We start from the raw sequence: 137,919 nt of genomic DNA on the forward strand, positions 1-137,919 counted from the left end.
TCTTTCCAGTTTTCTGCTAGTAGGAAAGGTGACATCCGCCATTGGCTGAAGTGCCCAACACCCGCCAGTGGCTGAAGTGCCCAAAAGCAGGTGGTCATAGGTCTTCATGATCATTCTCAGTCCCTGAGACTGAATCAGTGAAGACCTTCCAGCCAGAGAAACCCAAGGAGCAGCGAGAGAAACCCAGAAAGAGAAGGTACTCAAGACCAAGGGAATTGCAGTTGCACCCACACCACCCCTAACTACAAGCTCTGTATCTGAGGATGGGGTGGAGATTCTGTCGTTCGCTGAGGACCTAGTTCTCGCCAGCCCCACAGACACAAAGGATATGGACTGCGCAGGAAATAAATTGGTGGTGGCAGGTGGCCCTGAGGCGTAAACTGCCTCATTGAATGTTCCATGCCTTCCCAGCCTCACGATCACATTATCCTCCAGTGGAACTGTGGCAGTTTTTTCCACCATCTGGCTGAGCTACGGCAATTGTTAAGCTCTACACTTGCTTTCTGCATTGCCCTTCAGGAAACCCGGTTCCCAGCAATGTGGACCCCTGCCTTTCGCGGCTACAGGGGTATTACAAGAACTGTAGGGAATATAATAGTGTGTCAGGTGGAGTTTGCATCTTTGTCCTGAACTTGTTATGTAGTAAGCCTGTGCCCCTTCAAAGCCCTCTTGAAGCTGTGGTTGTTAGGATGCAGACAACGCAGGAAAGAATTGTCTGCAATGTATATCTTGTTCCAGATGGTGCAGTACCCCTGAATGCATTGTCTGCACTGATTGCTCAACTCCCTAAACCTTTCCTACTTTTGGGAGGTTTTAATGCTTATAACCCCTTATGGGGTGGCACCGTGTTCACTGGCCAAGGCAGAGATGTTGGAATTTTACTGTCTCAGTTTGAACTCTGCCTCTTGAATACTGGGGCTGCCACACATTTCAGTGTGGCTCATGGTGGTCCATTGATTTATCACTTTTTCAGCCCAGGACTTCTCCCATCTATCCACTGGAGAACACATGATGACCTGTGTGGTAGTGACCACTTCCCCATCTTCCTATGACTCCCCCAGCATCATGCCCATGGATGCCTACCCAGATGGGCTTTCAGCAAGGCAGACTGGAAAGCCTTCACTTTTGCTGTCACCATTGATTCTCCCCCACATGGTGCCATTGATGTTGTGGTTTAGCAGGTAAATACAACAATTGTTTCTGCAGCAGAAAATGTGATCCCTCATTCTTTGGGGTGCCCTCGGCAAAAGTCGGTACCTTGTTGGTGGTCGTCGGAAGTCACTGAGGCAATTAACGAGCGTCGGTGAGCTCTACAGCGACACCCTTCCCTAGAGCACCTAATAGCCTTGATGTTGCTCTGCCCCTGTGTTCACCAGCTTATCAAGAGGCAGGAGGAGGTATTTCTCGACCACTAGGTGCCATACATCACCTTCCGAAGTCTGGACAAAGATCAGACATGTTTTTGGGTACCAGACCCCAACAGGTGTCCTGGCGTTACCATCTATGGCGTGTTATCTACCAATGCAAATACAATTGCTGAGCACTATGCTAGAGTCTCTGCATCAGAGAGTAACCCCCCCTCCCCCCAGCCTTTCGCATTCTCATACAGTGGATGGAGGGAAAAGTCCTCTCGTTCACTACACAGTGAACCCTGTAACACCCCATTTTCAGAATGGGAGCTCCTTAGTGCCCTTGCACATTGCCCCGACACAGCTCCTGGGCCAGATCAGATCCATACTCAGATGCTTAAACTTGTCATCATCTTCAACTGGGTCTGGTGTGATGGTGCCTTTCCATCGCAGTGGCGGGAGAGCACCATCATACCAGTGCTCAAACCTCACGAAAACCTGCTTGATGTCGATAGATATTGGCCTATCAGCCTCACCAACGTCCTTTGTAAGCTGCTGGAATGTATGGTGTGTCAGCGGTTGGATTGGGTCCTGGAGTCACGTGGCCTACTGGTTCCATGTCAAGGCGGCTCCCGCCAGGGTCACTCTACCATCCCTCGAGTCTGCCATCCGAACAGCCTTTTCCTGCCAACACCTGGTTGCCATTTTTTATTTATGAAAAAGCGTATGAAACCACCTGCTGACATCATGTCCTTGCGACATTATACGAGTGGGGTCTCTAAGGCCCAATCCCAATTTTTACCCAAAACTTCCTGTTGCTCGTACTTTCTCTGTCCAAGTTGGTGCCTCCCATATCCAGGAGAGTGAGGTCCCGCTGGGCTCTACATTGGCAGTATCTCTATTTTTAATGGCCATCAATGGTCTAGCAGCAGCTGTAGAGCCGTCCGTTGCACCTTCTCCGTATGCAGACGACATTTGTATTTTGTATAGCTCCACCAGTACTGGTGTTGCTGAGCGGCGCCTGCAGGGAGCCACCCACAAGGCGCAGTCATGGGCTCCAGCCCACGGTTTCCATTTTTCGGCCACAAAGTCGTGCGTTATGCACTTCTGTCGGTGTCATATCGTTCATCTGGAACCAGAACTTTACCTTAATTATGATCCACACAGTATAGTGGAGACATATCGATTCTTAAGACTGGTTTTCGACACCCGATTGACTTGGCTTCCTCACCTTCATCAGCTTAAGTGGAAGTGCTGGTAGCACCTCAATGCCCTCCGCTGCTTGAGCAACACCAACTGAGGTGCAAATCGCTCTACACTGCTACACCTCCACGGAGCCCTTGTTCAATTCCGCCTTGACTATGGGACTGTGGCTTACGGTTCGGCAGCACTCTCAGCATTGCGTTTACTCAACCAAGCGCACCACTGGGGCGTTTGACTAGCGATGGGAGCTTTTAGGACAAGTCCAGTGACCAGCATCCTGGTGGAGCCTGGGGTACACCCATTGAAGGTTAGACGTGCACAACTGCTTGCCAGTTATGTTGCACACGTTCACGTTCATAGTTTTCCTGCTTATCCAAATTACCGTCTCCTTTTCCCATCCACACCGGTTCATCTCCCGCATCAGCAGCCCATGTCAGGGGTTACAATTGCAGTTTGTGTCTGATCCCTTCTATCCAAATTGGAGTCCTTGCCTTTACCACCTATACTTGAGGTTCATTCATGTACAATTCCATGGTGTATACCCAGGCCGCAGCTTTGCCTTGACCTTTCACATGGCCCTAAGGACCCAGTTAACCCTGTGGCTGTCCGCTGCCACTTCCTGTCGATTCTTGACATGTACCGAGGCCATGAAGTGGTTTACACCGATGGCTCAATGGCCGATGGTCACATCGGCTTCGCGTATGTCCATAGAAGACATATTGAACAGCATTCCTTGCTCGATGGCTGTAGTGTTTTCACTGCAGAGCTTGAGGCTGTATCTTGTGCTCTTCAGCACATCTGTTCATGCCCTGGAAAGTCGTTTTTTCTGTGTACTGACTCCTTGAGTATCCTACAAGCTATTGACCAGTGCTACCCTTGTCATCCTTTGGTAGCGACCATCCAGGAGTCCATCTATGCCCTGGAATGGTCCATTCATTGACTGGTGTTTGTGTGGACCCCAGGTCACATCGAAATTCCAAGCAATGAACTTGCCGACAGGCTACAAGGAAACCACTTATGGAGATCGGCTTCTCTGAACCAGACCTGTGTTCTGTCTTACGCCACAACGTCTTTTGGCTTTGGGAGAAGGAATGGCATAAAAGTACACACAACAAACTGCATGTCATTAAGGAGACTATGAATGTGTAGAAGTCTTCCATGCAGGACCCCCGCAGGGAATCAGTTGTCCTCTGCCGGCTCTGCATTGGCCATATGTGGCTAATGCATGCTTACTGCCTCAGTCGTGAGGACCCACCTCGGTGTTGCTGTGGCTCACAAATGAAGGTCATCCATCTCTTACTGGACTGCCCTCTTTTAGCCGGTCTGTGGTGAACTTTTATCTTTCCCAGCACCCTACCTTTCGTGATGTATGACAATTCCTCAACAGCAGCTTTAGTTTTACATTTTATTCATGAGGGTGGGTTTTATCATTTGATCTAAGATTTTGCACATGTCCTTTGTCCCTCTGTGTCCTCCACCCTAGCGCTTTTAGGGTGGAGGTTTTAATGTGTTGCAGAGTGGCTGGCTTCTCCTTTGCTTTCTTGTTTTACTCTCTTCTAATTGTTTCTTGAGTCTCTCTCTGTTGTTTTCTTGTCTTCCTTTGTCCCTTTTAGTGTTTGTTACCTTTCCTTCATTCTTGAAATTTTTCCTTTCTTTCCATTTTGTGTTGTACATCTTGTTTGTTTTATTCTCCCCCTTGTGACATTGTTTTATTCGGAACAAGGGACCAATGACCAAGCAGTTTGTTCCCTTCCCCCCTCTTTTAAACCAGCCAACCACCCCTATTTAATTATGAGAGATTAGAGTTCACTACCTTAACCTACTCTGTAGTTTCTTCCTTTACTTCGTCCTTAAGTTTACCATTTCACTTCTAATGCTATCAGTTTTCTTTTCCACCATGCTAATTCCTTTTTTTCATACTACTTTCCACCCTACTAATGTCTTCTTTCATATCACTTTCCACCCTACTACTGTCTTCTTTCGTACACATGCTACTGAAACGACTCATAATTTGCATTAACATCGCTTCCACTTTTTCGTCTGCCATAAACTTTTGCCCTTGCTGATTTTCGCTACTAGGTTCCTCTTCCTTAACCTTAATGATTTCATCCACGTCAGTATTGTTTTCGTCCATTTCGCTCACATCATCACACAATGTTGATGATGCTTTTATCATTTCATCTAATAGGACTTTCGTCACCATCATACACAGTTACATTCATGTCTGATTTATAACCACTGTCATATACTGAACCTGTCCCCATTAAGTCTTTCTGTTCATCTAACCCTTTAACTGCTCTGGATATGTTAACATGCGCGCCTTTGTACCTGTTCCTGTGTGCTCTGAACATGTTTATGCACGCCACCAGTCCTTCTATCTGGTACTCTGAACGTGTCTATGCGTACCAGGTAGAAAGTCTTTCTGCTCACCTAACCCTTCAATTGCTCTGGATGTGTTAACGCGCGTGCCTTGTACCTGTTCCTGTGTGCTCAGAACGTGTTTATGCGTGCCATCAGTCCTTCTATATGGTACTCTGAACGTGTCTATGCGTATCAGGTAGGACGACTGGTGGCATGCGCAAACAGCTTCAGAGCACACAGGAACAGGTACAAAGGCACATGTGTTAACACATGCAGAGCAGTTAAAGGGTTAACAACTTAACCTCTACAGCTTTGTTCCGAGTCACACTCTCTTGTTTGTTAAGGCAACTCGTTATGTATCACTCAATTTAAAATGGTTTTTCCTATGAAATTACCTTTTTCTTAATCACTCTTCACTGCTGCTGCATTTATAATCTCGATTTGTCATCTGCTGCAAGTTTTAATTCTCTCGGCAAAGTGTCTTGTTTATTTTGGTCAGCTGTTTCAACCTGCATGCTGATTGGCTGCTCCTGTAATCAGTGGCTGCTTCCATAGAACCCACTCGCTGATTGGCTGCTGTTATGCTGTGGCCTTGAAACCCATGCACTGATTGGCTGTTGCATCTCCTCCATTTAAATCACAGTAAACTACTCAAGTTCACTGTCAAAGTTTGTGAATCCTAGTTTATTGTGCCCATATAAAATAGTCCTCACCCGCAAGGGAACCATATGTGACATTCGCCAGCTTTATTTCCTCGTTGATTGTCCTCAGTGTCGATGTACTGCGTTACTACACTGGCTGAAAAATAGGGTTTGGAAGTTCAACAATGACTACTTTAAATGATGTAGCCGACAGGTGCAAACTTGCGTTCCACAGTTCTTTACTTTCACTGTTCACAACTCTCTCCCCCCTCAATATACACATTTAATATGGCCAGTTAACTATTGTTTAACTATCGATAAGCCTCATTAATAAGTTGCACAATTTACAGAAATTACAATTAAAATGTATTTCATTCAATAAACTGCATGCATTGAAAAATTGGTTCTTTTTAACAGTTTCTTCTACTACAAGAGTTAGGCCAAATTATTTGTTTAAATCATGAAATTAACAAGTTACACAAACAATGCTTTTGACACAACTGTTAATTACTTTGGAATTAATTAAGGGCTGGCTTAGCTAACATGTTTTTGAACAGAGCCAAATAGATCCTTTAAGAATATTATTAGTTATTCCTCAAAATTATTATAGAATTTATATTTATTTATAGGTCAACAACTGAATTTAAGTTACAAAACAATTACTGATTTCGCCCTGTAATGAATGTATTAACTAGGAATTCTCTGTTGTTCATTACTTCCCACACTGTCTGTTCCTACATATTGCCATTTTTCTGTATTAATTAAGTTTTTTTGTTTTATTAAAGTTGTCTATGTATACCACATAGACTGTAGTTTCATTTGTTAAGGCATCCTTTTAACTAGTATTACTGTCCATGTTTAACACCTCTTGCAGTTGTCTCATCAAATATTGTTTGTGTTTTAATTGACACATTTATTTAATGCAAACTGTTACATAGCCACAGTTTTCAATATGATGTTAATGTTAAAGTGCAGTACCACCACACACTCAAAGATTGCATTTACTGTATGTTCCTCAAATGCCTCCATTTTCCTGCATTATTTATTTCTGTTAATCTTATTGATATTGCTTAAGTTTATTATGTATTCTGTAGTTACGTTGACAGTTGTTTCTTCTTTTAATTGGTATGTGTATCACTCTCCATGTTTTATACTTCCTGAAATAGCCTTGTCGAGTACTGATTTTATTTTATTGGTTTTGTTCATTAATAGAAACTGTTACATAGGTGTGCTGTTCCTATTTTGTGTTAAAGTTTTTCCTGTCTACTCCTTTTTTATTTATTTACTGTTCAATTTCTACTACTTCATTGCATTACCACCACACTGTCAAAGGTGTTACTGTATGTTTCTGCTTCAGTCTAGACATGTTACTTCTCTTCCAATGTTGTTTGCAAACATTGTAACTTCTTTGGTGACAATACTCAGTAAATGTCTGAAGATGGCCTTGAAAGCTGAAAACCGGCTAACACAATAAAAGTAAAATTGTAGAACAAAAGCAAACTGGTGCTTTTCATTTATTATAATGTTGTTTTACCAAGAAACGACAAGATTCTGTTAGCAAACTGATACTACTCACACACAACGCACCTGTTGTGCAGGGCACCCTACATGGCAGGGCTTAAAAACACATTTTGCCCCTGTCTCCACTCCTACTGGAGCTAGCAGACTATAAACCCCACAGTTCTGATACTCATGAAGTTTGTTGTTTGGTGCCAAATTTGGGTGTGTGCTACACACACACATTGATTGCACAAATCTCCCTCCACTCCTTGGTCCATCTCATCCACTCCTTATCTCTGTCCATACCCTTTACCACCCCTGCCTATCTCCTCCTTGGTCCCCTCTCCAAAAATCTCCTTGTTCCTCTCTGTCCATCCCCTCCTCCACTATCCATCTCAGTCTTCCCCCAGCTGTGCTCATCCACATGTGTAGACCTTGCAAAAACAGGTCAATAAAGCAGTCCAATACTACTACCACAATATGCCTATTGTGCAGTGCAGACTTCATGTCAGGGGCGTGAGAAATGTTCTTTCCCAACATATAGGCTGCCTTGCAAAGAAGGTCGATACAGCAAGCCAATACCATAGCAACTTAATGTGCCTGTTGTGCAAGGTAACCTACACATTGGCAGGGGTGGGGGAGTCCGTTTCTGCCCTGATGTGTAGACTGCCCTGTAAAGCTGGTCTGATGAGGCACGTCGATACTATTCCCGTACAACATGCCAGTCATGCAGGGCAGCCTATACTGCATTCCTTATCTTATCAGTCCACTTAATTTTCAACATTCATCTGTAACACCACATATCAAATGCTTCAATTGGTTTTCCCACAGTCCATGTTTCACTGCCATACAGTGTTGTGCTCCAAATGTACATTCTCAGAAATGTCTTCCTCAAATTAAGACCTATGTTTGATACTAGTAGGCATATCTTGGCCATGGATGCCCTTTTTGCCAGTGCTAGTCTGCTTTTGATGTCCTCCTTGCTCTGTCTGACATTGGTTATTTTGCTGCCTAGGTAGTAGAATTCCTTAACTTCATCTACTTCGTGTCCGTGAATCCTGATGTTAAGTTTCTCATTGTTTTCATTTCTGCTACTTCTCATTACTTTCTTCTTTCTTTGGTTTAATCTCAATCCATAGTCTGTACTCATTGGACTGTTCATTCCCTTCAGCAGAATGGTATGAGCAAATCTTATCATTGCTATCCTTTTGCCGTGAATTTTAATTCCACTTTTGAATGTTTCTTTCATTTTCATAAGTGCTTCTTTGAAGTCCAGATTGGACAGTAGGGATGAAAGACCACATAACTGTCTCACAACCTGTCAGTCTGAGAACTTTGTTCTTGGTTATCCATTTTATTGCCTCTTGGCCCTTGTACATATTACCCATCTCCCTCTACAGCTTATCCCTATTTTTCTGAGAATTTCGAACATCTTGCACCATTTTACATTGTCAAATGCCTTTCCAAGGTCGACAGTACCCATGAATGTGTCTTGATTTTTCTTTAGTCTTGCTTCCATTATCAACCGCAATGTCCGAATTGCCTCTCTGGTACCTTTACCTTTCCTAAAGTCAAACTTACTGTCATCCAATACCTCCTCAATTTTCTTTTCCATTCTTCTGTATATTATTTTTGTCGGCAATTTGGATGCTTGAGCTGTTAAGCTGTCTGTACAATAAGTCTCGCACTTGTCGGCTCTTGCAATCTTCGGAATTGTGCAGGTAATATTTTTTTGAAAGTCAGGTGGCATATTGCCAGACTCATACATTCTACTCACCAACTTGAGTGGTCGGTTTGTTGCCACTTTCTCCAATGACTTTAGAAATTATGATGGAATGTTATGAACCCCTTCTGCCTATTTGACCCTAAGTCCTCCAAAGCTCTCTTAAATTTTGATTCTAATATTGTATCCCCTATCTCTTCTAAATCGACTCCTGTGTCTTCTTCTATCACATCACACAAGTCTTCCCCCTCATAGAGGTCTTTGATGTATTCTTTCCATCTATCTGCTCTCTCCTCTGCATTTAATAGCAGAATTCCTGTTGCACTCTTCATGATACCACCCTAGCTTGACTTTCCTATATGCTGAGTCAGTGCTTCCGACAATTTCTTTTTTGATTTCTTCACATTTTTCATGCAGCCATTTCATCTTAGCTTCCCTGCACTTTCTACTTGTTTCATTCCTCAGCAACTTGTATTTCTGTATTCCTGAAGTTCCCTGAACATCTTTGCACTTACTTCCTTTCATCGATTAGCTGAAGTATTTCTTCTGTTACCCATGGTTTCTTCAAAGTTACCTTATTTGTACCTATGTTTTTCTTTCCATTTTAGAGATGTCCATTTATCTTCAACTGTACTGCCTACTGAGCTATTCCTTATTGCTATGTCTAGAACCATGGAGAGCTTCAAGCATATCTCATCATTCCTTCGTACTTCCATGTCCCACTTCTTTGCGTATTGATTCTTCCTGACTGATGTCTTAAACTTCAGCCTACTCTTCATCACTACTACATTGTGATCTGAATCTACATCTTCTCCTGTATATGCCTTACAATCCAGTATCTGATTTTGGAATCTCTGTCATATCATGATGTAATCTCACTGAAAAGCCAAGTTCGGTATTTCTGCTTTTACCTTGCTTTGGCTGCCATTACTTCAAATTCCTATCATCCCTGTGTGTCTCGACACTATCTTTGATGCCACTGAGAGAACTTTTAAGTATGATCAGAATTTCTTTGGATTTTGTTACAGGACTTTCGATAAGAATCTACTAAAGCTTTCATCAAAGGCTTCACTTATTGCCCTTTTGACTGCCAAACACATTTCATTTAGCATCTCTCAATCTATACTTTTATGATTTGTTTTATGCATATTGTGGTTTCGTTTTTCTTGAAGTTTCTTCACAGAGATTACTTACAGAGCAAAATTTGCTCTTCTATGTAAATACACTGATCAGCCAGAGCATTATGACCACTGACCTACTATTGAATATAAACCTGTCCAGGTGATAGCAGCATCACCTGGCGAGGAATTACTGCCAGTCTGAAACGCACATGGTGCATCTAGTATCAGTGTGTATGCTGTCTGTGTTTAGAATGGAGAAGGCATGCAATCAGTCTGGTTTGAGCAAGGGCAGATTGTGATAGCCCAGAGACTCAGCACGAGCATTTCGGAAACTACACGACTTGGTGGGTGTTCGAAGAGTGCTGTGGTGAGTGTCTTCAACTCGTGGCAAAACCAAGGTGAAACCCCGTCCAGAAGTTGTCTTGTTAGGTGGCCACCCCTCATTACAGATGTCATATGTTGTAGGCTAGGCAGAATGGTAAAACAGGACAGGTGGCAATTTGTGGTCGGAGTACCATCAGACTTTAATCCTGGGCAGAGTACAAGTGTATGTGAACACAGTGCACCAAACACTGCTAATGATGGGCCTCCGCAGCTGATGACCCATGCATGTCTCAGTATCAACACCATGACATTGTCAACTATAACTGAAATGGGCATGTGGCTATCAGCAGTGGACATTGGCACCATGGCAGAGCTTTGTATCATCTGATGAATTCTGATAACTTCTTCACCATGGTGATGGGAGGGCACGAATTCTTCATCTTTCCGGGGGAACAGCTTGTTGACACCTACACTACAGGATGGAGACAAGCTGGCGGCAGCTCCATTATCCTCTGGGGAGCATTCACATGGGTATCCATTGGTGCAGTAGCTTGTGCAAGGCTTCATCACGGCCAAGTAGTATCATACACTGGTTGCAGACCATGTAGCCCCTTCATGGCAACCATGTTTCCCGATGGTGGTGGCAGTTTTGAACAACATAAAGCCCCATGTCACAAGGCCAGGAGTGTGATGGAGTGGTTTGGAAAACACAGTGGTGATTTCCCATTGATGAGCTGACACCCCCCCCCCCCCAACTTGCCAGATCTGAACCTGATCAAACACATTTTAGGTGTGACTGAATGTGGCATCAGAGCTCATCACCCCCTCCCCAGACTTTACAGGAATTAGGTGACTTGTATGTGCAGGTGTGGTGCCAACTCTCTCCTGTGAGCTACCAAGGCCTCATTGCTTCCTTGCCATGATGCGTCACTGCTGTTATCTGTGTCAGGGGTGGACGTACCAACTATTAATTAGGTAGGTGGTCATAATGTTCTGGCTGCTCAATGTATATAACCAGTGCCTTTACAACTATTCTCTTAAACTTCAGCCACATGCTGTCTATATGCTCCTGCGCAAAACTAAATGATTCAGGTTCCTCAGTGAGAAATTACACTAATGGCTCTTTTATCTAGTCTAATGAACAAGTAAATCTTTCTATTTGTTTTAGTTATAGTTTGTTATTTATTGTTGCTACATTCACCTCATTGGTTCCTGATAACAGTTTGACCTGGATATTGTCAAGGAGGTTGAATCAATTTTTTGCAGTTAGATCTAATATTTTCTTCAGCTCTGAATTTCAAAAAATAGGGTACATGAAATCTGTCACAAAAAGAATTAAGGTACAAAAGGAGAAGAGAAGATACAAAAGTCATGGCTGCCGAAAATGGGCAGAAGGTTCTGACACTTAAAAAAGTACAAAGAAACCACATTTAAGATATAGATTATTAATTTCATGACTTATTTACAAGGTAAGTCATTTGCAACAGTTAAAATAGCAAAACAATTCTAAGTGCAGCCTAGGTCTAATTGCAACTCACACTATGAACATAAAGAACACTTTACAAAATCTACACTGAAAGATCTTGATCCAGTGATTTTTACCTTCGCCTAAACTTTTCCAATTACAAGGTATATGGAGCCGACTTATCTGCCCACCACTAGAAAAGCTGACAGAAATTTGGATTTGTTCCTTCTATTTTGCCTGGCTAAAGTAAAGTTCACAATACTGTATCCTTTGGAAAAATTCACTAGAAGAAACCCATTATCAGCTAATGTTAATTAGCAGGCACAAATTTAGGTCCAGCTTTACCCAAAGTCCTGACTTTCCACTACTGATTGTAACTGTGCCACGTACAGCTGACTGTGTAAAAAGATTCTTTTTCAGCTACGGTAAAAACAGCTTTAAAAATCAGTGTCCATGTGAGAAAAGTTTCCAGGCTTCTATCAAAATAAAAGACTGACACACAAAAAAAAAAAAAAAAAAAAGAAGAAGAAGAAGAAGAAGAAGCTGCTGCGAGTGATAAGAGTTGATATGTATCAACACCAAACTCAGTATGAAGGACAGTTTTTAAATTTTCGTAAACATTTTGTACTACGTGTAATTATAATATTTCTATGTTACTTTTTATGTGACTGTACCTCCCCTATCTCTAATTTTTACAACACAGACAGCGTCTCTGACATCAAAGACTTATTTATACACTCCACTGGTACGCATAGGTGGCAGAAGCCAATATGTAGGAAAAAGTGAGCAACATATGAAAGGTATAGTTTTCCACATATTTGTTTATGGGACTGTTGTCCTCCTCGAAGTTAATTTCCTGTTCTATAGATCAAAGACAATGCATTACAAAATGGACTGTTTTATTTATGCAATAATGAAACACAATAGGTTAAAAATTAGATATGGCTGTGCTGGTTATTTATGAGTCATGTGTGTCTGAAAGTTTTGCCATTGAAGGACTGTCAGTAACATACAACTGTAACATGTGATGAAAATATTTAATAAACTGTTACCTATTTCAAACATACTAATATCAACTGATGGACATTCTATTGTCCAAGATAAAACAAAAAATGGTTTATCTTGTAAGAACTGGAGACTGACATGCATAGAGTAGAGATGGTAATTTGCCCTATGAAGACTGTACTTCAGAATGTCACTGTTACTCTCAAACTAGAAATGGCATATTGACAATAAAGAATAAATCTGACACTGATGTTGGTATTCTTCATTTCTTCAGGATGTGTTATTCTGAACCATTTACTCTATGCCATCTGTCCTATCCGAATAAGAACATGTGTATTTATTCTGTTGTCAAATATTTGAGCTATTTTTCTTTACTGTACTGCAAGACATATTCTACATCCAATCATCAGATGATCCCTTGATGAGTAAGTAAGAAGTCAGTCTTGCAACTTTTTTTTGAACAGTGTGTAATTCTTGCCTAAAACTAGTAAATGAAAGTGTTTAAGACATGTTTCCATACCAATTCCTACATCTTCCACGTTGATAGATAATCTTATTACAAAAATGTTGTTGTTGTGGTCTTCAGTCCTGAGACTGGTTTGATGCAGCTCTCCATGCTACTCTATCCTGTGCAAGCTGCTTCATCTCCCAGTAACTACTGCAACCTACATCCTTCTGAATCTGCTTAGTGTATTCATCTCTTGGCCTCCCTCTACGATTTTTGCCCTCCACGCTGCCCTCCAATACTAAATCGGTGATCCCTTGATGCCTCGGAACATGTCCTACCAACCAATCCCTTCTTCTAGTCAAGTTGTGCCACAAAATTCTCTTCTCCCCAATTCTATTCAATACCTCCTCATTAGTTATGTGATCTACCCATCTAATATTCAGCATTCTTCTGTAGCACCACATTTTGAAAGCTTCTATTCTCTTCTTGTCCAAACTATTTATCGTCCATGTTTCACTTCCATACATGGCTACACTCCATACAAATACTTTTAGAAACAACTTCCTCACCTTTAAATCTATACTTGAGAGTTAACAAATTTCTCTTCTTCAGAAATGCTTTCCTTGCCATTGCCAGTCTACATTTCATATCCTCTCTACTTCGACCATCATCAGTTATTTTGCTCCCCAAATAGCAAAACTCCTTTACTACTTTAAGTGTCTCATTTCCTGATCTAATTCCCTCACCATCACCCAACTTAATTCGACTACATTCCGTTAGCCTTGTTTTGCTTTTGTTGATGTTCATCTTATATCCTCCTTTCAAGACACTATCCATTCCATTCAACTGCTCTTCCAAGTCCTTTGCTGTCTCTGACAGAGTTACAATGTCATCAGTGAACCTCAACGTTTTTATTTCTTCTCCATGGATTTTAAAACCTACTCCGAATTTTTCTTTTGTTTCCTTCACTGCTTGCTCAATATACAGATTAAATAACATCGGGGAAAGGCTACAACCCTGTCTCACTCCCTTCCCAACCACTGCTTCCCTTTCGTATCCCTCGACTCTTATAACTGCCGTCTGGTTTCTGTACAAATTGTAAATAGCCTTTCGCTCCCTGTATTTTACCCCTGCCACCTTCAGAATTTGAAAGAGAGTATTCCAGTCAACATTGCCAAACGCTTTCTCTAAGTCTACAAATGCTAGAAACGTAGGATTGCCTTTCCTTAATCTAGCTTCTAAGATAAGTTGTAGGGTCAGTATTGCCTCACGTGTTCCAATATTTCTACAAAATCCAAACTGATCTTCCCCGAGATCAGCTTCTACTAGTTTTTCCATTCGTCTGTAAAGAATTCGCGTTAGTATTTTGCAGCCGTGACTTATTAAACTGATAGTTCGGTAATTTTCGCATCTGTCAACACCTGCTTTCTTTGGGATTGGAATTATTATATTCTTCTTGAAGTCTGAGGGTATTTCGCCTGGCTCATATATTTTGCTCACCAGATGGTAGAGTTTTGTCAGGACTGGCTCTCCCGAGGCTGTCAGTAGTTCTAATGGAATGTTGTCTACTCCCGGGGCCTTGTTTTGACTCAGGTCTTTCAGTGCTCTATCAAACTCTTCACGCAGTATCATATCTCCCATTTCATCCTCTTCCATTTCCATAATATTGTCCTCAAGAACATTGCCCTTGTATAGACCCTCTATATACTCCTTCCACCTTTCTGCTTTCCCTTCTTTGCTTAGAACTGGGTTTCCATCTGAGCTCTTGATATTCATACAAGTCGTTCTCTTTTCTCCAAATGTCTCTTTAATTTTCCTGTAGGCAGTATCTATCTTACCCCTGGTGAGATAAGCCTCTACATCCTTACATTTGTCCTCTACCCATCCCTGCTTGGCCATTTTGCACTTCCTGTCGATTTCATTTTTCATCTCATTATTCCTTTTTGCCTGCTTCATTTACTGCATTTTTATATTTTCTCCTTTCATCAATTAAGTTCAATATTTCTTCTGTTACCCAAGGATTTCTAGTAGCCCTCGTCTTTTTACCTACTTCATTATCTGCTGCCTTCACTATTTCATCTCTCAAAGCTACCCCTATTTTTCTACTGTATTTCTTTCCCCCATTTGTGTCAGTTGTTCCCTCATGCTCTCCCTGAAAGTCTGTACAACCTCTGGTTTAGTCAGTTTACCCATGTCCCATCTCCTTAAATTCCCACCTTTTTTCAGTTTCTTCAGTTTTAATCTACAGTTCATAACCAATAGATTGTGGTCAGATTCCACATCTGCCCCTGGAAATGTCTTACAATTTAAAACCTGGTTCCTAAATCTCTGTCTTACCATTATATAATCTATCTGAAACCTTTTAGTATCTCCAGGGTTCTTCCATGTATACAACCTTCTTTTACGATTCTTGAACCAAGTGTTAGCTATGATTAAGTTGTGTTTTGTGCAAAATTCTAGCAGGCGGCTTCCTCTTTCATTTCTTAGCCCCAATCCATATTCACCTACTACGTTTCCTTCTATCCCTTTTCCTACTACCGAATTCCAGTCACCCATGACTATTAAATTTTCATCTCCCTTCACTATCTGAATAATTTCTTTTATTTCATCATACAGTTCTTCAATTTCTTCGTCATCTGCAGAGCTAGTTGGCATATAAACTTGTACTACTGTAGTAGGTGTGGGCTTTGTGTCTATCTTGGCCACAATAATGCGTTCACTATGCTGTTTGCAGTAGCTTACCCGCACTCCTATTTTTTTATTCATTATTAAACCTACTCCTGCATTACCCCTATTTGATTTGTATTTATAACCCTGTATTCGGCTGACCAAAAGTCTTGTTCCTCCTGCCACTGAACTTCACTAATTCCCACTATATCTAACTTTAACCTATCCATTTCCCTTTTTAAATTTTCTAACCTACTTGCCCGATTAAGGGATCTGACATTCCACGCTCCGATCCGTAGAACGCCAGTTTTCTTTCTCCTGATAACAATGTCCTTTTGAGTAGTCCCCACACGGAGATCCGAATGGGGGACTATTTTACCTCCGGAATATTTTACCCAAGAGGACGCCATCATCATTTAACCGTACAGTAAAGCTGCATGCCCTCGGGAAAAATTACGGCTGTAGTTTCCCCTTGCCTTCAGCCGTTCGCAGTACCAGCACAGCAAGGCCGTTTTGGTTAGTGTTACAAGGCAAGCTCAGTCAATCATCCAGACTGTTGCCCCTGCAACTACTGAAAAGGCTTCTGCCCCTCTTCAGGAACCACACGTTTGTCTGGCCTCTCAACAGATACCCCTCCGTTGTGGTTGCACCTACGTACGGCTATCTGTATCGCTGAGGCACGCAAGCCTCCCACCAATGGCAAGGTCCATGGTTCATGGGGGGTGGGGGACTGCAAAAATATGCTAACATAATCATTTAGGAGATCCACAGTAGCCTTGTTCACTTTTCAAGTTTTTAGTGACTGCCCCCTAAATAATATTTCATTTCACATGCTTACTAATCTCTCTTTTTACAAAATATTTATTGCATAATTTAAGTTTCTTGGAGTACAGAACTGAACAAACAGCAACTTTCAGAAACCACATTTGTAGAAAATAGTCTAACTTCTTTCACACAGAATATTAGCGTATTTAACCAGATGTCAATGGCAAAATAAAACATTTCAGCATCAAACTAACATGAGGCAGAGTTAAACTATAACTTTACTTAGCCACAAATATCATTGCAATGGATAAGGCCTGTACATATGAAGAAGTAACACAAATGGTCTCAGAGTTTGAGATTGTATGATTGATATAGAAAGCGTAGTGTCAGCAAGATAGTGATCTGTGTATGACAGACAGGAGTAGCTTGCTTTGATTACATATTGTGACTGTGAGGCGAAAAAAAACCCACATTCCTCAAAGACTTAAAGACAATTAGGAGGATTCTTGTTTATTGCTTCGAATGTTAATACTGATTGCTGCACCAAGCCCTCCCTGTTCATATGAGTTGTGTTCAGAAAGTAACATAAATTTTGTAATTCTGTGTGTCATATTCATATGGTTTCTGCAATTGTTTTGTTGTCGAGTTTCTAAACTTGCCTGAAAACTATCTGTACAATGTCAGTTTTATTGGACATTAACTGCCAAAAAAAGTATATCCTTTTAGGTTTCCAATTCACATAGACTACATGAAATGATTACATTTACAGATCAATAGCAAAAGCAGTTCTGATGTACGAGGTATTGACCCATTCTCAAACACTCATATTAGTATGCAGTATAGCCTCCATGGAGGTGGGGGGGGGGGGGGGGGGGAGGGAGGGAGGGAGGCAGTGCAGGAGCTGACTCTGGCATCCAGTCAGTCAGATGGCAAATAATGTCCTGTGACTTGTTCATGTAATTCTGTAAGAGTTTGTAGAGCTTCGAGAATTTTGGAGTAAATTCTAGAACCACTTGGCCTGCCACCGTTTTGAACACCAGATATTTTAGAGGTGAGTGGGAGAAACAAATACGCCCTACTACGCATCACCTATTTGTATGTGCAGGTCAAAAAACAGATTCAAGAAAAAGATGGACCCGGCGGCAGACAAATACCTGCTGTATGGTCCACAGAGTTTCTGTGTACGGATAGAGAAGAACAAGAAAAGTTTATGTAGTATTCTGTGCTCTTTAGTGTCTTGTGTTGATTGTAAAAGGACTAATGAACAATTGAATATAGATTTCTATGGACATTCACGTATTGGACTCACTTGACACTAGAGACTTTCAGCTTACTTCATGTCTTGGCTGTGAACGAAGCATGACCCATGTATGATGTTCATAAATTATTTGATTCTCAAACCAATGATATTTGAATATGTGTAAATGAGTCTAATGTTTAAGGACTAAGTTAGCTTGCAGAAGTTGTTGTCTGTGGCAGTTGAAAATATAAAGCGATTGAACTGAAAAGTATTCTACGAGTGCCCAAATTATTTCAAGGATAATAAATTCCTTTAACCAGCCATAGTCTTCAGAGAAGAAGCTTTTGGGAGATCAACATAGCTAATTATCCAGAAAAGAGAATCGGCTACACACAATGTGCAAATTAACTGACTTGAGAGACATGTGAGCCTTGCAACCCAATACCACCCGGTCTCTTGTCCAAAAAACATTGACCCAAGTGACAGGACCCAACAAAAACAGGAAGAAGATATTATGAATTGCCTTAGAAACCAGGCCTAATAAGTTACGAGATCTGCTTCCAGTAACTGTATTGAGACCAATAAACCAATGGAGGAAAGACGTGAGAAAGTAATAGCGGCAAAAAACCGGAGAGAAGACGTCAACCTTTCAACTAAGAAGATTGGGTGTGGGGAATAAGCCGTCTTCACACAGATACATCACACTGACGCCGTAACCAGTCACCGATGCTGACTGCACCAGCTGCTGCTCACCGCTGCTGACTCCGCGACTGCTCGGCGCAGACGACGCTGAAACCAACACACGACGCCGCCGGCGCCAGTGCTGTCCACCGGTGCTGATTACACATTCGCTCACCAATGCAGCTAGAACTTTACGCTGGGTGAGCGAAAAACGATAATTATTTGGTAAAGTTGAGGAAACTGTTGAATGATAAACTGTTAGTACAGTTATTATACTCAAAGGTGAATTTTTTTTAATGATCACCAGAGCTAAGAGTAAAAAGAATATGGATCAAGAACAGCAACTAGCAGACCCAGTCACAGCTATTAAAATGATTAGGAAAATGCCAGACTTGTTTGAATTAGTGAATTTAATTAAAGCCCAGTGAGCAGATTCAGCAGCTGTAAACGCTCGAATTGTTGCTTTAAGAAAAGAGATAGGCTCAATACATTCTAGATTAGATGCTAAGTTAGATGACCAGAGGGCTCATTCAGCCACTCTAAGTGAAAAATTAGATGCTCAGAGTGAAAATTTTAAGTAATCAAAGTGAAACCTTGAACAGTCAAGCAGCAAATATAGTTTTATTAAAGACTGAATTTGACTCTTTTAAACAATAAGGTAGAAAATCTGAAGTTAGATTTAAAGAGTGAACAAAGTAGTTCTTTGAATACTCACATTAATCAACTATTTACTGAATTTAACCAGAGACAGGATGAGCAACTTCAAGATTTAACTAAAATATTAGAATTTGACGTTGAAGATAAATGTAATAATGTAGAAACGGAATGTGTCGAAAAATTAGGATCATTTCAAAGCAGAGCCTACACACTTTAAAGGAAAGTGTTGAGAAACATGATAAGCTAATTCCTATGGTCCAGTCGCAAATTGCAGGCGTTAACACTTGAGATAATAATGTGGAAAGGAATTTTAAAGAGAAACTAGTCACTTCAGACTTAATAAGTATAAGTAATTTGGAGGAATAGGTAGAGGAAACAAAAGATCGCGAAGTTACTGACAGTATAACCTTCTGAAACATTTTGAGAGTTGCTTTTTCCGAACTTGATAATACCAGTAAGGTTATAGATGACTTGTCGGAACAATTCAAATTTCTCCAGGATAGAGTAGAAAATAGAAAATAGAGTAGAAAATAATGTTGTGTTACTGAGTAAAGTGGTGATTGTTTTGTTGTGGGGAAACTTTCATACAAAATTTAACGAGAAGTACTTGTTTGCGCTTGCTCAAATGAAGTTAATATCAGATCCATGGGATCCAGGCAGAGTCACATTTATCTCCCAGTGATGTTAACATTCTGTGTTAATGGGAGGAATGATAACTGTCAGATCTCTAGTTGTTTTCTATCAATCAACACATGGTGAAAATAAATAATTCCCCCTACCTGCCTAATTACAGGGGTGTGTCTGCATCCGGTCACATCAGCCCAGCTTTGTATTAATAATTTTTGCAAATGAATCAATTTTTGTTATTCCCCACTCCTGTTTTAATTTCATTCCTACTTCATTTTTTTTTTTAAATGAAAGTCAGTTTGATTTATAAATATATTATCAATCACTCTGCATTATGTTCCATTCTTGTTGGCAGTACGATTGTGGAGAAGAAACCAAATTTGGAGGTCACTAACTCTAGCTGCCAAGTACCGTGCGAGATGAAATCAATACTGAAATCACCACATACAACTAGAGGAGCACACATGTGCAACTTGTCATTGGTTTTTGTAATTATTTAATTATGTAGTTAGTACAACAAGTATATTAAATGAGTCAATTTTACGAATGTCAGTTTCTTACTGTTGCATGCCCTTCTGGTCACATTTCTTGTATTGTAAATTGAGCACAAGCCCTAATTGAAAGTGTGTTATTGAAGTGTTTTTGACAATTTAATGTAACTCGGTCACCATTAATTATCTTATATGTGAACGTCCTGTAAAGTGGTATGTTTGCAGAACTTTGTGTTAGCCCTGGAAACACTTGAAATCTTCTCCTTCGCAGCTGTTATTGTCTGTCAATGGAGGAAGGAAAACAATACCTACTCTAATTATGAAATGATGTCAACATCAACTGACTGATATGTATTTGTCTCAATGGATATACAGATCACAATTACTTCATAACTTGGAGCAGATACAATTTAATTCAGATATAATACCCACTTTGAAGGCTCAACGAGAAGCAGCTTGCCAGTAAATGACATTTCATTTTAAAGCTTTCTTTGTTTATTGCTGTTTGTATTCTCAGAGAGGGTGTCTGCTCCCTGACAGTCAAGAAACTACCAGGCCATGACATCAAAGCTTAAAAGACCCGATCCACAGCAGGTGAAGACGTTCACTCACCGGCGCACCTTGCTGATTACTCAAATCACACACCCCTCCTTTCAGCTCTGCATAAACATGAAACGACAGTATGTGTTTCATGACATATTCCCTACCTAATACTACTTTACTATTTTGTCACAATCATCCTTCCTTGTCATAAATAGAGTGTGGGAAATGTTTGCCTAAATGGCATTTAACACTACAGATTCCCCCACTTAAAGGAAAAATGCCAGGATAACTCTTTACTCTACTAGTTACAGGTTAATTCTCATAATATAAAACACATAATTACTTAACACTAAATAATTTTTTATTAAGGAGAAAATACTCCATCTTTACTAACAAAGCATAAGTCAGACAGATTGTGCAATCCAGTGTTACCTTAAGAGTATTTTTCTCATACACTTCACATTCATCTACATCTATGTCAACACAAATAAATACTCTGCAAATCACACTTAAGTGCCTGGCAAAGGTTTCATCAAACCACTTTCACAATAATTCTCTATTATTTTGGTCTCAAACAGCATGCGGAAAAAATGAACATCTATACCCATCTGTGCGAGCTGTGGTTTCCCTTATTTAATTACGATAACGTTTCTCCCTATGTAGGTTGGCATCAATGAAATACTTTTGCATTCAGAGGAGAAAGTTGGTGACTGAAACTTCGTGAGAAGATTTTTGCCGCAACAAAATATGCCTTGGTTTTAACGATGTCCACCCCAAATCCTGCATCATGTCAGTGACATACTCTCTCTCCCCTATTTCTTGATACTACAAAACATGCTGCTCTTCTTTGGACTTTCTAGATGTACTCTGTTAATCTGATCTGCTACGGATCCCACATCGTGCAGCACTACTCCAAAAAAGGACAGGCAAGTGTAGTGCAGGCAGTCCCTTTAGCAGACCTGTTGCACCTTCTAACTGTTCTGCCAATGAAACACAATATTTGGTTTGCCTTCTCCACAACATTCTTCTATTTGTCCTTTCCAATTTAAGTTGTTCATAGTTGTAGTTCCTATGTATTCTCTTTATCTAATACAGTAAACTGTTACATGATGACTAGTCTTTCTACAGAAGTAGATAAATCATTTTAATATGTATTCGGATCTTCTTGAGAAGATTTAAAAAAAAAAAAAAAAAAAAGGTTAACACCCTTTCTTGTGGTTTCTGTATTTATGCTATTAGCTACTGCACTGTCTTTAATCTAGTACAGCATTTAGATTTCTTTTTGTTTATCTATTACTTGAGAATGATATCCTTATTTTATTTGAAATACGTATGTGTATGTATATGCTTATGTGAGTTTGAGCACACTTTCCAATAAAACTGTCTTACATTGTTGTCACCTGAGGAGTCACCTGTTAGGTGAATGTCTACCATAGAATCTCTAAAGTCCATTCTCAGTACCCACTCTTGTCAACTCATGCGGCACACCTCTGCTCCAACCATCCTTTGTCTTGGCTGTCAGGTAAGTCTATTCAGTTTTGTAACTAATTTGGAGAAAACTTCCATATCCCGACCATCAGTCATTATACGACTTCGTACTTCTGTATTAACTGCACTTACACTCATTCTAAGGGCAGACTGTGTCAAACTCTATACATTTCTAGATGTGGGTGTCCCACTTTTTCCTTTCACACACAAAAAATGTGGTACATATCATTCCCCCAATGGATTCACCTGACCCAGGTATAGACCATCGCTTCCTTAGGTTCACCTATCCTTACACCTCTTCCACCTACACAAATCTGTACAGGTCATCATTCCTCCCACGGATTCACCTGACCAAGGCACGGACCATTCCTCCTATGGACTGACCCATCCTTTCCTTCTCCTACACCTAATTTGTGATTTAACTTCATCAGTAAACAAAGCTACTAGCCATTTTCTAGTGTCTTTATTCACTTTAAATGAAAATTTTCTCCATAATCATTTTATGCTGACTTTATTGATTACTCTCTACCTCTGCATTTTAACTCTTCTTCTTTAACTTCTTTTTTTACTTGTTATTCTTGTTTATAACACATATAACATCACCACACAGGGACTGTTCTCACCCCTATGTATTCTGCTTCTGCTTATTGACACGTATTTTCTTATCTTTCACTCTCTTACATCTACTAGCTTTAGACAACATTTGACTATTTGATTATATTCAGCGTACTTCTTTTTAATATTCTAGGAGAAAATTGGCATCTCTTTTCCTGTTCTATAAAATTCTTCATTGTGAATATAAATTACCATTCTAGCGCCTATCCTGAATAACGTACCTGTTGTTGAAGATACGTTAGCACGCTGTCTCCATCTCATTAGCTTGTTAAATCTTTAGCATACTATCTCGAGTTCTGTTTTGCATGTTAGCACACCATCAATTTTTCTAGCCTTCTACATCCTCCATGGATGTTTCTCCCCTACAACATTTGGTACAATTAACATTTCATCTAATCGACACTCCATATAATTCTTTCAGTAGGCTATTATCATCATCATATGTGAAATACTCTCCAGTGCAATCCTATAGTTGTAGGTTGTAACTTCAGTTACAACCTGGACTGCACAGAGAAGGGACCCTGCAACAGGAACTTTGCATATGGACAGGGGGAGGATAGATTTAATACTCCTGAGGGAAAAGTAAGAAAAAGGAAACAATGAGACAGGTACATTAGAATCGATGAAGAAAAGAAGACAGTACACCGTAGATAGATTCGTTTAACCCCCCCCCCCCCAAGGACCTTATCTGCCAATGTACTTCACAGAGGTGCCAGTGGAAGATGTTCAACATTTCCTACAGAACAGCTTTGCCATGGCTTCACCATTGCAGAAAACCCAAAAACTGCCTCTAACAACCCTCTATGAAAAGCAATAGAAAGGGAAGTATTTTTACATAAGTCATCACCAATTTGTCACCATAATTGTTAAAGTCACTCTATTCATGTGTCAATACTCTATAGATGTGATAACCTCACTACCCATGACTGTACCACTATAATAAGTAACATGACAAAGAACTATAGCTTAGGTAGTTACTTCTGTAAGCAGAACTGAAGCAAACAACCAAAGAAGCCAGGATCAGCAGCTTGCGAAACCTGGAATATCTTTAAAAAGATTTGAAATAGGAAAATCTGGCTCATAATGTAAACATGTTGTATGATGCTTTGAAAAATGTAAGTCGTGCAGTGGATTACTGTGAAATGATAAATCATCATAGAAAGCTACACAAGCTGAGATGGCTGGGCAATTCTAAGTATCAGCAAAGTCATTCAGCACAATGTTTCTGAAATCAGTCACATAAAAGGAGCTGAGAAAAACTTTATGGAAACTAAACGCCCAGAAATTACCTAGTGGTGGTGAAATACTAAAACACACAATGTGGGTGGTCAATGAACGAATAATCATATGATTGTTGGGCATAACAAACTGCTCCTTCAGGGATGGAGCATTTTCTCAATACTGAAGATGTGCAAGGCCATGCCACTGTAGAAGAAAGGGAACAAAAATAATCCCAATGACTACAGATGAGTCTCATTGTTATCACGCTTTTCAAAAATCCTGGAATGCATTATTATCTACCTAAAAGATCACAACATTCTCTTACTGTCACAATGTATTTCCAGAAAGGGTGAATCTACAGAATCAGCCTGACAGAGTATGTTACACAGACATTAGGTAAAAGACAATTTGTGTGTTGAATGTTTACGCATCTTTCCAAAGTATTCTAGCATGCAGTACTCTTCCAGTTCTTGACTTTCAAGGGCAGACAGGAGAATGGGTAAATCAAATTTTAGTAATAAGAAACACTATGTGTCAATAGGGAATATATACCAGTCAGAAGTAAAAGCCATCAAATAATGTGTCACAGGGTTGGTAATAAGGCCATAGCTGTTTAACCTGTTTCTAAAAGATATAGGGGTTGAAATGAAAGAGAAGAAAGTATTGCATGATGACACTGTGATGATAACGAAGAGACAGAGGTGGAATGAGTTAAGGTACAGAATTTATTTCTGCAAAAAGTACCGTAACAAATTAGAGCTGATAACACTGGTATCTTTTCTACCTGAGCAACAACAAATGAACTGCCATATTTTAAAATATTTACAATGTTTATTTATTTCAATGTACTTTCCTTTGCTTGACACAAGATTTGATGGGTGTCATGAAACTGCAAAATTGTCTTCTGCATTTTTTGCTGAGCTACCGTGTGCCACATGCCGCAATCTTGAATTCAACAGCCAGCAACCACGAGAAGATGGCAGCTGTTTTGTCAAGGTATCCTCTCCTATTAAAAATGAAAAAAGTAAGTTAATATAAAAAACAGAAGTTGTAATGAATTAAATATATTGTGACTTGCACAGTGGTGTGACATTTCTGAAGAGAATATACACTAAAGCACCAAAGAAACCAGTATACGCATGCCTATTCAAATATAGAAATATGTAAACAGGCAGAATACGGTGCAACAGTCGGCTTGTGTAAGACGACTAGTGTCTGGCGCAGTTGCTAGATCGGTTACTGCTGCTACACGGCAGGTTATCAAGATTTAAGTGAGTTTGAACGTGGTGTTATAGTTGGTGCACAAGCAACGGAACACAGCAACTCTGAGGTAGCGATGAACCGGGGATTTTCCTGTATTACCATTTCACTAGTGTACTGTGAATATCAGGAATCCAGTAAAACATCAAATCTCTGACATCGCTGTGGCCAGGAAAAGATCCTGCAAGAACAGGATCAACGATGACTGAAGAGAATCGTTAAACGTGATAGAAGAGCAACCCTTCTGCAAATTGCTACAGATTTCAATGCTGGGCCATCAGCAAGTGTTACCGTCTGAACCATTCAATGAAATATCATCATTATTGGCTTTCGGAGCTGAAGGCCCACTCTTGTACTTTTGATGACTGCACAACTCAAAGCCCTACTCCTTGCCTGGGCCCATCAACACTAATATTGCACTGTTAATAACTGGAAACATGATGCCTGGTTGTGTATGAATATGGAGACAACATCATGAATCCATGGACCCCACATGTCAGCAGAAGTGACACGTATTTAAGCATACTGTATGATCACTTCCTTCCATTCATGTCCATTGTGCAATCCGACTGACTGGGGCAATTCTAGGAGGACAATGTGACACCCCACACATCCAGATTTGCTACAGAGTGGCTCCAGGAATGCTATTCTAAGTTTAAATACTTCCATTGGCCACCAAACTCCCCAGACATAAAAATTATTGTGAATATCTGGGGTACCTTGCAACTTGCTGTTCAGAAGACAGTTCCACCCCATTGTACTCTACTCTTAGGGATTTATGGACACTTGTGCAGGATTTATGGTGTCAGTTCCCACCAGCACTACTTCAGACATTAGTCGAGTCCATGCCACGTCACATTGCGGCACTTCTGTGTGCTCGCAGGGGCCCTAGATGATATTAGGCAGGTGTACCAGTTTCTTTGGCTCTTCAGTGTGAAAGTGAAACTGAGTGATCTCTTTTTTTGTGTGGTTCAATGATTTGTGAGTTAATACATGAATGAAAAAGCTAGCTGAAAGGGAAAAAAAGGTAATCAGTCATAATTATGGAAATACTCCTTTCATTTCCATTCTTGATGGAATTATCTCTGGCCTGGTGAAATATGATTGTCATGTACTTTTGAAATTCAACTGAATAATCTGAGTTCTAAACCACATTTTGAAACAAAAACATAATTTATTGTAAATTTTACTAATTAAGTGACAAACAGGAGTTTAAGAAGTACTACAAAACAAAAGAGATGCTAATTTGTGTTTCTAATTGTGTCAATTGTTTGGTTCTAAATAGTTCTGAATTTTTTGAGCCACGTGTCTACTCACTCTGGGGCATTTTCTTTCTTTTGAATCCAATAAAAAGGAAGTAGAAATCAAAATCAATCTCTCTCTCTCTCTTTCCTAGTATCCACAGAAGCTTTGTAACAACTAAGTTTGCTTGCTTAATGATTTGTTAAAATAATTTTTATTTAACATTGTGGCTGGATGATACCCTTTCTGTTGCCACAGAGATGCTTTACCATGCCAGGAAAGCCATGTGTACGATCTGTCTGGCAACAGTGTAATCTTTACTCTGTGTGTTAATGTTATGTGTAAACTTAGCTCTATGCATTATTGTATTTCAACTGTGTGTATTGTATTTTCCAATGCAGAGATTGGGGATCAGGCCAGCTTTCACCTAAAAAAAGTATGACAAACCATCTAAACACCACACTCAGATTGTCTGGTGTACCAGAACAATGGTCCATGACATGGTTTTGATCTGGGTTGGCTCAACTTCCAGTCTCACAGGCTAGTGCACTGCACATTACGATTCAAGAGTAGATCCAATAGAAATGAAATATTGTCACAGAAGAAGCTGGGTAGCACTGTGGTGTAGTGGTTATGATACTGAACTGTTGCATGGAGCATCGTGAGTTCAAAACTCACCTAGACTGTACAATTTTAATTTCTATATTTGGTTCAAGTACATTCTAGAAGTATCCATAAATGTCAAGAATCATTGTGGTGGAATGTTCTGTAGCTGTATATATACTGTTTGTGTTCTGGCTGGAGGCAGTTCGCTCAGCGCTCTAGTATGTGCAAGTGCTGAATAAACCTTCACTAAGTGAAGTTAGTGTTCGTCATTCATCTAATTACACCTTCTTCTACATGACATTATTCTGATGGAGATGTTGGGTATTGGAATTTGTGACAGCGCACATTATCGATGACATAATAGCTCCCATCAGGCCATGACAGAGCTGCCAAATGGCAAATATAGAAATTAAAATTGTACAGTCTAGGTGAGTTTTGAACTCACGATCCTCCATGCAACAGTTTAGTATCATAACCACTGCACCACAGTGCTACCCAGCTTCTTCTGTGACAATATTTCATTTCTATTGGATCTACTCTTGAATCGTAATGTGCAATGCACTAGCCTGTGAGACTGGAAGTTGAGCCAACCCAGAGGTGAGAAACCCAAGTTCGAGCCATATTCCACAGATCGCAATCTATCCACAGATCGCAATCTATCGGAGACAGAAGAAGAAGAAGAGGACATTACGATGACAGCAACTGTATGCCACCACATGAGACATCCTTCCGGGTTCTCTGGTGATGATGGCCAAGAACCAAACAAATGGATGAAGTTATATGAGCGTACAGCCAGATTTAACAAATGGGATGACACCGTGTGTTTGGCTAATGTATTTTTCTACTTGGAGGGCACTGCCAAGCAATGGTATGAGAACAACGAGGAGAAGTGCACAAGCTGGGAAGCATTACAGGCAGAACTGCGCAAGTATTTTGGTGACACACAATGACAGAAGTGCAAGGCTGGAGCTAAATTAAAGTGCAGGGCACAGTGTCCAGGAGAAACTACAGCATCCTACATTCAAGACGTCTTGGAGCTGTGTAAAATAGTGGAACCTAGAATGAAGGAGGAATATAAGGTTGCACATCTCATGAAGGGTGTTGCTGAGGCCATGTATCAAGCCCTACTCCTGAAGGATGTTTCGACAGCAGACAACTTCATAAAATGGTGCCTATATATTGAGACAATACATCAAAAAAGAATTACACGCAAGAAGTTTGAATGGCTTCCAAACATCACATCGATGTCTGTGACGGAGGAAGCAACTTATTTCGCAAGTGTTCTTCGTCAGGCAGTGAGAGAGGAAGTTCAGAAGGCACTTGGATTGCACGGCGAGCAAAATACTGAGATGCTTCAAGAGGTCATAAGGAAGGAAGTGGAACAGACATTGAACCCAATCCCTCATCCTTCACTTCCCCTTAAAACGGTGAAAAAGTTGAGACCCAGGTAGAGTTACAATCCTACAATGCCACATGAGGAACCTGTTTGGGCACCAACGAAGACTGACGTCTGGAGGACCTAGGATAACCAACCAGTATGTTTCCACTGTGGACAACCGGGACATGTGCTGCACTATTGTTGAGAAAGGTGGCAGATATTTGATGACACCCACGCCAGAAGACAGCAGACCGATCTTAGCCGACACCAACTCCAGGACGACGAAGATGAACAAGAAGATGTGGGTGCAGGACAACACAGGTCACCATTGCCATAAGCTAGCCGCTGGAGAGGACGCTCCCCAACATGCTGACCAAGGTCTCCATCGCCGTTTAGAAGCTCCAGCCGATCACCTAGCCACTGCAACCTGGACAACTAAAGGGTGTGACCTTCCTTGAAGGTGAGTCCGCTGAAGATAAAAATCCACCACCTTCGATCACTACAAAAATGATAGGAAATTTAAGTCGATATCCTCTTGATGGGCTGTGGCCGACCAGCCCAAGCTCTTGTGGACTCTGGAGCATCATATTCAGTCATTCCACAGAAATACCGTCACCAGTTGCAGAAAACCGTATTCGTCGACAGCAAAATATCTCTGCTGAATGTGGCTAATGGGAAATATGTGAAACCTACAGGAAGATGTACCATTCGTGTAGGTATAAGTGGCCATACACAGCCCTTAGAATTCATCATCTTACAAGAGTGTAGTCATGACGTCATTCTCAGATAGGACTTTTTGAAAGCTTCTCAGGCAATTATAGATTGTGGTCATTCGAAGACTATGCTAGACGAGATGAGATACTGTGGACAGGAAGATGCGCATCCGAGTGTGTGGAGACTGTGTGCTGGATGAAGTGATTATTTCTGCAGTCAGCACTAGAAAGGTAACTGTCACATGTCATGTCATGTATCAACCCATGGATCTTGTGGTGGAATGTAAGAGAAGCATACCACTGAAGAATAACTTGGTCATCCCAGCCTCTGTCGTCTCGTTTAAGAATGGATTCAGTGAATTGTGGATAGTTAACTGTCACCAAGAACTGCAGATCTTTCCAAGACACATGTGCGTAGCAAATGCTGAGCCGTTAATTGAAGAACAGCTGAGTGTCAAAGAAACCGCCCATGCCGAGTCTGTGGGCGAAATTAGCGCTACCACTACGAGACGAGATCGTCTAGCTCGACTATCACCAGATTTCACTATGAAAAGCTACTTGCCATTCTTCAAGAGTTCTCTGAATACTTCAATCCACAGGTGAAGAGCAAATTAGACAAATTGATGGTGAAGCATCATATTAGCACTGGAGACCATCAACCAATAAGCCAGAGAGCATACCGCGTGTCAGCAATGGAACGTCGAATAATTTGCGACAAGGTGGAGAAAAAGATGAACAATGACATCATTCAGCCTTTGCAGGGCCTACGGTCATCACCAGTTGTCCTCATCAGGAAGGATTGCAGTTGGTACTTTTGTGTTGATTACAGGAAGCTTAATAAGATAACTAAAAAGGGAGTTCACCCTCTTCCACGAATTGACGATACACTAGACTGTCTGAAGGAGGCTAAGTTTTTCTCAGCCATGGACATGTACTCGGTATACTGGCAAATCAAAGTAGATGAGGCTCATCGTGAGAAAACTCCATTCATCACCCCTGAGGGCCTGTATGAGTTTAAGGTGATGCCGTTTGGTTTGTGTAATGCACCAGCAACTTTTGAACAGATGATGGATAATCTGCTAAGGCAGCTGAAATGGATGACGTGTCTTTGTTATTTAGATGACATTATAGTGATCTCAGAGACATTTGATGAACATATAAAAAAACTGAGGGCCGTTCTTAAGTGTCTCCAACAAGGCAGACTGAAAATTAATACAAGAAAGTGTGCCTTTGGAGCAAAAGAAATCAAAATACTTGGACACCTTGTGTCAAATGAAGGTGTGTGCCCAGACCCAGAAAAGGTGAGATCTATAAAAGAATTTCCTATTCCTAAAAGTATTAGAGATGTGAGAAGCTTCCTCAGATTGTGTTCTTATTACCGCCGTTTTATCAAAGATTTTTGTATAAAAGACAGGCCACTCCATGAGTTGTTAAAAGCTGATGCTAAATTTATCTGGGGTGGTGCTCAACAAGATTCTCTCGATGGGCCGCGAAAAGTTCTGATGACTTACCCTGTACTTGGTCTGTATGATGAGAGAGTACCTAAACTACACACAGATGCCATCGGGTATAGGGTTGGTGCTGTTTTGGTGCAAATTTCAGATGGGAAAGAGAAGGTTATAGCCTATGCCTCTAGGACACTTACAAAAGCCAAGAGACACTACTCAACTACAAAAAGAGAATGTCTTGCTGTAATCTGGGCCATGTGCAAATTTCGACAGTATGTCTATGGAAGGCCATTCACAGTTGTTACAGACCATCACTCACTTTGCTGTTTGACAGGTCTTTAGGATCCACCAGGATGACTTGCCAGGTGGGCACTATGTCTTATTACCATAGTGTACAAAAGTGGAAGAAAACACCAAGTGGCTGATTCTCTCTCAAGAAACCCTGTGCAAGACCATCAAGACTTTGATGAAGATAGTAACTGTCTCACTGCACTCCCGGATCTCTCTGCTGAGCAGAAGTAGGACACCAAGATATCTCAAATTATGCATGCCTTAAATTGGTCAGAAGATGTGAAAGGACAGGTAGTTAATGGATTACTTCGTACAAAAAACTTTGATCTGTTTGGAAAGGGGTGGATATCAGTGATTCCTAAACACATGCGATTAGAAGTTCTACAGAAATTACATGACACACCTGAGGCCGGACATTTGGGATTTATTAAGACATATGATAGAATCCACAAGAGATTTTTTTTTTTTGGCCAGGTTTATTTAGACGTGTCCATCACTATGTTGAGAGTGCCCGAGGAGAAAAGCAGTTCCTCAGAAACCACCTGGCCGACTCGTACCAATTTCACCAGCCGAAACGCCTTTCCAGTGTGTTGGAATTGACCTCCTCAGATGATTTCCAATGTCTGCTAAAGGCAATAGATAGATTATTGTTTGCACTGATTATCTGCCACGCTATGCCATTACAAAAGCCATGAGAACAGCCGAAGCATCTGAGGTAGCCAAATTCATCATGGACGACATTGTATTAAAAAACGATGCCCCAAGGTCATTAATTATGGATCGAGGGAAAGTTTTTCAATCAAATCTTGTGACAGAGAAACTGTCGTTGCAACATTACTCATCACATGATGACTGCCTACCAGCCACAAACTAATGGACTTAATGAATGCCTTAATAAGACCTTGGCCAACATGCTATCAATCTTCGTCAATGTTGAGCAGAGCAACTGGGATGAGGTGCTACCTTTCGTGACATTTGCCTACAACTCTGCCAAACAAGACACCACAGGATTTATGCCATTTTTCCTGGTGCATGGGCGTGAGGTGACTACAATGATGGACACTGTGTTTCCGTTACATCCTGATGACGTGGACGACAACTACTTTGGCCATGTGTTAACCAGAGCTGAGGAAGCTCGGCAGTTAGCTCGACTCCGCACACTGCAGGCTCAAGAAAATGATCACTGAAGGTATGATGCGAGCCACCATCCTGTTATCTACCAGCGTGGTGACTTCGTCTGGATCTTCACTCCTGTTCGGAAGGTTGGTCTCTCTGAGAAGCTCCTCAGCCACTACTTTGGACCTTATAAGGTTATAAGACAGTTGACTGATGTTACTTATGAAGTTGAAGATTTCAAGCCCGACACAAGATAACGAAAGATCAGAGATACGGTCCATGTCCTTCAAATGAAGCCCTATCAGGATCCTGCAACCCAGGTTAAATTTAAAGTTCCAGTGACAGGCAACAAGTGGAAAGGTGACAAAGAGCATAGCGGCGAAAAAAGTTCTAAGAAGATCACCGTCAGGACGAGAATCAGTCATCAGGAGTTGGAGTATGCAGGACCGATGACTCGTTCCCGGACTAGGAGGACGTAACACAGAGATGCTGTTCACTTAAGGAGGGAGCAATGTCGCAGAAGAAGCTGAGTAGCACCGTGGTTTAGTAGTTATGATACTAAACTGTCGTATGGAGGGACGCGAGTTCAAAACTCACCTAGACTGTACAATTTTAATTTCTATATTCAGTCTGAGTGCATTCTAGAAGTGTTCACAAATGTCAAGAATCATTGTACTGGAATGTTCTGTAGCTGTATATATACTGTGTGTTCTGATCGCACTGTTGTATGTGCAATGCTGAATAAACCTTCATTCAGTGAAGTTAAGTGTTCATCTTTCATCTAATCACACCTTCTTCTACATGACAATATCACCTGCAGTTACATTTTACCAAAAAAATGTACGGAAATTTCCAGCCGGACATACAGATGAAACCTATCACTACACACGCAGTAAGATAAACTTTCAAAAGCAGTACAATTCAACTGAATCATCAGTTTAAAAATTACCCAATTGTGATAAACACAACAAAGCATTACAGTAAAATGAACCATGGAAAACAAGGGCTGGTTACAGACCTGAAAAAACTATGAATTTAGTGTTTGGAAATTAAGCACCGTGCAAGCATGTGGATATAAAGGTCGCACACATTTTGCTGGGGAGTGAAAAAAGTCATTTTGGAAATAATCCCCTAAGCTGATGCTAAGTCATCATTTCAGAGTATCCTTTCTTCCAGTAGTGCTAATCCTGCAAGGTACGCAAGAGAACTTCAGTGAATTTTGAAAGATAGAAGAGAACTTGCAGGACATCACACATGTTAAAAACCTTCCACACAAGCTTGAAGACTACTAAGTTAAAAAAAAAAGTATAGTGATACATTATCATCACAAATATTATGGCACACCATTTTTCAGGAGACAAATTAGACAGTCAATTAACATCATTTTATCAACATATCTTACTGTGATAACCCTGTAACCAAAAGTAAACCACTTCATGGTAAATGTTGTAGTCTTTTGTAATCCAGTTTCTCAAGCTGAACAAGGGGCCGTAACTGTTCAGCAAAACTCCGCATATCTTCTGCAATGGCTTCTTGTCCAGCAGGAGCCAAAACACTAAGCTCTACAAGATATGATTGTGACATAGGTTCTACACTTTCTAACGTCTTCCCTTGGCCAACCTAAAGTAAAGAAGGAAAAACATACTGTTACATTAATGTTCCAAAGATTTCTGAAAGTGACAAGTAAATGAGACAAAATGTAATAAATATAAGTAATACATCTTTCTGATACACAGGGATAGGTGGTTACACTCAGTATCACAATTTATCAGAAATTTTGTCATTCGTGATATATATTTCTTATTCTATAACTCTCAACAAAAAAGATGCCACCAGACACTGATAATGTAATATCCAAAGATCCTATCATCAAAACATCTATTTCACATACACAAAAATATCCTCCTTGAAATATGAGATAGCCATCACTCACTGAAGTAATGAATCTTGAATACTTAAGAATACAAGGCATGTTCAGAATTTAGAAAAAGCATATCTGAAAACATTACAGGATATTGTTGATACACTTTTTAACTATAGTGCATGTGGTGCAGCATGGCACAAGCTTCTTTAGGCCCTCCTTGAAGAACTCTGCAGCCAGCTCCTTCCCCCACTTCTGGATCTCTTTCTGCATCTGCTCATTGGTTGAAAATTTAATTCCACTCATGTGTGCCTGCACAAAGGTGCCATATCAGGGGAATGGATAGGTCATTCACAACATTCCTATCAAATGAGTCTAAGAGTACCTTGGTGGTTAAGGCTGTGTGGGGACACACATTTACATGCAAAAAGCACTCTCTCTTCTCATCAGCATAAATCTCCTTTTGTTTTGAACACTTCTTTTGAGATTTTTTTTGGATCTCACAATATTGTTGTGCATTAACGGTCTCCCCCTGAGCCATAAATTCAACCAAAATGATGCCTTTTCAGTCCCAAAACACTGAGGATACTATTTTTGCCCAAAATTGTGACTTTGAATGTTTTGGCAGAAGGGTGAATTTTTTGGCAGAAGGGTGAATTTTTTGGCAGAAGGGGAATTCGGGTGATGCCACTGTGACGACTGGATTGCAGAATTAAAACAAGAGCAACATTGGCTTAAGCTGAAACTAACTGTTTTAATAATGGAATTCTTTAAAGATATTTATTATGGACATGTAAAAGTTCATCAGTTAATAGCACAAAAAATCCATGGATTAAAAAACCACAAATATTCTTCATACAATAAATAATTATGCTGGTGATGATTTGGGAAAGGATGCACAAGATTTGAATCTTTGGAGTCTAGGAACTTCTGTAGTTAAAATAAACAAAAATGAAAGCCAAAAAATGGCATGATAAATGAAGATATTAACCAGTGCTTTTAAAGGAGTGTATATTAAAAGAAATAATCATCACATAACCAAATGGGTAACATAATAACATACATGCATAGTCAATGAAACAAAAAAATTGAAAAAGACACTCTGACTCACATTACAATCTACTTGCAGACAATTTGAACAGTGTTGTGGATTACACAGAGAACTTTAAAACCCTTTACACATTCATTTCATAAGCAACTAAAAAAGAGGGCACGTCTCTAACTAACCCTGCAGCTGCTCTACTGCACTCACATCCTGTTAAATCTTGGTATACTTGATACTGTCATTTAAGAATCACATGCAAATGGGTTCTCCACCAATAAAATATGCCAAAATTTATGTCCTATGCAAAGCCTAATTAATACTATCAGGATGCTGAAATGACATTTTCTATAGTCAGGTATCTGGATTTATTAAAATGATCATTGTAGATCTATGCAAATAGCAAACATAAAAAAGTACTTGCCAAAAGATTCAAAACACTTTTTTAATTCATGTTAAAGTTTTTAGCATAGTTTTCCAGTAATTTTCTTCAAAAGGTATAGGTTGAATTATGTTGGCATTAAAAGCTTAATGAGGATCAGTATAGATAACAGAAAATACTGGTATTCACATGGATGAAAGGTCCAGACTGTAAACAAGATGTCACATAACTCTCCTGAGGAATCCAGCAAATGAACTATGAGTTGACAGTTTTTTATAATCCTGTTGGATGAATTGATGGAAGATGTCTACATCTTGTGAGGATACTGCCAGCAAAGCAACACAGCATCTCTGGCTGACCAGTCACGTGAGACTAGCTAGGAAGGAGATTTAAGCACAAGTGGCTGTGAGCTCGCTCTCATTCTGTGCAAATCGGCTGAAGCCACGTTCTGATCCAACCAATGCTTCCCTAGATGGCAATGCTATATTTACAGATTCTGTCAGATGGCAAAGCAGACTTTTCTTATTGTTGTGCACGTCGACTTCGCCTGTGTGTGAGATTGCTAGAGCAAAGTTACTTTTCAGTGCCTATCGACTAGTACTCTTCTTCGGTCAGGTGAACGAACTAGTTTCCACCACTGTGTAGAATATCGCCACGCTCCTGTTACAACGCTGCAAAGTGGCCTGTACTCAGTAGTTTCACGATGTTGTGTGCTTATGAACATGTAATAAATAACTGGTGCCACAACAGAGTGAGTCACAAAAGCAGTGTGTACAGGTGCAATGTTGTGAAGCTTTTCATCAGGAAAGATCCACATCGTCCACTGCCCTGTAAATTCTCTATTCAATCGAGAGATTTTGTTTTATCACCAGTGACAATCTTACAAACATGTGCAGCAGTATCTTTACGGAACCTGCCCAGCATTTATTCACACCATTCTCCAGACATACTGTATTATCTGACTGTCAAAGAGTGAGGCACCATTGACGATGAAACTGTCCTGGCTTGAAGACAGACATTGAGTATTCAGTACATAGCATCACTTTGATGTCCTTGAGTGATATCACCATTACAATAATTTTCTTCACAACTATTTTTCCTGCATCACTGCAACTGGAAGTTCATCACCAGTCAATGAACTCCCTGCACCTGTAATAATCCCAAAACCCACAGTAAAGAGAAAAAAATACTTGAAGCTTCTAAGTTCATTTAATCCAGTTTTAAAATCACTAAACAATTTTTCCCTGTTTCATAATGATGGTGAATGGAACATATCACAAACCACTATTATCAGCCACATTCATAGGAACTGAAATAATAGAACAAATCATAGCTTGTCAAAAATTTCATATTCTTCCTCACACCTCTTATCTCACATCACACAACAATGGCCAGACAACTGGAGACAGCGAAACATCAATTTTCATGGCATGCACATGTCTGACTTCTCTGATGATGAAGCTACCAATCATTTTCTTTCATTCCAGCATGTGCTGACTCCCAGTAGAATGACAAGTGCTTTCTTTGATTCCCCCCCCCCCCCCCCCCCCCCATGTTGGGCATAATGGTTTGGGGCCCAAAACTGTAGTAATTACTTGGAAACAACTAACAGCATTAGTGGCAAGTTCATTTTCTCACACCAAAACCAGATTTATCCACTAAGACCATTTTCAAGTGGTTGCTGATAAGTCTGCCTATGTACCTCAATGACATTAGGCTCATAACCATTTAAAAATGGGCTTGGTGGCTGAAACCAGTCTCATGTCAGAAAATATACTTGCAATTGGTGCTGTTATTTGTTATCCAGAGCTTTCTTTGAATCTGTAAGTACTGTATTCGGTACAATTCTGTATGCTTGAAAGGAACAAAGGTTAAGGTTCAAGATACCATAGTTGGTGAGATAATTACTGGTGGAGCACAAGGATGGGGAAGGAAATTGGTTTTTGCTCTTTTCTTAAAAAAAAAAAAAACTATTCCAATATTCACATTAGGTGAGTTAGGAACACCACAGGAGGCCTCAATCTGCAGGGCCTAGCAGGGATCTGAACCCCATCTACGATGGTGGTTTGGAAAGTAGCTGCCATTCTGGCCTGGTACCACTATTTGGCACAGAGTGGCACCATTGTCACATCTGCAAGTTCTCTTATTCAGTAAGCATCCAGCTGTGAAAGTATGAACCTCATTCTTTGGCACATTTTTGTTACAACCTCAAAACATGAACACTGTAATAAAAAGTCTCTCAAAACGTGTAGTTTGAGTAGAGTAGTAATAAGATTTCTTTCAGGGCCAAACATTTCACCAGCAGACATTCATCACTAACTGTGTACTGTACATGGTTCAAACCTTAGGAGTGAAGTTGTGCTGCAATGGGTAGCGGTTAATAAACATACAAGATGAAGAGAGGAGTGGTAAGCTTTCTGTTCTGATTAATGATCTTGCCCGCAGAATTGATGAACAGTTTATGAAAATTGAAGATTCATCATATCTGATTGATGAACAATTCCCTGAAATTTTTGTACAGTTGTGTATGAGGCCATCACCAATAATTTAGGATACTGAAGTTTCAGTGTTCAGTGATTACCTAAATTGCTCAAGAGGCCCACAAAACCAAACAAATGGGCTCTGCATTACACTACACTATGATGGGGAAGGGGAAGGATGTTTGAAGAGGATTGAAATTGGTGATGAAACTTGGGCGGCACATGTAAACACCAAAACAAAACAGGGAAGGAGAAGGATTTTTGAAGACGATTGAGATTGGTGACGAAACTAGGATGGCACAAGTAAACACAGAAACGAAGCCACTGTCGATAGCTGGGGGCCACGCCAATTCTCCATGCAAGCTGAACAAAGTTCATCAAACTTTATCATCGAGGAAGATTATGGCTACAGTTTCTTGGGATGCTAAGGGAGCTTTCCTGGTTGAATTTATGGAGCATGGAACAACTATCACTTCAGAAGTCTACTGTGAAATTTCGAAGAAACTTAAGCGAGCCATTCAATACAAACATCACAGTATGTTGATTTTCAGTGTCGTGCTTTTGGAACACTGGCTACACACAAAAGCATTAGAATTTTATGAAAAAGGAATTTGTAAATTAGTGAAATGCTATGACAGATGCTTAAATTTAAATGGTGGCTTTTCCTGAAAAATAGCAAAAAGGCGTAGTTTCAATATGTATGTAACACTTTTTATCTTTTAAGACAAGTCCTTTATTTCCAGCCAAACAGAGGTTACTTTTCAAACCGCCCTCATATATTCAGGGTTGCCACAAGTTTACCCACGTGAAATTCCCTGATTTCCAGACAAGTTTTAGCATTTTTCCCTGGCAAATTTTGAGATCTCAAGGGTAAGTTAAGACATAAGCTCACAATCTGTCTTTGCAGCTACAGTATAAGAAACAATAATGCAAACTGGGAAATACATTAAAAAAACTTGCAAGCAGGTGGCATTTACTGATGTGAGCAAAAATCTTAGGTACTACATCAACATCTTTAGTAATGAACTGTTTTTAGATGGAGAAAGCAAGCCAAATGGCATGTGTGTTTCATTAAGATCACTGATGTTATTTTATTTCAATAAAATAAAACACATTTGGTGACAAAAATATGCATTTCCTTGGTATAGCAAGACAGATTTAAAATACCTTCACTGATTTCAGAAATAAGCTCAAAAAAAAAGTAAGCCTTTCGAAAGAAGTGTATAAAGCAGAAGAACTGTGTAAACCAACCGTGTAGGTGACCACCAATAAAATGTTGGTTCTATTGTCAGTTATTACCCATTGCGTTGTATCTGTTATTGTACAGGTATTGTGTGATCTTTCTTTCGAGAAATATATGAGTACACAGCATACAAACCACCAGCAACTGACACAATTTTATTCTTCTTATTGCCCTTACTTTCTAACATATAAACTACTTTTGAAGTGTCAAAATGTACTTGAACAAATAAAATGTCTATAAAACACCACACTGTACAATGCAGTTGTGGTGAGACAGTCACAATTCCTGAAATCCATCGCCCATGGCCTCTGGCCTGCTGAGGAGCACCACAGTCCTGGGTCCATGGATAAACCACGAAAATCCGCTGCATTACGCCACACACAGACAGACCCATCCTGCAGGCAGCTCGGAGAGATTAGATCTGACGGACAGGGCTTGCACATGAGTGGAAAAACTAAGGGCTTCAGATTGGATGACCAAATTCATTACAGATACCTCCAGAAATGGCCTGTAGTTTTGGCCCATCAAGGAAATCCAATTGTGTGGCCAGCTATTCACATGTCACAGACAGCATGTTGATGAAATCAGACGATGGTGATCAATCCACGCAACAGATAACGTGTTAAAATACTCAGAGAATCCATAATAATGAGGACAGGTAGGAACCCACTGTAAAGATGATTCCCAAGCTGCAGACAGCCACTCAAAAAAGACAATCATACTCTCACAACTAAATTTTCAGCCATAGCTCTAGTCAGAAAACGAGTGCACACAAACATGCAATAGTAATGAGGGGAGTAGCGAAGCGGCAAACATACTAAGCTGCACCCAACCAATGACGATGCATGACATCTCATCTCAGTAAACAAACCATTTCATTTACTGAAACAAAAACAAGATTTTTCCAGTGTTTTTTTTTTTTTTATTTCCATGATGTGTTTGGAATTCCCTCATCCCCAGAACCTGTGGCAACCCTGATATTACTAAACCGCTAATCTGGGAGTTACTGACAGAATTATAATTTTTTTTAAATTCAGTCATGATCTAGGCATTAAGAGTTATAATCTTACATTAAAGATTTAGGACAATAAGTTCCGTATTACAGTTCGAAACTGTGTATATGTCTTTAGACATGTAAATTACCCAGACTATATTCATCCAGTATTTGAGAATGAGAGCACTTGCGACTTCCAACAAACTTTACACATAATTTCAGAGTTTTAGGAAACTTTTTCTCCCTGATGTGCCTGACAAAAAAATGAAATGGAAAAAGTTTATAACTTAGTATATTTATGTTGCTCATGCAGAAAAACTGCAGCATCAGGCAAGACATTTCAATTTATTACTTCTTTACTATTAACTCTATTTGCAACACATTTTACAGACAGTATCCATATATACGACTGAACATACCTGCAAAATTACATATTGTATGGCACATATTTTGTGAGAGATTATGTTTTATACATGGGAAATTGATTCTTTAAAGAATCAGGCTGGGGATTACTGGTTCCTACCCAATAAAGGTCTAGAATCTTAAACACTGTACCTCATCACTAGTTTTGTTTAATGGGTACACTTTCATTATTGACTGCAAAGCACACTAGGAATCAGCTCAGATGGTGGGGTTTGAAACAGAGCAACCCGACAGCTGCTGTAGTGCCCACAGAATAGTTTGTACTCCTTCATCACATACCATACAAACAGATATGAATTTATATGTGTGAAAATGTTATCATAAGTATTTGTAATGCATTAATTAGCCTATGACTTTTCCATCACCCACCTCTGTAACCAAACAAATTTCACTCACAAGCAGCTCAGTGCTCAAAGTTGCACCAGCGTTCTATGTTAAATTTCAAACATCTCTGCAGTGTCTTCTGGAGTGAGAGCACGTGGTGATCTGTTCATCAGATGAAAAATGACAAGATTGGCAGGTCCCTTGATGCTATTTGAGAGGAGTTGGACGTGTGTTGGCATTGAGTTATTACCCCCCCCCCCCCCCCCTCTCTCTATCGTCATCGTCATCGTCATCGTCAACAACAACAACAACAACAACAACATGAGACTAAAATTCCACAGGGACTTATCAGTCATCTACTCTAGGGAAAGGTGCCAATGTGCGCAAAGATAGAAAAGTTTTCCAATTAGATGGCTGAACCTATCCTAAAGGTCTCAGTTAACAGTGCCATATGATTCTTTTTCTTTTAAGAAAAGTACCTTTTACTTCTTATTTCCTCATCTTTATCAAACATTCAAAGATGCACATGTACACTGATGTAAAAAAAAGTCGCAACACCCAAAAATATTTAATGTAGAGTAATGAAATTTTGGGAATACATTTGTCTAGGTAACATAACAGGTGATTAACGGTGCAAGATCACAGGTTAATGTAAGCACAAGATAAGCTATTACAAATGTTAAATACTGGTACATTAACAACTGGTGTAACAGCCGGAATGTTGAATGTAAGCATACCAATGTACATACATTGTGTTATACAGGTTCCACATGTCAGTTTGCGGGATGGAGTTCCATGCCTGTTGTGGTTGGTCAATACGGGAACGGATGATGCTGGAGTTACTGTCCAATAACGTCCCATATGTTGTCGACTGGAGACAGATCTGGTGATCAAGCAGGCCAAGACAACATGCCGACACACTGTAGAGCATATTGGGTTCCAACAATGGTATGTAGGTGACTGTTACCCTATTGGAAAACACCCCGTGGAATGCTGTTTATGAATGGCAGAACAGCAAATTTAATCACCAGACTGACGTATCTGGGATAACCACGAGTGTGATCCTGCTGTCATATGAAATCGCACCCCAGACCATAACTAAAGGTGTAGGTCCAGTGTGTCTACAACACAGACAGGTTGGCTGCAGGCCCTCAACTGGCCTACTCCTCACCAACACATGGCCATCACTGGCACAGAGGCAGAATCAGCTTTCATCAGAAAACACAACACACCTTCACCCTCCCCTCCAATGAGTCCTTGCTTAAAACAAGTCACAAATGGCAGTGCTTTGGGGTCAGCGGAATGCACACTACAGGGTGTCTGGCTTGGAGCTGTCCTTGAAGTAACTGATTTGTAACAGTTCATTGTGTCACTGTTTTGCCAACTGCTGCTCAAATCACTGCTGCAGATGCAGTGACACACCCGTAAGTCAAACATTGTTGCCTTCCCTCTAGGTAGTGCCCATCTGGAGCCCAGTCTTCTTGCAATTGGACATTCTCGTAACCACCAATGGCAGCAATCATGTACAGTGGCTACATTTCGGCCAAGTCTTCCTGCAGGGTCATAGAAGGAACATCCAGCTTCTTGTAACCCTATTATACGACCACATTCAAACTCAGTCAGGTGTTGATAATGGTGTCTTTGTTGTTTATGTGACTGGTGTGAAGTCTTAAGAGACTTGATATAGATTTTATGTCGCACAACTCCTTCTGAGTGTTGCAGTTTTTTTTCCTTTATTGTATTTCCTCCAGTGTATTTCAATATTTATTTGGATCTTTTGCCTGTTTTGTAGTGATGGGAAATATAACACTGGTGCTGCTCTGTTTTATATGTTAAAAGTTTTGCCTTTCGTAGGTGATACAAAATACTACAGAGCAATACGACACGGACCATGTGCTGTTGAAATTAACTGTTGATGTGGCATTCTATCACACAGTAACTGTTTGGAGATTCAGTTGAGCTAAGTTCAATATTAGAACACCAAGGATAACTGACAATGAAAGAAAAATGCACCAATGGGGCATGATTTGCACCCTCTTGTGTCAAAATAACACACATTACAAGCAAAAGAGAAATGATGACTAAGAACAATCCAATCCTTGCCCATAAATATTATTAAAGCAATGCTTTCTTTTCTTTTGAATAGTCACTTTTTTCTTAACTTTTGGATCAGCTTGTATTCCAGTGATATTCAAGTTTTCTCAGTTGCTGTGATTTCTTTCAGTTATCCTCTTAGAACCACTATTTTTATTTTCTGTCCATTTCAGCCAAACAAAACCACAAAAAATAATGCACCAGGACACCAAGTCATTAAAACAAGATAGCAACAACTTAAATTACACAATCCAAATACTCAGAAACTTCTATGGTGCCCGATACGGTCAAGAACCTGCTATTTACGGTTTGCCTGAGGTAGATTATCTTGCTCCCTCCCTCCATCAGTGTGCATTAATTGTTTTAGTGCTGCACTGTATCAGGGAAAGTGTACTTGTAAGTTCGTGTGCTATTTACGCATGTTTGTGCGAAATGGTTTGGTACAGACACTATGATAATTACCCTCCACAAGTATGTGGCACTGCCAAATACAACAGTTGCTTACATAAAATAAGTAAACTTACGGTACTAACCTTAAATATTTTGGATACAGTGATTTTCATGCGACCTTTCCGGAACATATAACCTCTCACAATGTACTCAAAATCCATTCTACAGCCCAGTTCAGTTAGAAATTCAACCACAGACGAGCTTGTGCCTATATCTATGCTATTTCTCACAATTGTGGGTCTTGATTTATCTGTAAATTATAAATTAAATACAACAACAAAACTCTTTCCAACAGAACATCAAGAGTATTTGTAACTCATGCTCACCTATTTCAGGTTGACCAATGTAACGTAATTGAAATGGCATATCAGGATAATCCAGTGCCCGTCGAACTCTCAACAGTAATGGCTGAGCACTTGTTCCACCTGCAAAAATTTATGACTAGAAGTTCAGTGCCACAATACTTATATATAAAATTTTCACAATGGTAACCTACTATGCATTCAAAACTTCCCAAGAGATTGAAATGGTAATGGACTGCAAATTGAATGTAGGCTGTTGAAGTTGTGAAGGCAGGTTTTGACTGTATACATCAGTCAATAACAACATTGCCTGTGAGAGGAACAGTTCCACATTCAAGTCCCAACCCCACACACAGCATAAACCTATGAAGAAGTTGAGTAATGGTGCACTCACTGCTGTTGAGTGGTAGACTCATTCTGGACACTATTTATTCGGGAAAGAAAAAGAATACTTATTGCTCTTGCCACTACTTTTGGCCTGTATTGCTGTTGCCCCTACTTTTGGCCTGTATATTAATGATGAACAGTTCTGTTATTGTATCAATATCATGTTCCATTAAAACATAACATCTTCACATTTTGGAACACAATTGCAAAGTGTAGCACACTCAACTTTACATACTGTGCCAATGTTTTCTTCTGCGTGCTGGTTGCATCATACAATGGAAATAAAATGTTTTTTTTTGTAATTGTTATTTCACTATACCTCAAATGAGTTTGGCTACGTGTTTTTGCCCATTAAATTTTAGGCATGTAACTGCAGAAACCCTATTTTACCTCCTTGGCCATGTATGTTACAGCTATCTTCAGAATGAGATGACATACTGAAGCTACAGCATTTGTGCTGTGTTTTTAAAAAATGGACCACACCACAGTGCTTGCAGGTAGCAAAAACAGTGCATACATTGAACCCGTGGCTAGGTGGTCTACCCATGCTGGGATATCAGTGAGCTGCACTGTAGTAATATCTTTGTGAGTTTACTAAAGGAAGCAGCAGATTCAATGATTTGTCCAGGTTGAAACTGCTATCTCTTCTATTATTATTATTCACCAAATGAATTTCAGTTGGTTTTTTCATACTGCACATAGTGACCAGTGTCAATGCCGTGCTATCCCACAACTGATGTATTGGGCCATAAGAGCTGGGTGTATTACAGTGTTCCATGCATATTTCATTGACTTTACAAATCACCTGCCCAATGTAAAAGGGGCCACACTTGCAGAGGATCTTGTAAACCCTAGCCTTGCAGAACTTCAAGTCATCTTTGATGGAATCCAAAAGTATGGTTGTCTTCAGTGAAGAGTGAAAAATCACTTTACATTGAGCTTGGTGGGGATCTCACCTATGGTTCTGACAGACTTCCCACATATGACATGAAAGCCTTGGATTTAAATGTCTCTCTGTCTCTTCCACTCCTTATTTCCAACTTAGATTTTCTTCATAGTGCCTTGTCTCTACTGTGGAGAAAACCATTTGCTTCAGGAACTCCCTTTAAGAGTAGAAACTCATCCTGCAGACTACTCTCATCAATATGTGCTTTGTGAACCAAAGTTCTGAGAACACTCATTCCCTGGTAAGGGTAGTGGCAGTTATCTGCATGTAAATACAAATCCGTACAAGTTGGCTTCCAATAAACTGTGAGTCCCAAGGTGCCATCATCTTTACAATAATATAAAACATCCAAAAATGGAAGCTTTTCAATTTAAATTGTAAACTGAATTTTACTGTGGATGGAATTTAGATGGTTTAGAAATTCTGGTGGTTACTCCTCACCATGGGGCCACACAACAAATGTGTCATCAACATATCTCCAAAATATTGTGGGATTCAAAGTTACAGATTCCAGTGCCCCTGAAGTTCACAGGCATAGCATTCCTAATAAGCACTGTGTGGTGTCACCGCCAGACACCACACTTGGTAGGTGGTAGCCTTTAAATCGGCCGCGGTCCGTTAGTATACGTCGGACCCGTGTGTCGCCACTATCAGTGATTGCAGACTGAGTGCCGCCACACGGCAGGTCTAGAGATATTTCCTAGCACTCGCCCAGTTGTACAGCCGACTTTGCTAGCGATGGTTCACTGACAAATTACGCTCTCATTTGCCGAGACGATAGTGAGCATAGCCTTCAGCTACGTCATTTGCTACGACCTAGCAAGGCGCCATTATCATTTGCTATTTATCTTGTGATGCATGTACAGTCAGACCGATGTTCACCAATTATGGATTAAAGTTAAGTATTCCAGAAGCTACGTACCTTTTTTGCTAGTCTCAATTCCTTGTCATTTTCCAGACCTCACGCCAGTCTGCGTGAGCTTAAACGCATGCCTTTCGGCTTCCTGTCATAGTGGATTGGCTGTCTTGCCAGTCCACAACAGTTGGCGACGAGAATTATGCGTTCGTAACTATATTGCCCTGATTTACTTGTGTAATGGCTTCGCCACAATCTCCAGATGTACTGACCGAATATTATCGCTTGCAGAATCAGCAGACACAGGCCTTACTGGATGCCCTTGGACAGCTCGTCCAGGGTCAACATGCAATGCAAAACGATGCGGCAGCCGCCGCTCCACCGCTACCGCAGCCACAACACACTGTTGCACCAACTTTTCGTCCTTTTGATGCTGCACTGGAAAGCTGGATGGAGTGGTCACGCCAATTTGGATTCCATCTCGCCGCCTACAGAATTCAAAGTAACGAGCGGCAGCCTTTTTTGTTAGCATCCGTAGGCGTCCAGACGTACCGTGTGATAGTGAAATTATTTCCCCAACGCAACGTAGCAACTTTATTCTACGACGAAATTTTGTCTGCATTAGATGCATATTTCAAAGAATCATTCAATGTAGTTGCAAAAAGGTATACCTTCTTTCGTACAAAATGTACGGCCGGTCAGACAAATCGGGAGTGGGTTGCAACCTTGCAAGGCCTTACTAGGGATTGTGCTTTTGAGTGTCAATGTGGACTCCCTTATTCAGATACTATGGTGCATGATGCAATTGCACAGAACGTTTCTGATGTTCGTATACGGGAACAGATTTTGAAACTAGTCAGTCCCTCCCTTCAACAAGTGATGGACATATTGGATCGGCAGGACACACTTGACTTTGCTCAGGAATCATTTGAAACTTCACCAGCGGTGTGTCACATTAACCGGCCCGCCGGGCGCGCTGCACGGAACAGTAAACAGCCCTCGCGCCCTGCCGCGCAAGGGCCGCCTGGCTCTCAGCCACGTGTGCCGCGCAGACAAGCAAATGCAGTGCTAAAATCATGCCCACGGAGTGCTACTAGACATTCGCGTGAGAACTGCCCATCACGCCAGGCTATTTGCTTTTTCTGTAATAAAAAAGGACATGTTCAAAGTGTTTGCCAGAAAAAGCTCAGATCAGACACACACAACCATTCCCAGCCCTTTGCTTCGCGCCGGAATCGGAATCAAACCAAGAATACTCAGGCTCGTGAACCTTCGTCCATGGAAATTCATGTAGTTCATTCCACTCCGCCCAGTGCCACTCTCTCTACCAGTGACTGTGTTTGTCCCACAAATAGTGTGCGTCGACATCGCTGGAAATCCCGTCATATCACAAGTGATTTTGTACCAGTGTCAGTTCACGTTGCACGAGACAGTCGCTCTTGTCGTCAACAGGGCAATACACTTTTTGTAGACTTGGACATTAACGGCAAAGTGATACCATTCCAGCTCGATACCGGAGCTGCAGTTTCACTGATCAATCACGACATGTACAAAGAGCTGGGCACACCTCCGTTGCGTGCCGCAAATGTTAAGCTAACTGCATATTCAGGTCACAGGTTCGCTGTGTTAGGACAGTGCAGCCTTCTTGCAACATACAAAGGACAAACAAAACTTGTGTCATTTTACGTACTTCTGCTGCAGTGAACTTGTTTGGTTTCGATTTATTTCAGTTGTTTAACTTGTCTATAGTAAATCAGGTCCTGTCAGTGAACCAGACTCTGCCTTCAGCCAGTGTTTCTCGCCTATGTGAAGAATTTGCAGACATTTTTGCACCGGGCCTCGGTTGCGCTAAGAACTATAAAGCACATTTGGAACTGAAAGTAAACGCGCAACCAAAACTTTTCAGAGCGCGCAATGTTCCCCACGCATTGTGTGATGAAGTCGCAAAAACATTACACGATTTGGAATCACAAGGTGTGATTGAACGTGTGCAGGCTTCTCTCTGGGCATCACCCTTAGTAATTTTGCCAAAACCTTCGGGAAAATTGAGACTTTGTGTGGACTTTAAGGCAATAATAGAATCCACAACTAGTGATTGCAGCTTTTCCTTTACCCCACCCCGAAGATCTTTTTGACAAACTGTGCCCGGGTAAATGTTTTTCGAAGTTGGACCTGGCAGATGCATACTTGCAAATACTGGTGGACGAAGAATCCCAGCGCGTTTTGGTGGTTACCACGCATCTTGGTTTGTATCGATTCAAACGACTGCCATTCGGGTGTGCATCCGCCCCTGCATTGTTTCAGCAATATCTATAAACTGTTTGTGCGTTGGTCCCTACTGCAGCAAACTATCTCGACGATATTGTGATCTCCGGAAAGACGGAAGAAGAACATTTAGCCAATCTCAGAACATTATTTCAGGTCTTACGACAAAATGGTCTTCGCTTGCGGAAGGACAAATGTGTGTTTTTTGCTCGGGACTTACCCTACCTGGGCCATGTACTCAATGCCCAAGGCATACATCCCAGTTCAGAGCACCTCCGTGCCATACAAGACTTGCCTTCGCCGCGGAATTTGAAGCAGCTACAGAGTGTGCTGGGAAAAATTAATTATTATCATCGCTATGTGCACCATGCTTCTTCCATTTCAGCTCCGCTTCATCGCTTACGCCATAAAGGTGTTCCGTTCGTCTGGACGACGGAATGCGAACGCGCCTTTCGCCAGTTGAAATCGGCGTTGCTTTCCAATACTTGCCTTATGTCATTGATGCGGAAACCGATGACGTGGTCGAATCGTTTCCGATTGATTTTCGTCGTGTAGCTACAGCCACAGCTGCTGACCCTGTCCTTGCTACTGTTTTGCGTTTTGTTGCCACGCAATGGCCCTTGTCAAAGTCACGGATCGAGGATCCGTTGGTTCGGCGATTTTTTGCTCACAAGGAGAGACTTTTTGTACGACGTGGTGTTTTGCTGTTGCGTTCTGATAATGATCAGTCCCGGGTCGTGGTCCCACGTTCGTTACAGTCCTCTGTCTTACGGCTTCTCCACCAAGGACATTGGGGTATAGTGAGAACGAAACAACTTGCTCGTCAGCACTGTACTTGGTTCGGAATCGATGCTGCGATTACGAATATGTGCTCTTCTTGCATGGCGTGTGCCGAACAACAATCTGCACTGTCACGGAAATTCTTTGCATGGCCAAAAGCCACTTCCCCTTGGCAACGTTTACACATCAATTTTGCTGGTCCATTCTGGAATGCTCGATGGTTGGTTGTGGTCAATCCATTCAGTAATTTTCCTTTTGTTGTCTGGATGTCTCCCACGACGGCATTTGCCACCATCCAAACATTATCTGCTATCTTTTGCATTGAAGGTCTTCCACAGACTATTGTTTCCGACAATGGCCCACAATTCATGTCCGCCGAATTTCAGTCATTCTGCAAGGCCAATGGTATTCAACATCTGACGTCCGCGCCGTTTCGCCACAGTCAAACGGTGCCGCTGAACGACTGGTTCGGACTTTCAAGTCACAGATGTTGACGTTAAAAGAGTCGCATTCTCGGGAGGACGCGTTATTGCTCTTTTTGTCCTCGTATCGCTCTCAGCCTCGAGATGGTCGCTCGCCGGCTGAGTTGCTCCACGGTCGTCCTCATCGAACCTTGATGTCTTTGCTACATTCGCCGCATCAGGTTCCTGTGCAGCGGCAGACACCTGCTTTTACTCCAGGCGACGTTGTCTACTATCGTAACTAATGAGATTCACGGCGTTGGCTCGAAGGGCGCATTCTTCGCTGCCTCGGCTGCGCTATGTATTTGGTTTTGGGGGCCTCTGATGAGGTGCGCCGGCATCTCATCCAGCTGCGCCTCTGTCATCGCCTGGGTTCTGCCGCTCCCCGTCTGCTTTCAGCGACAGTGCCGTCCAGTCAGCGCCCTGGGGACCCATCTACTGGCTCGCCTCAGCCCCAGGTGTTACCGACGCTGCCTTCCATTTTGCCCCATGGCGATGCGCCACCTGTTCTCCCGCCGGCAACGCCCGCAGTGGACGCTTCGCTGCAGCCGCCGGGCACCTCCCTGGGTCACGTGCCGCCGATCGCTTCCTGTGACCCGTTGTCCTCCGCCATGGACTTCGTGCCCGCTCCGGACCATATGTCGTCTTCGCCCGCCGGGTGCCCCGGCCCGATGGAGGTCGACCGTTCGGCCCCTCCTGTCTCTCTACGGGCGCATGCACTGCATGTTGGCGTGCACCCTGAGGCAGGTTTTCAGGCGTTTCCTAGCTCCCCTCGGTCCGAATGGCAGGGTGCAGATGGCACAGCCTCGCCTGTTGTTAGGCTCCCCACCTCGTCGCATGGGGTCCTCTCCACAGCGGGCGAAAGCCTTATGCCACAACCGTCCGCCAATTTGCGGGGGAGGAATGTGGTGTCACCGCCAGACACCACACTTGGTAGGTGGTAGCCTTTAAATCGGCCGTGATCCGTTAGTATACGTCGGACCCGCGTGTCGCCACTATCAGTGATTGCAGACCGAGCGCCGCCACACAGCAGGTCTAGAGAGATTTCCTAGCACTCGTCCAGCTGTACAGCCGACTTTGCTAGCGATGGTTCACTGACAAATTACGCTCTCATTTGCCGAGACGATAGTGAGCATAGCCTTCAGCTACATCATTTGCTACGACCTAGCAAGGCACCATTATCATTTGCTATTTATCTTGTGATGCATGTACAGTCAGACCGATGTTCACCAATTATGGATTAAAGTTAAGTATTCCAGAAGCTACATACCTTTTTTGCTAGTCTCAATTCCTTGTCATTTTCCAGACCTCACGCCAGCCTGCGTGAGCTTAAACGCATGCCTTTCGGCTTCCTGTCATAGTGGATTGGCTGTCTTGCCAGTCCACAACACACTGTCTGCAGGATGAGCTCATACACATAAAGGCAGTTTTTGAACCAAATTTCCATCTCACAACAGAGGCACAAGGCACTATGAATAAAACCTGTGGTTGACGCGAGAAATGTGGAAGAATGTAAGGAGGGATTAAAATGCACAGCTCTCTTGTTATATGTGGGAAGCCTGTCATAAAAAAAATAGATCAGATCCTCATCAGCTGCACTTCTGGGTTCTATTAATAATCACTTGAAGTTCTGCAAAATCCCCAGCAAATGTGGCCTTTTGTACATCGTGCAAGGCTGGAATTTATAAGATCCTCAGCAGTTGTGGCCTTTTGTACATCGTGCAAATGATTCTTAGTCCATGAAAGCTGCATTGAACACCATAGGTACACTCACTCAGCTCTTACAGCCCTCTAAATCAGCTGTGACTGACCACTGAATTGACACAAGTCACTCTGTGCAGTATGAGAATGTTTAAATACTAGCATTTATATCATCTATTTGGGACTCAGTTATGAAAGAAGCAGCTGAAATTAATTTGGCAAAGATTTTAATTAACAGAGATATTGGTTTCAATGTCAACAAATCATTGAATTTGACATGTTCTTTAAAAGCTCACAAAGACATCAGTAGACTGCAGTTCTCAGTGATACATCAATATCCCAACATGAATCAATCACACACCCACAGGTTCAATTTACGCACAGCTTTTTGATGCCAAAATTGTCTCTCATGCTTGTGTATCTGTGGCTGCATGTGCTGTGGTGTGGTCCATGGTTTAAAAGGACAGTGTGAGGGCTGTAGCTTCAGTCTGTTAGCTCACTTTGAAGATGGTCATAAACAGTGATTGATTTAAAAAAAAAAAAAAAAATTATTTGCCCGGTTTATACATTTTATAAAACCAGATTCCTTGAATAAGATTTTTAAAAAGGCTGGTTCTGTTGCCATCAAGGAGAAGATCTGTTTTATCCATCAAAAGCCGGACTTGGTTTCTGAACAACTGAATCACCTGGATCTGAACATGTCTGTGGAGTTATCATCCATTTCATTGGACTGTGTTGTTGGTATGGCAGGAGCTACTGGGTTTCTGTACAGTAATGAGACTGGTCGCCAAACAGTGCTCCAGTCTCCAGTAGTGGGCTCCCCAGCATGCGATTTGTGATCTTCTTTCATTTTTTGTAGGGTAAACTATGCAATACACCAGGCACCAGTCACTTCCAAGAGCTGACACAGTGAGGATCATGTGTGGCACAAAAGTTGTTTCTGAGTTTTTGTTATGGAAGAAAACATGAAAAATGGAATGTCAGCTGGAGCATCACTGTGCGATTAAATTTTGTTTTCACCCGGGCAAAACCGCTTCTGAAATGCTTGCCTTGGTTAACGGAGCTTACAAAGATGATGCACTGTCAAGGACCCAGGTTTTTTGGTGGTTCAGTGACTTTAAGAATGGACAGGAGAATCGTCGAAGACATGGAGCGATTTCAACAAGGCATAGAGCGACCTAGATGACCTCCAACGAGTGATTTGGATGAAAATGTGGCCATAGTGGAAAATCTCCTGGACTCCGACCATTGTTTGAGAGTAAGATTAATTGCCGTAGACCTCAACATGTGCAAAGCAATGGTTCACAAAATTATTTCTGGAAATTTGAACATGTGGAAGGTTTCAGTGAAATTGGTGCCAAATGTGTTGAGTGATCGACAAGAACAGCAACAGAATGATGTATCCTGTGAGATATTTGAGCAATTAGAAGGTGATCTGGACTTTTTTGGACAATACAATGTCAGATGATGAATGATGGGTGTTCCAGTATGGGCATACCTCATACTCCCTACACCCTAAAAATGAGAGGATGCCAAAACTAAAGTCAATGTTCACTCTCATTTCTGAACAGTGGGGGTAGGGGGGGGGGGGGAGGGGGGGGGAGGGGGGGGGGGTGCACAAAGAATATGTACCTCCAGAATGAGCTATCAATGCTGTTCCTACAAAGAAGCCCTTGTGTGCCTGCACAGAACTGTCATATGCAAATTTGATCATCAGAAGTTCTACTACGACAACATCCCAGAGCACACCGCCTTCGTTGTATTTATCTACTGGCTCAGATAGGTGCTGCAATCTTGCGGAAACCACCGTGCACTCCCAATATGAACCCACCAGACTTCTTTCTGTTCCCAGATCTCTAGAGGAACCTGCAAGGTTACCATTTTGATGAAGTTCTTGCCATTCAATGGGTCGTCAGAGTCTCTGAAAGGGGTTATAATAGCTGACTTCTAAGGAGCCTTTGCTCTGTGGGAATCACATTGGCAGCAGTCATCGATACCCAAAGAGAGAGATTTAAATGCAAAGGTTTCCTGAGGTATGTGGAAAGACTCTCAAAAAATTATGTTGGAACGTCATCAAACACAAAATTAAAGAGACTATTTTGAAGAATTTTAACAATATGAACTGATCAAATCAATAAATTATATTTACAAGGTCCAGTCTCATTACTTTACAGACAAACCCTGTATTTCTGTGTTCCAGAGAGCTGCACTGTGTAAAATTTGCCAGAATACTCAGATGGTGGAGTTTACAGCTGATAAAAGTAATGCCTCTGTTTTAATGTCTCATGATAGTTATCATCATAAAATGTTTAGTTTACTCAATGATAGTACACACTGGAAGATATGTAAAGACCCCATTAACCAAGAGTTAAGGAAGACTGCTGCATTTCTGAATGGCTCCCCCTTTCTGCCACGAGCTGTGTGAAGACTGAAACAAAGTAGTGTGATCATAAGATAGATTTCCTATGTGATCAACAGTAAGCAACACTGGCTCTCCAATCAACTACCAAGACAAGCACTTACAGGTAGCATGATCATTAAGACCTTTTGTGGGAAGATGTGATCATCACACATACAACTCTGTGGACTTCATTGATAAAATTAAATCACAGACAGGACAGTTCTGATTTATTAGTCAGCTTTGATATGGTTGCCTTTATTTTGTGAGATTTCCCTTACAAAATCTTTATCTCTTACTCGCAACATTTTGATAAATAGGTTACAGCTTTGTTCAAACTTGTTATGATATCAACTTACTCTTCATTTAATAATGAATTTTTTGAACAAGTTCGTGGTTTCAGCAAAAGCAGTCCTTTGTTCCACTCGATGGCCAATTCATTTATGGGGGACTTAGAGAAAAAGGACTGGAATCTGATTGTTTGAAGCCCACAGCATTTTCGAGATATGTTGATGACATGTTTGTAATGTGGCCTCATATTTAGGATAAATTACAGGAATTTTTAAAACATTCAAATTCAAACCACAATGAAATTCAGTTTACAATTTATATAAAAATGAGGGATGCTTCAATTTTTTGATGTTTTAGTTTACCACAAAAATGATGTCACCTTGAGACATGCAGTTCACCAGAAGCTGACTAAAACATCTACATATAAATAGCTGCCACCACCCTTCCCGGACAATGAGTGTTCTCAGAACTTTGGATCACAAAGCACACAGCATTGCTGACAAAAGCAGTCTGCAGGATGAGCAGTCTCCAAAGTAGGCAAGTAAAGCACTATGAATGAAGCCTAAGGAGGACACAAAGAATGAGGAAGAAGACAGAGAGAGATTTAAATGCAAAGGTTTCCTGAGGTATGTGAGAAGACTTGACAAAATTATGTTGGAACCTCATCAAACACAAAATTAGAGAGATTTTTCACACTCCTCCAAAGATAGCAACATTTTTGTGTTCTGTCAAAGTCGGGGTCCACAAATTCCCTGTGATTGTGGTCTTTGTATATTGGACAGACAACCTGTACATGCCATAAAATACGTACAGAACACTGTAGGTACGCCCAGCTCTTACAGACCAATAAATCTGCTGTGGCAAAGCACTTTATTGACACCGGCCATTCTATGGAGTATAAAAATCTCAAAATTCTCACATCGGCTTCATTTTTTGGGATTATATCATGAAAAAAGCAGTTCAAATTCATTGGAGAAGAATATAATTATCAGACATATTGGTTTCAACCTGGACAATTAATTAAATCTGCTGCTTTCTTTAACAAATTCACAAAGATATTGCTACAGTGCAGCTCATAATGATACATCAATATCCTAGCTTGAATCGACATACAGCCATAATTCAATTGATGCACTGTTCTTTGCCATTGAAAAATGTCGCTGGCTCTTTTGTATCTGTGGCCACAAGCATAGTGGTGCAGTCTGTATGTTTAACAAGACAGAGGAAGTACTGTGGCTTCAGTCTGTTGGCTCACTTTGTATATGGCCGACAGATATACGATTGAAATATTAGAACAAATAGGGTTTCTGCAGCTGCATTCCAGAAATTTAATGGACAAGTCTGACTATGTTTAAATCCAAGCACTAAGAAAGCAATCAAAGAGTTTGAAATCCTGCTATGGCAGTGATAACATCAATTTTATATGTTTTGAATCTGTCTTGTTGCTTTTACAATGGAGTGCAGTCCTGCTTTGTACATAGCTCATGAAGCGAAATACCCATTGGTGAAAGTTGTTTTATCATTTCCTCTCTGAGAAGAGATGATACATTATAAATTAACTTTAACATTATGATACAAAATATTATAAGTCACAAACTTAAAATTATGATGTGAAACATAATAAATCAGTAACACTATGTTTGTTGGGAGGCTTTGACTTATTTCTTAAATTTTTCGAAGTCCTTGTCTTTGTGATAAACAGATTATGTCCCACAACTTAAATAACAATAATGTGTTTTGTCCAAATCCATTATCAACACAAGCAAACATGATCGTTCATTTTTCCTCAAAGACTGATGCTACTACATGCATGAGGAAACACAGGTCACCGGATTACGGTCATGCAGTTCCCTTCTCTGCAGGCCTGCGAACTGAACAACCACTGAGGTCCCCACTCTCTCAACGTAGTGTCAAATGTAACTTCAGGGTCTTTCACCATGTTATGCTGACCTTTCCACAGCTCGCTTTATGAATCATTGGTGACAATGCACAGACATGCCGGGGGCATGTTTATTTTACACAAAGTCTGATAATATAGGGTGTATACATGGACAAGGAAAAAAAATTCCCGGATTTTTCCTGGATTTCCCGGTTGAAAATACACTTTCTCCCGGGTGAAAATACAATTGTTCCGTGTTTTTCCTCGGCACTGTAAAACTTATCAATCCTTAGAATGTTTATGGTTTTCTACACAGACGTAGAATTTGCCGGCACTTTAGAAAACGAAACCCAGGGGGGAAAAAACACGTTTTGTAAAGATCTTTGATGTGCAGCAACATGTACGCTGTATTTTTTCGTGTTACGGAGGTATAAATTCGAATTCCACCCAAAACGGCTTGTGTTCCGTAGCAATGAAATCGAGATTTCGACGCGCTTTTGTAAGCCAGCCACAGCTCGTGTCACGTGATCTCGCCACCTGATGACAGCATAGGACACGTGATGTAGTCAACCAATAGCAAGATCACTCTTAAGTAGCGCGAACACACAAAAAAGAAAAGTTAATGGTTTAAATCAATATACATAGTGTTGCTACAAGAAAAACAAAGCTTTCACAAATAATTCGAAGATTAATAAGCTGTAAGAGAAGCTAAGCTTCCACACATAATGCGCGTGTTACACTTTAGGAGACATTGCACATATGTGCCAGTAAAATTTTTAATAACGACGTAAATGTCTGATCTTGTGGGCTCGAAATTCTTCTAGATGGTCGTCCTCAAAGACTTGACTTTTAAATGAGAGTCAAACGCTCTGCGATTTAAGAAATTCATCGTACATTCTCGCGCATATTTCATCTTGCGTAAAAGGAAATTTACTTTGAAAGTAACACTTTTCAAACTACCATTATCAATATTTTCCCGTGACCTGTTAGAAATTTGTTCGTTGCAGCAGTTGCCAGAGAGCGCCAGGTAACAGGCGTCACTGCGTCTGCGCAGCAACGATGACGCAAGAAGCCCGCATGTTCGTACGCGTAAAACATTAAAAGATCTTGCATTATGTCATAAAAGAAGCAAGACATCAAAGGATACTTCAAGAGCATCGGAATTTCGTGAACCATACTAAAATGCATAATTCGGCTTGAAGTGCACAATCGTATGTCCAGATTCGGATGTAAATTTTCTTGAGTACCAGTACTGTATTATCTCATGTTTGGTTCTTTATTATGGGATAATGCCATACGAACTAGAAGATGGAAATCGTGCACTTGAAAAGCAGCGAACAGTTGAAACTAGCCAACAGTGTGAAATCAAACACTTCGTTTCAAATAAATTGACTGCCTCAGCGCAAAAGATTAATAAAAGCCAAATCTCTTTAGCAAACCGAGAAAAATAACTACATTGTTCTGCAAGGCGATTAATGCTTGACTGTTCAGAAAGGTGAAATAAAACCTGAAACTAACACCATATTTTAGCCGTCCGTAATTATGCGAACGTATTTTAATTCATTTGGTAGCTCCTGACCACATAAATCCGTTTTGTTTTCATTTAACGTGAGAGCAAAAAACGAAGAGGAAACAGCAAAATCACTAAACGTAAACACAGGTCACGCGCAGACTACCCACCTCCCCACCACAACTCAGACTGCTCTACGACATTGCCGAACCGTAGCAATTTAGATATAGTGGCGCCCAGCCGCACATCTGTAGCCAGAAGCGGGAGAAGGTACTACTAAACTGCGCATGCGCCCGAGCCCGCCCGCAACTTCTCAAATGAATGTAATGTAAACAGCTGTCACGTCACGCTCATCGGAGGCAATTTGTCGTTAGGAAGCACTGCATATTCTTCCTGAAGCCTTTGACGCACTTCGGTTGGCAGACGCTTGTATGAGCACTGTGTTTTGTTGTATATGGCGCATTTCCTTTGCAATTTATGTTTTATTTTCGTTATTTTTTTCCCTCGTTCATGTTTTGTTGCTGCAGTATTATAGGGATACAGTAATATCCTTCGTTAGAGTTCTTACCAGTCAAAATCACAAAAATTTAACTGGTAACTAAAACAATGAAAAATTCCCGGAATTCTAAAAAATTCCCGGGTTCTTCCCGGTTTTCTCCCGGACGAAAAAATTCCCGGATGTCCCGGGTCGTGTACACCCTGTAATACTACATGGAACACAAAAAGGAACACTAATAACACTAACATAAGGAACACACATGGACAATTTTACCTAAAAATATGCGCACTATTATTCTACACTGCTGGAAGGAGAAATTGATTCTTAATCATCCTGAACAGCGGTTGTAATCTTGTAAAGTTTGTTTATTCATTTACAACTGGGCTACGCGCAAGGCGAAGTGCTGTGTTCAAAGTATCATTGTATCTAGACATCCACTTACCTTATCATTTACGCATCTAACATATAAGAAAAAACATAAACAAAAATTTTCCTTATCAACTAAATACATAAATTCTGGAATGGGTTTTACAGCATCCTAAATCTAATATTATTACGCATATGTACAACTTAGAGGGTATGCCTCTCGTGATCGTATCTGATAAAGCGAGTGTTGATCAAGCTCATGCCACCACTCCCCTCCAAGGTCAGAGAATGGGGGCCCACCGTGGCTGGTTCAAGTTTTCTGGCATCACAGTGGCATCAGTCTCTGGGTTAGGCGTAACTTCCACTATGTGGACTGTTGGTGATTGATTACGCCAGCTAGTGTCCTGAGAGTCTCTCAACTGAAATTCTCTTTGCCTCTGCGTGTTCGGCATATGCGAGTTACTTTGCTGGCCGAATTCTGTCTGTGGGTTATTCGGTTGTCTGTTGTTGTTTTGTGTTTGCAACGTGATCGGCTGATTATTGCCGGTAGCTTGTGTCTGTAAATATTGTACAGGCTGCCAATATGCTCACTGTAGTTGTTTTTGCTAAATCTTTGCCCATTTCTTTTATATCCACCTTTGTATTTACAGCTTTCTCCATTGCATTTGTGATTACCGCTACCATTATCATCATAGGTCTGTGTGGGGTTGCCATCCATTTTGTACTAAGAATCTGTTATTTACTTGTTGGTCCGTAAATCCCTGTGTCGCTATCGACATATTAACAGGCTTGGGTTGTACTGGTCTCTCTTTGTATATTAAATCTATTGAGTCCAGTACAGATAGAAAATATTTGGTGTTGTGTTCTGGGATGGTAATGAGTTTTTCTCTAATGTTGGTAGGAAGATGGCTCTTTAAAATTTTCAGCACATCTACTTGAGGTATCGGGTTCATCCAGTATCTGTTTTTATTCAAATATTTTTCAAAATAGCCCCTTAAGCTTCCATACTTGCTATTGAATGGAGCTGGGTTCAATACTTCATGTCTGAGCATCTCTTGTATGGCCTCAGACCAATACGTATCCAGAAATGCTCTCTCTAACAGTTCATAATAGTGGCAACGATCCCCCATGTCAGAAGCCCATAGCAGAATGTCACCCTGTGTGTATCCACCAACAAATATAATTTTCTGGGCTTCAGTCCAGGTAAGAGTTAAAACATTTCAAAGTGCTCTGATACAGACCATAGGGTGTGTTCTTTTCCCTTCAGAAGGAAATATCGGGAATTGTCGATGCCTAAGTAATCCATCATCTGCAAGTAATGTTGACAAACACGCCGCACTGTCAGTGACAGGTGTGTTTATGTTTACTTGTGACGTAGCGCATGGCAACTGTGCTTGCTCAACAGGTGCAACTGCCGGCAAGTGGTGTTGTATTGTGCAACCTCCACTATTTTCCTTCAACGGGCTAACCCTGTATTGTGAGTAACCAGTGAAGGTATCCAACTTTTCTAAAAGCATAGGTTTGCCGTCTGTCATATGTTGTTTTGGAATGTCAGTAGTTTTGACAACACTGCCTGATAACCTTTCCTCTGCTTCCTTTAAACCCGAGTCTATTTTAGCTAGGAGTTGATATTCTTTCTCCTTTAGAGCTTCTTCTACAGTATTTACAAAAATTTTGCACTCTGACACTACTTTTCAGCAAGGGTGCTGCCCTTATCCAGCATTCCAGCTTCAGCTTTTTCAGTTATTTCCCTTACATCTGCACATAGCTTATCTCTCTATTTTTTGGCAAATTCTGACTCTACTCTTAGACTCAACTTATGTATTTCTGTAGGTATGTTTTTGCATATTTATACTGCGGAAATTGTCGGTAATTACTTCTTGTTTTAGTTGTTTACCGAGCTCTGACAACTTCCCGGATAGTACGTCAAATAACTCAGTGCATATAGTTTTGCTCACTTCACTGAACTGTTGACTAATACTATTCTTGAAATCGCTGAATGCCTGATTTTGCTGTGTAAGCTGTTGCCCTATATTTTATTAATGTTTTGTGAACTGCTGTGTAAACTGTTGTGTTATAAGTTGTATGAGTTGAATCAAACTGTATGCTCCCCAGTATTTACATTGCTTTTATGAACTGAGCAAATAATCAAAGGAATTTTTGCTGTTGCGAGCTTCAGTTCCATTATTTGAAAAAAATGTTTCCTGAAGATAACTGACAAAGTGTTCCATCGATCATCATAAAAGAGACATCATGATTAGTTATATTGCCAGTGTCATCATTTTTTAATAAAGTGACGCCATCGTGGTTGTTTTGGTAGCTATCAGCCAGTTCACGAGTTGGCATGTTACTTTCAACTGTTGCCAAGCTCAAATTTATGATATCTTGGCATATAGCATTTTGTAATGAGTTTACAACAAAGGCCATTTCCTTTGACTCCATTGTGAACAGTGTTTAACAAAATTTTGAAAAAAAAAAAAAAAGGTTTTGTTTGTATTGGCACCTTTCAATTAAAGCAGATTTATTTGCGTATTCATTAACAAACCTGATATTCTCTGATACAGTCTTACAGAATTTGAGTGAATTATTTTGCACTTTAATGTTGGCTTTACACAAATTTTCATCTTCCCTATAGAAATGCACTTTCCATAAAGGATATTAATTGGAAGGAAAAGAGATTATTTACTGCAAGAGAGACGGTGCCATGCGTGGCCATATGCATACAGCGTAGCAGCTGCCTATCTTTACAGCTGAAATCCGCTTTCCCGGTGCATCTCGTTTGTAGGCAGCATTTAATTTTAATTTGCTGCTTCAAGTTGTTAATAGCTCCAATCTTACGGACATGCAACAAATGCAGCATAGGCCTCATTAGTTTCTTGTAATGAGAAAATGGATCATTTATCTCAAAAAAAAATTATCTCAACAATTGAAAGGTCTGTTCATATGGTCGCCAATGAATAGTGGCTCTGACGGGGGGTGGAGGGTGGAGGGAATAAAATAAGGGGGCCTGCATAAAATATAATATATAATGGTAGCTGATTAAAAATTGCTGCTTAAATGATTAAAAGGGAGATTTTGAAAGAATGAGGGAAGAACACATATCTTGAGTGAATATTAACGGGCACTAATATCAACAGACGTTCAATATTCAATACATTTAAGATCAACATTCACCATTTAAATTTACTTACTTCTCATTATCACCATTGTGCACAAAGTTGGTTATGACGATTGCCCCTCCTCTGCTCACGCAAATTTCTCTTGTTTGCTTCGGTCCTCTTGATGCACGATTCTCAGCACAGGCAAAATGATTAACAGATGGTTTTTCAATAAACTTGATCTCCCAAATAATGTTTGTAACACTTCTTTAATGTTCGATTAGAATACACATTTCTGAACAATATTAATGCGGCGGAACTCTTCAGATGTCAGCCCGCTACCACTTATAGCGACGAACAGTTGAATATGAAGAAATTAAAAAATTGAAGAGCATATCTCTACTTGTTTTGTTTCTATGCCAATATTATCTATGGTACAGAAAAGAACGAGGGAGAAAAGAAAATAATAATAATAGTTATAATAATAGTAATAGTAATAATAATAATAATATGATACATTACACCAGTATTGTGACCAGACAGAATTACCTCACTGATCTCGTATTTATACTGGGTGTCCCATGAGGAATGGTCAATATTCAAGGCTATGATAGGAGCAGTCATTTTTAGCAAAAAAAAAAAAAATCATATGGGCATATTTTCTATTCCAAATGGTTCTAAGATAGAATAAATTTAATGTACATTTGTTTTTGGGCTAGTGGCGCACACATGTCTCTGACATTTAACTTTAGTCAAGTCTACCCCATTGTTTCTCATCTTTGCTTATGATGTCTCTCTGCCATTAATCTAGCCTGTTGAGCATGTGGCTGTCCATGGTGTGTTTAACTGTGTTTGTACACTTGCTGGCAAAACTGCCACACATCTACACTAATGAAGAATATGCAGGTATAATGTATGCTTATGGCTTCGCAATGTTAGTGGTCCTGCTTCTGCCAAAGAATATCATCAGCACTTTCTGGCACATATAATTTCTGATTGTAGTGTGTTTACCATAGTTTTTAACACACTGTATGAACTGGTGTTCTTCCAAGTTCGCATTTTTCTTTGAAAGGTGTAATTAACAACCTGTGCAGGAAAAGCATCCCATTGTTGAAATGGTGTGATGTAGTCTTACTACAAACCCACAGTGACTGACTGCTTGTGCCAATGTCCCACGAACACATTTATGAATAAGAGGTTAATGTGATAAAAGTATGTATTTTTCAACTGATACTTCGCAAAATGCATGTTGTATTGTTTACTAACTGTTGTAAATGTGCAAATATGACAATGTATTGAATAATACAGAAAATAAATTATAATGTACATTAAATGTGTTCTATCTTAGAAGCCATTCAGAATAGGATGTATGTCCATACTTCCTATAGAAGTATTTAGCTTCAAATGATCGCGCCCGTCATATCCCTGAACATTGACCATTCCTCGGACACTGTCAATTCTCTACAAGCCTGAGGAGCTTGCCCCATGTGTAACATGCTGTTAAAATGTACGAGGGTTGGAACTTATATAGTGGCAACTATTTATTCACACCCAATACAAAAGAGTTACATGTTTGCACCTGTTGCTGTCCTTCAAAGTAGTCACCAGCACTGTGTAGCACCTGTTGCCAGCACCTGTCGAATCTCTGGAACAGTTCTGAAGCAAATGCCACGAAGTGGTTCCTTCATCTTCAGAATCATATCAAAGTCACAAGGACTTAAGTCCGAATAGTATGGTGGATGGTACAGTACTTCCCAGTCCCACCGACTGATCAGAGCAGCCACAGCTTGCGCTTTATGCACCCGCACATTGCCGTGGAAAATGATGGGTGGGTTGTGCAGAAAGTGTCACCGCTTCTTTTGTAAAGCTGGTCACAGGTGATGCTCCAAAAATGAACAGTAATACTGTGTAATGACGGTCTGCCGTGGAGGAACGTAATGCGTTAGGATAACACCATCGCAGTCGCACATGAGAATCACCATAATGTTCACTATACTGGGCTCCAACGCACTTTCGACTTTCGCGGCAACTCATAATGATGCCATTCATTGGATTGGTGTTTCATTTTTAGCTCATACAATGTGGCCCATGTCTCATCCAGTGGTACGATATGGTGTAAGACAGCCTCTCCTTCACGCTCAAAGCGCTCCCAATGCGTCTGAGCAGCATCGTAATGCACCCATTTCTGCATTTCCGTCAAATCATGCGGAACCCATCGTGATGCAATTTTTTACATGCCCAGGCGTTCCTTCAGGATGTGAAACACAGTTGTATATGATAATCCGGTTTCAGGGGCGAGCTCACAAATCGTATGGGGTCGATCACTGTCAACTAACATGGTAACAGCCTGCACTACTTCTTCAGAGACGTTAGGACGACCTGTCCGATGCATGTCTGCCACAGTTTGCCGATCTTCATTGAAGGCTTTTACCCATCATGCCACTGTTCTGTACAGCAATGCCGATTCTGTGCACACCTCTTGAAGGCCTTCATGACACTGTTGTGCTGTATGACCTCTGGCACATTCAATCTTGATTCAACTCCATTGTTCCTGTTTTGAAAACATAATTTGGACTGCTCACTCACTAGTGACTGTGTTTCCCTTGATTGTGCGGACGCCGGTGACGTGGGACGGGTGAGTCCATATGCTCAGAGGTAAGGTAGGTATGTCAACAACGTGTGCTATCGGCGATAATAGTAGGTTCCATTGCGTAGTGTCTCCACAGCAGTGTTGCCACTATTTAAGTTCCAACCTACATATAAGACAACATTGATTTGACTATCTCCATGTCTGCAGCTTGTGGTCTAGTCGCTAGCATTGCTGCCTCTGGATCACCAGGTCCCGGGTTTGATTCCAGTCCGAGTTGGGATATTCTATGCCCGGGGACTGGGTGTTTGTGTTATCCTCATCATTTCATCACCATCATCATCATTCATGACCGTGGCTAATTGGACTGTGTAAAAATTGAACTGTGTCAACATTGGAACTTTGTACGGGCTCTGAAGGTCACACAGTTGAGCGCCCCACAAACAAAACATCATCAAACTGTCTCCACTATAATTGTCTGGAACACTTTTCACAGCATAAGAGGTAACAAATGCATCACCCCAGCCTCAGCTTTCCATACATCTGAAGAGACCCACAGGCTCCTAGTGGCTCCCTCCACAACAAAAGTACGTCACCTAGGTGATATGGAACTACAGATATTTCGTCATAAGTCAAGCAATGCATTATGGCAGAGACTGTTCTAGACTTGAACATGCTCATGCTCTGCCTCATTCCATCACATACATTCACAACCACCTTGGAAGACATACTGTCAATTTGTGGTTAGTAGCTCCGCCCATTGCACCCTCTGTCTACAGGTGCCAGCAATTCCTGAATGGAAGAGGTTTATGTTGTCTTTGGTGACAGAAGTGTAGTGTACCTTTTCTGTCATTCATTAATTCAATTTGTGGTAAGTAGCTCCACCCATTGCACCCTCTGTCTACAGGTGCCAGCAATTCCTGAATGGAAGAGGTTTATGTTGTCTTTGGTGACAGATGTGTAGTGTACCTTTTTGGTCATTCATTAATTCACCACCAAGGGGCTGCAACATGTTTATTTGTCAATGATAGACACAAGCAAATGCCACATTTACCAATCAAATCCGTTTCCCAACAACACTACATAGCTCACTAACAATATAAGACTTAATTAAATGCTTCTACACTATTTTTACAGGAAATGTATTTTTCATAAAAGCCCACTTAAAAACTGCATATGATTACACTTAATGAACTGAAAATAACTCCACTACATAAACACAAGATGAGTGAAGCTATTGTCTACTTGCACATGAGAATGGGACAGGAAACTGTGGGATGCATAGTCTGAAAAGCATGCAGCATTCATGGTGGGGAAAGTCATATTTCACAGAAGAACACTATGACTGCCATACAGGATGACTAGGAATGTTTCTCTATAAGCAGTATGGAATAGTGTGAAGAGATTTATGTAGAATCTCTCCATATGCATTTCTTGTGTTAGTATTATTAGTAACTCATATCTGCATTCCATGTAGTACTAACGGACTTTAAGGAAAATAAACGCACCCAGAACAAGTCTGCGCATTGTGCCACCAGTGAGCTGCAGAAGAATCAGTATAACACTTTGAAACACCCTGTAGTTGGTTCTCATGACATAGTGAGGTAGAGAGAGTAGGTATTCACTTGCTTACTTTTCATTTTGCACACCTACAGAGAAGGGGAGCGCATGACCACATCCAGCGACCCGCTTTCTATCACTTCTCTTATTCTCCACCACTCCTTCTAGCCTATCACACCCTCAGAACACCAATTATCCCTTAAAAAGGTTCTATTGCACTTAGATCGGGTAAACACTTTTAATATTTATTCTTCATCCACCTCATTGAACAATGACAATTAATTTTGCATCATTAAAACTACACTCTTAATAATCTGCAATTTTCCCTTTCTCTGCAACACAGAAACTATTAGCCCAAGAGAAAAAAAAAAAAAAAATGAAATGAACCTTTTCTGTAGAATACTTAATGTAGTTTAATTTTGTACTGAGAAACATTTTAACTAGAAGCTGAAGTTTCCAAGTTATTCAAGAAAAACATATAAAAGTGACCTATAAATATCCCTCCACCCTCATGCTCACGCCCCACAGGCAAGGATTTTTATTTTGTAGTTTATGGCACAGCTTACTAACACTACAAAAATTTGCAAGTACACAAATTTTTCCCCTAATTGACCTTTTTTGTCCAAGTTGAATAGGCTACTTGCGCTTATCATCACTTCAAGAATGACCTACTGTACGTGATGAGTGCAAGTAAATCTTTTCCCCATAAACATGACAGATTGTCAAGATGGACAACCCGTTTTAACTAGTGAAATGTTCTTGCTAACAAAATGAGTTTTCTGGAAAATGATTGTGTGTAGTGGGACACACGATTTTCTTGCATATTATCCCTCTCAACTCTTGTATGAACTGATACACTGTAGTAAGTATGAGGGCGAGTCAAATGAAAACCTTAAATTTGTAATAACAAATCGAAATTTTGTGCCATTATCCTGTAAGTTGGTAAGTGTGCTACAAACAGTGTGCAGAATGGCCTGTAGGTGGCAGCATAGTGCAGATGCACACATACCATTGCAGTATCAGTATAAATATGGCCGCCCCACTTGCGACTTGCACCACGGAAGAACAGCTTTCTGTTACTCGGTTTTTGCGTAGTGAAGGTGTGAAACCTATTGAAATTCATCGACGAATGAGGGTTCAGTATGGTGATGCATGTTTGTCACAGCAACAAGTTTACGAATGGAGTAGGAAGTTCGCAAATGGTGTGACTTCAGAGGAAGATACTCCTCGTCCAGGTCAGGCACAACAAGTTGCGACTCCACAGAGTATTGCAGCAGTTGAAGCCATAGTGAAGGAAAACTGCCGATGACACTGGATGACATTGCAGCATGTTTACAGATTAGTCATGGGTCAGCACACCACATTGTGCATGATGTGCCTCAGTTTCACAAAGTGGCTGCAAGATGGGTGCCACGGCAGCTGACTCCTGAAATGAGAGAACGACATGTTGATGTTTGTGAAGAACTTCTTTGGCGCTTTGAACGAGAAAGTGATGGCTTCCATGCAAGAATCGTTACTGGGGACAAAACCTGGGTTCACTTCCACCAACTAGAAATGAAGAGAGCGAGCAAGGAATGGCGCCATTCCTCATCACCAAAACCAAAGAAGTTTCGAACAGAACCATCAGCAGGGAAGGTTATGTTGACTCTCTTTTGGTATGAAAAAGGCATCATTTTGGAGAATTACATGCCTAGAGGGACCACTGTCACCAGTTTATCATACACAATTCTCCTAAAAAATCATCTGCAGCCTGCAATCAAATCAAAGCGACGTGGATTGCTGTCAGCAGGTGTCCTTTTGCAACATGACAATGCAAGGCCCCACACTGCCCGTACAACAGTTGCAACCATCACAGACCTGCATTTTGAGTGTCTTCCTCATCCACCATACTCACCAGTACTTGCCTCAAGTGATTTCCATATGTTTGGACCACTCAAAGACGCAATTGGAGGAAAGAAGTTCCGTTCTGATGAAGAGGTACACCACGCGGTGCACGAGTGGTTGTGTGGACTATCAAAAGAATTTTTTTCTAAAGGAATTTATGCACTTTGTAAGCGCTAGAGGACTTGCATTGGGTGTGGGGGAGATTATGTTGAAAAGTAATATAGCTTTGTACCACTTCTGCACAATAAATAATATTTAAAAAAAAATTTCAGGTTTTCATTTGACTCACCCTCGTATAGTTTTTAAAAATATATCAATATACATTTCGAAAGCATTCAAACACTCCCTTCAATGCTGGTGCTGAAACTTTCCACAAAAGTGAAAGGCAAAGTGACTGAAATTGTCTACCACACTGTAAACAACCTCCTCCCCTCCCCCCTTTCTCGCCCTCAAGAGCACTCTGTTGTATGTGGCAAGAAGATGTGACTACACTTGTAAGATAAAATGTATTTCCTTTTGGCTCTACTTGATATATGACAGCTACAGGGTCAGCTATAATTTTTGTAAATTGGAATATAAGCTAACTTCTAGCTTAGCAAAAGCAGCTTAAGAAAATTACTTCCAATGTCTGTTTATTCTCATGTTTAAGTGAGCAGCTTTTGTGGAAACAGCAGCTTTATGATCAAGCAGTTTTCCATTTAAGTCAATCCTGTGTCTCCTTATTTGTCATCACTGAATTAGTGATGTCACTCATTCATTAATTGTAATAAAAAAGAAACTATTATATTAAATTCTGACTTCGCTAAAAAATTATCTGACCTGTCTTTGCGTGGAGATGCCAGAATGCTTCTTACAGGAAAAACACATATTCTCAGGTAACCGTCACTAAATACAGGGTGAAAAGTATTTAAACCGACAAACTCTGGGAGGTTGTAGGGGACATCAAAACAAATATTTTTCCCTAATGTCATTTTTTTCCTATGAGGAGTATTTAAACCAGTAGAGGAAGATTTCTCTAGTGGCAAATTAATTAAACCAACAAACACTTTTCCATTTTCTTATGGCCAAGAGACAACACATTAACACAACCCAATTTCAATTACAGTAGATTTTCAAAAATGCCTCCATTGCCATGTTAACAAAAGGTTACACCATCAGATCACGTTCTGTCTGACATGGGCAAAAACCCCAGGAGTATCCTGAATTGTTCCTGCTGCTGCTACTATCTGGGCAACCAGATCCTCTTCTGATGCAACAGGAGTTGTGTAAACAAGGTTGCACATTTCTCCCCACACGAAAAAGTCCAGAGGGGACATATCTGGGGATCGAGCAGGCCATGGTACAGGACCACCTCTGCCAATCCACGTTTCTGGGAACTGTCATTCCAGTAATTGACGCACATGACAACTGAAATGTGCCGGCGCCCCGTCATGTTGGAACCACATACATTGTCTTGTAGGGAGCGGGATGTCTTCCAGCAATTCTGGCAAGAAAATTGTAATAACGCCTGCCATTTCATGGCATAGATAGCAGATACAGCCCAATTAAACAGTCCCCAACAACACCGAGCCACACATTAACAAAGAACCGCACTTGATGAGCGCTAGCACTTTGGCATGTGGGTTATCCTCACTCCAAACATGTGAATTATGCATGTTGAAGACTCCATCACGCCCAAACATTGCTTCATCGGTAAACAACACAGAGGATGGAAATGTAGGATGCATTTCACACTGTTCCAGGTACCACTGCGAAAACTGTGCTCTGAGTGGATAATCAACTGGTTCCAGGTTGGGGACATGCTGTAAGTGAAATGGACGTAACAATTGCTCTTGAAGGATTGTTCTTACATTCGTCTGATTTGTCCCCGTGTTACATGCAATTGCACGAAAGCTGATTGAAGGATGCTGCATGCTGCAAGACAGCTTCCTCAAATTGCAGCATTCTTATCGTGCGACGGCGTCCCTGTCCAGGTAATCTGCTAAATGACCTGGTCTCATGCAGACGTTGGTACACAGCAGCAAAGGTCGTATGATGCGGGATACGGCGATTAGGATATTGTTGGTGATAAACCCGCTGTGCAGTTCGTCCCTTGTGGTGCACAATGTAGTACGCACCAACCATATCAGTGTACTCACTCCAGGTGTATTGCTCCATTAGTAAACAGAGACAATGCACTACTACACTGGTGGACAGTAGTTGCTTACAACTGAAGAGCATAATACGCCCTCTAACAACTGAAGATCGTAATATGGCCTCTAACAACTGTAGAGTGTAATACGCCCTCCACTGGTTTAAATAATCCTCATAGGAAAAAATGACATTAGGGAAAGATATTTGTCTTGATGTCCCATACAACCTCCCAGAGTTTGTTGGTTTAAATACTTTTCATCCTGTATACTACATCGAATTGTAATTAAATGGAATACACAAGATAAAGCTGTACAGGGTAAAAACTATAGAGAAAAGCAGAGATTAGACTGTATTCAACAAATAATTGAGGATGTGGGGTGCAAATGCTACTCTGAGATGAAGAGGTTGGTACAGGAGAGGAATTTATGTTGGGCCACATCAAACAAGTCTGCTTTTCTCAATAAAACATCTCTGCACTTGACTTAAGCAAGTGCTCATCAAATTGTACCTCACCAGCTCCAGGGCACATCTGCAACTGCCATTCAGTAGATAGATGAACAGATAATATATCAGTGGACCACATGGCAGCCAATGCTGTGGTGATTTATTGGAACATTTCATTAGGCGTGACTGAGACTCCATTGCAGACTGCATCAGTGAGTGCTTGCCACAGAAAGAAATCAAGAGGAGTCAAGTTGGTGAACCTTGCAGACCCTTTTACTGGACCAATCCATCCTATCCAATGGTCAGGAAAGTTTTCATGCAATAACTGCATTACAATGGGAAGGGTAAGCTAAACAGCCATCACGTTGGAACCACATATACTGCACTTGTTCAGAGATATTTCTTCTAGAAATAGATGAAATAAGTTCCCACAGTCAAATTTTCTACACTGCCACAACACTCATTGCTGTTGTACCTGGCAAAGCTAGCTTGGGTTTCCTGCTGCCCAGTAGAGCATGTTCACAAATTTAAATTTCTGCAGTTAGCCAACATGGCTTTATCAGCAAAGAACTAGAGCTTCAAAAATGTATCATGATCTCCCAGGCATTGCAAACAAACAGAATTCTAGACAATGTTTGGCATCAATCCTTTGACTTCTCAATGTAATCAGAGATGAAAGGTGTGGAATGTATGATGATACAAGATGTGACTGGCTAAAGAGAATCATCTGGATAATCCTATGTTCCTTGGTAATACATCTCATGGCATCATTTAGACTGATAAGCATCATAGCCAGAAAAGCTTTTTAGTTTGTTCCATCAGTTGCAGTTTTCTTCCATGTTCAGCTGTCCATTCACACTAATGTCCTAATAATTTGTGCAAGAGCCTCACACATTTGACATCGATGATCAGGATGCAGACACATATCAGTTTCCTGAACTCATTTTTTTTTACACTCAATATTTCAGCATGTCTAACTTCTAGTCATTGGTGTTCATGTCTGTGAGCAAGAAATTACATGAAAAGATCTGTCAGTTCAGCAGTGAAGATAAGCAAACAGTCTAAAAGCTTGACACGTCAATTTAGCATGGCCTGAGAGCCTCATTTGCATGTGATCACACTGCCATGGCCAATTCAAGTGCTTTGCCTTTCAATGAAATACCATAGTTTTTTTGAACACTTGTACAGACAGTATCAATTCCAACACTGTCTCAGTGTACTCAACTTGTCAAAAGCTTTTGAATGGCACTAAGTTGTATATAATTCCATTTAAAAAATCATAATTGCTTCAATATATCAATTCATACAAGGCTTAAAAATTATGTGCCCCTCCGTATACTATCATTTGCCAAAAATCTTGTTTCGATATTGGTGTTACATCTTATATGAATAAGCCTCTATCTATATATCAGCCCCCCCCCTCCCCAGTACTTCTGTACTTATGAATGTCTCCTAAATAATGTGCGCACTCTTTGTGAATATCTTTCTTTTCTTTTTAATAGTTTCTGCTTCCTTGTCAACCACATGGGTTGACTCACACTGTGTTTCAAGATATGCATGTGTGAATTTTCTGAAGGTTGTAAGTAATTTTAGGCGAAGCAGGTATAATGGAATACAGATGTCTAAAAAATGAGATTGAGAGGATATTTGCAAAATGGGAAAGTAGCAATGGCTAGAGGAGAAATGCAAAGCTGTAGAAGCTATGGGAACAGAAGCTTACATCTGCCTATGCAAAAATTAAAAAAAACTTTTGACAAAGAGGACTAGTACTAAATCAAGAGTTCTGATGGTAAATGAGTACTAAGCAATGAAAGGGAAAATGAAGTGAGGGAGGAATGCAAGAAGGGCTATATAATTGAAATAAACTTTAAAATGATATTATGCAAAGTGAAGAGAAAGTAGAAGAAGAGACGGGAGATATGATGATGCGAGATGAATTTGACAGCCCACTGAAAGACCTGAGGTAAAATGTGGCATCTGGAATAGACAATATTCTCACAAAATTATTTAGATCCTAGGAAGAAAGTACTGTGACAAAACTATTCCATTTGATACATAAGATATATGAGACACATAAAGTGCCTTAAAGCTCCAAGAAGAAAGTAATAATTCCAAACACAAAGAAGGAAGATGCTGACAGATGTGAATACTAAGCAACAATAAGATTAATAATGTTTCCAAAATACTGACGCAAATTATGTACACAAGAATAGAAAGACTGGTAGAAGCAACTTGAGAAAGATCAATTTGGGTTCCAGAGAAATATAGGAACATGTTGAAGCAATAGTGAACCTATGACTTACCTCAAAAGACAGACAGAAGAAAGGCAAGACCAAGTTTACTGTAATTGTCACTTAACAGAAAAGGTGCAAAGATAAAATACAGGGAAAGAAAGGTAACCTGTAACTTGTACAGAAACCAGACTGCTGTTATAGGAGCTAAATGATATGAAAAGAATGCAGTAGTGGAAAAGACAGTGAGGCATGGTTGTAGCCTATCACTCATGTTATTCCATTTGTACATTGAGCAAAGAGTAAGGCAAATGAAAGAGAAATCTGGAATATGAATTGAGTTTCCAAGAGAACTAATTAAAAATTTAAGTTTGTCTGACGACATTCAAGTGTAGATGGTACAGGATATGGAAGATCAGTAACTGGAAAGAATGGGGGGGGGTTCTTCAAAAGCTGCTATAAGATGAACACTAACAAAAGTAAAACAGGTTAATGAATGTGATTCACTTGAAACAGAAGATGCTGATGAAATCAGAGCAGTAAATGAGCCACTAAAAATAGTCTGTGAGTTTTGCTATTTAGGCAGCAAGCTAATATATATATATATATATAAAAACAAAGATGAGGTGACTTACCGAACGAAAGCGCTGGCAGGTCGATAGACACACAAACAAACACAAACATATATATATATATATATATATATATATATATGGTTATAATAGAGGGAAACATTCCACGTAGGAAATATATATCTAAAAACAAAGATGATGTGACTTACCAAATGAAAGTGCTGGCAGGTCGACAGACACACAAACAAACACAAACATACACACAAAATTCAAGCTTTCGCAACAAACTGTTGCCTCATCAGGAAAGAGGGAAGGAGAGGGAAAGACGAAAGGATGTGGGTTTTAAGGGAGAGGGTAAGGAGTCATTCCAATCCCGGGAGCGGAAAGACTTACCTTAGGGGGAAAAAAGGACGGGTATACACTCGCACAAACACACATATCCATCCACACATATACAGACACAAGCAGACATATTTAAAGACAAAGAGTTTCTTTGTCTTTAAATATGTCTGCTTGTGTCTGTATATGTGTGGATGGATATGTGTGTTTGTGCGAGTGTATACCCGTCCTTTTTTCCCCCTAAGGTAAGTCTTTCCGCTCCCGGGATTGGAATGACTCCTTACCCTCTCCCTTAAAACCCACATCCTTTCGTCTTTCCCTCTCCTTCCCTCTTTCCTGATGAGGCAACAGTTTGTTGCGAAAGCTTGAATTTTGTGTGTATGTTTGTGTTTGTTTGTGTGTCTGTCGACCTGCCAGCACTTTCATTTGGTAAGTCACATCATCTTTGTTTTTTTATATATATATATATATATATATAATTTGTTGGATTGTAGCTTTGCACAGAAGTGAACTGCAACAAGCAGTTCAGATATGAAGTGAATACGAGGTCTCAAAATGTGGTGCAACTGAAAAATGCTGAAGCTGGACAGGTAGAATTATTAAAGTGGTACTGAATAAAATTGAGGAGAAAAGTAATTTATGGCATAACGTGACTAAAAGTAAGTACTAGTTGGTTTGACACATCATGAGGAAGCAAGGAATTGTCAATTTGGTAATGGAGTTAAGTGTGGTTGTTAAAAAAATGAGGGAGACAAAAGGCTTGACTAAAGTAAGCAGGCTCAAACTGATGCAGTTTGCAGTGCTTATGTTCAGATAATGAAGCTTGTATAGGAAAGACTAGTGTGGATATTGTAAATTCAAAGAAGTAAATAAAAAATGTCATCGATCATATTGTTCGGTGATTACCACAGTCATCCACTTACTAAACACTTTGTGATGTCTACTCTGAAACTCAGACAGAGATCTAAAAATTAAAAAATATGACACACACACACACACACACACACACACACACACACATGTGCGAAATGGGGCTGTCCTCCCTCAAAAGCAATCACATCATTTGTCGCTGGACAATAAGAAAATACCTTTGCCCTACCAACATGGGTTGTAAGGGGTGATATCACATAACCTGATTTACAAGCATAATAATGACTTGCAGGAGCAAGGTAATGTGCCAGTGTCAGCTTCGGGAGTGCAGCGTCGCCGTGGAGCACCACAGTCCTGCCTCCTCACGGTGAAGGTAACCATTTAACCATTTCTCGTAATCGTTGTGTAACATGGGCAAACAGTTTGTGCGATGGAATGTGACAGTTCTTCCATTTCCTCAGCATCGCCATACACAAGGAGCACATCTGTGTATTCAGCAAATGTGTACTGCACCATGTTTCCTCTATTGGTGATGCAAAGGTATTGACACGGTCTCACAGTAAAGCAGACAATAAGTAACATCTGGGGATTGTTTGACGTAGTACACATCATCACGTCTACCCTGTTGCATACCAGGACAGGGTACTAAGTAACATGTGGGGATTGTTTGATGTAGTACACATCATTGTGTCTACCGTGTTGCATACCAGTACAGGGGACTCTGAGATGTTTCTCTTGCCCTAAGCAGACGTTGACGAGGTACACATCTGAATTGAAACTGTCGTAAAACGGAAATGATACGAATCCGGACATGAGTTCCTGTTGAAAATGTTCTGTACTCATTATCCTCTATATGTCCTAGAAGTTTGTAACGGGAATTTCTGACCACCCCGTATAATAAAACATGTATTGCAGCATGGAGTAATATGAATATACCTGCTACGATTGAATTTCAAATGATCTCATCGCGTGCAAATAATTATTTCAGAAGCTTGGCAAACAATATTTATATACACAGTAGTGAGCATGGAAGTTACGTGTTGCTGTAGAAGCCACGTAGAACTTCTGTGACAAGATTGTTGCTAAATATAATTATTTTTTTCCAGACGCGTCAACAAATGTGTGCTTTCGCTAAACAGTCAATAAACTATTACCACATGTTCTCTCCATTCTCCCAAATGCGAAGGGTTAAGCGCGTACGCATATTTACTTTGTAATATGTTTCTCGAAGCAGTAAAGTTTTCTGTAATGAAAATCTTATCGAAGACTATTTCACAATGTTTCCCGAGTTTCAAACTCGAGACGAAACTGAATAGTAATTTACGCTCACTTACGAATACTGAAGCACATCTCATGATCATGGAACTGTTCTGGGCCAGAGTCGACGTTGTCACAAAGTCCTCTGAGACGGTGTAGCAACACTTCTACAGCTGAATCTAGCACGCTACCTTGTAACAGATACTCTTGACTAGGAACAATGCTGCTATTCATCGCAGCCGTAAGGCTTTCCATTGCTGTGCTAAGGGGTTGTGCCATTTTCTGTAATAAAAGAAGTACAGTTTTACTGAAATAATGTTGAGCGAGAAAAAGCATAGCACAAAAACAAAATCGATAGCCACAAAAGGTTAAAATTAACTTACACAGAGAACAGGCAACGAATGCTATTTTTCTTTTTAACCTAGAAATCTGACATACATTCTTTCATAACAACCCACAACTTAACTACACCTGATAGCCGAATAGTTTGCAAACAAAGTCAAACATCATAAACTCGAAGAGACAACATATACATCTAGGCACGACAGATATGCAGACCACAACTACTGGAGGCAACGATTTCATTATGTTTAGAATGTGCCTCTTCGACCATAGATACTAATATTTATGGTCGAAGCTGTGCCTAGATCATGTCGAGAGAAGTCGTATATCGACTTTTGTGGTCGTTCGAGACGTTTCGCCAAGGTGCCGCCAAAGAGTCATCCGTTCTTTGGCGTGCTTGTTATTTGGGTTATTTCTGCTATCTTTTCTGTGAATATGTCCGCAACATTTGCGATCATAATGAGAAGAAAGCTGAGAGATTTCAGCATCGATAATAAGGACCAGTTTTGTGGCTACTGTGGTACCCAAGAAGAAATTGAGTAACTTTTGGCGCAGCTGAAGTGCAGGAGAAGCTTTCACAAGCGAAAACATTCTGATGTATCCAGAAGTAAGTGAATATGAGTGATATTTTATTCTGCTTTACTGCCCTGTGTTGCTCTCAGCGAACAAATATGGTTACAATTGTCTGTTATCTCAACACTTTATAGTGTAAGGATACGCGCCGGTACTCCTTCCAAGTGGTCACGAAAACTAGTGTTCTGATTGTAGAAAGCAAGTTTTGCCTTACTTTCCGACCATTTCGTTGTAAACATTATTTCTACGTTTGCAGGTTGTGAAAGATTCTTCTTTAGCGTTAAGAAAGGGAATGTAGCGATAAGATTTTTCGGATGCCCGTTCATAGTAGAAACTGTGAGCCACCGGGAGTGCGTACTCGGCCCCAAGTACCAAAAGAAAAAAGAAATTGCTGTTCTGGTTTGTAGCATGTTTTTCATTTCATTTATCCATTTGTAAATAATTGGTAAGATGTAGTACAATGTTACATTGTGTCGTTGCAAAACAGTTTACATTGGTTCTTAAAATTGATTTTTACATAAGTCCTATCCTTACTGTTAACTATGTTATAAATACAGTTAATTATGTTTGATATAATGGGTGTCTTCGAAGTGTTTCTAGTTGAAACACAAATAATAGTCTTAAGGATACAGGGTATACGGGTATAAATGTAAAAATCAACACCTATTTCTTGCAGCCACTGTTAGTAATGTATATGTTTTACAGATTTTTTGTTGATATCAGGTAATGCAGCACACTTTCTAGACAAATTAGAAGTATTTTTAATATTTTTGAACCTGCTTAGGATTATTAAAAAATTACAAAGAAATTAATGCATTTTCTTCCAAGTTGATTCCTCAAATTGAGGTACCATTTAATCCAATATTATACATTTGAAGGAGACCAAATTTTTACCAGATATGCGTGACATGGTGACTAAGGTACTAGACCTATTTAAGGTAAGAGCACCTAGGGTTGACAGGTCACCTAAAGTCGACATACAATTTTAAAATGTTTGAAATAAGGAAACGATGCAATATAGAAAGGTGTACTTCTAACATACATTGTTGTTATACATTGTTTAACTGTGGTATCTATAAAGTCATAGAAAAAGCATTGTGGTTTTGCGAGGGAAAAGACACATTTGTTATTGTTAAAAGAAAATAAAAAATCATTGAGGTCTATGTTTATGTGCTGCTCCATGACTCTGCTGTCAATATCTTTATTCTTTGCTTGTATGTAACATCTGTGTTTTCTTTCAGTAAATGTGTTTTTCTTTCGTTTCCAGGGTGTAATTATAAAGTTAATAAAATGTTTTCTTGCCTTTAAAATAATATTTTTCATCAGGTTATGGGCCCAGTACACATGTAAAGGCAAACAATATAGTTTAATTGAAACAGTATATGAAATGAGCCTATGTCTGTAAAGAAACATGATTGCTAGCGGCGATTATAAGGTCAGCGTTGATAAGTTTGAAGGACCTGACGACTGGACGAAATGGAAATGGCATATTTCTATGGTGCTGCGTTCATATGGACTAGAAGATATTATTAACGGTACGCGTGAACATGTAGAGTTGCTGCAAGATGCGACAAGTGCACAAAAAGAAGATTTGAATATAGCAGTACTCAGCGTTTGAATATGTTGATTGAAACATTTTTCCGTGTTAAACGTGATGAAATGGAAGATATTAGCGCATATGTGGCCAAAGTGCAAACGTTATTTGTGGACCTGAACGATGAATTAGCCAAACATGAAGAAAATATGCTATCTCAAAGAATCTTAAACGGTCGAATTTTGTCTACATTGGGAAAAGACTACGACAATTTTAAGGATCTCTGGGATACGATACCGACAGAAAAGCAAAGCTTTAATTTATTAATTGAAAAACTCTGTCTACTGAACTGCGTGAACAAGACATTAATGGAAGTGCAGCTTTCATCGTTTCTGAAACAAGAAAACGGCAAACAAGTAATCAACAAGTAAAGATGAAGAACTCACAATTAAAACAGAAGTTTCCGTGTAATATATGCAAGCAATTAGGTCACTGGACAGCAGAGCGTCCACAGAACACTCGTGACAGCAATAAAAGAAAAAAGAAGAAGCGAGAAAGTGAACACGCTGCATTTACTTCATACACTACGTGTGTCTGTACCAGTAATCACAGTGACCCAAGTAAATGGTATTGCGACAGTAGCACAACAAATCATATCACTCCCAACGAACAGTATTTTGTTTCGTATAGTGAATTTGATGCTCCTCAAGTAATTTCATTGGGAAAACAAGATGTCAAAATGTGTGCGTACCATCAAGGAACAGTTTACATCCAAATTCGACGAAACAATAAATGGTACAATGCTAGAATGGACAATGTTTTTTACGTCCCTGGTGCAAGTGCTAATGTGTTGTCTGTGAGAGCCATTGCCTGCAGAGGCTACAGTACTAATTTTAGTTATAATAATGTCTGTGTTCGAAAACAAGTCAATGGCACTATTGTTGTGACAGGTTATGTGAAAAATCGACTTTATGTCGTTTGGTCATGGAAATAAACAACATGAGAAGAATATTTTAAAAAGAATGAACATTAATGTGGAAGATGCCAAGAGTGAATTTTGTGATGGCTGTGCAATTGGAAAGATGCATTGGCTGCCATTCAAAACACAAACAATACGCTCTACTAGTACTGGTGAATTAATCCACGTGTATGTCAATGGACCAATGAGCACGAAATCTTTTGGAGGTAAGCATTATTATGTATGTTTCAAAGACGATTTTAGTAAATTTCGACGAATTTTCTTTTTAAGACACAAAAGTGAGGTGTGTACTGTGCTTAAGCAGATGTTAAATGAAGCACGAACTAATGGACATGTTGTCAAACAATTTAGATGTGATGGTGGCAAAGAATTTAACAATAAGAATGTCAGTGAACTGCTTGCAGACAGGGGAATAGAGCTTCTGATTCCTCCTCCTTACACTCCTGAACAAAATGGTGTGGCTGAATGGGAAAATAGGACCATTGTTGAAGCTGCCCGGACAATGCTAAATCCGAGTAAATTGCCTGAAGTGTTGTGGGCAGAGGCATGTAACACAGCAGTCTACCTAATAAATCGTACTGGAAAATCTTCAGTTGAAAATAAAACCCCTTATGAACTATGGTTTAATCGACCAGTAGCACGACTTGATCATCTCAGAATTTTTTGCACAGGCTGCTATGTTCACATTAACAAACAATTCCGTTCCAAGTTTGATTATAAGGCAGTTTTTGGACGACTTGGATACGTTAATGACAAGGATGGGTTTAGAGTTTGGATTCCATCTAAAAGGAAAGTGGTGTTGAGCCACTATTTAAGCCAGAAATTGTTTGTGATTTACATAGTGATCATGTTGAATTTGAAGTCCCTCACGAAGAATTTAATGATCCGAATTCATCTAAAGATGAGCAATGTAAATCTCCTAGGCTGTACACATCTGGTGGAAGTCAAACTCAAGAAAAAATTGACACTCTCGATTCTAGAGAAAGTCAAGAGTCGAGTGAATCTGATGAAAATAAGGAATTAACAGAATTTCTAAAAGCATAAGCTGCTGAATCTTCTAATGAAGAGAAACAGAAGAATAAAAGACAACGAAGTAAACCAACCTGGAAGGAAACTGGTGAATTTTGTATGGCAACAAAAGTTGATGCACTTGAATACAAAGATCCAAACTGTTTTTCAGAAATATTGCAGTCAAACTAGAAGGAAGAATGGATGCAATCTATCCATGAAGAACTTCAATCACTAAAGGAAAACAATACCTGGGTGCTGGTTGACCGTCTGAAGAAAGCCAAAGTATTGCAAAACCACTGGGTTCTACGGCGAAAGGTCGCAGTCAATAGAGGTACTAGCTTTAAAGCCAGATTGGTTGCAAAAGGCTGTATTCAGAAAGCAGGCATTGATTATAACGACGCCTTTAGTCCTGTGGCACGTTATGACGCCATACGAACTCTGTTGGCTATAGCTGCTTCAAAGAAAGTGCTGCTAGAACAATTCGATATAAAGACAGCTTTTTTGAATGGAATACTTGAAGATGAAGTATATATGGAACGACCAGAAGGTTTCGCAGAGTGTGTTTCTTAAAAAGAGAGTTTCATGGGTTGAAGCAAGCACCACATTGCTGGAACAAACGTTTTGTTGAGTTCATGAAGAAAGCTGGTTTTTTAAACATTGATGCAAATCCATGCCTATTTTATCGTAGACAAAATGGAAATAGCATTTATGTGGCAATCTACGTTGATGATGGCCTGATTGTCGGCAGTAACAAGAAAGAAATTGCTGTTTTTATGGATGTTTTACAACATGAATTCGAAATAACAACTGGCAGTCTTGACAATTTTCTTGGCATAAAAATAAAGCAATATGAAGATGGAGCAATAATGATAAGTCTAGAGAAATACACCGAAGAATTTCTGCAAAGATATAGAATGGCAGAATGCAATACAGTCCAACTCCTATTGGATGTGAGGAAAATAATCAAAACGAAGAAGTTTCGTCATCTGTACCCTACCATGAAGGAATTGGTTGTCTCATGTACCTTTCAGCAGTAACTCGTCCAGACATCACTTTAGTAGTCAATATAGCTGTTGGAGCTATGGAGAAACCAACCACTGAAGACTAGAATACAGTAAAGCGCATTTTTAGGTACTTGAAAGGGACCTTAAATTTTGGAATTGTATATAATCAAAAAAGAAGGGTTAACGATTTACGCTGGTGCAGATTCCGCAGGTGATAACCGGACAAGGCGCTCAACAACTGGAATTCTTGCAAAGTAGTCAGGTGGTGCAGTGTCATGGACAAGTCAGTTGCTGAAAATAGTGGCCACATCCACAACCGAGGCGGAAATAATTGCAGCTAGTGAAGGAGCGAAAGAGTTAGTTTGGTTACATCGTCTGCTATCAGAATTAGCGGAAATGTCGGGGCAGCCTCCAGTTCTCTACATTGACAATGCTAGTGCATTGAAGTTAGCAAAAAATCCAGAATATAATCGACGCTCTAAACATGTAGAGATCTGACATTTCTATGTCTGTGAAAGATATCTGAATGGTGAGATTTTCTTGGAACACATTGATGGACACAACCAGTTGGTAGATATTTTGACGAAACCCCTTGAACGAGTTCGATTTAATTTTCTATGTTCAGATATTGGCATGCAAGGGACAAAGCAATAATTCCATTATTTTTTTTCTTTTGGAGGAAGTGTTAAAACAAAAGAAAAAAAATATCATTGAGGTCTATGTTTATGTGCTGCTCTATGACTCTGCTGTCAATATCTTTATTCTTTGCTTGTGTGTAGCTTCTGTGTTTTCTTTTAGTAAAAGTAGTTTTTTGTATCCAGGGTGTAATTATAAACTTAAAAAAGTTTCCTTGCCTTTAAAATAATATTTTTCATCAGTTATGACCTGCACTGCAGACAGAAACAAGAAGCAAACCTTAAGGAAATCGCAAGCACGTAAGTTTCATTCAGTGTGTTTCAACTTATTTCTGTATGTGTTAGATTAATTTTAATTCTTTTGTGTTACTGAAAAGACTTTATTATTGCATTTGTTTTGTTGAGCGTGGGATAAAATTAGTACTTTAAGCATTCACATGTATGTCAACTATTGTTTCCTTTAATTTAGCATAATGTTAAATATGACAGGGGTGTCAACTTTAGATTCCCTATTACAATTTGAGTTTTAGACTGTATCTGAAAGTAACTTTAATGCCATTCATAATGATATTAGTTTTATTAGGCTATGTCACTCGAATCCATAATTGACGTAGGGTGTCAGCTTTAGGTATTCAAGTGTCGAATTTGGGAGTACTATCTGATAATTTTAAATCGTTTATTTTCTAGTATCAGTATTCTAAATAATTGTTATTGTTAACTGTGTTTTCCAGAAACATGGGTCCAAAGGAGTATCAACAATACTCAGAAGGGTCTTTGATCGAGGCCATTGATGCAGTGAACCATGGTATGAGTTATTCTTCTGCTTCAAAACAACTAGGGATTCCAAGGGTAACTTTGATGGGGAAACATAAGGGGCAGGTCCCATTACAAATGAAAATGGGAGTTTCTACAGCATTTTCAGCAGATCAGGGAAATTTGTTTACCTGAATGGGTAATAATGATGTGGAAAAGAGGGTTCCCCGTTTCGAAACAGACATTATTGTATTCTGCCAGAAAGTTGGCTGACGAATTAAAGCTTAAAGTAAAAGAGTCTTTTCGCAGTAAGAAAAGGTACAATGAATTTATGCAAAGACATTACAATTTAAGCTCAAGAATTTGCCAAAATTTAACTACAAACCAAAGACATGTCACTCAAGTTAATATTAAATTTTGTTTTAAGGAGGTTCATAGTTATTTTGAGGCGAGGGGGGCTAATTTCAGTGTTTGAGGAACCAAGTAGAATTTTTAATGGTGGCGAAACTTCCTTCTCCCTCAATCCAAAGCGTGGAAGGTTCTGGCTGAACGAGGATCGAAGATAGTGTATTAAGAAGCTAGAAATGATGAAAAGGAGAACATAACGACACTCATTATGGGAAATGAAATTGGGGAACTTGTTCCACCAATGATTGTATTTAGGTAAATAGTTTTACCTGTTTATTAATTTTTGTATCTGTGTTCTCTAGCAAGCCTAGTTTACTTTCTGAACATTTTCTTTCAGGTACACCAGAATACCAGCAGCTGTGGCCACAGCAGTACCAAAGGAATGGGCCATTGTGCGTAATGAAAGTGGGTGGATGAACCACGAAAACTTCTATGAGTATATTGCCAACATTTTCTACCGATGGTTGGGAAAGAAAGGATTTCAGTTTCCAATTGTTTTGTTTCTGGATGGTCATACATCACACATGTCAGTTCCCTGAGTCAGTTTTGTGCAGAAAAGAGCATTGAAATAGTGGCCCTATATCCAAATGCAACACACATTTTGCAACCTACAGATGTTGCTGTGTTCTGTACTCTAAAAATGTCCTGGAAGCAAAAAATGCAAGAATGGCACATGGAGAACGGACAATTAAATAAACAAAACTTTGCACACATTTTCAGTTCAGCTCTAGATGGTATAACACGTGAGATCCTTCAGAATGGGTTCTGTAAATGTGGATTATTTCCCTGGAATGCAGAAGCTGTTGTAGTTCCATAATTAGATGTAACTCAGCCACAAGTGGCAACAACAACAACAGCAATCCCACAGTCCCAGTTGAAAAAGCACGTAGCTTGGCGATAAGATCAAATTGGACCAGAGAGACTACGAACTTTTGTGGAAAATGAGGGAGACTGGGCAGATTGGGCAGAAGATTTGTCCCTTTACAACCTTTGGAGGAAAGTAGGTCAACAAGCTATACATGATCTCTCTCAGCAAACAACCTCACCAGCACCGTCATCTGCATCACAGAATGCCTTGCTGAGCTTGCCTCACGTTTCATCACCAGAACAACCTTCTCAACTTGAAGAATGCGAAATACAACACAGTCAGTGACACTTCTAGAACTTAGCACTCCACAAAAAGCCATAATGACAACAAATAAGTCGAAACCATCCAGTAGTGCATGATTTGTACCATCACCCTTTAAAAGAGCTTTGTTTTGGCCTAGTCATACCGCTTCAACTAGAGTAAAGAGAAAGAGAGAGGAAATTACAGCTGTTGTCATATCTCCTCAAATGATAGATTACTTCCTAAAAAAGGAGGAAATGAAAAACAAACTAGAAATGGAGAAACAAGAAAGGAAGAAGGCTAGAGAGGACAAGGAAATCATTGAACAAAAGGAGAGGGAAGAAAGACTAGCCAACAAAGGGAAAAATAAAGTGGTGGTGTCCGATTCAGATGAGAGTGAAGTTCTGTGAAAAGAATGTGAAAGAAGGGGATTTTATTATTGCAAAATTTGTGGGAGGAAAACGAAATACGTCAATCTTCAGTTACCTTCACTTTGTTCAGTAGGTGTCAAAAGATCTGATAAAAGTTATGGGACTGAAAAGTATTGAAGTAAGTAAGACCAAGTTTTTAGCAAATGAAACTGATATTTCCCTTATCTCACACCATCAAATAATTGATGTTGTAGAGAAGCCTGAACTGTCAGTGACAGGGGGAAAGGATCAAATATGATTTCAAAAAGTCGCTTAATGTAAAAGAAAAGTAAGTCATACATTGGATCCTGGCATTCTTTTGTAAACATTAATTTTCAGCAGCAACCTCCTTCCTGAATTTTCATTTGCTTTTACTTATCTGTTTAAAGATAATCAATAATTTGGCAAGGAACGTTAATTTTTAAGTACTATATTTACATGTACTTCTGGAGATTTACACCTACTGCAAATGAAACTTCCTGGCAGATGAAAACTGTGTGCCTGACCGAGACTCGAACTCGGGACCTTTGCCTTTCGTGGGCAAGTGCTCTAGCATCTGAGCTACCGAAGAACGACTCACGCCCGGTACTCACAGCTTTACTTCTGCCAGTACCTCGTCTCCTACCTTCCAAACTTTACAGAAGCTCTCCTGCGAACCTTGCAGAGCTAGCACTCCTGAAAGAAAGGATATTGCGGAGACATGGCTTAGCCACAGCCTGGGGGATGTTTCCAGAATGAGATTTTCACTCTGATATCAGCGCACACTCCGCTGCAGAGTGAAAATCTCATTCTGGATACCTACTGCAAATAATTGCAGTTAAACTTAAATAAGAAAAAAAGTTTGGTGTGACTAGCATTGCAGTTTTCTTTCCATCCTTGTCTAACTTTGGCAATGTGGAAATTATGTCGACTATAGGTGCCAAAATTGTTAACTTTAGGAGCACGGCTATTTTAGGGTGTCTATTTTAGGTGCAATTCAAGGGTTCACATTTCCTTTCTTTTAGAAAAACATAGAATTTCATTTTTACAAGACATGATATTGTAGGTGAAAGCTGAGACTCTGGAGTTCCAGAAAATAATTTTAGAACCTATAATTATTTAATAGCATGGCTGTAATATTAAACAGTAGGAAAAATTTTTCTTAACCTGTCGACTATAGGTACTCTTACCTTAATTCCATCTATTGTGTATATTACAAGGATAAAAAATACCACATCTTACGTTTTAATTTTTATAAATTTTTTCCTAATAAAAATGTTATTTTTTCTATAATTTAGTTGATCTTGCAATAAAGCTTAGGTCTACTACATAGGTATGTACTGTTGCAAGTTACAGAAAACAATTAGAGCGATGCTTTATAAAGTTTAGGAAATATTTGTACCTGAATTCTGAAAAATACAACTTGCAGGAAATTGCGAATGAAGATAAGAGTCTAATTAAACTGTGCCACAGGACATTCCTGAAGCATAGTCTTCATCCTGCAGCATTTCTTCATCATCAAGCTTCCTCTTGGCATTCCTTTCAGCACTCCTTGCCTCTTTGCTAACTTGAAGAGCGAATCTTTGAACTTCATGCACCTGTTGTCTGTCACATGCAAGCAGTTGATCTTTCATGTTAGAGCCACATTTTATTAGATTAGATTAGATTAGTTTTTCGTTCCATAGATCGTTGCTGAGGAGATCCTCGTGGATGTGGAACATGTCAATTTTTTTAAGCTGAAATAACAATACTAATAGTATGAATACAAATTCGTCATCAGAGTAGAAGGAGTTGACCACTAGTAATTCTTTCAGGCTCCTTTTAAACTGATCTTTATTTGTAACTAATTTTTTTTATGTTCGCTGGGAAATTGTTGAAGATGAGTGTTCCTGAGTAGTGGACCCCTTTTTGAACTAAAGTAAGTGCTTTTAAGTCCTTGTGCAGATCATTTTTGTTCCTGGTATTGTATGTACGAACTGAGCTGTTTGTTGGAAAAAGAGATATATTATTTAGGACAAATTTCATTAAGGAGTAAATATACTGAGAGGCAGTAGTTAGTATACCCAGTTCTCTGAAGAGGTTTCTACAGGACGTCCGTGAATTTACTCCACAAATAATACATATTACACTCTTTTGGACTCCGAAAACTTTTGTTTGACTTGAAGGGTTACCCCAAAATATTATACCATATGACATTATGGAATGAAAGTAGCAAAGTATGTAAGCTTTTTCATTTTTATGTCGCCTAGGTCAGCTAAATCTCGAATTGCAAATACAGATTTGTTAAGACGTTTCTGCAGTACTGTGGTGTGCTCCTCCCAAATGAACTTATTATCAAGTTGTAATCCCAGGAATTTAAGACTGTCAACCTCTTCTATCTGCTCTTCTTCATACTTAATGCATATGCTGGGTGGAAACCTCTTACAGGTTCTGAATTTCATGTAGTGAGTCTTTTCGAAATTTAATATCAGTGAGTTGGCTTAAAAAAACCATTTATTAATATCCATGAAAAAATCATTAGCAGATCTTTCTAGAACTAATCTCGAGTAGTACTTATTGCAATACTTGTGTCATCTGCAAACAAAATGAACTCTGTTTCTGGCAGTGTAACTGATGAGAGGTCATTAATGTACACAAGAAAAAGCAATGGCCCTAAGATGGATCCTTGTGGGACACCACAATGTTATTTCTTCCCATTCTGATGATGACTGATGATTTAATTCACTAGTCCCTTGCACTGACACCCTTTGTTTCCTGTTAGCGAGGTATGACTTGAACCATTTTTCAGCACTGTCTGTGACACCATAGAATTCTAATTTATTTAAATGAATGTTGTGGTTCACACAATCAAATGCCTTTGACAAATCACAGAAAATACCTGCTGCTTGTAATGTGTTATTTAATGAATTAAGTACATTTTCACTGTAGGTGTAAATAGCCTTCTCAATATCAGAAACGTTCAAAAACCAAACTGTGTTCTTGATAATACGTTATTTGTGGTCAGATGGTTGGGAAGCTGCCTGTACATTACTCTTTCTTAAATATTTGAGAATACTGGCCAAAGTGAAATCGGTCTGTAGTTTGATGGTATCTCTTTATCCCCTTTCTTGAATAGAGGCTTAACATCTCCATGTTTTATCCAGTCAGGAAATGTCCCAGTTATAATTGACTGGTTACGCAAGTAACTTAGAATTGTACTAAACTCACAAGAACATGCCTTAATTAACTTTGTTGATATTTCTTCGTAACCACTAGAATGCTTTGTTTTTAAAGATTTTATTATGGAAGTAATTTCTTTTGGTGAAGTGAGTGACATATTCATGTACCTGAAGCTATTTGTAAAGGCTAGTTTCAGATATTCAAGGGCATTAGTTACTGATCCTGACAATCCAATTCTATCAGTAACGGATATAAAGAACTTGTTAAATAGATTTGACACACTATGCCCATCGGTTACTAATGTGTCATCTACCCTTAATGTTATTTGCTCTTGTTCCATTTTGGTTCTATCAGTCTCCTTTTTCACTATATCCCAAATTGTTATTATTTTGTTCCCTGACTTTGCTATCTTCTTCTCGTAGTGTGTTTATTTAGATGTCTGAATTATTTTTTTAATATTTCACAGTATTTCTTGTATTTAGCTAAATCATCAGCACTGGAGCTATTCCTGGTCGACAGATACATTTTCCTTTTGGTCTTACAGGAAATCTTTATTCCTTGTGCAATCCATGGTTTTGTGATATAATTCTGTTTAATTTGAGTAACTTTTAGAAGAAAACAGTTTTCAAACATGGTATTGCCATTGTCCATGAATGTGTTATATGTTTCATTCATGTCACGAGCACTATAAACATCTTTCCAGTTCGTATCTTTTGGTTGATTACTACTCTCCTATACTCACATTTAGCAGTCTCGATAATCTGCTTAGCATTTACTTCTAAAACAAGGAGCTGCATGTCAAAATCTGATACTCCATTTATTACAGGTTTTATGATATGATTTTGTTCCTTTTGCCTAAATTTCTCAGGACTTCCAGCTCTCCTATCACTCGAACATTGAAACCTGTGACTGCATCTAGTACAACAACTTTTAATATATTTAGTCATACAAAAACATTCTTGCATAATCGTTCCCATATTCAATGGTTGCAGTCTGGAACCGCAAGACCGCTACTGTCGCAGGTTCGAATCCTGCCTCGGGCATGGATGTTTGTGATGTCCCTAGGTTACTTAGGTTTAACTAGTTCTAAGTTCTAGGGGACTAATGACCTCAGCAGTTGAGTCCCATAGTGCTCAGAGCCATTTGAACCATTTTTATGCAATGGTTGAAACTCTCATTTGTATTCTGAGTGCCCCCATTAAGACATTTTCTAAGCAAAACAGGGTCACTCAGGTCTCTATAATCTGGTTTTGTTTCATTAATAATCGGCTCAGGAAGAGAATGCTCGTGATGGTATATTTGACCACTTTGTTTTGCTTTTTGGTAACCATACCAAGAATCTGCTCCTTTAGGGCAAAGTCTGTGAATTCGATGGTAATCTGTGGACAACTTATGAAAGTAGGTGGCCCAGACAGCTTTTCTCATTGCTGTAACATCATTCAGAGGTGCAGTTCATCTAATTGTCAGTCCATAATAACTCTGAAGGGGGTCTATTACAGTTTCTGTCAATCTGCATCGGCCACACAGAGATTTTCATCAAATAGCAACACTCCTTTTATTTCTCTTCATATCTTTCTCAAACTGGCACCCATTGTCTTTTGCAAATGTTTTGTTACCAATGTATCACCATAAACATTGAACTCATTATTTTGTTGAAAGCTTTAGAGTCCCCATCGCCAAGGTATTTAGTATATCTAACATTATAAATGGGCACCGACCTCTGAAATATTTTTAGAGCTCCATCACACTTCATACCTCCACTGTAACCATCATAATTCTTAGAACATTGATGTTCATTATGTCCTTCAGTGTTACCGTGGCAGGTGTGGCAGTATTTAGATAAGCACTCAACATGAACAACTTTTCCATTCTCCAATGAAGTAGCACTTACAACACCATTCAAAGAACGATGTCCTCGACATTGCCATGTCCCATCAAGTGCAACAGCAATATCCCTGGTTCCACTAATATTTACAGTTCCTTCTACTGCATGTTTCATAGATGCTTTACACACAACTGTCAAGGCACCTAAAAGTATTTTTATGTACTTGCTGAGCCTACTCGGACGAGGAGGACGGTCCATCAAACCACAAAACCTTTGAGCAACCTTTTTTCCTTTTCCTATTGCAGACAGTGCATACACTTTCTTCACATTCACATCATACGAATTATGCACAATGTTCGAAGTAATCCACTACAAACAGCATCATTGTTAACACAAAAATTTGGGTCACCTAGAGGCATGACATGTGGGAGTTTCTTCCCTGAAGACTTGATACGTAGGTTACTTTCAACAGTTTGGCTTGCTTTATTTGTGAACTCGTTATAATGGGATTTTCTTTTATTCAATTTCTTGATGCATGGGATAGTTCGTGCTTATTGCACACTAAAGGATATGTACTTACACAAATATATGTACCACTTGGGCAACAAACATTCAGTAACACGTGGACAAACTGCTTCAGCGAAACAAAAGTATATACTAGCAAAGATAATCATTTACAGACACTAGAAACCTGCACTGTTAGCAACATATACTATGTATCATATGTGTAATGGGTAGAAACAGAAAGTTCACAGTTCTTTTCAAAATAATACTGGTTTCTGTAACAGAAACAAAGGGGGCATGGCGGCATACGTGGCTGTAACTTTAAAATTTGGTCTATATAGGTCATTTTTATAGTGTGTATATCAATTTAATCAGGAAAGACTATAGAATTTGATAAAGTCATAAAAATTTTTTATTTTTCTACCATTTATAAGTACTCGGTATCCATAATATATGTTGTTATACTGCAGTTACATTTTTGTATTGCTTATGCTAACAGCATAAAAGAGTCGTTCACATATAATTTATAGTATTACTGAACAGAGTAACTATTCTTCTGTAATACAGACATTGATTTACTTTGTCTTATTTTTTATGAAAGCTTATGAAAGATGTGTTTCCATTAAATAGTGCACTGTCTCTAACTATAGCTTTGATTTTCTACTAAGGTGTAAACAATAATAAAATCACATCTCACAGAGTCCTGTTGACTCTTTCAGTTTTGCTATTTGTTTGCAGATATAGTGCAGTAATTCGTAGCTTGTATTGCACCAGTCAGCCAAATTGCTTCAATAGTGCTGATGTGAAGCTAGTGCCATCATCTGTTATGACACTCTCTGGTATTCTGAATTTTAACAACTATTGGTTAACCATAGCCTGTGTCACTGTTTCCGCCAGTTATTTGGTGTGGTGATCATGGCTAAGTAATAAATGATGAATTATAGTTAACACATAGTAATTCTGTGCAGGCATTTGTGTGAAGGTGATGTATATGTCTAGTCCTGGCATTTGGAATGATGTATCCATCTTGGGTAACTTTTGCAACTCTGATTAAAATTAGTTTGTGAGTGGTGCTTCAGTGAGTTGTGTGGTTGGGACCAGTCACCAACCAATCGTTAAATCTTTCTTGAACTCTGCATGCTGACTGTGTTGCCTGTGTTTTTAGATTAGCTTAGATTAGTACTAGTTCCATATATCATGAATACGACACTTCATAATAATGTGGAACATGTCAGGTTAATAAAAGGTGTCCATACAAGATATTATATGACACTCAATTTTTTTGTGGGTGTTGGGGAAATTACCCACTTACTTTATCCAAAAATTCTTCAAATGAGTAGAAGGAGTTGCCATTAAGAAATTCTTTTAATTTCCTTTTAAATGCTATATGGCTATCTGTCAGACTTTTGATGCTATTAGGTAAGTGACCAAACACTTTTCTGTCAGCATAATTTACCCCCTTCTGAGCCAAAGTTAGATTTAACCTTGAGTAGTGAAGATCATTCTTTCTCCTAGTGTTGTAGCCATGTACACAGCTAATACTTTTGAGTTCGTTTGGATTGATAATAACAAATTTCATAAGTGAATATATATATATATATATATATATATATATATATATATATATATATATATATATATATATATATATATATATATATATATATATATATATATTGTCAGGCTACAGTGAAGATCTCTAGCTCTTGAAATAAGTGTCTGCCGGATGATCTTGGATGAGCTCCAGCAATTATTCTGAATACACACTTTTGTGCAATGAATACTCTTTCACTCAATGATGAGTTCCTCCTGAATATGATGCCATACGAAAGCAGAGAATGAAAATAGGTGTGGTAAGCTAAATTAGATGAACATCAACAAAAGCAAAACAAGGATAATGGAATGTAGTCTAATTAAGTCGGGTGATGCTGAGGGAATTAGATTAGGAAATGAGGCACTTAAAGTAGTAAAGGAGTTTTGCTATTTGGGGAGCAAAATAACTGATGATGGTCGAAGTAGAGAGGATATAAAATGTAGACTGGCAATGGCAAGGAAAGCGTTTCTGAAGAAGAGAAATTTGTTAACATCCAGTATTGATTTAAGTGTCAGGAAGTCATTTCTGAAAGTATTCGTATGGAGTGTAGCCATGTATGGAAGTGAAACATGGACGATAAATAGTTTGGACAAGAAGAGAATAGAAGCTTTCGAAATGTGGTGCTACAGAAGAATGCTAAAGATTAGATGGGTAGATCACATAACTAATGAGGAAGTATTGAGTAGGATTGGGGAGAAGAGAAATTTGTGGCACAACTTGACCAGAAGAAGGGATCGGTTGGTAGGACATGTTCTGAGGCATCAAGGGATCCCCAAATTAGTATTGGAGGGCAGCGTGGAGGGTAAAAATCGTAGAGGGAGACCAAGAGATGAATACATTAAGCATATTCAGAAGGATATAGGTTGCAATAGGTACTGGGAGATGAAAACGCTTGCACAGGATAGAGTAGCATGGAGAGCTGCATCAAACCAGTCTCAGGACTGAAGACCACAACAACAACAACAAGATAAATTACTCAGATGTATATCTCCAAAATTTGCAATGACCCTAATAGCATAAGTAGCTGAACTCAAACGTTTCAGCAGATCCTCAGTGTGTTTTTTTCCAGTTCATCCCCTTATCAATGCATACACCTAGAAATTTTGAATATTCTACCTTAGCTACCGATTTCTGATCGAAGTCTATATTTATTAATGGTTTCACTCCATTTACTGTGTGGAACTGTATATACTTTGTTTTGTCAAAGTTTAATGAGAGCCCATTTGCAGAGAACCACTTAATGATTTTCTGGAAAACATCGTTTACAATTTCACCAGTTAATTCTTGTCTGTTGGGTGTGATAGCTATACCTGTATCATCGGCAAAAAGTACAAGCTTTGCATCTTTGTGAATATAGAATGGCAAGTCATTAATATATATTAAGAACAGCAGAGGACCCAAGACCAAACCTTGCGGCACCCCATTATTGATTGTTCCACAGTTTGAGAAATCACCAGTTTAACGCATATTATGTGAAATGTTTATTTCAACTTTCTGCACTCTTCCTGTTAGGTATGATTTAAACCATTTGAGCACTGACCCATTCATACCACAGTACTTGAGCTTCTCTAGAAGTATTCCATGATTTACACATCCAAAAGCCTTTGATAGATCACAAAAAATCACTACGGGTGACTTTCGGTAGCTCAGAGTATTTAATATTTCGTAAGTGAAAGTATATACAGCATTTTCCGATGAAAGACCTTTCTGGAAACCAAACTGATATTTTGTTAAAACTTTATTATTACAAAGGTGTGAAGCTAATCTAGAATACATTACTTTTTCAAGAATGTTGGATAAGGCAGCCAGAAGAGAGATTGGGCAGTAGTTGTTGACATCAGACGTATTTTCTTTTTATGCAGTGGTTTAACAATGGCACACTTCAGTCTATCTGGGAAAATACCCTGCTTCAGAGAGCTATTACATATGTCGCTAATAATCCCACTTATTTCTTGGGAACAAGCTTTTATTATCCTGCTGGAAATGGCATCAATTCCATGTGAGCTTTTATTCTTGAGAGAGTTTATTACCTTCTTAATTTCAGAAGGAGAGGTGGGTGGAATTTCAGTTGTATCAAATGGTGTGGGTAAGGCCTTTTCCATTAACTGCCTTGGTTCTTCTAACGAACATTTAGATCCTATTTTCTCTTCAACATTTAAAAAATGATTATTCAAAATGTCTTTGACTTCTGGCTTGTTGTTTATCAAGTTTCCATTCGCTTTGATGGTGATGCCATCATCCTGTACTCTTGGTTGCCCTGTCTCCCTTATAATAATATTCCAAATTGTTTTGATTTTGTTATCAGAGGTATTAATCTCAGACATAATGCACATGCTTCTGGACTGTTTAATAACCTTTATTAATGTAGTACAGTAGTTTTTATAATATTTGTAGCTAAATAGTCTACATTGAAATCCGTATGGAACTCATCTTCATCTGACACTTAGATATCAGTGCACCTCTTGATAGCTGGAACTGATGCAAAACAAAATTATTTACACTGACAAGCACTTAAACGCTTCCATCAATTTTATTGCCCACAGACGAACTTAGTCTTGTCAGACATTGTCCGATCTAGTTCATTCTCTGGCAAGGGTTATTCTACACACACAGTATTAATTGGTGGATAAACCCCTGTGTTCATCCAGAGCAGCCTTCCTGTACCTTTTGGTATTGTATTCCTGTGAGTCGACTCTGAGACTACATACAGGTGTTCCTAATGACAGTTCATTTGTTTCAGCAGCAAAACCAAGATGGAGTGATGTCACATCCAGATCCTTTGTGTGATGTCGATAGACTTTTAAGCCTATGCTAGGGAGAATTTCACACACACACACACACACACACACACACAGAGAGAGAGAGAGAGAGAGAGAGAGAGAGAGAGAGAGAGAGAGAGAGAGAGAGGGAGAGAGAAAGAGTGTGTGTGTGTGTGTGTGTGTGTGTGTGTGTGTGTGTGTGTGTGAGAGAGAGAGAGAGAGAGAGAGAGAGAGAGAGTCATGGTCTTCATTATTATCATTTTCATTATGCACATTCTCTGGCTTAGGGTTTAAATATAGTAGTTTTGTTAAGTCTCTGTGTTTCAAGGTTGACATATGCCTTCCACCTGCATATTTGGGCTCTAGATTTCACAAGGTATCTATAAACTGCGATGAAATAACAAATTGTGGTTTCTGTCAAAGCAACTTGAAGTAAATGGTCGCTTCCCATTACTGCAATGAAAAAGTGTTACTTTAAATAACATTTCGTGGCAACCTGCTGAAGACATCATTGTAATATTCCTGAAATGTACAATGTTATGACCTACATAAACTTTTGGTTTGGTAGTGTAAGTAGGCTGTTTAGGTTTTTATATTGGTAACGCCACGTAGCGCTCTGTATGAAAATCACTAACTGTGCTGTGTGAAGGCTGTGGTTGGTTTGCATTGTTGGAGTAATATTTGCCTTTGTAGTGTTGGGCAGTTGGCTGTTAACAGCGCGTAGCGTTGCGCAGTTGGAGGTGAGCCGCCAGCAGTGGTGGATGTGGGGAGAGAGATGGCGGAATTTTGAGAGCGGACGATCTGAACGTGCGTCCATCAGAAAGAGTAAATTTGTAATATTGGATATCACAGACTGATATATATATTATGACTTTTGAACACTATTAAGGTAAATACATTGTTTGTTCTCTGTCAAAATCTTTCTTTTGCTAACTATGCCTATCAGTAGTTAGTGCCTTCAGTAGTTTGAATCTTTTATTTAGCTGGCAGTAATGGCGCACGCTGTATTGCAGTAGTTCGAAGGTTTTTGTGAGGTAAGTGATTTGTGAAAGGTATAGGTTAATGTTAGTGAGGGCCATTCTTTTGTAGGGATTATTGAAAGTCAGATTGCGTTGCGCTAAAAATATTGTGTTGTCAGTTTAGTGTGGACCAGAATAGGTAAAGAGAGTAATGTCTGAGTACGTTCAGTTTTGCTTAGCTGTTTGAAAATCAAATAACGTAAGGGGTTTATCAGCACAGTTATTTATAGTTTTTCTAAGGGGACGTTTTACATGTGGACCCTTAGCCGAGGATACCTCACTGGAATCTTCTGATTTTTTTTCTTGTAGTTTCTGTCATTAGTGTAGCTATTGTTTATTGCTAGCGCGTGATTGTAGAGAGAATTTCCTTTGTAGTTGCAGTCTTTCATTGTTGTACAGTAAAACAGTTGTGGTATGCATGTAGATTTGCACCAAGTATTTCGCAGCTGTGCTTGCAGTTAACTAGATATTATTTTCAGTGCTATGTTAATGTGTTTTCCTATTTTGCTGTTCAAATTGTGCTTGTCTGTGTTATCGTATGAAATATTGTGACAATAATGCGTGTGAAAAAAGTAACACTAGACTCCAAAGTAATGTGAGAAATAATACTGACGACGAGCGTAGCTTATCAGCACAACTGTGTAATGAATTAACAGACATTCAAAGTGGTAATTTAGTAATTGCGCATAGGGAAATGGAGCGGGCGGCAAATAATGGCGTAGACAGTGAAACAATTAGTGAACAGGGAAGCATTATCGATCGATCGGTCGGCAATAGCTCGCCTCAGGAATCCGAAATGACAGGACACAATCTCGCAAATACTGTAGATTCAGGTTTTGGGCCCTCACCGTGTTCTTAAATAAGTCAAGAGACGTTTTCTGGTTGTAAAAATGTGAATGTTGGCGGTGCAAATGCACTGCGGAAAAGCATAGAGGAACAGATTCCAGACACAAATACATTGTTATTGCAATTAATGCAACAAATGAAACAAAATCAAAGACAAACACAGCAACAGTTAGACACAATGGAACAAAATCTTCAAAAGTTAGACACAATGGAACAAAATCTTCAAAAGTTAGACACAATGGAACAAAATCGTCAAAGGTTAGACACTATGCTTGAACAAACACGTGAAGATTTAACTACTGAGTTACATAACATCGAATCGAAATGTCAAAAAGTCTGTAATGACGTAAAAACACCAATTTGTAAGCATTTTCAACCTATTTTTTCGTGGCTTGAAAATGCATTACAGAATCACGAAGCAGCCATAAAAGAACTGCAAACTATTGTTCATGAAAATCACAAGGGAAATTAACTCATTATCAGAGAAATGATTCGAACTTGCGGATCAGCTAAATAATTTATCTACGAAGGTAGATGATAATCTGAATGACACAAGACTGGTAGTCTTTAATGATACAGAAGAGTACGAACAAATTAGGAAATTCAAACAAAATCAGAATCAAATTAATACGCAACACCAAAGAGAAATCCGGGAAGTACAAGATCAGTTGGCACAGATAACACAAGAATTCCATATTTCAGAGGACACTCGCGCTCCAATACGGGAAGAGGGGGAACAGCCACAGAATAATAACACAGGGCACTTCGGAAATTATGAAAGAAATTGGCAAGGCGCACTGAATTTTGAGATGGAACCGCCGAAACGAAGTAACAATGACCGATTTGCGACTCGCTGACATGATTATTTTGACTATAAGCTGTTCATTACTACACGTAAATTCAAAACATTTAAGAATTCCGGCAACGACATTCATCCACAAGCGTGGCTTCATCAATTCTCTCATTGTTTTCCTCCCAACTGGTCATTAGAGCTCAGATTAGAATTTATGTGTGGCTACTTAGAGAATGAACCAGCTGTAAGAATGCGATCGGTCATTCACGATTGTCACAGTGAAGGAGAATTTTATTATGCCTTCCACTCAGCATATTGGTCTCAGGCTACACATGAACTAGTAAAACATAGCATCATAACGATGAAACATTTCGAACAATCTGAATTTTCCAGTCATGTCTAATATTTTGAAGATATGTTACATAAGAATCAATATCTTTCAAACCCATACAGCCCCTCAGAACTCACCCATATTTGCTTAATCAAATTGCCTGAACATTTACGACATATTATTTTGACAGGACGTTGCAAATACGACATTGAAGCTTTTCATGGACTCTTACAAGAATTAGAAATTGACACAGACAGTCGTGGGATGCGAAACCAGGAAAACAATCATTACAGGTCACGTCTGTCACAATTCCGTGACGACAGAAACAATAACTGGACACGACAAGGCTATTCTTACAACGCAAATCGTGACCAAAACAGACACCATATGTATGACAACCATTGGCAGAGTAAAAATAATTACAGAGAAAGATCGCATTTCCATAGTAATGAATATGACAGAGACAATCATAGAAACAAACAATATGGCAACCAGAACTATTGTTATCAAGAGAGACAGAATAACTTCAGACGCAATGATCCAGTTACGATTCCGGGAGAAATTCTCCACCACATGACCAACAAAAAAGAAACAATGTAAACTACCGACAGAACGACAGACCTGAATTTCATCAGAACTGGCGGGATTGAAACAGGGCAGGGCCCTCTCGACAAGGTGAATTTTTAGAAGTTAGGTCTCTTAATCCCAATAACGATGCGCACCAAGAAAGAGACAGACAATGACTCGCACCGCAGGCAGCCACGTGCGCCGACTGGGTCAGAGAAAAATAACAGAGACGCTAACCTTGAGAAAAATTTTAGCTTTCCTTAGCAACATATACAACATGATAATTGCTTTGAAGTTGAAACTCTGCGTACTAGAAAGGGCAAAAGATTGCACCACATTTCACATGTAAAACCGTTTATTGAGAGGTAATCTGCTTTTTAACTTAGTCTTTGCTATAAAATTTTTCGCTTTACATTACTAGTATGCTTTGTCAGACTTAGAAACTGTTAACATGCAACAATGTTTGAAGTTAAATATCCAGACAAGAGCAAAGAGAACTTATTTAAACAGAAATTACGAATGCGTTGTTATAGTGAACAGACGACACAGTGTTATTGTGTGCGTACATTCTTGTTTGTTAGTTACACGATTACGTAACGACTATAAGGCTTACATACTTAGAACATATACTGCTAATGAGATTTTAATGCAACATTTTGGTTTACTTGAAAAGACATTCTTTATTTGAAATACTTTCTGTGAGATTAAAGATGACTTAGTATTTGGTTTCTTCGACAGCTACACGACTATATCACGACGCTACTAATGTGTGACACAATTTAGATTGTTGCTTTTGTGCTGTATCTACTTTATATCTGCACAGTTTTTCTGAATTCTTCTGGAAAGTAAAACATGTTTTAGTAGTAACTTTTGTGGTATAGCCACAATGAGACAGCCTTTTCTTTAGCACAACAATACGTTACAGTGTAGTGCTTTCTTGATCACGGAATTGTACGTAATAACTATGATATCTATACGCATAGCATTACGAGGTAAGTACATTGACTTCCACAGAACTTTGCTTATGGACGACGATAATTACGACACTTGGTACATTTTTTACCCTTAAGTAATGACAGAGATTATGTTACAACAAGACGCACAATTTTGCGCAGCAATACACGTATTTGAGTGATTAATTTTGTACTTAAAACATTTATCTTTAAAGATTTTTGAATTACAAGGAAAGTTTTCCGTGATACATTTCATTCCATTGCTGTAATCTGTAACACCTGAGGGTATAAATACATTAATCCTCAGGGGGGTACATGCTTACTTTGTGTACCATGTGTTTGGCAAGCACAAGGAGCCTTAGCTAATGTGGTATTTGCTTATACAATTTTACACAGCAGTACCATATTTCTCTAACACAGAATTACACAGCTATCTGATTTTTTGACAGAGAAACAAACATTCTTTTTACTACGTCAGTGACACATGTTTACGTAATTACACAGTTGATTAACTTCACACTTATGTAATTGTATTTTGTCCGCACTGTGTGAACTGTTCATATTTTTTGGAACCATTGTGATACTATGAGAGCTTTGAATGATGTATTCGGTATGGGATCATGATTTTTAAAGTACGTTTGAAGTAGGTGAAATGAGCAGAGAATTTTTTTTACGTTTTGAAATTATTCCAGAAAGCTACGACGTTTTTGAGATTTGGCTGAGGTGTTATGATGTTGTTATTACGATGACTATGTGTATTATGCTGTTCAGGTATGTTTATGATCAATAAGCTGATGCTGTATGAGGAATTTGATTATACTACGTATTTATTGTGATGAAATATTGAAGAAGTGTCGACGAATATGTATATGTGTAATAAGGTAAGGAATAATGATTAGTGATTAGGGACTCTGACATGTGAAAAAGGATGTTGGAAACCAAGAATCGTACTTTAAGAGTTATGAAATGTGTGTAAATGCATAAATGTATCACAATGCCGGAGAAAATGTTTGGACACTGTTATACTTATAGGATTTTGTTTCTACACATTTGTAACGCAAATTTTCGACCTGTGAAAATTTTTATAAGAGACTGTCACTGTAATGGAAACTGCTGTTGTAAATATTTCGGTTAGAAAGCTAAGTGACCATGACATAATGCGTTGCGAGCGGCCAGCTGTGCCAGCCGCCTGAAAAAAGAAAGCCATTAGAGCGAGAAAAAAAAGGGGCCATTATCCTCACTATTGACATTTCTTTGTAGAAAGCTTTGCGTGCTCCTGACATGTGTTGAGCTTACTGTGAAACACCTTTATCAGAGCTGTCCCCCTGTACTGTATATATGAACATCTACGAAAAGTTGTCTCTCCAATTCTCTTTTATTCATTTCCATATGGGCCCAAAGCAATTTTTTTCTTTGTGTAGGAATGCTCACTGGCTTCACTGACACCCATTTCTTCACAAAAGCTGGAAGCTCCTTAAGGAATGGGCCACCATAACTTCACGTTTCACAGTTTCAGCATTCCAGTCTGTAAAATGGACACCGAAGATATCAGAACCCTTAAGAGTGTTACAATTATTACTACTGAAACGTCCCCTTAGAAAACTTAATGAATTACTATGCAGATAACCCTCTTACATTACTTGCTTTTCAGACAGCTGAGCAAAACTGAACGTACTTAGACATTTCGCTCTTTACCTATTCTTGTCAACACTAAACTGACACACAATTTTTTTAGCGCAACGCAATCTGACTTTTAATAATCTCTACAAAAGAATGGCCCTGACTAACCTTAACCTATACCTTTCACAAATCACTTACCTCACAAAAATCTTCGAACTACTGCAATACAGCGAGCGCCATTACTGTCAGCTAAATAAAAGATTCAAACTACTGGAGGCACTAACTACTGATAGGCATAGTTAGCAAATGAAAGATTTTGACAGAGAACAAACAATGTATTTACCTTAATAGTGTTCAAAAGTCATAATATACACTCCTGGAAATGGAAAAAAGAACACATTGACACTGGTGTGTCAGACCCACCATACTTGCTCCGGACACTGCGAGAGGGCTGTACAAGCAATGATCACACGCACGGCACAGCGGACACACCAGGAACCGCGGTGTTGGCCGTCGAATGGCGCTAGCTGCGCAGCATTTGTGCACCGCCGCCGTCAGTGTCAGCCAGTTTGCCGTGGCATACGGAGCTCCATCGCAGTCTTTAACACTGGTAGCATGCCGCGACAGCGTGGACGTGAACCGTATGTGCAGTTGACGGACTTTGAGCGAGGGCGTATAGTGGGCATGCGGGAGGCCGGGTGGACGTACCGCCGAATTGCTCAACACGTGGGGCGTGAGGTCTCCACAGTACATCGATGTTGTCGCCAGTGGTCGGCGGAAGGTGCACGTGCCCGTCGACCTGGGACCGGACCGCAGCGACGCACGGATGCACGCCAAGACCGTAGGATCCTACGCAGTGCCGTAGGGGACCGCACCGCCACTTCCCAGCAAATTAGGGACACTGTTGCTCCTGGGGTATCGGCGAGGACCATTCGCAACCGTCTCCATGAAGCTGGGCTACGGTCCCGCACACCGTTAGGCCGTCTTCCGCTCACGCCCCAACATCGTGCAGCCCGCCTCCAGTGGTGTCGCGACAGGCGTGGATGGAGGGACGAATGGAGACGTGTCGTCTTCAGCGATGAGAGTCGCTTCTGCCTTGGTGCCAATGATGGTCGTATGCGTGTTTGGCGCCGTGCAGGTGAGCGCCACAATCAGGACTGCATACGACTGAGGCACACAGGGCCAACACCCGGCATCATGGTGTAGGGAGCGATCTCCTACACTGGCCGTACACCACTGGTGATCGTCGAGGGGACACTGAATAGTGCACGGTACATCCAAACCGTCATCGAACCCATCGTTCTACCATTCCTAGACCGGCAAGGGAACTTGCTGTTCCAACAGGACAATGCACGTCCGCATGTATCCCGTGCCACACAACGTGCTCTAGAAGGTGTAAGTCAACTACCCTGGCCAGCAAGATCTCCGGATCTGTCCCCCATTGAGCATGTTTTGGACTGGATGAAGCGTCGTCTCACGCGGTCTGCACGTCCAGCACGAACACTGGTCCAACTGAGGCGCCAGGTGGAAATGGCATGGCAAGCCGTTCCACAGGACTACATCCAGCATCTCTACGATCGTCTCCATGGGAGAATAGCAGCCTGCATTGCTGCGAAAGGTGGATATACACTGTACTAGTGCCGACATTGTGCATGCTCTGTTGCCTGTGTCTATGTGCCTGTGGTTCTGTCAGTGTGATCATGTGATGTATCTGACCCCAGGAATGTGTCAATAAAGTTTCCCCTTCCTGGGACAATGAATTCACGGTGTTCTTATTTCTATTTCCAGGAGTGTATATATCAGTCTGTGATATCCAATATTACAAATTTACTCTTTCTGATGGACACACGTCCAGATCGTCCACTCTCAAAATTCCGCCATCTCTCTCCCCACATCCACCACTGCTGGCGGCTCACGTCCAACTGCGCACCGCTGTTGTTGTTGTTGTGGTCTTCAGTCCTGAGACTGGTTTGATGCATCTCTCCATGCTACTCTATCCTCATCAAGCTCCTTCATCTCCCAGTACCTACTGCAACCTACATCCTTCTGAATCTGCTTAGAGTATTCATCTCTTGGTCTCTCTCTACGATTTTCACCCTCCACGCTGCCATCCAATACTAAATTGGTGATCCCTTGATGCCTCAACACCGATCCTTTCTTCTAGTCAAGTTGTGCCACAAACTTCTCTTCTCCCCAATCCTATTCAATACTTCCTCATTAGTTATGTGATCTACCCATCTAATCTTCAGCATTCTTCTGTATCACCACATTTCAAAAGCTTCTATTCTTTTCTTGTCCAAACTATTTATCGTCCATGTTTCACTTCCATACATGGCTACGCTCCATACAAATACTTTCAGAAATGTCTTCCTGACACTTAAATCTATACTCGATGTTAACAAATATCTCTTCTTCAGAAACGCTTTCCTTGCCATTGCCAGTCTACATTTTATATCCTCTCTACTTCGACCATCATCAGTTATTTTACTCCCCAAATAGCAAAATTCCTTTACTACTTTAAGTGTCTCATTTCCTAATCTAATTCCCTCAGCATCACCCGACTTAATTCGACTACATTCCATTATCCTCGTTTTGTTTTCGTTGATGTTCATCTTATACCCTCCTTTCAAGAAAATATCCATGCCATTCAACTGCTCTTCCAAGTCCTTTGCTGTACCTGACAGAATTACAATGTCATCAGTGATCCTCAAAGTTTTTATTTCTTCTCAATGGATTTTAATACGTACTCCGAATTTTTCTTTTGTTTCCTTTACTGCTTAATCAATATACAGATTGAATAACATCGGGGAGAGACTACAACCCTGTCTCCCTCCCTTCCCAACCACTGCTTCCCTTTCATGCTCCTCCACTCTTATAACTGCCATCTGGTTTCTGTACTAATTGTAAAAAGCCTTTCGCTCCCTGTATTTTACCCCTCCCACCTTCAGAATTTGAAAGAGCGTATTCCAATCAACATTGTCAAAAGCTTTCTCTAAGTCTACAAATGCTAGAAATGTGGGTTTGCCTTTCCTTAATCTAGCTTCTAAAATAAGTCGAAGGTCAGTATTGCTTCACGTGTCCCAACATTTCTACGGAATCCAAACTGCTCTTCCCTAAAGTCGGCTTCTACTAGTTTTTCCATTCGTCTGTAAAGAATCTGCGTTAGTATTTAGCAGCCGTGACTTATTAAAATGATAGTTTAGTAATTTTCACATTTGTCAACACCTGCTTTCTGTGGGATTGGAATTATTATATTCTTGTTGAAGTCTGACGGTATTTCGCCTGTTTCATACATCTTGCTCACCAGATGGTAGAATTTCTTCAGGACTGGCTCTCCCAAGGCTGTCAGTAGTTCTAATGGAATGTTGTCTCCTCCCAGAGCCTTGTTTCGACTCAGGTCTTTCTGTGCTCTGTCAAACTCTTCACGCAGTATCATATCTCCCATTTCATCTTCATCTACATCCTCTTCCATTTCCATAATATTGTCCTCAAGTACATCGCCCTTGTATAGACCCTCTATATACTCCTTCCACGTTTCTGCTTTCCCTTCTTTGCTTAGAACTGGGTTTCCATCTGAGCTGTTAACAGCCAACTCCCCAACACTACAATGGCGAATATTACTCCACCAATGCAAACCAACCACAGCCTTCACACAGCACAGTCAGTGATTGCTACATGGCGTTACCAATATAAAAACCTAAAAAGCCTACGTTCGTCATAACATTGTACATTTCAGGAATTTTACAATGATGTTTTCAGCTGGTTGCCACGAAATGTTATTTAAAGTAACACTTTTCATTGCAGTAATGGGAAGCGACCATTTTCTTCAAGTTGCTTTGACAGAAACCACAATTTATTATTTCACCGAAGTTTGTACATACCTTGTGAAATCTAGTGCCCAAATATGCAGGTGGAAGGCAAATGTCAACCTTGAAACACAGAGACTTAACAAAACTACTATATCAAGCTTGAAGCTCACAAACTTAACTAAACTACTAAATTTCTTGCCTGAAGTGAACAGACATTTTTATCTAAACCCTAAGCCAGAGAATGTGCATAATGAAACTGATAATAATGGAGACCATGACTCTCTCTCTCTCTCTCTCTCTCTCTCTCTCTCTCTCTCTCTCATTTTCTCTCTCTCTGTGTGTGTGTGTGTGTGTGTGTGTGTGTGAAATTCTCCCTAGCATAGGCATAAAAGTCTATCGACATCACACAAAGGATCTGGATGTGACATCACTCCATCTTGGTTTTGCTGCTGAAACAAATGAACTGTCATTAGGAACACCTGTATGTAGTCTCAGAGTCGACTCACAGGAATACAATACCAAAAGGTACAGGAAGGCTGCTCTGGATGAACACAGGGGTTTATCCACCAATTAATACTGTGTGTGTAGAATAACTCTTGCCAGAGAATGAACTAGATCAAACAATGTCTGACAAGACTAAGTTCGTCTTTCGTGCAATAAAATTGATGGAAGCTTTTAAGTGCTTGTCAGTGTAAATAATTTTGTTTTAAATGAGTTCCAGCAATCAAGAGGAGCACTGATATCTAAGTGCCAGATGAAGATGAGTTGCATACGGATTTCAATGTAGACTATTTAGCTACAAATATTATAAAAACTACTGTGCTACATTAAGAAAGGTTATTAAACAGTCCAGAAGCATGTGCATCATGTCTGAAATTAATACCTCTGATAACAAAATCAAAACAATTTGGAATATTATTACAAGGGAGACAGGGCAACCAAGAGTACAGGATGATGGCATCACCATCAAAGCGAATGGAGACTTGATAAACAACAAGCCAGAAGTCGAAGACATTTTGAATAATCATTTTTTAAATGTTTTAGAGAAAATAGGATCTAAATGTTCATTAGAAGAAGCAAGGCAGTTAATGGAAGAGGCCTTACCCACACCATTTGATACAACTGAAATTCCACCTACCTCTCCTTCTGAAATTAGGAAGGTAATAAACTCTCTCAAGAATAAAAGCTCACATGAAATTGATGGCATTTCCAGCAGGATAATAAAAGCTTGTTCCCAAGAAATAAGTGGGATTCTTAGCGACATATGTAATAGCTCTCTGAAGCAGGGTATTTTCCCAGATAGACTGAAGTGTGCCATTGTTAAATCACTGCATAAAAAGAGAATACGTCTGATGTCAACAACTACTGCCCAATCTCTCTTCTGACTGCCTTATCCAAAATTCTTGAAAAAGTAATGTATTCTAGATTAGCTTCACACTTTTGTAATAAAAAAGTTTTAACAAAATATCAGTTTGGTTTCCAGAAGGGTCTTTCAATGGCAAATGCTATATATACTTTCACTAATGAAATATTAAATGCTCTGAGTAACCGAAAGTCACCCGTTTGGTATTTTTGTGATCTATCAAAGGCTTTTGTTTTGGTAAATCATGGAATACTTCTAGAGAAGCTCAAGTACTGTGGTATGAATGGGTCAGTGCTCAAATGGTTTAAATCATACCTAACAGGAAGAGTGCAGAAAGTTGAAATAAACATTTCACATCATATGCGTTAAACTGGTGATTTCTCAAACTGTGGAACAATCAATAATGGGGTACTGCAAGGTTTGGTCTTGGGTCCTCTGCTGTTCTTAATATATATTAATGACTTGCCATTCTATATTCACAAAGATGCAAAGCTTGTACTTTTTGCCGATGATACAAGTATAGCTATCACACCCAACAGACAAGAATTAACTGGTGAAATTGTAAACGATGTTTTCCAGAAAATCATTAAGTGGTTCTCTGCAAATGGGCTCTCATTAAACTTTGACAAAACAAAGTATATACAGTTCCACACAGTAAATGGAATGAAACCAGTAATAAATATAGACTTCGATCAGAAATCGGTAGCTAAGGTAGAATATTCAAAATTTCTAGGTGTATGCATTGATAAGGGGATGAACTGGAAAAAACACACTGAGGATCTGCTGAAACGTTTGAGTTCAGCTACTTATGCTATTAGGGTCATTGAAAATTTTGGAGATATACATCTGAGTAATTTAGCTTACCACATCTATTTTCATTCTCTGCTTTCGTATGGCATCATATTCAGGGGGAACTCATCATTGAGTGAAAGAGTATTCATTGCACAAAAGCGTGTAATCAGAATAATTGCTGGAGCTCATCCAAGATTATCCTGCAGACACTTATGTCATGAGCTAGCCTCACAGGATATATATATATATTCACTTATGAAATTTGTTATTCACAATCCAAACGAATTCAGAAGTAATAGCAGTGTACATGGCTACAACACTAGGAGAAAGAATGATCTTCACTACTCAAGGTTAAATCTAACTTTGGCTCAGAAGGGGGTAAATTATGCTGACAGAAAAGTCTTTGGTGACTTACCTAATAACATCAAAAGTCTGACAGATAGCCATATAGCATTTAAAAGGAAATTAAAAGAATTTCTTAATGGCAACTCCTTCTACTCATTTGATGAATTTTTGGATATAGTAAGTGGGTAATTTCCCCAACACCCACAAAAAAATTGAGTGTCATGTAATATCTTGTATAGACACCTTTTATTAATCTGACATGTTCCACATCATTATGAAGTGTTGTATGCATGATATATGGAGTTAGTACTAATCTAACAAAACAGGCAACACAGTCAGCACGCAGAGTTCAAAAAAGATTTAACGATTGGTTGGTGACTGGTCCCAATCACACAACTCACTGAAGCACCACTCACAAACTAATTCTAATCAGAGTTGCAAAAGTTACCCAAGATGGATACATCATTCCAAATGCCAGGACTAGACATATACATCACCTTCACACAATTGCCTGCACGGAATCACTGTGTGTTAACTATAGTTCATCATTTACTACTTAGCCATTATCACCACACCAAATTACTGGCAGAAACAGTGACACAGGCTATGGCTAACCAATAGTTGTTAAAATTCAGAATACCAGAGAGTGTCATAACAGATGATGGCACTAGCTTCACATCAGCACTATTGAAGCAATTTGGCTGACTGGTGCAATACAAGCTACGAATTACTGCACTATATCTGCAAACAAATAGCAAAACTAAAAGAGTCAACAGGGCTCCGTGAGATGCGATTTTACTATTGTTTACACCTTAGTAGAAAAATAAGCTATAGTTAGAAACAGTGCACTATTTAATGGAAACACATTTTTCATAAGCTTTCATAAAAAATAAGACAAAGTAAATCAATGTCTGTATTACAGAAGAATAGTTACTCTGTTCAGTAATACTATAAATTATATGTGAACGACTCTTTTATATTGTTAGCATAAGCAATACAAAAATGTAACTGCAGTATAACAACATGTATTATGGATACCGGGTACTTATAAATGGTAGAAAAATCAAACATTTTTATGACTTTATTAAATTCTATAGTCTTTCCTGATTAAATTGATATACACACTATAAAAATGACCTATATAGACCAAATTTTAAAGTTACAGCCACGTATGCCGCCATGCCCCCTTTGTTTCTGTTACAGAAACCAGTATTATTTTGAAAAGAACTGTGAACTTTCTGTTTCTACCCATTATACATATGATACATAGTATATGTTGCTAACAGTGCAGGTTTCTAGTGTCTGTAAATGATTACCTTTGCTAGTATATACTTTTGTTTCGCTGAAGCAGTTTGTCCACGTGTTACTGAATGTTTGTTGCCCAATTGGTACATATATTTGTGTAAGTACATATCCTTCAGTGTGCAATAAGCACGAACTATCCCATGCATCAAGAAAGTGAATAAAAGAAAATCCCATGATAACGAGTTCACAAATAAAGCAAGCCAAACTGTTGAAAGTAACCTACGTATCAATTCTTCAGGGAAGAAACTCCCACATGTCATGCCTCTAGGTGACCCAAATTTTTGTGTTAACAATGATGCTGTTTGTAGTGGATTTGTTATTGATGTGGGCATCTATCTTCTTTGATAAATGGAGTGGCGAATCATAAACAATGTGATGGTGTAGGCTGTCTGGAAATAACTGAACAACAAAGTAGCAGGAACGGTTTAGCGTCAAATTTAGTTATTCTATGTAGATCCTCCAATAAATATACCTCGAAAATTACTTCGAACATTGTGCATAATTCGTATGATGTGAATGTGAAGAAAGTGTATGCACTGTCCGCAATAGGAAAAGGAAGAAAGGTTGCTCAAAGGTTTTGTGGTTTGACGGACCGTCCTCCTCCTCCGAGTAGGCTCAGCAAGTACATAAAAATACTTTTAGGTGCCTTGACAGTTGTGTGTAAAGCATCTATGAAACATGCAGTAGAAGGAACTGTAAATATTAGTGGAACCAGGGATATTGCTGTTGCACTTGATGGGACATGGCAATGTCAAGGACATCGTTCCTTGAATGGTGTTGTAAGTGCTACTTCACTGGAGAATGGAAAAGTTGTTCATGTTGAGTGCTTATCTAAATACTGCCACGCCTGCCACGGTAACACTGAAGGACATAATGAACATCAATGTTCTAAGAATTATGGTGGTTACAGTGGAGGTATGAAGTGTGATGGAGCTCTAAAAATATTTCAGAGGTCGGTGCCCATTTATAATGTTAGATATACTAAATACCTTGGCGATGGGGACTCTAAAGCTTTCAACAAAATAATGAGTTCAATGTTTATGGTGATACATTGGTAACAAAACATTTGCAAAAGACAATGGGTGCCAGTTTGAGAAAGATATGAAGAGAAATAAAAGGAGTGTTGCTATTTGATGAAAATCTCTGTGTGGCCGATGCAGATTGACAGAAACTGTAATAGATCCCCTTCAGAGTTATTATGGACTGACAATTAGATGAACTGCACCTCTGAATGATGTTACAGCAATGAGAAAAGCTGTCTGGGCCACCTACTTTCATAAGTTGTCCACAGATTACCATCGAATTCACAGAATTTGCCCTAAAGGAGCAGATTCTTGGTATGGTTACCAAAAAGCAAAACAAAGTGGTCAAATATACCATCATGAGCATTCTCTTCCTGAGCCTATTATTAATGAAACAAAACCAGATTATAGAGACCTGAGTGACCCTGTTTTGCTTAGAAAATGTCTTAATGGGGGCACTCAGAATAGAAATGAATGTTTCAACAATTGCATATGGGAACGATTATGCAAGAATGTTTTTTTACGACTAAATACACTCCTGGAAATGGAAAAAAGAACACATTGACACCGGTGTGTCAGACCCACCATACTTGCTCCGGACACTGCGAGAGGGCTGTACAAGCAATGATCACACGCACGGCACAGCGGACACACCAGGAACCGCGGTGTTGGCCGTCGAATGGCGCTAGCTGCGCAGCATTTGTGCACCGCCGCCGTCAGTGTCAGCCAGTTTGCCGTGGCATACGGATCCCCATCGCAGTCTTTAACACTGGTAGCATTCCGCGACAGCGTGGACGTGAACCGTATGTGCAGTTGACGGACTTTGAGCGAGGGCGTATAGTGGGCATGCGGGAGGCTGGGTGGACGTACCGCCGAATTGCTCAACACGTGGGGCGTGAGGTCTCCACAGTACATCGATGTTGTCGCCAGTGGTCGGCGGAAGGTGCACGTGCCCGTCGACCTGGGACCGGACCGCAGCTACGCACGGATGCACGCCAAGACTGTAGGATCCTACGCAGTGCCGTAGGGGACTGCACCGCCACTTTCCAGCAAATTAGGGACACTGTTGCTCCTGGGCTATCGGCGAGGACCATTCGCAACCGTCTCCATGAAGCTGGGCTATGGTCCCGCACACCGTTAGGCCGTCTTCCGCTCACGCCCCAACATCGTGCAGCCCGCCTCCAGTGGTGTCGCGACAGGCGTGAATGGAGGGACGAATGGAGACGTGTCGTCTTCAGCGATGAGAGTCGCTTCTGCCTTGGTGCCAATGATGGTCGTATGCGTGTTTGGCGCCGTGCAGGTGAGCGCCACAAACAGGACTGCATACGACCGAGGCACACAGGGCCAACACCCGGCATCATGGTGTGGGGAGCGATCTCCTACACTGGCCGTACACCACTGGTGATCGTCGAGGGGACACTGAATAGTGCACGGTACATCCAAACCGTCATCGAACCCATCGTTCTACCATTCCTAGACCGGCAAGGGAACTTGCTGTTCCAACAGGACAATGCACGTCCGCATGTATCCCGTGCCACCCAACGTGCTCTAGAAGGTGTAAGTCAACTACCCTGGCCAGCAAGATCTCCGGATCTGTCCCCCATTGAGCATGTTTTGGACTGGATGAAGCGTCGTCTCACGCGGTCTGCACGTCCAGCACGAACGCTGGTCCAACTGAGGCGCCAGGTGGAAATGGCATGGCAAGCCGTTCCACAGGACTACATCCAGCATCTCTACGATCGTCTCCATGGAGAATAGCAGCCTGCATTGCTGCGAAAGGTGGATATACACTGTACTAGTGCCGACATTGTGCATGCTCTGTTGCCTGTGTCTATGTGCCTGTGGTTCTGTCAGTGTGATCATGTGATGTATCTGACCCCAGGAATGTGTCAATAAAGTTTCCCCTTCCTGGGACAATGAATTCACGGTGTTCTTATTTCAATTTCCAGGAGTGCATATTAAAAATTGTACTAGATGCAGTGATAGTTTTCAATGATCGAGTGATAGGAAGGCTGGAAGTCCTGAGAAATTTAGGCAAAAATAACAAACTCATATCATAAAACCTGTAATAAATGGACTATCAGATCATGACATGCAGCTCCTTGCTTTAGATGTAAATTCTAAGCAGATAATCAAGACTGCTAAATGTGAGTACAGGAGATTAGTCAATCAACCAAAACTTGAGTGTTTTCGATAACTACTCAAAGATACGAACTGGAAAGATGTTTCTAGTGCTCATGACATGAATGATACATATAACACATTCTTGAACAATGGCAGTACCATGTTTGAAAACTGTTTTCCTCTAAAAGTTACTCAAATTAAACAGAAGTCTCTCACAAAACCATGGATTACACAAGGAATAAAGATTTCCTGTAAGACCAAAAGGAAAATGTATCTGTCGACCAGGAATAGCACCAGTGCTGATGATTTAGATAAATAAAAGAAATACTGTGAAATATTAAAAAAATTAATTCAGACATCTAAATAAAGGCACTACGAGAAGAAGATAGCAATGTCAGGGAACAAAATAACAACAAAATGGGATATAGTGAGAAAGGAGACTGGTAGAACCAAAATGGAACAAGAGCAAATAACATTAAGGGTATATGACACATTAGTAACAGATGGGCATAGTGTGTCAAATCTATTTAACAAGTTCTTTATATCCGTTACTGATAGAATTGGATTGTCAGGATCAGTAACTAATGCCCTTGAATATCTGAAACTAGCCTTTACAAATAGCTTCAGGTACATGAACATGTCACTCACTTCACCAAAAGAAATTACTTCCATAATAAAATCTTTAAAAACAAAACATTCTAGTGGTTACGATGAAATATCAACAAAGTTAATTAGAGCATGTTCTTCTGAGTTTAGTACAATTCTAAGTTACTTGTGTAACCAGTCAATTATAACTGGGACATTTCCTGACTGGATAAAACATGTACTCTTGGTTGCCCTGTCTCCCTTATAATAATATTCCAAATTGTTTTGATTTTGTTATCAGAGGTATTAATCTCAGACATAATGCACTTGCTTCTGGACTGTTTAATAACCTTTCTTAATGTAGTACAGTAGTTTTTATAATATTTGTAGCTAAATAGTCTACATTGAAATCCGTATGCAACTCATCTTCATCTGACACTTAGATATCAGTGCACCTCTTGATAGCTGGAACTCATGCAAAACAAAATTATTTACACTGACAAACACTTAAACGCTTCCATCAATTTTATTGCCCAAAGGCGAACTTAGTCTTGTCAGACATTGTCCGATGTAGTTCATTCTCTGGCAAGGGTTATTCTACACACACAGTATTAATTGGTGGATAAACCCCTGTGTTCATCCAGAGCAGCCTTCCTGTACCTTTTGGTATTGTATTCCTGTGAGTCGACTCTGAGACTACATACAGGTGTTCCTAATGACAGTTTATTTGTTTCAGCAGCAAAACCAAGATGGAGTGATGTCACATCCAGATCCTTTGTGTGATGTCAATAGACTTTTATGCCTATGCTAGGGAGAATTTCACACACACACACACACACACACACACACACACACACACACACACACACACACACACACAGAGAGAGAGAGAGAGAGAGGGAGAGAGAAAGAGTGTGTGTGTGTGTGTGTGTGTGTGTGTGTGTGTGTGTGTGTGTGTGTGTGAGAGAGAGAGAGAGAGAGAGAGTCATGGTCTTCATTATTATCATTTTCATTATGCACATTCTCTGGATTAGGGTTTAAATAGAGTAGTTTTGTTAAGTCTCTGTGTTTCAAGGTTGACATATGCCTTCCACCTGCATATTTGGGCTCTAGATTTCACAAGGTATCTATAAACTGCGATGAAATAACAAATTGTGGTTTCTGTCAAAGCAACTTGAAGTAAATGGTCGCTTCCCATTACTGCAATGAAAAAGTGTTACTTTAAATAACATTTCGTGGCAACCTGCTGAAGACATCATTGTAATATTCCTGAAATGTACAATGTTATGACCTACATAAACTTTTGGTTTGGTAGTGTAAGTAGGCTGTTTAGGTTTTTATATTGGTAACGCCACGTAGCGCTCTGTATGAAAATCACTGACTGTGCTGTGTGAAGGCTGTGGTTGGTTTGCATTGTTGGAGTAATATTTGCCTTTGTAGTGTTGGGCAGTTGGCTGTTAACAGCGCGTAGCGTTGCGCAGTTGGAGGTGAGCCGCCAGCAGTGGTGGATGTGGGGAGAGAGATGGCGGAATTTTGAGAGCGGACGATCTGAACGTGCGTCCATCAGAAAGAGTAAATTTGTAATATTGGATATCACAGACTGATATATATATTATGACTTTTGAACGCTATTAAGGTAAATACATTGTTTGTTCTCTGTCAAAATCTTTCTTTTGCTAACTATGCCTGTCAGTAGTTAGTGCCTTCAGTAGTTTGAATCTTTTATTTAGCTGGCAGTAATGGCGCACGCTGTATTGCAGTAGTTCGAAGCTTTTTGTGAGGTAAGTGATTTGTGAAAGGTATAGGTTAATGTTAGTGAGGGCCATTCTTTTGTAGGGATTATTGAAAGTCAGATTGCGTTGCGCTAAAAATATTGTGTGTCAGTTTAGTGTTGACCAGAATATGTAAAGAGAGTAATGTCTGAGTACGTTCAGTTTTGCTTAGCTGTTTGAAAATCAAATAACGTAAGGGGTTTATCAGCACAGTTATTTATAGTTTTTCTAAGGGGACGTTTTACATGTGGACCCTTAGCCGAGGATACCTCACTGGAATCTTTTGATTTTTTTTCTTGTAGTTTCTGTCATTAGTGTAGCTATTGTTTATTGCTAGCGCGTGATTGTAGAGAGAATTTCCTTTGTAGTTGCAGTCTTTCATTGTTGTACAGTAAAACAGTTGTGGTATGCATGTAGATTTGCACCAAGTATTTCGCAGCTGTGCTTGCAGTTAACTAGATATTATTTTCAGTGCTATGTTAATGTGTTTTCCTATTTTGCTGTTCAAATTGTGCTTGTCTGTGTTATCGTATGAAATATTGTGACAATAATGCGTGTGAAAAAAGTAACACTAGACTCCAAAGTAATGTGAGAAATAATACTGACGACGAGCGTAGCTTATCAGCACAACTGTGTAATGAATTAACAGACATTCAAAGTGGTAATTTAGTAATTGCGCATAGGGAAATGGAGCGGGCGGCAAATAATGGCGTAGACAGTGAAACAATTAGTGAACAGGGAAGCATTATCGATCGATCGGTCGGCAATAGCTCGCCTCAGGAATCCGAAATGACAGGACACAATCTCGCAAATACTGTAGATTCAGGTTTTGGGCCCTCACCGTGTTCTTAAATAAGTCAAGAGACGTTTTCTGGTTGTAAAAATGTGAATGTTGGCGGTGCAAATGCACTGCGGAAAAGCATAGAGGAACAGATTCCAGACACAAATACATTGTTATTGCAATTAATGCAACAAATGAAACAAAATCAAAGACAAACACAGCAACAGTTAGACACAATGGAACAAAATCTTCAAAAGTTAGACACAATGGAACAAAATCTTCAAAAGTTAGACACAATGGAACAAAATCGTCAAAGGTTAGACACTATGCTTGAACAAACACGTGAAGATTTAACTACTGAGTTACATAACATCGAATCGAAATGTCAAAAAGTCTGTAATGACGTAAAAACACCAATTTGTAAGCATTTTCAACCTATTTTTTCGTGGCTTGAAAATGCATTACAGAATCACGAAGCAGCCATAAAAGAACTGCAAACTATTGTTCATGAAAATCACAAGGGAAATTAACTCATTATCAGAGAAATGATTCGAACTTGCGGATCAGCTAAATAATTTATCTACGAAGGTAGATGATAATCTGAATGACACAAGACTGGTAGTCTTTAATGATACAGAAGAGTACGAACAAATTAGGAAATTCAAACAAAATCAGAATCAAATTAATACGCAACACCAAAGAGAAATCCGGGAAGTACAAGATCAGTTGGCACAGATAACACAAGAATTCCATATTTCAGAGGACACTCGCGCTCCAATACGGGAAGAGGGGGAACAGCCACAGAATAATAACACAGGGCACTTCGGAAATTATGAAAGAAATTGGCAAGGCGCACTGAATTTTGAGATGGAACCGCCGAAACGAAGTAACAATGACCGATTTGCGACTCGCTGACATGATTATTTTGACTATAAGCTGTTCATTACTACACGTAAATTCAAAACATTTAAGAATTCCGGCAACGACATTCATCCACAAGCGTGGCTTCATCAATTCTCTCATTGTTTTCCTCCCAACTGGTCATTAGAGCTCAGATTAGAATTTATGTGTGGCTACTTAGAGAATGAACCAGCTGTAAGAATGCGATCGGTCATTCACGATTGTCACAGTGAAGGAGAATTTTATTATGCCTTCCACTCAGCATATTGGTCTCAGGCTACACATGAACTAGTAAAACATAGCATCATAACGATGAAACATTTCGAACAATCTGAATTTTCCAGTCATGTCTAATATTTTGAAGATATGTTACATAAGAATCAATATCTTTCAAACCCATACAGCCCCTCAGAACTCACCCATATTTGCTTAATCAAATTGCCTGAACATTTACGACATATTATTTTGACAGGACGTTGCAAATACGACATTGAAGCTTTTCATGGACTCTTACAAGAATTAGAAATTGACACAGACAGTCGTGGGATGCGAAACCAGGAAAACAATCATTACAGGTCACGTCTGTCACAATTCCGTGACGACAGAAACAATAACTGGACACGACAAGGCTATTCTTACAACGCAAATCGTGACCAAAACAGACACCATATGTATGACAACCATTGGCAGAGTAAAAATAATTACAGAGAAAGATCGCATTTCCATAGTAATGAATATGACAGAGACAATCATAGAAACAAACAATATGGCAACCAGAACTATTGTTATCAAGAGAGACAGAATAACTTCAGACGCAATGATCCAGTTACGATTCCGGGAGAAATTCTCCACCACATGACCAACAAAAAAGAAACAATGTAAACTACCGACAGAACGACAGACCTGAATTTCATCAGAACTGGCGGGATTGAAACAGGGCAGGGCCCTCTCGACAAGGTGAATTTTTAGAAGTTAGGTCTCTTAATCCCAATAACGATGCGCACCAAGAAAGAGACAGACAATGACTCGCACCGCAGGCAGCCACGTGCGCCGACTGGGTCAGAGAAAAATAACAGAGACGCTAACCTTGAGAAAAATTTTAGCTTTCCTTAGCAACATATACAACATGATAATTGCTTTGAAGTTGAAACTCTGCGTACTAGAAAGGGCAAAAGATTGCACCACATTTCACATGTAAAACCGTTTATTGAGAGGTAATCTGCTTTTTAACTTAGTCTTTGCTATAAAATTTTTCGCTTTACATTACTAGTATGCTTTGTCAGACTTAGAAACTGTTAACATGCAACAATGTTTGAAGTTAAATATCCAGACAAGAGCAAAGAGAACTTATTTAAACAGAAATTACGAATGCGTTGTTATAGTGAACAGACGACACAGTGTTATTGTGTGCGTACATTCTGCTTGTTAGTTACACGATTACGCAACGACTATAAGGCTTACATACTTAGAACATATACTGCTAATGAGATTTTAATGCAACATTTTGGTTTACTTGAAAAGACATTCTTTATTTGAAATACTTTCTGTGAGATTAAAGATGACTTAGTATTTGGTTTCTTCGACAGCTACACGACTATATCACGACGCTACTAATGTGTGACACAATTTAGATTGTTGCTTTTGTGCTGTATCTACTTTATATCTGCACAGTTTTTCTGAATTCTTCTGGAAAGTAAAACATGTTTTAGTAGTAACTTTTGTGGTATAGCCACAATGAGACAGCCTTTTCTTTAGCACAACAATACGTTACAGTGTAGTGCTTTCTTGATCACGGAATTGTACGTAATAACTATGATATCTATACGCATAGCATTACGAGGTAAGTACATTGACTTCCACAGAACTTTGCTTATGGACTACGATAATTACGACACTTGGTACATTTTTTACCCTTAAGTAATGACAGAGATTATGTTACAACAAGACGCACAATTTTGCGCAGCAATACACGTATTTGAGTGATTAATTTTGTACTTAAAACATTTATCTTTAAAGATTTTTGAATTACAAGGAAAGTTTTCCGTGATACATTTCATTCCATTGCTGTAATCTGTAACACCTGAGGGTATAAATACATTAATCCTCAGGGGGGTACATGCTTACTTTGTGTACCATGTGTTTGGCAAGCACAAGGAGCCTTAGCTGATGTGGTATTTGCTTATACAATTTTACACAGCAGTACCATATTTCTCTAACACAGAATTACACAGCTATCTGATTTTTTGACAGAGAAACAAACATTCTTTTTACTACGTCAGTGACACATGTTTACGTAATTACACAGTTGATTAACTTCACACTTATGTAATTGTATTTTGTCCGCACTGTGTGAACTGTTCATATTTTTTGGAACCATTGTGATACTATGAGAGCTTTGAATGATGTATTCGGTATGGGATCATGATTTTTAAAGTACGTTTGAAGTAGGTGAAATGAGCAGAGAATTTTTTTTACGTTTTGAAATTATTCCAGAAAGCTACGACGTTTTTGAGATTTGGCTGAGGTGTTATGATGTTGTTATTACGATGACTATGTGTATTATGCTGTTCAGGTATGTTTATGATCAATAAGCTGATGCTGTATGAGGAATTTGATTATACTATGTATTTATTGTGATGAAATATTGAAGAAGTGTCGACGAATATGTATATGTGTAATAAGGTAAGGAATAATGATTAGTGGTTAGGGACTCTGACATGTGAAAAAGGATGTTGGAAACCAAGAATCGTACTTTAAGAGTTATGAAATGTGTGTAAATGCATAAATGTATCACAATGCCGGCGAAAATGTTTGGACACTGTTATATTTATAGGATTTTGTTTCTACACATTTGTAACGCAAATTTTCGACCTGTGAAAATTTTTATAAGAGACTGTCACTGTAATGGAAACTGCTGTTGTAAATATTTCGGTTAGAAAGCTAAGTGACCATGACATAATGCGTTGCGAGCGGCCAGCTGTGCCAGCCGCCTGAAAAAAGAAAGCCGTTAGGGCGAGAAAAAAAAGGGGCCATTATCCTCACTATTGACATTTCTTTGTAGAAAGCATCGCAAATACGACATGCTGAACTTGAAATCATATGATTATACTGTGGAGCTCTTAATTTATGATATTTACTAAAATGCCTAATGAAATGATGAGAAACATTTTACATCTATTGTCTTTCTAGTTGAGAAATTGCCCCTTTTTTAAATATGTAGTTTATAGCTGACTGCAGCATTGGTTAAAATAAAATTTAATAGATGTACTAATATAGTTATTTTATGCCTACAGATCATGTAAATAATAATTTTATGATCTACTTCCAAGAAAATGAGGAAACATAAATAGACATTTCCCTTCACAGGAATTGCATATATTTTTTTTTTTATGATTTGGTACCTGCTAGAGTAAGTTCTTGTGATGCATCACTCTAGTGTTAAGATGTGACATGGGTATTAAACATGGCCATTTTTAGTGTAATATTTTTTCTGCTTGAGTTTTGTCATGTTTAGATATAAGTTACAGCATTTGCTGCTGCTGTTTGCTAGGCATAGTGCTACTAAATTTCACTTTGTATTACTCTGTTAAGCCAGTTTTACTACTGATTATTTTTCTTGTTGCTGCACATCGGCTCTTATTAGTTGTAATGTTGCATTTGCTCTGCTAATTTAGATTTACTGCTGCTTGCTTTGCCAATTTGCATTTTTTTGTCATTGCTGTTTGTGTTAATTGTTTTGTACTGCTGCATTGCCTCGTCCCTTAGTATATATATCCGAGCTCAGTAGATTAAAGTTAGCTTAAGAGGGGGTAGACTATATAAGAAACTGACATGGAGAATAGGGAAAGAATGCATTGAGAAGTTATATGAAAAAGATTTGGGCCAAAATGAGTATTGCACAATGAGAAATAATTATTTTGAAAGAAGTATGAATAGAATGCAGAAAGGAGGTATAGATAGAACTTTTTGGGAATAATGATGAATGATGGGAGATCTCCAAGAGGTAAAGAAAGTTTTGTTTGCAAAATACTGCAGTAAAACAAACCCTGTTCTTTCATTTTGTATTATTCCACTATATGTTTGTGGACCCTTGTTTATTTTTGTTCTTCCTGTCTTTATGTGTTTATCTGATATGATTTATGTTGTAGAATTTTTCTAATACTCAGCTACATTCACTATGATGAGGAATACTGTTATCCTCAAATATAATTTGCATTTATAATGTGTTATTTACTTTGTAAAGATGTTTAGACGCTATTTATTCTGTTTTGTTTTAATGCTCACGTGTGAAGTTGATGTTTCGAAAGTTAATCATACCTTTTATGTATTTACTTATTTGATAATTCCTGTAACACTGATGTAAATGTTATTTCGATTCTTTTGGAAAGCCTGCATTACCACAAATGTTATCTGTGTTGTTATGTTCTTTAATGATGTATTTAGTACCTTTGTAATTGTATTCTTATGTTGTAAATTTATAATTGTATAGATTCCAGTTCTTCAAATTAAGTTTCATTTCACTGCACACATTTCTGTTGGTCATAGTATATGCATAGTATGTGAGAAGTTGGGACTGTTAGTGCTTGCACGTGTGTTAATAATTCAGCAAGGGACTGGATAAGAGCATTGCTGGTTCTAAGGACATTACAAAAAAAAATTTGTGGGTGCACAAGTGGTGGTTCATGGACTTGCTATATTGTCCGCAAGACTCTTTGATGGTGATTGTGCACCTGCACAGTCGTAACAGATGGGTGCTGGCCGTCTCTACATGGACTACAGTGGGTCTGAATCTTTGATGGCCCACCAATACCATTATTTCTCAAGGACTGCAGTGGGTCTGCACCTCTGGTGGCCCACCAATACCATAATCTCTACCAGGACTACAGTGGGTCTGCTCTGTGGTGACCTACCTACCAATATTCTTCAAAACTTCGACTGACTCTGCTGTAGGTTTGCTCTGTTATGACCCGTTACCTGTCTGCATGTTAAGAGTCAGCACTGTCTTTCCGTTGGAAGGACAACACTACTTCTTCAAGACTGCATGGAAATCCACTACTTCCATGTGCATTTTCTATTACTGCTCAGACATTGAGAAAAAAACACTGCAATTTTATTGTGATGAATGATCAGGACTGTCTTTATGGAATGTGAGAAAATTTTAGCTTTTGACCAAAATTGGATCAATAAGCGTGTGCAATTGATTTCTTTGTTATTATAATTATGAAAAATTTTTTTCAAATCTGTATTGGCCACTGCCCAAAACAGTTTGTAAAATTTTTTGTGGGGAGCATGGGGGCTATGTAAGTAGGCTGTTTAGGTTTTTATATTGGTAACGCCACGTAGCGCTCTGTATGAAAATCACTGACTGTGCTGTGTGAAGGCTGTGGTTGGTTTGCATTGTTGGAGTAATATTCGCCATTATAGTGTTGGGCAGTTGGCTGTTAACAGCACGTAGCGTTGCGCAGTTGGAGTTGAGCCGCCAGCAGTGGTGGATGTGGGAGAGAGATGGCGGAATTTTGAGAGTGGACGATCTGAACGTGCGTCCATCAGAAAGAGTAAATTTGTAATATTGGATATCACGGACTGATATATATATTATGACTTTTGAACACTATTAAGGTAAATACATTGTTTGTTCTCTGTCAAAATCTTTCATTTGCTAACTATGCCTATCAGTAGTTAGTGATCATCTTCTCGTGTGTCTCCACCCACCCTTAATGATAGTACTATCACCTTGGTGGCCCCATTTTTGGGTAAATCTGGGGAAACATTTTTGTCTTTTTTGATAATTTACATACAGACATGAAGTTAGGGAACTGGATTAGTGAGCATTTAAAATTAGTAAAGGATGCTAGTATATATGGGGCGAAGAGAATCTAACGCACACTGTTGCCACGTTTGAAACTGTAACATGTATGCGTGCTCCTGACATGTGTTGAGCTTACTGTGAAACACCTTTATCAGAGCTGTACCCCTATACTGTATATATGAACATCTACGAAAAGTTGTCTCTCCAATTCTCTGATATTCATTTCCATATGGGCCCAAAGCAATTTTTTTCTTTGTGTAGGAATGCTCACTGGCTTCACTGACACCCATTTCTTCACAAAAGCTGGAAGCTCCTTAAGGAATGGGCCACCATAACTTCACGTTTCACAGTTTCAGCATTCCAGTCTGTAAAATGGACACCGAAGATATCAGAACCCTTAAGAGTGTTACAATTATTACTACAGTAACGTCCCCTTAGAAAACTTAATGAATTACTATGCAGATAACCCTCTTACATTACTTGCTTTTCAGACAGCTGAGCAAAACTGAACGTACTCAGACATTTCGCTCTTTACCTATTCTGGTCAACACTAAACTGACACACAATATTTTTAGCGCAACGCAATCTGACTTTCAATAATCTCTACAAAAGAATGGCCCTGACTAACCTTAACCTATACCTTTCACAAATCACTTACCTCACAAAAATCTTCGAACTACTGGAATACAGTGAGCGCCACTACTGCCAGCTAAATAAAAGATTCAAACTACTGGAGGCACTAACTACTGATAGGCATAGTTAGCAAATGAAAGATTTTGACAGAGAACAAACAATGTATTTACCTTAATAGTGTTCAAAAGTCATAATATATATATCAGTCTGTGATATCCAATATTACAAATTTACTCTTTCTGATGGACACACGTCCAGATCGTCCACTCTCAAAATTCCGCCATCTCTCTCCCCACATCCACCACTGCTGGCGGCTCACGTCCAACTGCGCAACGCTGTTGTTGTTGTTGTGGTCTTCAGTCCTGAGACTGGTTTGATGCATCTCTCCATGCTACTCTATCCTCATCAAGCTCCTTCATCTCCCAGTACCTACTGCAACCTACATCCTTCTGAATCTGCTTAGAGTATTCATCTCTTGGTCTCTCTCTACGATTTTCACCCTCCACGCTGCCATCCAATACTAAATTGGTGATCCCTTGATGCCTCAACACCGATCCTTTCTTCTAGTCAAGTTGTGCCACAAACTTCTCTTCTCCCCAATCCTATTCAATACTTCCTCATTAGTTATGTGATCTACCCATCTAATCTTCAGCATTCTTCTGTATCACCACATTTCAAAAGCTTCTATTCTCTTCTTGTCCAAACTATTTATCGTCCATGTTTCACTTCCATACATGGCTACGCTCCATACAAATACTTTCAGAAATGTCTTCCTGACACTTAAATCTATACTCGATGTTAACAAATATCTCTTCTTCAGAAACGCTTTCCTTGCCATTGCCAGTCTACATTTTATATCCTCTCTACTTCGACCATCATCAGTTATTTTACTCCCCAAATAGCAAAATTCCTTTACTACTTTAAGTGTCTCATTTCCTAATCTAATTCCCTCAGCATCACCCGACTTAATTCGACTACATTCCATTATCCTCGTTTTGTTTTCGTTGATGTTCATCTTATACCCTCCTTTCAAGAAAATATCCATGCCATTCAACTGCTCTTCCAAGTCCTTTGCTGTACCTGACAGAATTACAATGTCATCAGCGATCCTCAAAGTTTTTATTTCTTCTCAATGGATTTTAATACCTACTCCGAATTTTTCTTTTGTTTCCTTTACTGCTTAATCAATATACAGATTGAATAACATCGGGGAGAGACTACAACCCTGTCTCCCTCCCTTCCCAACCACTGCTTCCCTTTCATGCTCCTCCACTCTTATAACTGCCATCTGGTTTCTGTACTAATTGTAAATAGCCTTTCGCTCCCTGTATTTTACCCCTCCCACCTTCAGAATTTGAAAGAGCGTATTCCAATCAACATTGTCAAAAGCTTTCTCTAAGTCTACAAATGCTAGAAATGTAGGTTTGCCTTTCCTTAATCTAGCTTTTAAAATAAGTCGAAGGTCAGTATTGCTTCACGTGTCCCAACATTTCTACGGAATCTAAACTGCTCTTCCCTAAAGTCGGCTTCTACTAGTTTTTCCATTCATCTGTAAAGAATCTGCGTTAGTATTTAGCAGCCGTGACTTATTAAAATGATAGTTTAGTAATTTTCACATTTGTCAACACCTGCTTTCTGTGGGATTGGAATTATTATATTCTTGTTGAAGTCTGACGGTATTTCGCCTGTTTCATACATCTTGCTCACCAGATGGTAGAATTTCTTCAGGACTGGCTCTCCCAAGGCTGTCAGTAGTTCTAATGGAATGTTGTCTCCTCCCAGAGCCTTGTTTCGACTCAGGTGTTTCAGTGCTCTGTCAAACTCTTCACGCAGTATCATATCTCCCATTTCATCTTCATCTACATCCTCTTCCATTTCCATAATATTGTCCTCAAGTACATCGCCCTTGTATAGACCCTCTATATACTCCTTCCACGTTTCTGCTTTCCCTTCTTTGCTTAGAACTGGGTTTCCATCTGAGCTGTTAACAGCCAACTCCCCAACACTACAATGGCGAATATTACTCCACCAATGCAAACCAACCACAGCCTTCACACAGCACAGTCAGTGATTGCTACATGGCGTTACCAATATAAAAACCTAAAAAGCCTACTTACACTACCAAAGCTTACGTTCGTCATAACATTGTACATTTCAGGAATTTTACAATGATGTTTTCAGCTGGTTGCCACGAAATGTTATTTAAAGTAACACTTTTCATTGCAGTAATGGGAAGCGACCATTTTCTTCAAGTTGCTTTGACAGAAACCACAATTTATTATTTCACCGAAGTTTGTAGATACCTTGTGAAATCTAGTGCCCAAACATGCAGGTGGAAGGCAAATGTCAACCTTGAAACACAGAGACTTAACAAAACTACTATATCAAGCTTGAAGCTCACAAACTTAACTAAACTACTAAATTTCTTGCCTGAAGTGAACAGACATTTTTATCTAAACCCTAAGCCAGAGAATGTGCATAATGAAACTGATAATAATGGAGACCATGACTCTCTCTCTCTCTCTCTCTCTCTCTCTCTGTGTGTGTGTGTGTGTGTGTGTGTGTGTGTGTGAAATTCTCCCTAGCATAGGCATAAAAGTCTATCGACATCACACAAAGGATCTGGATGTGACATCACTCCATCTTGGTTTTGCTGCTGAAACAAATGAACTGTCATTAGGAACACCTGTATGTAGTCTCAGAGTCGACTCACAGGAATACAATACCAAAAGGTACAGGAATGCTGCTCTGGATGAACACAGGGGTTTATCCACCAATTAATACTGTGTGTGTAGAATAACTCTTGCCAGAGAATGAACTAGATCAAACAATGTCTGACAAGACTAAGTTCGTCTTTCGTGCAATAAAATTGATGGAAGCTTTTAAGTGCTTGTCAGTGTAAATAATTTTGTTTTAAATGAGTTCCAGCAATCAAGAGGAGCACTGATATCTAAGTGCCAGATGAAGATGAGTTGCATACGGATTTCAATGTAGACTATTTAGCTACAAATATTATAAAAACTACTGTGCTACATTAAGAAAGGTTATTAAACAGTCCAGAAGCATGTGCATCATGTCTGAAATTAATACCTCTGATAACAAAATCAAAACAATTTGGAATATTATTACAAGGGAGACAGGGCAACCAAGAGTACAGGATGATGGCATCACCATCAAAGCGAATGGAGACTTGATAAACAACAAGCCAGAAGTCGAAGACATTTTGAATAATCATTTTTTAAATGTTTTAGAGAAAATAGGATCTAAATGTTCATTAGAAGAAGCAAGGCAGTTAATGGAAGAGGCCTTACCCACACCATTTGATACAACTGAAATTCCACCTACCTCTCCTTCTGAAATTAGGAAGGTAATAAACTCTCTCAAGAATAAAAGCTCACATGAAATTGATGGCATTTCCAGCAGGATAATAAAAGCTTGTTCCCAAGAAATAAGTGGGATTCTTAGCGACATATGTAATAGCTCTCTGAAGCAGGGTATTTTCCCAGATAGACTGAAGTGTGCCATTGTTAAATCACTGCATAAAAAGAGAATACGTCTGATGTCAACAACTACTGCCCAATCTCTCTTCTGACTGCCTTATCCAAAATTCTTGAAAAAGTAATGTATTCTAGATTAGCTTCACACTTTTGTAATAAAAAAGTTTTAACAAAATATCAGTTTGGTTTCCAGAAGGGTCTTTCAATGGCAAATGCTATATATACTTTCACTAATGAAATATTAAATGCTCTGAGTAACCGAAAGTCACCCGTTTGGTATTTTTGTGATCTATCAAAGGCTTTTGTTTTGGTAAATCATGGAATACTTCTAGAGAAGCTCAAGTACTGTGGTATGAATGGGTCAGTGCTCAAATGGTTTAAATCATACCTAACAGGAAGAGTGCAGAAAGTTGAAATAAACATTTCACATCATATGCGTTAAACTGGTGATTTCTCAAACTGTGGAACAATCAATAATGGGGTGCTGCAAGGTTTGGTCTTGGGTCCTCTGCTGTTCTTAATATATATTAATGACTTGCCATTCTATATTCACAAAGATGCAAAGCTTGTACTTTTTGCCGATGATACAAGTATAGCTATCACACCCAACAGACAAGAATTAACTGGTGAAATTGTAAACGATGTTTTCCAGAAAATCATTAAGTGGTTCTCTGCAAATGGGCTCTCATTAAACTTTGACAAAACAAAGTATATACAGTTCCACACAGTAAATGGAATGAAACCAGTAATAAATATAGACTTCGATCAGAAATCGGTAGCTAAGGTAGAATATTCAAAATTTCTAGGTGTATGCATTGATAAGGGGATGAACTGGAAAAAACACACTGAGGATCTGCTGAAACGTTTGAGTTCAGCTACTTATGCTATTAGGGTCATTGAAAATTTTGGAGATATACATCTGAGTAATTTAGCTTACCACATCTATTTTCATTCTCTGCTTTCGTATGGCATCATATTCAGGGGGAACTCATCATTGAGTGAAAGAGTATTCATTGCACAAAAGCGTGTAATCAGAATAATTGCTGGAGCTCATCCAAGATTATCCTGCAGACACTTATGTCATGAGCTAGCCTCACAGGATATATATATATATTCACTTATGAAATTTGTTATTCACAATCCAAACGAATTCAGAAGTAATAGCAGTGTACATGGCTACAACACTAGGAGAAAGAATGATCTTCACTACTCAAGGTTAAATCTAACTTTGGCTCAGAAGGGGGTAAATTATGCTGACGGAAAAGTCTTTGGTGACTTACCTAATAACATCAAAAGTCTGACAGATAGCCATATAGCATTAAAAAGGAAATTAAAAGAATTTCTTAATGGCAACTCCTTCTACTCATTTGATGAATTTTTGGATATAGTAAGTGGGTAATTTCCCCAACACCCACAAAAAAAAAGTTGAGTGTCATGTAATATCTTGTATAGACACCTTTTATTAATCTGACATGTTCCACATCATTATGAAGTGTTGTATTCATGATATATGGAGTTAGTACTAATCTAACAAAACAGGCAACACAGTCAGCACGCAGAGTTCAAAAAAGATTTAACGATTGGATAGTGAATGGCCCCAACCACACAACTCACTGAAGCACCACTCACAAACTAATTCTAATCAGAGTTACAAAAGTTACCCAAGATGGATACATCATTCCAAATGCCAGGACTAGACATATACATCACCTTCACACAATTGCCTGCACGGAATCACTGTGTGTTAACTATAGTTCATCATTTATTACTTAGCCATTATCACCACACCAAATTACTGGCGGAAACAGTGACACAGGCTATGGCTAACCAATAGTTGTTAAAATTCAGAATACCAGAGAGTGTCATAACAGATGATGGCACTAGCTTCACATCAGCACTATTGAAGCAATTTGGGTGACTGGTGCAATACAAGCTACGAATTACTGCACTATATCTGCAAACAAATAGCAAAACTAAAAGAGTCAACAGGGCTCCGTGAGATGCGATTTTACTAATGTTTACAACTTAGTAGAAAAAAAAGCTATAGTTAGAAACAGTGCACTATTTAATGGAAACACATTTTTCATAAGCTTTCATAAAAAATAAGACAAAGTAAATCAATGTCTGTATTACAGAAGAATAGTTACTCTGTTCAGTAATACTATAAATTATATGTGAACGACTCTTTTATATTGTTAGCATAAGCAATACAAAAATGTAACTGCAGTATAACAACATATATTATGGATACCGGGTACTTATAAATGGTAGAAAAATCAAACATTTTTATGACTTTATTAAATTCTATAGTCTTTCCTGATTAAATTGATATACACACTATAAAAATGACCTATATAGACCAAATTTTAAAGTTACAGCCACGTATGCCGCCATGCCCCCTTTGTTTCTGTTACAGAAACCAGTATTATTTTGAAAAGAACTGTGAACTTTCTGTTTCTACCCATTATACATATGATACATAGTGTATGTTGCTAACAGTGCAGGTTTCTAGTGTCTGTAAATGATTATCTTTGCTAGTATATACTTTGGTTTCGCTGAAGCAGTTTGTCCACGTGTTACTGAATGTTTGTTGCCCAAGTGGTACATATATTTGTGTAAGTACATATCCTTTAGTGTGCAATAAGCACGAACTATCCCATGCATCAAAAAATGGAATAAAAGAAAATCCCATGATAACGAGTTCACAAATAAAGCAAGCCAAACTGTTGAAAGTAACCGACGTATCAATTCTTCAGGGAAGAAACTCCCACATGTCATGCCTCTAGGTGACCCAAATTTTTGTGTTAACAATGATGCTGTTTGTAGTGGATTTGTTATTGATGTGGGCATCTATCTTCTTTGATAAATGGAGTGGTGAATCATAAACAATGTGATGGTGTAGGCTGTCTGGAGATAACTGAACAACAAAGTAGCAGGAACGGTTTAGCGTCAAATTTAGTTATTCTATGTAGATCCTCCAATAAATATACCTCGAAAATTACTTCGAACATTGTGCATAATTCGTATGATGTGAATGTGAAGAAAGTGTATGCACTGTCCGCAATAGGAAAAGGAAGAAGGGTTGCTCAAAGGTTTTGTGGTTTGATGGACCGTCCTCCTCCTCCGAGTGGGCTCAGCAAGTACATAAAAATACTTTTAGGTGCCTTGACAGTTGTGTGTAAAGCATCTATGAAACATGCAGTAGAAGGAACTGTAAATATTAGTGGAACCAGGGATATTGCTGTTGCACTTGATGGGACATGGCAATGTCGAGGACATCGTTCCTTGAATGGTGTTGTAAGTGCTACTTCACTGGAGAATGGAAAAGTTGTTCATGTTGAGTGCTTATCTAAATACTGCCACACCTGCCACGGTAACACTGAAGGACATAATGAACATCAATGTTCTAAGAATTATGATGGTTACAGTGGAGGTATGAAGTGTGATGGAGCTCTAAAAATATTTCAGAGGTCGGTGCCCATTTATAATGTTAGATATACTAAATACCTTGGCGATGGGGACTCTAAAGCTTTCAACAAAATAATGAGTTCAATGTTTATGGTGATACATTGGTAACAAAACATTTGCAAAAGACAATGGGTGCCAGTTTGAGAAAGATATGAAGAGAAATAAAAGGAGTGTTGCTATTTGATGAAAATCTCTGTGTGGCCGATGCAGATTGACAGAAACTGTAATAGACCCCCTTCAGAGTTATTATGGACTGACAATTAGATGAACTGCACGTCTGAATGATGTTACAGCAATGAGAAAAGCTGTCTGGGCCACCTACTTTCATAAGTTGTCCACAGATTACCATCGAATTCACAGACTTTGCCCTAAAGGAGCAGATTCTTGGTATGGTTACCAAAAAGCAAAACAAAGTGGTCAAATATACCATCATGAGCATTCTCTTCCTGAGCCTATTATTAATGAAACAAAACCAGATTATAGAGACCTGAGTGACCCTGTTTTGCTTAGAAAATGTCTTAATGGGGGCACTCAGAATAGAAATGAATGTTTCAACAATTGCATATGGGAACGATTATGCAAGAATGTTTTTTTACGACTAAATACACTCCTGGAAATGGAAAAAAGAACACATTGACACCGGTGTGTCAGACCCACCATACTTGCTCCGGACACTGCGAGAGGGCTGTACAAGCAATGATCACACGCACGGCACAGCGGACACACCAGGAACCGCGGTGTTGGCCGTCGAATGGCGCTAGCTGCGCAGCATTTGTGCACCGCCGCCGTCAGTGTCAGCCAGTTTGCCGTGGCATACGGAGCTCCATCGCAGTCTTTAACACTGGTAGCATGCCGCGACAGCGTGGACGTGAACCGTATGTGCAGTTGACGGACTTTGAGCGAGGGCGTATAGTGGGCATGCGGGAGGCCGGGTGGACGTACCGCCGAATTGCTCAACACGTGGGGCGTGAGGTCTCCACAGTACATCGATGTTGTCGCCAGTGGTCGGCGGAAGGTGCACGTGCCCGTCGACCTGGGACCGGACCGCAGCGACGCACGGATGCACGCCAAGACCGTAGGATCCTACGCAGTGCCGTAGGGGACTGCACCGCCACTTCCCAGCAAATTAGGGACACTGTTGCTCCTGGGCTATCGGCGAGGACCATTCGCAACCGTCTCCATGAAGCTGGGCTACGGTCCCTCACACCGTTAGGCCGTCTTCCGCTCACGCCCCAACATCGTGCAGCCCGCCTCCAGTGGTGTCGCGACAGGCGTGAATGGAGGGACGAATGGAGACGTGTCGTCTTCAGCGATGAGAGTCGCTTCTGCCTTGGTGCCAATGATGGTCGTATGCGTGTTTGGCGCCGTGCAGGTGAGCGCCACAATCAGGACTGCATACGACCGAGGCACACAGGGCCAACACCCGGCATCATGGTGTGGGGAGCGATCTCCTACACTGGCCGTACACCACTGGTGATCGTCGAGGGGACACTGAATAGTGCACGGTACATCCAAACCGTCATCGAACCCATCGTTCTACCATTCCTAGACCGGCAAGGGAACTTGCTGTTCCAACAGGACAATGCACGTCCGCATGTATCCCGTGCCACCCAACGTGCTCTAGAAGGTGTAAGTCAACTACCCTGGCCAGCAAGATCTCCGGATCTGTCCCCCATTGAGCATGTTTGGGACTGGATGAAGCGTCGTCTCACGCGGTCTGCACGTCCAGCACGAACGCTGGTCCCACTGAGGCGCCAGGTGGAAATGGCATGGCAAGCCGTTCCACAGGACTACATCCAGCATCTCTACGATCGTCCCCATGGGAGAATAGCAGCCTGCAATGCTGCGAAAGGTGGATATACACTGTACTAGTGCCGACATTGTGCATGCTCTGTTGCCTGTGTCTATGTGCCTGTGGTTCTGTCAGTGTGATCATGTGATGTATCTGACCCCAGGAATGTGTCAATAAAGTTTCCCCTTCCTGGGACAATGAATTCACGGTGTTCTTATTTCAATTTCCAGGAGTGTATATTAAAAATTGTACTAGATGCAGTGATAGTTTTCAATGATCGAGTGATAGGAAGGCTGGAAGTCCTGAGAAATTTAGGCAAAAATAACAAACTCATATCATAAAACCTGTAATAAATGGACTATCAGATCATGACATGCAGCTCCTTGCTTTAGATGTAAATTCTAAGCAGATAATCAAGACTGCTAAATGTGAGTACAGGAGATTACTCAATCAACAAAAACTTGAGTGTTTTCGATAACTACTCAAAGATACGAACTGGAAAGATGTTTATAGTGCTAATGACATGAATGATACATATAACACATTCTTGAACAATGGCAGTACCATGTTTGAAAACTGTTTTCCTCTAAAAGTTACTCAAATTAAACAGAAGTCTCTCACAAAACCATGGATTACACAAGGAATAAAGATTTCCTGTAAGACCAAAAGGAAAATGTATCTGTCGACCAGGAATAGCTCCAGTGCTGATGATTTAGATAAATACAAGAAATACTGTGAAATATTAAAAAAATTAATTCAGACATCTAAATAAAGGCACTACGAGAAGAAGATAGCAATGTCAGGGAACAAACTAACAACAAAATGGGATATAGTGAAAAAGGAGACTGGTAGAACCAAAATGGAACAAGAGCAAATAACATTAAGGGAATATGACACATTAGTAACCGATGGGCATAGTGTGTCAAATCTATTTAACAAGTTCTTTATATCCGTTACTGATAGAATTGGATTGTCAGGATCAGTAACTAATGCCCTTGAATATCTGAAACTAGCCTTTACAAATAGCTTCAGGTGCATGAACATGTCACTCACTTCACCAAAAGAAATTACTTCCATAATAAAATCTTTAAAAACAAAGCATTCTAGTGGTTACAATGAAATATCAACAAAGTTAATTAGAGCATGTTCTTCTGAGTTTAGTACAATTCTAAGTTACTTGTGTAACCAGTCAATTATAACTGGGACATTTCCTGACTGGATAAAACATGGAGATGTTAAGCCTCTATTCTTTGATGTTAAGCCTCTATTCAAGAAAGGGGATAAAGAGATACCATCAAACTACAGACCGATTTCACTTTTGCCAGCATTCTCAAATATTTAAGAAAGAGTAATGTACAGGCAGCTTCCCAACCATCTGACCACAAATAACGTATTATCAAGAACACCGTTTGGTTTTTGAAGGTTTCTGATATCGAGAAGGCTATTTACACCTACAGTGAAAATGTACTTAATTAATTAAACAACACATTACAAGCAGCAGGTATTTTCTGTGATTTGACAAAGGCATTTGATTCTGTGAACCACAACATCCTTTTAAATAAATTAGAATTCTATAGTGTCACGGACAGTGGTGCAAAAGGTTCAAGTCATACCTCGCTAACAGGAAACAAAGGGTGTCAGTGCAAGGGACTAGTGAATTAAGTCATCAGTCATCATCAGAATGGGAAGAAATAACATTGTGGTGTCCGACAAGGATCCATCTTAGGGCCATTGCTTTTTCTTGTGTACATTAATGACCTCTCATCAGTTACACTGCCAGACACAGAGTTCGTTTTGTTTGCAAATGACACAAGTATTGCAATAAATAGTACTCGAGAGTAGTTCTAGAAAGATCTGCTAATGATATTTTCATGGATATTAATCAATGGTTTAAAGCCAACTCACTGACATTAAATTTCGAAAAAACTCACTATATGCAATTCAGAACCTGTAAGAGGTTTCCACCCAGCATATGCATAAAGTATGAGGAAGGGCAGATAAAAGAGGTTGACAGTCTTAAATTCCTGGAATTAGAACTTGATAATAAATTCAGATGGGAGGAGCACACCACATTACTGCAGGAACGTCCTAACAAATCTGTATTTGCAATTCGAGTGTTAGCTGACCTAGGCGACATGAAAATGAAAAAGCTTACATACTTTGCCTACTTTCATTCCATAATGTCATATGGTGTGATATTTTGGGGTAACTCTTCAAGTCAAACAAAAGTTTTCGGAGTCCAAAAGCGTGTAATATGTATTATTTGTGGAGTAAATTCACGGACGTCCTGTAGAAACCTCTTCAAAGAAATGGGTATACTAACTACTGCCTCTCAGTATATTTACTCCTTAATGAAATTTGTCCTAAATAATATATCTCTTTTTCCAACAAACAGCTCAGTTCGTACATACAATACCAGGAACAAAAATGATCTGCACAAGGACTTAAAAGCACTTACTTTAGTTCAAAAAGGGGTCCACTACTCAGGAACACTCATCTTCAACAATTTCCCAGCAAACATAAAAAAATTTAGTTTCAAATATAGATCAGCTTAAAAGGAGCCTGAAAGACTTACTAGCGGCCAACTCCTTCTACTCCAATGACGAATTTTTTAATAGAAACAAATGATGTATTGTATGTATTCGTACTATTAGTATTGTTATTTCAGCTTTAAAAAAATTGACATGTTCCACATCCACGAGGATCTCCTCAGCATGGATCTATGGAACGAAAAACTAATCCAATCTAATCTAATAAAATGTGGCTCTAACATGAAACATCAACTGCTTGCATGTGACAGACAACAGGTGCATGAAGTTGAGAGATTCGCTCTTCAAGTTAGCAAAGAGGCAAGAAGTGCTAAAAGGAATGCCAAGAGGAAGCTTGATGATGAAGAAATGCTGCAGGATGAAGACTATGCTTCAGGAATGTTCTGTAGGACAGTTTAATTAGACTCTTATCTTCATTCGCAATTTCCAACAAGTTGTATTTTTCAGAATTCAGGTACAAATATTTCCTAAACTTTATAAAGGATCGCTCTAATTGTTTTCTGTAACTTGCAACAGTACATATCTATGTAGTAGACCTAAGCTTTATTGCGGAATCAAGTAAATTATCGAAAAATAACATTTTAATTAGGAAAAAATTTATAAAAATTAAAATGTAAGATGTGCTATTTTTATCCTTGTAATATACACAATAGATGGAATTAAGGTAAGAGTACCTATAGTCGACAGGTTAAGAAAATTTTTTCCTACTGTTTAATATTACGGCCATGCTATTAAATAATTACAGGTTCTAAAATTATTTTCTGGAACTTCAGAGTCTCAGCTTTCATCTACAATATCATGTCTTGTAAAAATGAAAGTCTATGTTTTTCTAAAAGAAAGGAAATGTGAACCCTTGAATTGCACCTAAAATAGACATCATAAAATGGCTGTGCTCCTAAAGTTAACAATTTTGGCACCTATAGTCGACATAATTTCCATATTGCCAAAGATAGACAAGGATGGAAAGAAATCTGCAATGCTAGTCACACCAAACTTTTTTTTTATTATTTAAGTTTAACTGCAAACATTTGTAGTAGGTGTAAATCTCCTGAAGTGCATGTAAATATAGCACTTAAAAATTAACATTCCTTGCCAAATTATTGATTATCTTTAAACAGATGAGTAAAAGCAACTGAAAATTCGGAAAGGCGCTTGCTGCTGAAAATTAATGTTTACAAAAGAATGCCAGAAACCAATGTATGTCTTACTTTTTTTTACATTAAGCAACTTTTTGAAAACATATTTGATCCTTTCCCCCTGTCACTGATGGTTCAGGCTTCTCTACAACATCAATTATTTGATGGTGTGAGATAAGGGAAATATCAGTTTCATTTGCTAAAAACTCGATCTTACTTACATAAATACTTTTCAGTCCTATAACTTTTATCAGATCTTTTGACACCAACTGAACAAAGTGAAGGTAACTGAAGATTGACGTATTTCGTTTTCCTCCCACAAATTTTGCAATAATAAAATCCCCTTCTTTCACATTCTTTTCACGGAACTTCACTCTCATCTGAATCGGACGCCACCACTTTCTTTTTCCCTTTGTTGGCTAGTCTCTCTTCCCTCTTCTTTTGTTGAATAATTTCCTTGTCCTCTCTAGTCTTCTTCCTTTCTTGTTTCTCCATTTCTAGTTTGTTTTTCATTTCCTCCTTTTTTAGGAAGTAATCTATCATTTGAGGAGATGTGACAACAGCTGGAATTTTCTCTCTCTTTCTCTTTACTCTAGTTGAAGCGGTATGACTAGGCCAAAACAAAGCTCTTTAAAGGGTGATGGTACAAATCCTGCACTACTGGATGGTTTCGACTTATTTGTTGTCATTATGGCTTTTTGTGGAGTGCTAAGTTCTAGAAGTGTCACTGACTGTGTTGTATTTCGCATTCTTGAAGTTCAGAAGGTTGTTCTGGTGATGAAACGTGAGGCAAGCTCAGCAAGGCATTCTGTGATGCAGATGACGGTGCTGGTGAGGTTGTTTGCTGAGACAGATCATGTATAGCTTGTTGACCTACTTTCTTCCAAAGGTTGTAAAGGGACAAATCTTCTGCCCAATCTGCCCAGTCTCCCTCATTTTCCACAAAAGTTCGTAGTCTCTCTGGTCCAATTTGATCTTATCGCCAAGCTACGTGCTTTTTCAACTGGGACTGTGGGATTGCTGTTGTTGTTGTTGCCACTTGTGGCTGAGTTACATCTAATTATGGAACTACAACAGCTTCTGCATTCCAGGGAAATAATCCACATTTACAGAACCCATTCTGAAGGATCTTGCGTGTTATACCATCTAGAGCTGAACTGAACATGTGTGCAAAGTTTTGTTTATTTAATTGTTCGTGCTCCATGTGCCATTCTTGCATTTTTTGCTTCCAGGACATTTTTAGAGTACAGAACACAGCAACATCTGTAGGTTGCAAAATGTGCGTTGCATTTGGATATAGGTCCACTATTTCAGTGCCCTTCTCTGCACAAAACTGATTCAGGGGACTGACATGTGTGATGTATGACCATCCAGAAACAAAACAATTGGGAACTGAAATCCTTTCTTTACCAACCATCGGTAGAAAATGTTGGCAATATACTCATAGAAGTTTTCGTGGTTCATCCACCCACTTTCATTACGCACAATGGCCCATTCCTTTGGTACTGCTGTGGCTACAGCTGCTGGTATTCTGGTGTACCTGAAAGAAAATGTTCAGAAAGTAAACTAGGCTTGCTAGAGAACACAGATACAAAAATTAATAAACAGGTAAAACTATTTACCTAAATACAATCATTGGTGGAACAAGTTCCCCAATTTCATTTCCCATAATGAGTGTCGTTATGTTCTCCTTTTCATCATTTCTAGGTCCTTAATACACTATCTTCGATCCTCGTTCAGCCAGAACCTTCCACGCTTTGGATTGAGGGAGAAGGAAGTTTCGCCATGATTAAATATTCTACTTGGTTCCTCAAACACTGAAATTAGCCCCCTCGCCTCAAAATAACTATGAACCTCCTTAAAACAAAATTTAATATTAACTTGAGTGACATTTCTTTGGTTTGTAGTTAAATTTTGGCAAATTCTTGAGCTTAAATTGTAATGTCTTTGCATAAAGTCATTGTACCTTTTCTTACTGCGAAAAGACTCTTTTACTTTAAGCTTTAATTCGTCAGCCAACTTTCTGGCAGAATACAATAATGTCTGTTTCGAAACGGGGAACCCTCTTTTCCCCATCATTATTACCCATTCAGGTAAACAAATTTCCCTGATCTGCTGAAAATGCTGTAGAAACTCCCATTTTCATTTGTAATGGGACCTGCCCCTTATGTTTCCCCATCAAAGTTACCCTTGGAATCCCTAGTTGTTTTGAAGCAGAAGAATAACTCATACCATGGTTCACTGCATCAATGGCCTCGATCAAAGACCCTTCTGAGTATTGTTGATACTCCTTTTGATCCATGTTTCTGCAAAGCACAGTTAAAAATAGCAATTGTTTAGAATACTGATACTAGAAAATAAACGATTTAAAATTATCAGATAGCACTCCCTAATTTCACACTTGAATACCTAAAGCTGACACCCTATGTCAATTATGGGTTCTAAGTGACATAGCCTAATAAAAATAATATCATTATGAATGGCATTAAAGTTACTTTCAGATACAGTCTAAAACTCAAATTGTAATAGGAAACCTAAAGTTGACACCCCTGTCATATTTAACATTATGCTAAATTAAAGGAACCAATAGTTGACATACATGTGAATGCTTAAAGTACTAATTTTATGCCACACTCAACAAAGCAAATGCAATAATAAAGTCTTTTCAGTAACACAAAAGAATTAAAATTAATCTAACACATACAGAAATAAGTTGAAACACACTGAATGAAACTTACGTGCTTGCGATTTCCTTAAGGTTTGCTTCTTGTTTCTGTCTGCAGTGCAGGTCATAACTGATGAAAAATATTATTTTAAAGGCAAGAAAACTTTTTTAGGTTTATAATTACACCCTGGATACGAAAAAAACCTCATTTACTAAAAGAAAACACAGAAGTTACACACAAGCAAAGAATAAAGGTATTGACAGCAGAGTCATAGAGCAGCACATAAACATAGACCTCAATGAATTTTTTTCTTTTCTTTTAACACTTCCTCCAAAAGAGAAAAATCATGAAATTATTGCTTTGTCCCTTGCATGCCAATATCTGAACATACAAAATTAAATCGTACTCGTTCAAGGGGTTTCGTCAAAATATCTACCAACTGGTTGTGTCCATCAATGTGTTCCAAGAAAATCTCACCATTCAGATATCTTTCACAAACATAGAAATGTCAGACCTCTATATGTTTAGAGCGTCGATTATATTCTGGATTTTTTGCGAACTTCAATGCACTAGCATTGTCAATGTAGAGAACTGGAGGCTGCCCCGACATTTCCGCTAATTCTGATAGCAGACGATGTAACCAAACTAACTCTTTCGCTCCTTCACTAGCTGCAATTATTTCCACCTCGGTTGTGGATGTGGCTACTACTTTCTGCAACTGACTTGTTCATGACACTGCACCACCAGACTACTTTGCAAGAATTCCAGTTGTTGAGCGCCTTGTCCGGTTATCACCTGTGGAATCTGCACTGGCGTAAATCTTTAACTCTTCTTTTTTATTATATACAATTCCAAAATTTAAGGTCCCTTTCAAATACCGGAAAATGCGCTTTACTGTATTCCAGTCTTCAGCGGTTGGTTTCTCCATAGCTAGAGCAGCTTTATTGACTACAAAAGTGATGCCTGGACGAGTTACTGTTGAAAGGTACATGAGACAACCAATTGCTTCACGGTAGGATACAGATGACGAAACTTCTTCGTGCTGATTATTGTCCTCACGTCCAATAGGAGTTGAGACTGTATTGCATTCTGCCATTCTAAATCTTTGCAGAAATTCTTCGGTGTATTTCTCTTGACTTATCATTATTGCTCCATCTTCATATTGCTTTATTTTTATGCCAAGAAAATTGTCAAGACTGCCAGTTGTTATTTCGTATTCATGTTGTAAAACATCCATAAAAACAGCAATTTCTTTCTTGTTACTGCTGACAATCAGGCCATCATCAACGTAGATTGCCAAATAAAGGCTATTTACATTTTGTCTACGATAAAATAGGCATAGGTCTGAATCACTGTTTAAAAAACCAGCTTTCTTCATGAACTCAACAAAACGTTTGTTCCAGCAATGTGGTGCTTGCTTCAACCCATAAAGACTCTTTTTTAAGAAACACACTCGACCTGTACCATCTCCGAAACCCTCTGGTTGTTCCATATACAGGGTGTTACAAAAAGGTACGGTCAAATTTTCAGGAAACATTCCTTATACACAAACAAAGAAAAGATGTTATGTGAACATGTGTCTGGAAACGCATTTTAGTTTCGTCAGAATGTACTGTACTTCCTCGATTCACCGACAGTTGGCCCAATTGAAGGAAGCTAATGTTGACTTCGGTGCTTGTGTTGACACGCGACTCATTGCTCTACAGTACTACCATCAAGCACATCAGTACGTAGCATCAACAGGTTAGTGTTCATCACGAACGTGGT

General features: G+C 39.5%; 1 protein-coding gene across 2 annotated transcripts; it reads right to left on the minus strand.

Annotated features, from left to right (window-relative positions):
• Positions 1-24,837: 24,837 nt before the first annotated feature.
• Positions 24,838-75,698, minus strand: LOC126483899 (mediator of RNA polymerase II transcription subunit 18). Of its 2 annotated transcripts, none has more exons than XM_050107167.1 (6): positions 75,482-75,698; positions 75,176-75,380; positions 43,809-43,907; positions 43,566-43,732; positions 33,601-33,809; positions 24,838-25,141 (listed from the first exon to the last, which is right to left on the minus strand). In XM_050107167.1, exons 2-5 carry the CDS (start codon positions 75,375-75,377, stop codon positions 33,624-33,626), a joined length of 654 nt encoding a protein of 217 aa, XP_049963124.1. In that variant the 5' UTR covers positions 75,378-75,380; positions 75,482-75,698; the 3' UTR covers positions 24,838-25,141; positions 33,601-33,623. The 2 variants fall into 2 exon arrangements, with proteins under 2 accessions (XP_049963124.1, XP_049963123.1); XM_050107166.1 differs by having other exon boundaries at positions 33,592-33,809.
• Between the last annotated feature and the right edge of the window lie 62,221 nt (positions 75,699-137,919).

The sequence above is a fragment of the Schistocerca serialis genome, chromosome 6, assembly GCF_023864345.2.
Source record: "Schistocerca serialis cubense isolate TAMUIC-IGC-003099 chromosome 6, iqSchSeri2.2, whole genome shotgun sequence".
Lineage (NCBI taxonomy): Eukaryota > Metazoa > Arthropoda > Insecta > Orthoptera > Acrididae > Schistocerca > Schistocerca serialis.

What these genes read in the sequence shown, in the direction of transcription:
- LOC126483899 (XM_050107167.1), bottom strand. Translation starts at nt 75,377, where the DNA reads ATGGCACAACCCCTTAGCACAGCAATGGAAAGCCTTACGGCTGCGATG. An exon ending in TGAGATGTGCTTCAGTATTC is followed by an intron (nt 43,908 to 75,175) that starts GTAAGTGAGCGT and finishes AAATTTTTGCAG; the next exon opens with GTGGAACAAGTGCTCAGCCA. An exon ending in CATTGGTCAACCTGAAATAG is followed by an intron (nt 43,733 to 43,808) that starts GTGAGCATGAGT and finishes TATAATTTACAG; the next exon opens with ATAAATCAAGACCCACAATT.